The following is a 144,179-nucleotide window of genomic DNA, read 5'->3' as shown; positions in this document are numbered from 1 at the left end:
TAGCACCTTTGTGTGTTTTTATAACTACTTCTGTATATTACAGACGTGTATCAATTAGATATACACTGTCGCTCATATAGTTGGAATATTGTTCTTTTACCCCAATTTATGGAAGCAATAATTTATTCCTAATAGATCTCGATAATAGTATACATATTCTCAGATTTTATTGAATAATAATAAGCCAGTGTTTGTTTTGCGTGACTGCTAAAGCATGTGTATGCTACTATGCTTATGAACTAGGGGACCTACGCCCTTAAGTCATAAATGACAGCAATGAGGATTAATGCCCCACAAAAGGGCACTAATATGGCACATCGACACGGTTTTGATCCTGGGGCCTCACAATTACGAGGCCATTGCTTTGCCACTAAACCATGACTGTACGCAGCGGGGGCGAGGGTAGGGGACAGTTCCCACAAATAAAACAAACACAAAGAAAATGCAATAAATTATCAATAATTCATTGAATTTTCCCCAGGTCCCCAACAGAAACAAATCTTCTGTGTGCCCATGCCTTGAGCCATAATGCATGGCCGTATAGAGGTTTTTTTATGACCGGGTTAAAATTCAATGAATTATTGATAATTTATTGCATTTTATTTTTTATTTCAACTATATGTGAGCGACAGTGTATAATCTAATTGATACACGTCTGTAAAAAGTCTAATACACAGAAGTAATTAATAGAAGTCCTCTAATACATTGCTCATATTTTTCAATTCATGAGTTTTTATCCAAAACCCCTAGCTTTATATTTAATTACTTCACGTGCTATGCACAACAGCGTATCCATGGCTAATATGCCGTTTGCAAACTTTAGTTCTTTCTATGACTGACAAGCATATGACATGCCTTTATGCTTATCAAAATAAACTTTGTTTAATGAGAAGATTGATGAACTGATGAACCGTACAACCATGTTTACAATAATCATTTGCGCAAACTAAATATAGGAAGTTTTATAATAATAATGATGATGATGACGATGGTGATAATGATTCGAATTAAAGTAAATATTACATGATAAAGAATGAAGAGTTGACACAGAAATTCTACCTTGAGTATTTTGATAATAATATCAGGAAAAAATCACAGTATCCAGTAGTATAATACTAATCTACATCTCAAAAATAAATATACACTCATACATTAATCGTAAGTGAATTTTGAGCAGCTGAAATGAACAGATTTTTGATGTTTTTTCTCTTTTTATTTCACAATTTCGATCACATTGATAATATGAACAGAACTTTGGAGAGCACAGTACAACAACCATAGACTGTTTGATATGTGGCCTTTTATGTTCATTGTGAAAGATCCCGTTACTTTAAAATCATTAATTGAAATCCAGAAGTTTTTATCCAATCGATACCTGATGTTTGTAATGAAACAATTTTACTGTAACTTTAATCAGACGAAATATTAAGGAAAATGATAGTCTTAATGTTAATTTTGTCCAGAATGTTATGGGTCTATTGTGAATTTCGCAACTCTGACTCTGATCATGATCTACTGTGTCAGAAGATAATTATAACAGTGACAAAAGCGACAACATCAAGTGGTTTAATATAATGATCAGACCATGTTCCAATGCTATTGGTCACGAATTCTATATGGGGGGTAGAAACAACGGAAGGACTTGCAATAATGTGTGGCCTTGTGCCTGGTATTTACTGAACCCCCTCCCTCCATATAAACATATAGGCCCGAATTCACAGAGCAGGTTTGTCGACAAACCTAGGCTTATGTGCGTCATATGACGCGTTTCGACGCGTTTCAAACCAAGGTTTGTACAACCTCCTTAGTTTGTGAATTTGGGCCAAAGAGTGCTGCTGCTCGTAAATTGACCTTCTACAACAAACAGTCACATCACGCCATTTCTCAAAGCACATGGTTGCCCATGAGTCAACGAATTCTTTTGTTTATATTAAATTGTACCTATGGCTCTGCTCCACTGTACAATATCACTTTGATAAATCATTACATTCCGTCCAGATCTTTACGCTCTAAAAACTCCGGGCTTTTCTTCAATAAGGCTCAATACTAAGTGGGGGAAAAGTACTTTTGCTCATGCAGGGCCTTCGCTGTGGAATGCTCTCCCTCGAGAGATTTGTAATAGCAGATCAGTTGAAGTGTTTAAAATTAATATTCAAACGTATCTGTTTAATTCGGCATATAATTAATTGTTCTGTCATTAGTTTGTGTATGATTACCTCATTCTGTTCATTTGTTTATAATGTAGATGCTTTTATATGATCCCTTTTTAATGTTTGAAGTGCACCATTCGATTTCAAGTGGATTCGGCGCTTTATTAATATCCTATATTATTTGTTGTTTTAATTATTATTATTAATTTTATTCTTCAAATTATTGTTATAATTGTCATCGCTATTACTGTTATCATCATCATAAGGAAAAAATAATAATATCAAAATAATGGATTTTATACGAATTTAAGGGAGGAATTTTGGCATGATTGGTTTATGTACTTGAAAATTCAGCACAAAACATACAAAGTATACTATCTTTATTTCATACCGGAGAAAAAATATGCATCATAGCATTTCTCATCTCGTACAAAAAATTCAACTTGACTAGAGATGTTGCCTTTTTAACGTTTACCGCAGTCTCTAAGAATTCATATCGCGAGTATCTGACACTGGTATGTCAGCATGTGTTATGACAGTTGTTGAGCAATGATACCAATGGCCTTCGTTTGCCTTACAGTACCTCTTGGCAAAACATTGCACCAAGACGGAGTCTACACCATTCGACACTTGTCTGACGCCACTTATTTTCATTTCATAGACAAGGAGAATGGGTTATTGTTTTGATACCACCTTGAGTGTCGTTGTGTTCCAAATATTTCTGTCATTATGTACAATGAAATATGTTTCCAAAAATTGAAATAAAAAACTCAGAGTTTGTCAAATGAGTAACTTACCTATTCATACACCTCATCAAACAAGTTGTTTCCATATTTTAAGGCATATATGTGCTGAAGTGAAGTTACACTGTTGTGACATGCCGTGTATTGGTACTATTTGATGTAGACATATTTACTTTTATTGGCAACTGAACCAGCAAGCAATTATGGGATTAAAGTGGATACCACTTGGGTCGTTCTTAATTGTCTTCCTTCTATGCAAATGCGTTGTTTCTCAGGGTACGTATACGATTCAATGTCTGTGAATTCCTTTTATATATAAATTGTGAGATAGTTAAATTATATATTTTTTTTTACAAATCGTCTTCACGCCTGAGACTCTTAAATGATCTTAGCGTAGGCTTATAGAAAGTTAGAACGACAAAATATGTGTCTGTTTTTACTGTAAATATTTGTGTTGCCCTATTCGTGTCTATTCTTGGGTTCATACCACCTGGACTGATGTTAATTGCAAATTTATGCAAATTCATACAGGTAATTTGTATGCTAGTCAATTTGAAATCGTTAATTGAAGTTCCGAAATGGCCGAAGTCACACTAGATTAATATAATGAATATTGCTACGAAGGGAAGGATGTGGGCGAATGGCGGTAAATTATTGGATCCACCTGCCACTGGTAAGTTCTCAATTTTGATGGTTGGTTAGTTAAGTTCCATACCCATGTTTTAAAAATCCTCCTTTTGTTTTTTGTTGTCTGCATTACTAGTTAATAAGAAAGTAATTTACTGGGAAAATAATTGTTGATATTTTCCTTTACAGAAATTAAATGTTTTTATTATTATTATTCTCCAACAATTTTTTTCTTCAATTTTTTTACTTTTTGACTTGTCAATGATCATGAAAATTGAATACAGACCACCTAATTCGTCCCCATGACGAATTAAAGTTCTAGTTTATTTATTTATTTATTTAGGTTGTCTGTCAATGACAGATCACCTATTGTTTTCGTCAGAATTTTCTTTCTTTCTTTCTTTCTTTCTTTATTAGGTGGTCTGTCAATGACAGATCACCTATTGTTTTCGTCAGAATTTTCTTTCTTTATTTATTTATTTATTTATTATTATTATTATTTATTTTTATTTATTTCTTCACACTTTTTTGTTCACAGGATAACTCAAGATCGGTTCAATCAATTTCCTTCAATTTTGGCACAGTCATAGGTCATTGCCATGAGACGTGACAGTAACATTTTCAAGGTCATCAAATTATCATGACGTCATCCAGGCGCCATTTTGTGTTTTTTTGGTACTTTTTACTCATGATCATATCTTCATAACGGAAATACATTTGTCATTCATATTTATCACGATTAAGGTCAATATCCGTCCGGTCAATTTCAGGTCAAAAAACGCGCGCGCATGCGTACGTCCGCGCGTTAGCTCGCGTGCAAAATTTCAAAATGCTCAAAATCGTCTTAAATTTTTTTTGCATACGTTTCAGGCCATTTTAAGCATTTTGCAAAAAAAAACGCGCACACGCACATGCACGCGCGTTTTCGCGCGTAATGGCATTTTTTAACATAGAATCGCCGAATTTTCTCTGTCATCATATTTGGCATATTTTTCCAAGCATTTTGATACCTTGTTCACCTTTTTCTGCCCATTAATAACGGAATGAGCGTCCGTGTAAGATAATTACCGTGCGTGCGAGCTCTTGTAATACATAGCATACATGGGCATAAACATGCCTATACAAAATCCATTGTAGCGCTTTAGGATGCAAGGTGACCCCAAGTTTTTTTTCATATTTTGATAGAGTATCAATCGGAGATATGATTTCATGTCTCATTTGACCCTCAATTAACTCATGACGTCATCATAATGGCCTCCCAACTCAAAATTTCAATTTGTATATTATGACGTCAGTATATTTCTGGAAAATTGACTGTATCTCTGTAAATATTGATTGATTTTCTTCCAAAATCTAGCTGAGACAATTCTCTACAAATGCAGTCCCCACAATATTTCATTTTGACTAAGGTATCATGGCGTATTTTTGCGATTAAAGGTGGCATGTCAATTTTTCACATTTTGCGTGTATTCTCTATGGGACATGACTTTTTCTCAAAACTGGATTCTACATCCCATCTTTTGCGAGCAATATCTCCGTCGTTTTAGCTTTGTTTTCGCTGAGCTTTGAGTATGTTGTAGCTGAGACAATAAGCTATCACAAGTGTGCCCTTTATTTTTCGATCAGATGCCGGGATGATGCTCATATCTCACTTGCAAAGTGGGATTTGATCATTCCATTTTCCGTTTACGTTTCTCTATGGGAAATGTTTTGGTATATCGGTAACGCACTTGACTTCCGACCTCGAGGTCCCTGGTTCGAGTCCAGGCGTCTCCAACAAATTTTTTCTACACTTTTTTTTCTTTTTGACCTTTCACTATACCATCTCCTTTGAATATTAAAACACGTACAATCGCAAATAATGTAATAAACAACCATATTTACTTGATTATTACCCTATTATCACTAGATCAATTACTTTTGGTGTGTTATCCTTATGGGAGATGACTTTTTCTCAAATCTGGATTCTACATTCTTGTCTTTTGCGAGCAATATCGCCGTTATTTCGGCTTGGTTTTTGTTGATTTTTGAGTATGTTGTAGCTGAGACTATACGATATCTAAATGTTCTCTAATTTTGTTCAGTCTGATGTCGACGTGGTCTGTTGATGATAATCATCAACATCATCATGATCATGATCATCATCATCATCGTCATCACCATTACTATCAAGATCATCATCATAATCATCATGATGATCATCATTGTTTACATGTCTATATAACTTCTCCCTTTCTCAATATAGTAAATATTATAATCTCTCATAAGACTTGAAGACAGACCACCTAATTCGTCCCCATGACGAATTAAATTTCTAGTTTATTTATTTATTTTTATTTATTTCTTCACTTTTTTGTTCACAGGATAACTCAAAATCGGTTCAATCAATTTCCTTCAATTTTGGCACAGTCATAGGTCATTGTCATGAGACGTGACAGTAACATTTTCAAGGTCATCAAATCTTCATGACGTCATCCAGGCGCCATTTTGTGATTTTTTTGGTGCTTTCAACTCATGATCATATCTTCATAACGGAAAAGCATTTCTTATTGATATTTATCATGACCAGGGTCAATATCCATCCGGTCAATTTCAGGTCAAAAAACGCGCGCGCATGCGTACGTCCGCGCGTTAGCGCGCGCGCAAAAATTCAAAATACTCAAAATCATATCAAATTAATTTTGCATACGTTTCAGGCCATTTTAAGCATTTTGCAAAAAAACGCGCACACGTGAATGCGCGCGCGTTTTCGCGCGTACTGGTATTTTTCAACATAGAATCGCCAATTTTTCTTTGTCTTCATACTTGGCACATTTTCCCAAGCATTTTGATACCTTGCTCACCTTTTTCTGACCATTAATAACGGAATGAGCGTCCGTTTAAGATAATTTCCGTGCGTGCGAGCTCTTGTAATACATAGCATACATGGGCAAAAACATGCCTATACGAAATCCATTGTAGCGCTTTAGGATGCAAGGTGAACCAATTTTTTTTCTCCATATTTTGATAGAGTATGAATGGGAGATATGATTTCATGTCTCATTTGACCTAGTCCGGCAGCCAAATGCAGATTATTGGCCTAACCTTGTTTTAGGGTCTATAGTTTTTTTTTCAATGGATTTTGATTGCCTAGACCTTCTATTTCAAGAATCCGATTGCTGACACTCTGTCAGCCTTGAGCAATTTAAGATATATGACGTCATACAAAATGGCCGCCAAAGTACATAATTTTCCTTTAAAAATGAATAATAAATATATAATAAGGATTTTTTCTACAATTTTTGGAAGCCAAATGTCTGTATCTCTCTAGAACCATCACTAAACAAAATGTTTTGTGATGTTGCATGGCCATAGATGACCAGCTTATTTGCATATTTTGAAATAGCGCCCTCTATAAACATATTAATTTGAATAAAATATATGTGCCAGCCAAATGCCAATTTCTTAAATCTATGTCACGTTGAAATCATATTAAATGCTTTTTGGGGGCAACAATTGCAGTTGTGCTGCATAATCTTTCATCGTGTTTGGTACAAATTTAGATAGGGTAGGTGTGGGGGAATGGAAGACCCTTAAGCACATTTGCATAATTTACATAAACATGAACAATGTTACACATACAGACATTTTTGTATTCCCTTTAGTATTTTTTCTCTTTATTTTGTAACGAAATTGTGGTCATGATGTAACTGATTAATAAGATAACAATGATTAATGACGTCATCACCAAAGGTCTCTCATTACCTACATGTGTAGGTAATAAGGGACAGTTACAAATCAAGACATTTTAAATACAATTTGAATGAAAATGGGATTGTTATAGTTAGTTCAAACATTTTTTGAAAGAGATATATGGAGCCAATGAACTTACTGAAATTTTGAAACGATTTTAAAACAATGTGGCCCAAAATATTTCTGTAGTTTTTGTTTACAGTAATAAAGGTGTTCTCAATTATGTTAAAATACTTTCAGAATAATGTTCTGGCAATGTGACTTTTACATTGATCAAACTCACAGCATAGAAACAACTTATTAAAATTGAATGCATTCAAATTAGAATGGTGACACGTACGACCAAATATGTTTCATGATAGTGCCTTTCAACATGAAATGGACAACTGGGGAGAAGTAGGCCCCCATCTTGGACCTGGTGTCCCCAATTACCTACACACATTTCTGATCAGACACCATTCATAATGTGAATTGCAACACTCATTCACAACATACAATGGCCATAAGCTTTCTGTGATGGTTGGCACATTTCATAAACTTCCTTTTAAAACTTATTTTTAAGAGCCACCCCTAAATATCTGCATACACCACAACATTCAGTGAAAATTGTGTTTTTATATCAGAGCAAATTTTTACGATCAAAATTGCTAATATTTTGGTCAATTTTGCCAATTTTCTCGGAGAGAGAACGCATTGTAGTCTTCGAAATGAATTGGATATATGCAGAAGTGTTGTTTAAGGCCACATATGTCGCTATATCAATATTGGAGCCAACACGGACAGACAGTGATGGGTTCAAGCTTGGTGGTCTCCAATTCCCTACACCTACCCTACATATGTCAAGAAAAAAAATGGCTATGAAAGAATTCATTTTTCATCAAATCGGTGAGAAGTGGTTTTACGGCACACATTATTATTCAATTGATAGGCTTTATTTAGACCAGCATTGCTCCAACGTCAGTGAATGTGGATAAAGCAGTTGACATCTATACTAGACAGATGCATGAATTTCAAAAGATATTACCTGGTGGATTCTATGACACAATTTCCAAGAAAGTTCAAACCATGGCTGCCATGAAGAAGTCAATGTTGGGATACGAAAATCTATGAAAAGTTGATCTACTCCAGAGTAATAGGACTGCAGGCAAGTTCAAGAGAGGTCAATATCAAGGACATTTTGTCATAAGAGCTTTCACCAGTCCCAACAGCACTTTTTGATGATTCTGGAAACGAGCACTCCCATGTCAAAGACGGACTTATAGAATTTGACAAAAGTTGAGATGTCAGCCAGGCATGAGACACTGGAACAACCTTGTACAGTCATTGATGGTTGTGCTCTGCTGTGGATGAAAATCTGATGATTTTTGCTTGGTGTTTGACAGATCCGAGAGTATCTAGAGGTCATAACGGGTCGAGAGTCTTCCAACTGAGTCCCGCGTCACTGCTGCCCTCCAAGAAACTATCTCTTACTATTCGTCGTCGTCGTCGTTGTCATATAGATCATGGCTCACCATTGTGACCCGTTTGATGAGACCTTTTGATCGGCATCTGTCTCCTGCAATCCGGTAGAGTGTCTTTAGTATTTAGAGGGTGGCTAGTGATTTCCCGAAGGTCGTCAGTCCATCTGAGCTTGAGTCTTCCTTTGTTACGTGTTCCTTCAAAGGTACCTTGAATGATAATTTGTCAAGGTTGTCTCCTGATCTTCTGCTAACGTGACCAAACTATTGTAGCTTGTACCGTCAATCCTGGTAGCAAGGGGCGGTTGATCTCCGATGATGGACATTAATTGTGTCCATTGGTGTTGTAATCTCTTCATGATATCCCAAGTAGCTTCCTCCAACACCACATTTCAAAGGCAGATATTGCCGAGCTTCCACCCTCCTTGACAATCATTGACCCAAGAACATTATATAAACTTGTCCACTTGATCAACTTCTTCTCCATCAACCACCATGCTCTGTTGCATGTAGTTAATTTCCACCAATCATGATCTAGGTATTTTTCCCATTGAGGTAGGGTCCAAATTATTCACTTGCATCCTTCACTCTTTTTTAAAGAGTTCTAGTAGTTCTTCTGATGTTCTTGTTATAAGTGTTGTCAGTGGCATACTGAGCAAAAACACTTAGAGGGGCAGAAAAACAATCTGCATCACCACCACTCATACATGTTACATGCAGGCCCCGCAGAACTTTTTTAAAATCGGGGTGGGGGGGGGTTGAAGTATTTACGATCAGGAAGAGAGGAGCGCAAATTGGCGTGGTGTTCAAGGGGCACAGCCCCTGGAAGCTCAAGGGTTTCAGGCATTTATTAACTGTAAGATGAACATATTTTGATACCTCATTTCACCTCGGGTCACTTTCTTTTTTTCTTTCTAGTTCTCTTCAACATACTTTATACAAAAAATGAGGGAGCTCGAGTCCCCTGAGCCCCGCTGTTCTGCGGACCCTGACATGTAGGCTTTTAAATAAGCATTTTTTTTTGCTTGACTGTGAATTTAGGATTTGTCATTTTCCAACATACGCTTAACAAATAATAATTTACTAAAAAGTGAGAAAAAACCCAGGAAAATCATGTCATTTCAGCAACATTTGTAAATCACTGGTATCGAATATATAGAAAAAACAGTTTGAATTTTGTTTGGGGGTTTAACTGTCCCCAACCCCCCCCCCCCCCAACCCTTCCCCATCAATACGCCAGAGAATGTTGTATTGTCGGCGTATCTTAGGTTGGTGATCGTTCGTCCACCAACAGAAACTTGACCATAAAATGCCTTTCTCATAATGAATACAGCATAGATGGTGATAGGATGCAGCCTTGACGGACAACTTGACCAATAGTGAATTTTTCGATGTAGCCATTCTCTGTTCTTACTGTTGCTTCTAGGTATTGGTAGAGCGACTGGATGAGTTGAATTATATATGCTGGAAAGCCCATCCAGCTCATAATCTTCCATAGGCGTTTATGTTGTACGCAGTCAAAGGCTTTGGAAAGATCAATAAAGCTAGGGAGAGAAGTTGTTGAAACGTGTCTCTAGTGTTGCTAACTTCACTATCTTTTCATGACAACTACAGTTGTTCGACATCGTAATTATATGCGCGAGTCTGCAGGATGATTGTGTGCTCAGAAATAGGCAAAAGCACAAGCAGGCCTTTACCGTCAAGATGAGGTTCCTGTTGAAGTGATTCCAGGCAGTGATGTCATGGCAAGGAAAGGTCTGTCCACAACATAGTTATGATGAAGCAGGCAACATCGAAGTACAGCAAGCGATTTGAATTGATGCTAATGAGAAGATGTATGTTAGGGTCCTAGTGGATGACACAGACGTCTACGTACTACTTTTGCATCGATCATTATCTACATGACGGACTTATAAAACGCCAATGACCATGGAGACGCCCCTTCACAAATTGAACTGTTATTGATGTTCCTGCTAATGTAGACAAGTTAGGAGATATCATTCCATCGATGTTGGCAGGACATGCGTTGACGGGATGCGACACTCTTGGGGCATACTTTGGCATTGGATAGGGTACAATGCTGAAAGTGATGAAGCAGAAGATTCGACTCCCTTAGGACTCAGTTGGCAATGTTGATGCAGCATGGTCATATGTCATCACTCAACCTACTCAATGCTTTGCTTCATGTTATGGACACTCAACAACCAACTGAATGTCAGAGGCTCGTATCAACGTGTGGCTATCAAGGGTCCGAAGACTAGGAGCTCCAAATACCCCCAAACCTTGCCTCACTACCTCAAACTACCTCAAGCGTTTGTAGAAAATGTTATTAAAAGAGAGCTCATTTGCAAACATGCGTGTGGAAGCACGCATTACAGTCACGACCTCACTTTGCAGAATTAAGTGTTAAATGACACCCTCTTCCGCATGGAATATTTTAGGGCTCCCAACACTTTAGAGGGCTTTTAAACAAATTTCAAGATTTTGAAGCAAACTTATAAACGGATATAGTCCTGTATCGTACCGGTAGTTCGTAATTTGTAGGTTAATTTAAAAGAATCTAGTACCTTAGAATACAAATCTAGTTTCTTAACGCTGTCACTGAAAATAGGCATTTATCACCATATGCCACCTCATATCTATGGGACAGAGAGCATAAAATTCAACCATGTTTTCTTCGAGTATAAAATTACAAAATAAAAATAAATGTGCAGCACAATTTTTACTCACTGTATCCAGTGCATCTGACTCATGACATATGATAATCTCATGTTAGAAATTGGTATTTGGCCATCATTTTGAACTATTCAAGTTAATGTGTCTATAGAGGGCGCCATTCCGAATTATGCAAATTTGCATATCATTTGTGATCATACAGCATCGCAATTTTTATTTAGTGATGATTCTAGAAAAAAAATTAAAATATTTGACTGCCATTTAATGTAGTAAAATGCTGTTAAAACTTTTTATATCATTAATTTTGGTTAAAAAGGGGATTTTGGCGGCCATTTTGTATGACGTCACATATCTCAAATTGCTCAATGCTGACAGAGTGTCAGCAATCGAATTCTTCAAATTGATGGTCTAAGGAACTATAATCCGAAGAAAAAAAAACTATAGACCCTAAAACAAGGTATATCGAGATGGCTGCCGGACTATATTGATGTTCCTGCTAATGTAGACAAGTTAGGAGATATCATTCCATCGATGTTGGCAGGACATGCGTTGACGGGATGCGACACTCTTGGGGCATACTTTGGCATTGGATAGGGTACAATGCTGAAAGTGATGAAGCAGAAGATTCGACTCCCTTAGGACTCAGTTGGCAATGTTGATGCAGCATGGTCATATGTCATCACTCAACCTACTCAATGCTTTGCTTCATGTTATGGACACTCAACAACCAACTGAATGTCAGAGGCTCGTATCAACGTGTGGCTATCAAGGGTCCGAAGACTAGGAGCTCCAAATACCCCCAAACCTTGCCTCACTACCTCAAACTACCTCAAGCGTTTGTAGAAAATGTTATTAAAAGAGAGCTCATTTGCAAACATGCGTGTGGAAGCACGCATTACAGTCACGACCTCACTTTGCAGAATTAAGTGTTAAATGACACCCTCTTCCGCATGGAATATTTTAGGGCTCCCAACACTTTAGAGGGCTTTTAAACAAATTTCAAGATTTTGAAGCAAACTTATAAACGGATATAGTCCTGTATCGTACCGGTAGTTCGTAATTTGTAGGTTAATTTAAAAGAATCTAGTACCTTAGAATACAAATCTAGTTTCTTAACGCTGTCACTGAAAATAGGCATTTATCACCATATGCCACCTCATATCTATGGGACAGAGAGCATAAAATTCAACCATGTTTTCTTCGAGTATAAAATTACAAAATAAAAATAAATGTGCAGCACAATTTTTACTCACTGTATCCAGTGCATCTGACTCATGACATATGATAATCTCATGTTAGAAATTGGTATTTGGCCATCATTTTGAACTATTCAAGTTAATGTGTCTATAGAGGGCGCCATTCCGAATTATGCAAATTTGCATATCATTTGTGATCATACAGCATCGCAATTTTTATTTAGTGATGATTCTAGAAAAAAAATTAAAATATTTGACTGCCATTTAATGTAGTAAAATGCTGTTAAAACTTTTTATATCATTAATTTTGGTTAAAAAGGGGATTTTGGCGGCCATTTTGTATGACGTCACATATCTCAAATTGCTCAATGCTGACAGAGTGTCAGCAATCGAATTCTTCAAATTGATGGTCTAAGGAACTATAATCCGAAGAAAAAAAAACTATAGACCCTAAAACAAGGTATATCGAGATGGCTGCCGGACTAACCCTCAATTAACTCATGACATCATCATAATGGCCTCCCAACTCAAAATTTCAATGTGCATATTATGACGTTAGCATATTTCTGGAAAATTGATTGTATCTCTGTAAATATCGTTTAAATTTCTTCCAAATTTTGATATGTTCTACCTGAGAATATTCTCTACAAATGCAGTCATCACAATATTTCATTTTGACAATGGCATCATGGCGTATTTTTGCGACTAAAGGAGGCATGTCAATTTTTCACATTTTGCGTGTATTCTCTATGGGACATGACTTTTTCTCAAAACTGGATTCTACATTCTTGTCTTTCGCGAGCCATATCTCCGTCGTTTTATCTTTGTTTACGCTGAGCTTTGAGTATGTTGTAGCTGAGACAATAAGCTATCACAAGTGTGCCCTTTATTTTTCGATCAGATGCCGGGATCATGCTCATATTTCACTTGGAATGTGGGATTTGAGAATTCAATTTTCAGTTTACGTGTAATCTCTATGGGAAATCTTTTGGTATATCGGTAACGCACTTGACTTTCGACCTCGATGTCCCTGGATCGAGTCCGGGCGTCTCAAACAATTTTTTTTCTTCAATTTTTTTTTACTTTTTGACTTGTCAATGATCATGAAAATTGAAGACAGACCACCTAATTCGTCCCCATGACGAATTAAATTTCTAGTTAGGTGATACGTAACGAAGTCAACGTATCACCTATTGATTTCGTCAAGATTTTTATTTATTTTTAGGTGATACGTAACGAAGTCAACGTATCACCTTTTGATTTCGTCAAGATTTTTCTTTATTATTATTATTTATTTTTATTATTCTTCCTCGAATTTGTTCGCAGGATATCTCAAGACTGAATAAAGCCATTATCATGAAACTTTCAATGATGATAGATCTTAGTCTAACTTAGAACTGTGTGACTTTTCAGACAGTCAAGGTCATCGTGACGTCATCCAGGCGCCATTTTGTGAAAATCAACTTATGATCATATCTTCATAAAGGAAAGCCATTTTTCATTCATATTTATCATGATTAAACTCAATATCCGTCCGGTCAATTTCAAGTCAATAAATGCGCGCAAAAATGCGCGTACGCTTATGTCCGCGCGTTTACGCGCGCGAAAAAAATTAAAATGCTCCAAATCATCCCAATTTTGTTTTACATCCGTTTCAGGCCATATGGAGCATTTGATAAAAAAATTACGCACACGCGCATGCGCGCGCATTTTCGCGCGTACTGGCATTTTGCAATATAGAATCGCCGAATTTTTTCTGTCATTATATTTGGTACATTTTTCCAAGCATTTTGATAACTTGTTCACCTTTTAATAACGCAATGAGCGTCCGTCAAAGTTGACAGCACGCGCAGATCTGCGTTATCTTTATCCACCATACATTGGCAAAAACATGCCTATACAAAATTCATTGTAACTGTTCAGAATGGATGGGAACTCCCAATATGTTTTCATATTTAGATAGATTATGAGTTGGAGATATGATTTCATGTCTCATTTGACCCTCAATTAACTCATGATGTCATCATAATGGCCTCCAAACTCAAAATTTCAATTTGCATATTATGACGTCAGCATATTTTTGGAAAATTAATTGTATCTCTGTAAATATTGATCAATTTTCTTTTAAATTTTGATATGTTCTAGCTGAGACAATTTGCTACAAGTATAGTTGCCACAATTTTTCATTTTGACTAAGGCATCAAGGCGTACTTTTGCGATTAAAGGAGGCATGTCAATTTTTCACATTTTGCGTGTATTCTCTATGGGACATGACTTTTTCTCAAAACTGGATTCTACACTCCTGTCTTTTGCGAGCGAAATCTCCCATATTTTAGATTTGTTTTCGCTGAGCTTCGAATATGTTGTAGCTGAGACAATAAGCTATCACACGTGTGCCTTTTATATTTCGATCAGATGCCGGGATTATGCTCATATTTCACTTGCAAAGTAGGATTTCTGAATTCCATTTCCCGTTTACGTGTAATCGCTATGGGAGATGTTTTGGTATATCGGTAACGCACTTGACTTCCAACCTCGAGATCCCTGGTTCGATTCCGGGTGTCTCCAACACTTTTTTTTCCACTTTTTTTTTCCTTTTGACCTTCACTGTACCATCTCCTTTGATTATTTAAACACGTAGATTCGCAAATAATGTCATAAATAACCCTTTTTACTTTATTATTACCCTATTTTCACTTAATCCATTACTTTTTGCGTGTAATCCCTATAGGAGATGACTTTTTTTCAAATCTGGATTCTACATTCCTGTCTTTTGCGAGCAATATCGCCGTTATTTCGGCTTGGATTTTGTTGATTTTTGAGTATGTTGTAGCTGAGACTATATGCTATCTAAATCAACCCTCTTTTTTCAATAAGATGTCATGATCGCGCTTATGATCATGATCATGATCATCATGATCATCATTATCATAATGATGATAATCATTTATCAATTACATTTTCATTTCTTTGAATAAGATAAAAATCGTCAAAAGGTGTTCTTCATGATGTAAATTAGAGTCAAATGTGTAACTGGTTACTGCACAGGGTCAAAGGTCATATATTGTTTCAATCTATCTTCCCTAGATCCAAGATGATCAAGGAGACACAATTTAATCTTGACATATGAATAGATCATAATGGGAGAAGCATATAAATGGGAGAAGCATTTTACAAAATAATATATCGTGTAATGCATTATTCGCTATGTAAACCACTATCATACGTATCACCTAATTCGTCTAATTGACGAATTAAAGTCTAGTTAGGTGATACGTAACGAAGTCAACGTATCACCTTTTGATTTCGTCAAGATTTTTATTTATTTTTTTAGGTGATACGTAACGAAGTCAACGTATCACCTTTTGATTTCGTCAAGATTTTTCTTTATTATTATTATTTATTTTTATTATTCTTCCTCGAATTTGTTCGCAGGATATCTCAAGACTGAATAAAGCCATTATCATGAAACTTTCAATGATGATAGATCTTAGTCTAACTTAGAACTGCGTGAATTTTCAAAGACTCAAAATTATCGTGACGTCATCCAGGCGCCATTTTGTGAAAATCAACTAATGATCATATCTTCATAACGAATAGTAATTTTTCATTCATATTTATCATGATTAAGATCAATATCCGTCCGGTCAATTTCAAGTCAATAAAAGTCCGTAAATACGCGCGTGCGCGCTCGTCCGCGCGTTTACGCGCGCGCAAAAAATTAAAATGCGCTAAATCATCCCAAATTTTGTTTGCATACGTTTCAGGCCATATAGAGCATTTGATAAAAAAATTACGCACACGCGCATGCGCGCGCTTTTTCGTGCGTACTGGCATTTTGCAACACAGAATCGCCGATTTTTTTCTGACATCATATTTGGTACATTTTTCCAAGCATTTTGATAATTTGTTCACCTTTTAATAACGCAATGAGCGTCCGTCAAAGTTGACAGCACGCGCGGATTTGCGTTATCTTTATCCACAATACATGGGCAAAAACATGCCTATATAAAATTCATTGTAACTCTTTAGAATAGATAGAAACTCCTAATATTTTTTCATATTTGGATAGATTATGAGTCGGAGATATGATTTCATGTCTCATTTTATCCTCAATTAACTCATGACGTCATCATAATGGCCTCCAAACTCAAAATTTTAATTTGCATATTATGACGTCAGCATATTTTTGGAAAATTGATTGTATCTCTGTAAATATGGATCAATTTTCTTTTTAATTTTGATATGTTCTAGCTGAGACAATTTTCTACAAATGTAGTATTCACAATTTTTATTTTTGACAAAAATATCATGGTGTATTTTTGCGATTAAAGGAGGTATGTCAATTTTTCGCATTTTGCGTGTATTCTCTATGGGACATGACTTTTTCTAAAAACTGGATTCTACACTCCTGTCTTTCGCGAGCAAAATCTCCGTTGTTTTAGCTTCGTTTTCGCTGAGCTTCGAATATGTTGTAGCTGAGACAATGAGCTATCAAAATTGTGCCCTTTATTTTTCGATTAGATGCCGGGATCATGCTCATATTTTACTTGCAAAGTAGGATTTCTGAATTCCATTTCCCGTTTACGTGTAATCGCTATGGGAGATGTTTTGGTATATCGGTAACGCAGTACACTTCCAACCTCGAGATCCCTGGTTCGAGTCCGGGTGTCTCCAACACTTTTTTTCACTTTTTTTTTCCTTCTGACCTTCACTGTATCATCTCCTTTGATTATTTAAACACGTAGATTCGCAAATATCGTCATAAATAACCCTTTTTACTTTATTATTACCCTATTTTCACTTAATCCATTACTTTTTGCGTGTAATCCCTATAGGAGATGACTTTTTCTTAAAATCTGGAGTCTACATTCCTGTCTTTTGCGAGCAATATCGCCGTTATTTCGGCTTGGATTTTGTTGATTTTTGAGTGTGTTGTAGCTGAGACTATATGCTATCTAAATCAACCCTCATTTTTTCAATAAGATGTCATGATCGCGCTCATGATCATGATCTTTATCATCATGATCATCATTATCATAATGATGATAATCATTTATCAATTACATTTTCATTTCTTTGAATAAGATAAAATCGTCAAAAGGTGTTCTTCATGATGTAAATTAGAGTCAAATGTGTAACTAGTTACTGCACAGGGTCAACGGTCATATATTGTTTCAATCTATCTTCCCTAGATCCATGATGATCAAGGAGACACAATTTAATCTTTACATATGAATAGATCATAATGGGAGAAGCATATAAATGGGAGAAGCATTTTACAAAATAATATATCGTGTAATGCATTATTCGTTATGTAAACCATTATCATACGTATCACCTAATTCGTCTAAGTGACGAATTAAAGTCTAGTTTTATTTATTATTCTTCCTCGAATTTGTTCGCAGGATATCTCAAGACTCAATAAAGCCATTGTTATGAATCTTTCACTGATGATAGATCTTAGTCTAACTTAGAACTGCGTGACTTTTCAAAGACTCAAAGTCATCGTGACGTCATCCAGGCGCCATTTTGTAAAAATCAACTTATGATCATATCTTCATAACGGAAAGTAATTTTACATTCATATTTATCAAGATTAAGATCAATATCCGTCGGATCAATATGAGGTCAATAAATGCGCGCAAAAATGCGCGTACGCGTAGGCGCGCGCGTCAATGCGCGCGTAAAATTTTAAATTGCTCAAAATCGTCTTAAATTTTTTTTGCATACGTTTCAGGCCATTTTAAGCATTTCATAAAAAATCACGCAAAACACGCATTTTTGCACGTTTTCGTTCGTCACGGCCGAACGAAAAATAATTTCTCCGCAAAAGCTCTTGACCGAATATTCCTCATATTTTTCCGGAAAATTTGATACCATGTTTAGCTCTTTATCACTATTAAAAACGGAATGAGCGTCCGTTCAAGATAACCGTCCGTACGCGCGATTTTTGTAATACATTGCATATATGGGCAAAAACATGCCTATGAAAAGTCCATTGGGATGAATAGGGATTGCCAATTTTTTTTTCATATTTAGATAGAGTATGAGTCGGAGGTATGATTTCATATCTCATTTGGCCATTAAGTACATCTTGACGGCATCATAATGGCCTTGGAAGTCAAAAATACAAAATTGCATATTATGACGTCATTGTATTTATGGAAAATGTAGTGTATTTCTCTCAATATTCATCGATTCTCTTTGAAATGTCGATATGTTGTAGATAAGGCAATTCTCTACAAGATCACTTTTCACTAAGTTTCATTTTAATGAGGTCATCATAGTACAAAATTCAATTAAAAGCCACATGTCAGAATTTTCGTCATTTGCGTGTTATGTCTATGGAAGGTGAATTTCGTTCACATCATGAATCTGCATGGCATTCATCTATGAGCACTATCTATCTTATGTGTGCTCTGTTTTCTCCCAAATTGGGGTATGTTATAGCTGAGACCATGGGCTATAAAAACGGTGCTTTTAGTTTTTTGATCAGATGATGAGATCATATCACAATTTTCAGTTGAATGTTGAAATGATGAATATGTCACGTATGTCCTATTTGTGAAACTTAAACGTTAGCAGTGTCCTCGTATTGAAATTATGTAAGGAAACCCTTTTACTTTCTAGACTGTACTCTCAGACACTATTGAGTGACTGACTGACATCTTTTTTTCTCTGGTAATAAAATACATAAAATGAGCGTTATAGAGAACATGAGCATTCGGCTACATTAATAACCCACTCTGTTCTCATTGTTCATTTCCTATTCAAGACTTGAATAATGACGAACTTCATTCAATATTTGGTAGTAATACTACAGATACTTATACTGATATCAATGATTTAAACTATTTATCCGAAAAAGAATATGAGTTTCATTTCAGTAGGTTTCTGAACTGTAAATATTATATTGATGAGGATTTTACGACTGAATTCAGTAACATTAACTATCATTTTTTAGTATTTTACATTTTAATTCGCGTAGTTTAAACATACATTGTAATGCTTTATCCAATTTCATCTGTACTTATGTATAGAAACTTGGGTTAATGATAGTACGCCACTATTATTCAATGTATCCGGTCATTCAATTATACAATTTAATCGCCAAGTACAAAAGAGTGGAGGTGTTGGTCTATTGGTCGCTGACAATTTTGAATATGAAATACGCAATGATATATGTATATTATACCCATCATACAACTATGAATCACTGTTTATTGAAAGCAATTTCCCTGTCGTTGAAAATGTTTTACAAAAAACACATACTGAACATAAACAGGTTTATATAATGGGAGATTTTAACATTGATCCCGTGAAATTTACTGGCAATGCTGTATGTAATTTCTTGAGCGAAATACATTCAAATCTTTGTATTCCTTTAATTGACAAGCCTTCAAGAAAGACTGACGGATCAATATCCCTCTAATCCACATTCTTTATACAGTGACAGTATATATCCATCCGATATTTAAAGATTTTATTTTCAAGCAACTAGTGAATCTCACGTCGACAACTCAAAATGATCGCTAATGTATTCTCACACTTTTCATTTACGCCGGGACATCGTGACGTCATACACTATACATTTTTAATTATTCAGGCATAAGCTCTTATTTATCAATTATATTTTCATTTCTTTGAATAAGATAAAAATCGTCAAAATGCGTTCTTCATGATGTAAATTAGAGTCAAAGGTGTAACTGGTTACTGCACAGAGTCAATGGTCATATATTGTCTCAATCTATCTTCCCTATATCCATAATGATCAAGGGATCGACACAATTTAAACTTGACATATGGATAGATCATTATGGGAAGAGCATTTTATAAAATAATATGATATCGTGTAATGCATTCTTTGTTATGTAAACCAATATCATACGTATCACCTAATTCGTCTAAGTGACGAATTAAAGTCTAGTATTTATTTTGTGTCTGTATAGAAGAAATTATTATTATTCTTCCTCAATTTTGTTCGCAGGATATCTCAAGACTGAATGAAGCCATTGTTATGAATCTTGCCATGATGATAGATCTTAGTCTAACTTAGAACTGCGTGACTTTTCAAAGACTCAAAGTCATCGTGACGTCATCCAGGCGCCATTTTGTGAAAATCAACTAATGATCATATCTTCATAACGGATAGTAATTTTTCATTCACATTTATCATGATTAAGATTAATATCCGTCCGGTCAATTTTAGGTCAATAAACGTGCGTAAACGCGCGCGTACGCGTTCGTGCGCGCGTTAATGCGTGCGCAAAAATTAAAAAAGCTCTAAATCGTCTTAAATTTTTTTTGCATATGTTTTAGGCCATTTAAGGCATTTCGCAAAAAAAATCGCGCACACGCACATGCGTGCGCGTTTCCGCGCGTACTGGCAATTTGCAACATAGAATCGCCGAATTTTCTCTGTCATCATATTTGGCACATTTTTCCAAGCATTTTGATAATTTGTTCACCTTTTATTAACGCAATGAGCGTCCGTCAAAGTTGACAGCGCTCGCGGATTTGCGTTATCTTTTTCCACAATACATGGGCAAAAACATGCCTATATAAAATTCATTGTAACTCTTTAGAATAGATAGAAACTCCTAATATTTTGTCATATTTGGATAGATTATGAGTCGGAGATATGATTTCTGTCTTTTGCGAGCAATATCGCCGTTACTTCTGCTTGGATTTTGTTGATTTTTGAGGATGTTGTAGCTGAGACTATATGCTATCTAAATCAACCCTCATTTTTTCAATAAGATGTCATGATCGCGCTAATGATCATGATCATGATCATCATGATCATCATTATCATAATGATGATAATCATTTATCAATTACATTTTCATTTCTTTGAATAAGATAAAATCGTCAAAAGGTGTTCTTCATGATGTAAATTAGAGTCAAATGTGTAACTGGTTACTGCACAGGGTCAAAGGTCATATATTGTTTCAATCTATCTTCCCTAGATCCATGATGATCAAGAAGACACAATTTAATCTTGACATATGAATAGATCATAATGGGAGAAGCATATAAATGGGAGAAGCATTTTACAAAATAATATATCGTGTAATGCATTATTCGTTATGTAAACCATTATCATACGTATCACCTAATTCGTCTAAGTGACGAATTAAAGTCTAGTTTTTATTTATTATTCTTCCTCAAATTTGTTCGCAGGATATCTCAAGACTGAATGAAGCCATTGTTATGAATCTTTCAATGATGATAGATCTTAGTCTAACTTAGAACTGCGTGACTTTTCAAAGACTCAAAATAATCGTGACGTCATCCAGGCGCCATTTTGTGAAAATCAACTAATGATCATATCTTCATAACGGATAGTAATTTTTCATTCATATTTATCATGGTTAAGATCAATATCCGTCCGGTCAATTTTAGGTCAATAAACGTGCGTAAACGTGCGCGTACGCGTTCGTGCGCGCGTACATGCGCGCGCAAAAATTTAAATAGCTCCAAATCATCCCAAATTTTTTTTTGCATACGTTTCAGGCCATTTAAAGCATTTCGCAAAAAATCGCGCACACGCGCATGCGTGCGCGTTTCCGCGCGTACTGGCATTTTGCAACATAGAATCACCAAATTTTCTCTGTCATCATATTTGGCACATTTTTCCAAGCATTTTGATAATTTGCTCACCTTTTATTAACGCAATGAGCGTCCGTCAAAGTTGACAGCACGCGCGGAATTGCGTTATCTTTATCCACAATACATGGGCAAAAACAGGCCTATATAAAATTCATTGTAACTCTTTAGAATAGGTAGAAACTCCTAATATTTTTTTCATATTTGGATAGATTATGAGTCGGAGATATGATTTCATGTCTCATTTGACCCTCAATTAAGTCATAATGTCATCATAATGGCCTCCAAACTCAAAATTTAAATTTGCATATTATGACGTCAGCATATTTTTAGAAAATTGATTGTATCTCTGTAAATATGGATCAATTTTCTTTTTAATTTTAATATGTTCTAGCTGAGACAATTTTCTACAAATGTAGTATTCACAATTTTTATTTTTGACAAAAGTATCATGGTGTATTTTTGCGATTAAAGGAGGCATGTCAATTTTTCGCATTTTGCGTGTATTCTCTATGGGACATGACTTTTTCTCAAAACTGGATTCTACACTCCTGTCTTTCGCGAGCAAGATCTCCGTTGTTTTAGCTTTGTTTTCACTGAGCTTTGGATATGTTGTAGCTGAGACAATGAGCTATCAAAATTGTGCCTTTTATTTTTCGATTAGATGCCGGGATCATGCTCATATTTCACTTGCAAAGTAGGATTTCTGAATTCCATTTCCCGTTTACGTGTAATCGCTATGGGAGATGTTTTGGTATATCGGTAACGCACTTGACTTCCAACCTCGAGATCCCTGGTTCGAGTCCGGGTGTCTCCAACAATTTTTTTTCTTCACTTTTTTTTCCTTTTGACCTTCACTGTACCATCTCCTTTGATTATTTAAACACGAAGAATCGCAAATAATGTCATAAAAAATCCTTTTTACTTTATTATTACCCTATTTTCACTTAATCCATTACTTTTTGCGTGTAATCTATGGGAGATGACTTTTTCTCAAATCTGGATTCTACATTCCTGTCTTTTGCGAGCAATATCACCCTTATTTCTGCTTGAATTTTGTTGATTTTAGAGTATGTTGTACCTGAGACTATATGCTATCTAAATCAATCCTCATTTTTTCAATAAGATGTCATGATCGCGCTCATGATCATGATCATTATCATCATGATCATCATTATCATAATGATGATAATCATATATCAATTACATTTTCATTTCTTTGAATAAGATAAAATCGTCAAAAGGTGTTCTTCATGATGTAAATTAGAGTCAAATGTGTAACTGGCTACTGCACAGGGTCAAAGGTCATATATTGTTTTAATCTATCTTCCCTAGATCCATGATGATCAAGGAGACACAATTTAATCTTGACATATGAATAGATCATAATGGGAGAAGCATATAAATGGGAGAAGCATTTTACAAAATAATATATCGTGTAATGCATTATTCGTTATGCAAACCATTATCATACGTATCACCTAATTCGTCTAAGTGACGAATTAAAGTCTAGTCAGGTGGGCTGTATAACGTACAGACCACCTTATAATTTCGTTAGAATTGCCTTTATTTATCAGGTGGGCTGTATAACGTACAGACCACCTTATAATTTCGTTAGAATTGCCTTTATTTATATATTTTTCTTATTTCTAACCACTTTTTTGTGAACAAGATAACTTGGAAATGGCTCAATCAAATGCCTAGAAATTTGGCACACATATGTATAGACATATGTACAAAGCACAATAACGTTTTCAACATTGACCTTGACTGATGACGTCATCTAGGCGCCATTTTGTAAAATTTTACGAAAATCAACTCATGATCATATCTTCATAACCAAAAGGTATTTCTCGTTCATATTTATCATGATCAAGGTCAATATCCGTCCGGTCAATAAAAGGTCAAATAACGCGCGCCTGCGCGTACGTCCGCGCGTCAATGCGCGCGCAAAATTTTGAAATGCTCAAAATCGTCTGAAAATCATTTTGCATACGTTTTAGGCCATTCTAAGCATTTTATAAAAAATCGCGCGTACGAGCATGCGCGCGCGTTTTCGCGCGTAAAACTTTTGCACAACATTGAATTGCTTTTTTTTTTCTTTCATAATATACCACATATATTTACAAACAAATTGATACCACGTTTGTCTCTTTATGACTATTAATAACGGATTGATCGACCGTTTAACAAAAATTTCCGTGCGCGCGAGCTCTTGTAATACATAGCAAATATGGGCAAAAACATGCCTATACAAAATCCATTGTAGCTCTTTAGGATGCAAGGTGACCCCAATTTGTTTTCATATTTTAATAGAGTATGATTCGGAGATATTGTTTCATGTCTCATTCGACCCTCAATTAACTCATGACGTCATCACAATGGCCTCCGAACTCAAAATTCCAATTTGCATATTATGACGTCAGCATATTTATGGAAAATTGATTGTATCTCTGTAAATATTGATTGATTTTCTTCCAAATTTTGATATGTTCTAGCTGAGACAATTCCCTACAAAGGCAATTGCTATTATTTTTCATTTTGACAAAGGCATGGCGTATTTTTGCGATTAAAGGAGGCATGTAAATTTTTTACATTTTGCGTGTATTCTCTATGGGATATGACTTTTTCTCAAAACTCTATTCTACATTCCCGTCTTTCGCGAGCAATATCTACGTCGTTTTAGCTTCGTTTACGCTGAACTTCGAGTATGTTGTAGATGAGACAAAAAGCTATCTCAAATGTACCCTTAATTTCGTTAGAATTGCCTTTATTTATATATTTTTCTTATTTCTAACCACTTTTTTGTGAACAAGATAACTTGGAAATGGCTCAATCAAATGCCTAGAAATTTGGCACACATATGTATAGACATATGTACAAAGCACAATAACGTTTTCAACATTGACCTTGACTGATGACGTCATCTAGGCGCCATTTTGTAAAATTTTACGAAAATCAACTCATGATCATATCTTCATAACCAAAAGGTATTTCTCGTTCATATTTATCATGATCAAGGTCAATATCCGTCCGGTCAATAAAAGGTCAAATAACGCGCGCCTGCGCGTACGTCCGCGCGTCAATGCGCGCGCAAAATTTTGAAATGCTCAAAATCGTCTGAAAATCATTTTGCATACGTTTTAGGCCATTCTAAGCATTTTATAAAAAATCGCGCGTACGAGCATGCGCGCGCGTTTTCGCGCGTAAAACTTTTGCACAACATTGAATTGCCTTTTTTTTTTCTTTCATAATATACCACATATATTTACAAACATATTGATACCATGTTTGTCTCTTTATGACTATTAATAACGGAATGATCGACCGTTTAACATAAATCTCCATGCGCGCGAGCTCTTGTAATACATAGCATATATGGGCAAAAACACGCCTATACAAAATCCATTGTAGCTCTTTAGGATGCAAGGTGACACCAATTTGTTTTCATATTTTAAAAGAGTATGATTCGGAAATATTGTTTCATGTCTCATTTGACCCTCAATTAACTCATGACGTCATCATAATGGCCTCCGAACTCAAAATTCCAATTTGCATATTATGACGTCAGCATATTTATGGAAAATTGATTGTACCTCTGTAAATATTGATCAATTTTCTTCCAAATTTTAATATGTTCTAGCTGAGACAAATTTCTACAAATGCAGTCGGTACTATTCTTCATTTTGACAAAGGTATCATGGCGTATTTTTGCGATTAAAGGAGGCATGTCAATTTTTCACATTTTGCGTGTATTCTCTATGGGACATGACTTTTTCTCAAAACTCGATTCTACATTCCCGTCTTTCGCGGGCAACATCTACGTCATTTTAGCTTCATTTACGCTGAACTTCGAGTATGATGTAGCTGAGACAATTAGCTATCTCAAATGTGCCCTTCATTTTGTCTAAAATGTTAGCTGGACCAGCCCACCTATACTTGTACCAAACAAGTATTACAAATCTAGTTAAATATTTTTCTTATTTCTAACCACTTTTTTGTGAACAAGATAACACGAAAATGGCTCGATCAAAATCCTTGAAATTTGGCACACATATGTAAAGGCATATGTAAAAAGCACAATAACGTTTTCAACATTGACCTTTACTGATGACGTCATCTAGGCGCCATTTTGTAAAACTTTACGAAAATCAACTCATGATCATATCTTCATAACCAAAAGCTATTTCTCATTCATATTTATCATGATCAAGTTCAATAACCGTCCGGTTAATTTCAGGTCAAATAACGCGCGCGTGCGCGTACGTCCGCGCGCAAAATTTTAAAATGCTCAAAATCGTCTCAAAATCATTTTGCATACGTTTTAGGCCATTCTAAGCATTTTATAAAAAATCGCGCACACGAGCATGCGCGCGCGTTTTCGCGCGTAAAACTATTACACAACATAGAATTGCCATTTTTTTTCTTTCATAATATTTCACATATTTTTACAAACAAATTGATACCATGTTTGTCTCTTTATGACTATTAATAGCGGAATGATCGACCGTTTAACATAAGTTACCGTGCGCGCGAGCTCTTGTAATACATATCATATATGGGCAAAAACATGCCTATACAAAATCCATTGTAGCTCTTTAGAATGCAAGGTGAACCCCAATTTGTTTTCATATTTTGATAGATTTTGATTCGCAGATATGATTTCATGTCTTATTTGACTCTCAATTAACTCATGACGTCATCAGAATGGCCTCCAAACTCAAAATTTCAATTTGCATATTATGACGTCAGAATATTTTTGAAAAATTGATAGTATCTCTGTAAATATTGATCGATTGTCTTCCAATTTTTGATATGTTCTAGCTGAGACAATTCTCTACAAATGCAGTTGTCACAATTTTTCATTTTGACAGAGACATCATGGCGTATCTTTGCGATTAAAGGAGGCATGTAAAGTTTTCACATTTTGCGTGTATTCTCTATGGGACATGACTTTTTCTCAAAACTCGATTCTACATTCCCGTCTTTCGCGAGCAATATCTACGTCGTTTTAGATTTGTTTACGCTGAACTTCGAGTATGTTGTAGCTGAGACAATAAGCTATCGCAAATGTGCCCTTCATTTTGTCTCAAATTTTAGTTGGACCAGCCCACCTATACTTGTTCCAAACAAGTATTACAAATCTAGTTATATATTTTTCTTATTTCTAACCACTTTTTTGTGAACAAGATAACTTGGAAATGGCTCAATCAAATGCCTAGAAATTTGGCACACATATGTATAGACATATGTACAAAGCACAATAACGTTTTCAACATTGACCTTCACTGATGACGTCATCTAGGCGCCATTTTGTAAAATTTTACGAAAATCAACTCATGATCATATCTTCATAACCAAAAGGTATTTCTCGTTCATATTTATCATGATCAAGGTCAATATCCGTCCGGTCAATAAAAGGTCAAATAACACGCGCGTGCGCGTACGTCCGCGCGTCAATGCGCGCGCAAAATTTTGAAATGCTCAAAATCGTCTGAAAATCATTTTGCATACGTTTTAGCCCATTCTAAGCATTTTATAAAAAATCGCGCGTACGAGCATGCGCGCGCGTTTTCGCGCGTAAAACTTTTGCACAACATTGAATTGCCTTTTTTTTTTCTTTCATAATATACCACATATATTTACAAACAAATTGATACCACGTTTGTCTCTTTATGACTATTAATAACGGAATGATCGACCGTTTAACAAAAATTTCCGTGCGCGCGAGCTCTTGTAATACATAGCAAATATGGGCAAAAACATGCCTATACAAAATCCATTGTAGCTCTTTAGGATGCAAGGTGACCCCAATTTGTTTTCATATTTTAATAGAGTATGATTCGGAGATATTGTTTCATGTCTCATTCGACCCTCAATTAACTCATGACGTCATCACAATGGCCTCCGAACTCAAAATTCCAATTTGCATATTATGACGTCAGCATATTTATGGAAAATTGATTGTATCTCTGTAAATATTGATTGATTTTCTTCCAAATTTTGATATGTTCTAGCTGAGACAATTCTCTACAAAGGCAATTGCTATTATTTTTCATTTTGACAAAGGCATGGCGTATTTTTGCGATTAAAGGAGGCATGTAAATTTTTTACATTTTGCGTGTATTCTCTATGGGATATGACTTTTTCTCAAAACTCTATTCTACATTCCCGTCTTTCGCGAGCAATATCTACGTCGTTTTAGCTTTGTTTACGCTGAACTTCGAGTATGTTGTAGATGAGACAAAAAGCTATCTCAAATGTACCCTTTATTTTGTCTCAATTTTTTGTTGGATCAGCCCACCTATACTTGTTCCAAACAAGTATTACAAATCTAGTTATTTATTATTATTCTTCCTCGAATTTGTTCGCAGGATATCTCAAGACTGAAAGAAGCCATTGTTATGAATCTTTCAATGATGATAGATCTTAGTCTAACTTAGACCTGCGTGACTTTTCAAAGACTCAAAGTCATCGTGACGTCATCCAGGCGCCATTTTGTGAAAATCAACTAATGATCATATCTTCATAACGAATAGTAATTTTTCATTCATATTTATCATGATTAAGATCAATATCCGTCTGGTCAATTTTAGGTCAATAAACGTGCGTAAATGCGCGCGTGCGCGTTCGTCCGCGCGTTTACGTGCGCGCAAAAAAATTAAAATGCTCCAAATCATCCCAAATATTTTTTGCATACATTTCAGGCCATTTGGAGCATTTGACAAAAAATCATGCTCACGCGCATGCGTGCGCGTTTCTTGCGCGTACTAGCATTTTGCAACGTAGAATCGCCGAATTTTCTCTGTTTTCATATTTGGCACATTTTTCAAAGCATTTTGATAACTTGTTCACCTTTTTATAACGCAATGAGCGTCCGTCAAAGTTGACAGTGCGCACGGGCCTGCGTTATCTTTATCCACAATACATGGGCAAAAACATGCCTATACAAACTTCATTGTAACTCTTTAGAATAGACAGAAACTCCCAATAATTGTTAATATTTAGATAGATTATGAAATGGAGATATGATTTCATGTCTCATTTGACCCTCACCTAACTCATGACGTCATCATAATGGCCTCCGAACTCAAAATTTTAATTTGCATATTATGACATAAGCATATTTTTGGAAAATTGATTGTATCTCTGTAAAAATTGATTGTTTTTCTTCCAAATTTTAGTATGTTCTATCTGAGACAATTCTCTACCAATATAGTCGCCACAAATTTTCATTTTTACAAAGGCATCATGGCGTATTTTTGCGATTAAAGGAGGCATGTCAATTTTTCACATTTTGCGTGTATTCTCTATGGGACATGACTTTTTCTCAAAACTGGATCCTACACTCCTGTCTTTCGCGAGCAAAATATCCGTTGTTTTAGCTTAGTTTTCGCTGAGCTTCGAATATGTTGTAGCTGAGACAATAAGCTTTCACACGTGTTCCTTTTATTTTTCGATCAGATGCCGGGATTATGCTCACATTTCACTTGCAAAGTAGGATTTTTAGAATTCCATTTCCCGTTTACGTGTAATCGCTATGGGAAATGTTTTGCTATATCGGTAACGCACTTGACTTCCAACCTCGAGATCCATGGTTCGAGTCCGGGTGTCTCCAACAGTATTTGTCTTCACTTTTGTTTTCTTTTTGACCTTTCACTGTACCATCTCCTTTGATAATTAAAACACGTAGAGTCGCAAATAATGTAATAAACAACCCTATTTACTTTATTATTACCCTTTTTCCCCCACTTAATCCATTACTTTTTTGCGTTTAAACCCTATGGGAGATGACTTTTTTGTCAAATCTGGATTCTACATTCCTGTGTTTTGAGCAATATCGCCGATATTTCTGCTTGGATTTTGTTGATTGTTGAGTATGTTGTAACTGAAACAAGTTTCCACAAGATTTATGTAGACTATCTAACATTATCATAACGTTATCATAGTCACACATTCAATCATAGATGACATGTCTATTATCATATATAACAATCCTCAATCGAATACCTTAAGGGGGCGCTATGCCACTTTTAATCATGGTCATCTGGAAGGCATTGTTCTCAATTGCATCTCTCTCTCTCTCCTCTCTCTTGCTCTGTTTTCCTTCTCCCCTCATGTACTACCCCTTTCCTTTTTTGGTCTGTCTCTGCATCTATCTATCTATCTCTCTTCTCTTTCACCCTCTCTCTCTCTCTTGCCTTGCCTCCCTATTATTCTCTTGTCTGTCTCCCTCTGCCCTACAGTTGAAACTTGACTCATGGATAGACCATAATGGGAGTAGTAAACGAAAGATGAAATCGTGAAAATGTGTTCTTCGTTATGTTACACATGAGCATACGTATCACCTAATTCGTCAAAGTGACGAAATAAAGTCTAGTTAATTTTTGTTCTTCTCAATTCGAATTCAGACACCACTCCACCGAATGTGACGTGTGATGACGTCACAACGAGGCCCTTTTTACCGAACAGTTTTCTTGGACTGTCTTTGGGTGTTTCGTACACGTACGAGGATTCAAATCCTGATCCCAGTGGGATTACTTATAACGTAACCAAAGGACCAGGCGGAGATTTGTTCCCGCCCGGACAAACCCCAGTGACGATGTACGCGGTCGACCTACATGGCAACAGAGCGACATGTCTTTTCTACGTGGAAAATACGCGTAAGTATCTAGAATTCTAGATGGTTTGTGCATACAATGTAATTTTAGACCTTATTTGAAGTAGTAGTTCTAAAGGGTTTTTTTGGAGGGGGGGGGGGGGGGTTCTGGGCAGCTGAAGCTCCACCCCCTTAAAAAAAACCTTCAAGCCCTCAAATATTTCGCGAGGCCAATGTAGAAAATCAATACAAGAGCCCTAAGCCCCCGATGAGCTACTACCCCAAAAGATAATAGCTTCTATCTACTCTTCTAGCTCGGACCTCTATTTCAAAACCATCCCTGTAACTTGCTCCCAAGTAAACGAATAACTCGATTTGTTTTCCTTCCTCTGTATAGTGACTGAGCTACCAGTGAATTGCCCAGACCTGAACAAAACGGTCGCCACTGACATGGGACTGCCCACATATTCTTACACCCCTTCCATTGAGGCCACTGACGTCACAAAGTCCACTTTCGGGTACAGATACCACGGAGGTGCAGTTTCTGTGGATCCTACAATGGCCATTGGTAGCAAGCTAGATGTCGGTACCCATCTAGACACAGTCTTGATTTCGGATGAGGTGCTGAGTAAGACGTGCATAGGGTATATTGTTGTACAGGGTAGGTTGTTTGAACTAAGAAAATGTCTGACTTATCTTAATGATAATCATCATAATGACAATACATTGGCGGATCTACGGGGGGGGGGGGGTAATAAAAATGTGATGTGCATAGAAACACGTATAGATGCCAGGAAAACATCACTTACGTGGGTTCTAAATAGCACCCCAAAAATTTCGCCTCGTCGCATCGTCATTGGGTCAAACCCCCCTTAGCAAAAAGCTAGATCAGCTCCTGTAATATAATGGTTATGATGGTCATAACAATAAATTATACTCACTTTCAATGTTTTTTCTATCATTAATATATTTACCATCATTGTTTTAAACAATTTTGATTGTGATTACGATTACGATTATCATTATTATTGTTATCGTTATATTGCTATTATTGTTATTATTGTGGTCATTATTGGTGTCATGAGTGTTGCTTTTGTTTGCTATATTATAACTATATTCATGATACAATTGTTAATGGTAATATCTTATCGCTTTTTGTCTCATTTTTATCATCATTTGTTATTGTATTTATTTATTAATAGTAGTAGTAGTAGTAGTAGTAGTAGTAGTATAGTAGTAGAAGTATAATTGTTATTTTCAACAACCTCATCATTGGTAATATGATTATGATCCATACCATCATTTTGAATTAAATTCTTGTGATTGTTACATTAGTTAGTAGTAGTACCATCGCGATGATTATTTATGTGTAATATCATATCTCCTTTCTGTACTTATTTGAAGTTCAATTAAATATCATGTGTCAATTATTTAAAAAAACGCTGTGATAAAGTTGTGTATTATGTGGAGTCTACTATAAATGCCAGTTATATTTTTATGATTATTATCATGTCCAGTGACCTTGCAGGATGGTCTAATCCCTCCTATAAAACATTACATATAAGCTTAAATTGTTCGCAGTTGCTCAATATATGTATAGCAAATATATATCCAGTCAATATACACGTTATTGTTAGGACACAAATAAAGGCATTATTATGCCCCCGGAAAATTCATTATTAATTTTTGTTTTTCTCAATTCGAATTCAGACACCACTCCACCGAATGTGACGTGTGATGACGTCACAACGAGGTCCTTTTTACCGAACAGTTTTCTTGGACTGTCTTTGGGTGTTTCGTACACGTACGAGGATTCAAATCCTGATCCCAGTGGGATTACTTATAACGTAACCATAGGACCAGGCGGAGATTTGTTCCCGCCCGGACAAACCCCAGTGACGATGTACGCGGTCGACCTACATGGCAACAGAGCGACATGTCTTTTCTACGTGGAAAATACGCGTAAGTATCTAGAATTCTAGATGGTTTGTGCATACAATGTAATTTTAGACCTTATTTGAAGTAGCAGTTCTAAAGGGGTTTTTTGGAGGGGGGGGGGGGGGTTCTGGGCAGCTGAAGCTCCACCCCCTTAAAAAAAACCTTCAAGCCCTCAAATATTTCGCGAGGCCAATGTAGAAAATCAATACAAGAGCCCTAAGCCCCCGATGAGCTACTACCCCAAAAGATAATAGCTTCTATCTACTCTTCTAGCTCGGACCTCTATTTCAAAACCATCCCTGTAACTTGCTCCCAAGTAAACGAATAACTCGATTTGTTTTCCTTCCTCTGTATAGTGACTGAGCTACCAGTGAATTGCCCAGACCTGAACAAAACGGTCGCCACTGACATGGGACTGCCCACATATTCTTACACCCCTTCCATTGAGGCCAGTGACGTCACAAAGTCCACTTTCGGGTACAGATACCACGGAGGTGCAGTTTCTGTGGATCCTACAATGGCCATTGGTAGCAAGCTAGATGTCGGTACCCATCTAGACACAGTCTTGATTTCGGATGAGGTGCTGAGTAAGACGTGCATAGGGTATATTGTTGTACAGGGTAGGTTGTTTGAACTAAGAAAATGTCTGACTTATCTTAATGATAATCATCATAATGACAATACATTGGCGGATCTACGGGGGGGGGGGGGGGGTAATAAAAATGTGATGTGCATAGAAACACGTATAGATGCCAGGAAAACATCACTTACGTGGGTTCTAAATAGCACCCCAAAAATTTCGTCTCGTCGCATCGTCATTGGGTCAAACCCCCCTTAGCAAAAAGCTAGATCCGCTCCTGTAATATAATGGTTATGATGGTCATAACAATAAATTATACTCACTTTCAATGTTATTTCTATCATTAATATATTTACCATCATTGTTTTAAACAATTTTGATTGTGATTACGATTACGATTATCATTATTATTGTTATCGTTATATTGCTATTATTGTTATTATTGTGGTCATTATTGGTGTCATGAGTGTTGCTTTTGTTTGCTATATTATAACTATATTCATGATACAATTGTTAATGGTAATATCTTATCGCTTTTTGTCTCATTTTTATCATCATTTGTTATTGTATTTATTTATTAATAGTAGTAGTAGTAGTAGTAGTAGTAGTAGTAGTATAGTAGTAGAAGTATAATTGTTATTTTCAACAACCTCATCATTGGTAATATGATTATGATCCATACCATCATTTTGAATTAAATTCTTGTGATTGTTACATTAGTTAGTAGTAGTACCATCGCGATGATTATTTATGTGTAATATCATATCTCCTTTCTGTACTTATTTGAAGTTCAATTAAATATCATGTGTCAATTATTTAAAAAAACGCTGTGATAAAGTTGTGTATTATGTGGAGTCTACTATAAATGCCAGTTATATTTTTATGATTATTATCATGTCCAGTGACCTTGCAGGATGGTCTAATCCCTCCTATAAAACATTACATATAAGCTTTAATTGTTCGCAGTTGCTCAATATATGTATAGCAAATATATATCCAGTCAATATACACGTTATTGTTAGGACACAAATAAAGGCATTATTATGCCCCCGGAAAATTCATTATTAATTTTTGTTCTTCTCAATTCGAATTCAGACACCACTCCACCGAATGTGACGTGTGATGACGTCACAACGAGGCCCTTTTTACCGAACAGTTTTCTTGGACTGTCTGTGGGTGTTTCGTACACGTACGAGGATTCAAATCCTGATCCCAGTGGGATTACTTATAACGTAACCAAAGGACCAGGCGGAGATTTGTTCCCGCCCGGACAAACCCCAGTGACGATGTACGCGGTCGACCTACATGGCAACAGAGCGACATGTCTATTCTACGTGGAAAATACGCGTAAGTATCTAGAATTCTAGATGGTTTGTGCATACAATGTAATTTTAGACCTTATTTGAAGTAGTAGTTCTAAAGGGTTTTTTTGGAGGGGGGGGGGGGGGGGTTCTGGGCAGCTGAAGCTCCACCCCCTTAAAAAAAACCTTCAAGCCCTCAAATATTTCGCGAGGCCAATGTAGAAAATCAATACAAGAGCCCTAAGCCCCCGATGAGCTACTACCCCAAAAGATAATAGCTTCTATCTACTCTTCTAGCTCGGACCTCTATTTCAAAACCATCCCTGTAACTTGCTCCCAAGTAAACGAATAACTCGATTTGTTTTCCTTCCTCTGTATAGTGACTGAGCTACCAGTGAATTGCCCAGACCTGAACAGAACGGTCGCCACTGACATGGGACTGCCCACATATTCTTACACCCCTTCCATAGAGGCCAATGACGTCACAAAGTCCACTTCCGGGTACAGATACCACGGAGGTGCAGTTTCTGTGGATCCTACAATGGCCATTGGTAGCAAGCTAGATGTCGGTACCCATCTAGACACAGTCTTGATTTCGGATGAGGTGCTGAGTAAGACGTGCATAGGGTATATTGTTGTACAGGGTAGGTTGTTTGAACTAAGAAAATGTCTGACTTATCTTAATGATAATCATCATAATGACAATACATTGGCGGATCTACGGGGGGGGGGGGGGGGTAATAAAAATGTGATGTGCATAGAAACACGTACAGGTGCCAGGAAAACATCACTTACGTGGGTTCTAAATGTGACCCCAAAAATTTCGCCTCGTCGCATCGTCATTGGGTCAAACCCCCCTTAGCAAAAAGCTAGATCCGCTCCTGTAATATAATGGTTATGATGGTCATAACAATAAATTATACTCACTTTCAATGTTATTTCTATCATTAATATATTTACCATCATTGTTTTAAACAATTTTGATTGTGATTACGATTACGATTATTATTATTGTTATCGTTATATTGCTATTATTATTATTATTGTGGTCATTATTGGTGTCATGAGTGTTGCTTTTGTTTGCTATATTATAACTATATTCATGATACAATTATTAATAGTAATATCTTATCGCTATTTGTCTTATTTTTATCATCATTAGGTGATACGTACGAAGTCTACGTATCACCTATTGATTTCGTCAAGATTTTTATTAGGTGATACGTAACGAAGTCTACGTATCACCTATTGATTTCGTCAAGATTTTTATTTATTAGGTGATACGTACGTAGACGTATCACCTTTTAATTTCGTCAAGATTTTCTTTATTTTCAGGTGGGCTGTATAACGTACAGACCACCTTATAATTTCGTAAGAATTGCCTTTATTTATTAATTTATTTATTATTCTTTATTTTTCTTATTTCGAACCACTTTTTTGTAAGCACGATTACTTGAAAATGGCTCGATAAAATGCCTTTAAATTTGGCAAACATATGTATAGGCAAATGTACAAAGCACAATAATGTTTTTAACATTGACCTTCACTGATGACGTCATCTAGGCGCCATTTTGTAAAATTTTACGAAAATCAACACATGATCATATCTTCATAACCAAAAGCTATTTCTCATTCATATTTATCATGATCAAGGTCAATATCCGTCCGGTCAATTTCAGGTCAAATAACGCGCGCGTGCGCGTACGTTCGCACGTCAATGCGCGCGCAAAATTTTAAAATGCTCAAAATCGTCTCAAAATCATTTTGCATACGTTTTAGGCCATTCTAAGCATTTTATAAAAAAATCGCGCACACGCGCATGCGTGCGCGTTTTCGCGCGTAAAACTATTGCACAACATAGAATCGCCATTTTTTTTCTTCCATAATATTCCACATATTTTTACAAACAAATTGATACCATGTTTATCTCTTTATGACTATTAATGACGGAATTATCGACCGTTAAACATAAATTTCCGTGCGTGCGAACTCTTGTAATACATAGCATATATGGGCAAAAACATGCCTAATCAAAATCCATAGTAGCTCTTTAGGATGCAAGGTGACCCCAATTTTTTTTCATATTTTGATAGAGTATGAATCGGAGATATGATTTCATGTCTCATTTAACTCATGACGTCATCATAATGGCCTCCGAACGCAAAATTTCAATTTGCATATTATGACGTCAGCATATTTTTGGAAAATTGATTGTATCTTTGTAAAAATTGATCGATTTTCTTCACAATTTTGATATGTTCTAGCTGAGACGATCGTCTTCAAATGCAAAACCCACAATTTTACATTTTAATAAAGGCATCATGGCGTATATTTGCGATTAAAGGAGGCATGTCAGTTTTTCACATTTTGCGTGTATTCTCTATGGGACATGATTTTTTCTCAAAAAATGGATTCTACATTCCCGTCTTTCGCGAGCAATATCTCCGTCGTTTTAGCTTCGTTTATGCTGAACTTCAAGTATGTTGTAGCTGAGACAATTAGCTATCTCAAATAAGCCATTCATTTTGTCTCAAATTTTAGTTGGACTAGCCCACCTATACTTGTTCCAAACAAGTATTACAAATCTAGTTTATTATTTATTTTTCCTCTTTCTAACCACTTTTTTGTAAGCACGGTAAATTGAAAATGGCTCAATCAATTGCCTTCAAATTTGGCACACATATGTATAGGCATATGTACAAAGCACAATAACGTTTTCAACATTGACCGTCACTGATGACGTCATCTAGGCGCCATTTTGTAAAATTTTAGGAAAATCAACTCATGATCATATCTTCATAACCAAAAGATATTTCTCATTCATATTTACCAGGATCAAGGTCAATATCCGTCCGGTCAATTTCAGGTCAAAAAAACGCGCGCATGCGCGTACGTCCGCGCGTCAATGCGTGCGCAAAATTTGAAATGCTCAAAATCGTCTCAAAATAATTTTGCATACGTTTAAGGCCATTCTAGGCATTTTATAAAAAAAATCGCGCACACGCGCATGCGCGCGCGTTTTCGCGCGTAACACCATTATGCAACATAGAATCGCCATTTTTTTTCTTTCATGATATTCCACATATTTTTACAAACAAATTGATACTATTTGTATCTCTTTATGACAATTAATAACGGAATGATCGAACGTTTAACATAAATTTCCGTGCGCGCGAGCTCTTGTAATACATAGCATATATAGAAAAAATCATGCCTATGCAAATATCCATTTTAGCTCTTTGTGATGCACCGGGGCCCTCAATTTTTTCATATTTAGATAGAGGATGAGTCGGAGATATGATTTCATGTCTCATTTGACCCTCAATTAACTCATGACGTCATCATAATGGCCTCCAAACTCAAAATTTAAATTTGCATATTATGACGTCAGCATATTTCTGGAAAATTGATTGTATCTCTGTAAATATTGATCAATTTTCTTCCAAATTTTGATATCATCTAGCTTAGACAATGTTCTACAAATGCAGTGAACACAATATTTCATTTTGACAAAGGCATCGTGGCGTATTTCTGATATTAAAGGTGGCATGTCAATTTTTCACATTTTGCGTGTATTCTCTATAAGACATGACTTTTTCTCAAAACTGAATTCTACATCCTGTCTTTTGCGAGCAATATCTCCGTCGTTTTAGCTTTGTTTTCGCTGAGCTACGAGTATGTTGTAGCTGAGACAATAAGCTATCATAAGTGTGCCCTTTATTTTTTGGTCAGATGCCGGGATCATGCTCATATTTCACTTACAAAGTGGGATTTGTGAATTCTATTTTCCGTTTACGTGTAATCTCTATGGGAAATGTTTTTGTATATCGGTAACGCACTTGACTTCCGACCTCGAGGTCCCTGGTTCGAGTCCGGGCGTCTCTAACAATTTTTTTTCCTTCACTTTTTTTTTTTTTGACCTTTCACTGTACCATCTCCTTTGAATATTAAAACACGTAGAATCGCAAACAATGTAATAAACAACCATATTTACTTTATTATTACCCTATTATCACTTGATCCATTACTTTTTGCGTGTAATCCTTATGGGAGATGACTTTTTCTCAAATCTGGATTCTACATTCATATCTTTTGCGAGCAATATCGCCGTTATTTCAGCTTAATTTTTGTTGATTTTTTAGTATGTTGTAGCTGAGACTATACGCTATCTAAATGTCCCCTCATTTTTAATCAGATGTCATCATGGTCTGTTGATGATGAAAATCAACATCACCATGATCATCATCATCGTCATCACCATTACTATCAAGATCATCATCATCATGATCATCATCATGATCATAATTCTTTACATGTCTATATAACTTCTCCCTTTTTCAATATAGTAAATATTGAATTAAAGATGAGCATGAACATAGGAATTGAAGACAGACCACCTAATTCGTCCCCATGACGAATTAAATTTCTAGTTTATTCTTTATTTTTCTTATTTCTAACCACTTTTTTTGTGGACAAGATAACTTGAAAATGGCTGAATCATATGCCTTCAAATTTGGCACACATATGTATAGGTATTTGTACAAAGCACAATAACGTTTTCAACATTGACCGTTACTGATGACGTCATCTAGGCGTCATTTTGTAAAATTTTCGCAAAAACAACTCATGATCATATCTTCATAACCAAAAGCTCATTCTCCTTCATATTAATCATGATCAAGGTAAAAATCCGTCCGGTCAATTTCAGGTCAAAAAACGCGCGCGTGCGCGTACGTCCGCGCGTCAATGCGCGCGCAAATTTTTAAATGCTCAAAAACGTCTCAAAATCATTTTGCATACGTTTTAGGCCATTCTAAGCATTTTATGAAAAATCGCGCACACGCGCACGCGTGCGCGTTTTCGCGCGTAAAACTGTTACACAACATAGAATCGCCATTTTTTTCTTTCATGATTTTCCAGATACTTTTACAAACAAATTGATACCATGTTTGTCTCTTTATGACCATTAATAACAAGATGAGCGTCAATTCAAGAAAAATGCCCGTGTGCGCGAGCTCTTTTCATACATAGCATATATTGGCAAAAACATGACTATTCAAAATCCATTATAGCTCTGATGAATAAACCGGGACTCTCATTTTTTCTTCATATTTGGATAGAGTTTGACTTGAAGATATGAAATCATGTCTCATTTGGCCATTACAAATATCATGACGTCGTCATTATAGCCTTGGAACTCAAAATACGAATTTGCATATTATGACGTCAGCATATTTATGGGAAATTGATTGTATCTCTGAATGTGTTGATTGATTTTCTTCAACATTTTGATATGTTCTAGCTGAGACAATTTCCTGCAAATGCAGTCGACCCGATTTTTCATTTTGATAAAGGCATCATGGCGTATTTTTGCGATTAAAGGAGGCATGTCTCCTTTAGCCTCTCTACAGCCACCGTTGCCATACCAACCAACGCCACCATTTCAGTACATCCAGTCACGTAATCGCACACACCCCCAGCCACTCCCACCAGAAGAAAAGGATAGCTTCCCATCAATTCGCTCCACCCAGCCAGTCCCTCTTCAGTCAACGCAACGTACATCGTTTCCATATCAACAGACGCCACCATTTCAATACACCCAGTCACGTGAACGCACACACCCCCAGTCACTCCCACCAAGACAACAATACAACATGCCAATATATGAATCATCGCTCGACTTATGCTTCAGTAGTCAGTGCACCAACATCACGTAACCTAAGTCGCGCAATTCAAGGATGTGAATTCTGTGGAGAACCGAACCACCGCACTCATTTCTGCCGCCATGGGGCTCCACTCCAGTGCCGCCAGTGTCTGCAGACTGGTCATAAACTAAGATATTGCCCCTACTACTAGCATGGTGGCCAAGAAGAGAGCGCCTCTAATAAATGTCATATGTCAAACCAGGATACTAATGTCAATATTATACCAGATATTTCTTCCTTCAAGAAAAAGTCTACGAACCATTTTTCACAACAACTCAATCTTATAAATGGTAAAATCCCTAAACTATCGAAAGGAAGTCTATTTTTGCATTTGAATATCAGAGGTTTGGTAAATAAGATTGATTTAATACGATACCTTTTGTCTAATAATAATATTGATGTTCTTTGTTTTAACGAAACTTTTTGTGATTCTTCTATATCCGATAATGAAATATCGATCGACAATTTAAGAGTTGAACGTAAAGATAGAACACGCCACGGTGGAGGAATAGCTATTTATATATCAGATAAGATTTTTTATACCAGAAGATACGATTTGGAAAGTCTGGATTTAGAAATGATATGTATTCAAATTACTTTACCTTTTCAGAAAAGCATGTATGTTGTTAGTATATACAGATCTCCGTCATGTGATGTTTCATTTTTTTGAAAAACTTGAAGCAAGGTTGGAATCAATATGTTCTTCAGGTTCTTCAATAGATGAAATACTCGTTTTTGGAGATTTTAACTGTGATTATAGTAAATTAAAAGATACACGTTTATTTCACAAACTAGATTATTTGACGAGTTCGTACAACTTTATTCAATTAATCGATATTTTTACGCGCGTTACGAAAAACTCCGCTTCCATTATTGATCTCGCTTTTACAACTCGTACTTCAAAAATTGTCGAACATGGATGTATAATGACTTCTCTTAGTGATCATTACATGGTGTATGTTATTCGAAATTTGAATTCAAGACAGAAAAAGTCTCTACCTAAAACTGTTTCCTTTCGCTCTTTAAAAGATTTTGACGATCAGGAATTTTATGATCTTTTAGAATCTGCATCTTTGTCAAATTTATGTGACATTGACGACGTTAATGTTTTCTGGAGAACCTGGAAATTAATTTTTACCTCTATTGTAAATAAAGTTGCACCAATAAAATCATTTCGTGTTAAAGATCAATCGCTTTCGTGGATAACGTCACTTATTAGAACACTGATGAAGAAAAGAGATAATATTCATAGAAAATTTTTGAAAGTAAGGAAAAAGATTTTATTGCAAAAAGATTCCCATTTAAATACAATGTGTGAAGAATTATGGTCAAAGTACACCAATCTAAGGAATGAGGTCAATATATCTATGTTTAAAAGTAAAACTGAATATTTAAAGAAAGAAATCAAGAAAAATGTAAACGATGTTTCAAAGATGTGGAAATGTTTAAAGTTATTATTACCAACAAAATCCTCATCATTTCCTTCCATTCTTTACGACAATGATATGGTGTTTAATAACGATGACGCTATTGCCAATGCATTTAATGATTATTTTATTCGAATAAATGCTAAGCTCGCGCAAGAGATGAATGTCATACAAGCCGACGAACATGATATTGGGGATGTTTTTAATTGCTATCCTTCCAATTATGTTTTTAACTTTGTTTCCACCAATGAAAGCTATGTTGAAAAATTGATTTCAAACTTGGATTCTTACAAAGCAACAGGGTCTGATGATATTAATATTATCTTCCTAAAAAAAGTCTAAAGCTTTTATTGTACCAACCATTACTCAATTGATTAATTTGTCTTTTTCAACAGGAGTCTTTCCCAATGATTGGAAGTATGCAAAGGTTTTTCCGTTATTCAAAAAAGGCGACATTAACAATATTGGTAATTTTCGTCCAATTTCCATCTTACCTGCAATAAGTAAACTCATTGAAAGGACTGTTCATCAGCAATTGTATGATTATTTAATAGAACATAATATCCTCAGTAAGACGCAGTTCCGGTTCCGGCCAGGTCATTCTACAGCCTCGGCTCTTGGGGCTTTAACAGACAGTTGGTTACACTGCATAGATAAAGGCCTCATTGTAGGGGCTCTTTTTATTGATTTAAGACGAGCTTTTGATACGGTTAATCCAGATATTTTGTTAAATAAGTTAAAGAAAATAGGTTAGAGTAAGTTATCATTAGCTTGGTTTGACTCGTATTTAAATAATAGAAAACAATATGTTGTTATAAAAGATTCTAAATCAACTGATCGCTGTATTTCTGTTGGAGTTCCACAGGGATCTATTTTGGGCCCGCTCCTATTTTTAATTTATATAGATGATATGTCAGAAGTTTTGAAACATGGAAAAATTGTAATGTATGCCGACGACACGACACTTTATGTAAGTGGACCCACCTTTTCGGATGTACAAATTAAATTGCAAAGTGATTTTAATGTTATATGTAGATGGATAAAATGTAATAAACTCTATTTGAATGTTGATAAAAACCAAATTTATGATCATCGGAAGTAAACAAAGATTAAACCATTTTAAAAATGACAGTATTACATTAAAGTATGAAGATATATGTGTTGAACAATGTAAGATCTTTAAATGTCTAGGTATTATGATCGATGAAAACATATTATGGTCTGATCATGTAGATTATTTATGTAGAAAAGTGTTTGCCGGACTTGCCATGCTTAGAAGAGTTAAACCATATGTAGATGACATTTCATTGAAATTATTATACACATGTCTCATACAATCACAAAATGATTATTGTTGTGAAATTTGGGGAAACAGGTTTTTAAGTCATATAGATAAGATAACTAAACTACAAAAGAGGGCTGCAAGAATGATTTTAAACTGTAATATGTATACCCCATCAAAGGAATTATTTACTCGCATGAAATGGATACCATTTCAAGAGAGGGTTAAATATTTTAGATGTATATTTGTTTTTAAATGTCTTAACGATTTATCTTCAGACTTTCACAAAGATGTTTTTCAAGAAGTATCAACTCAACATAATTTTTACACACGGCAATGTACTCGTCATGACCTGATTATTGATAAATGTCATACTGAATACCTTAAGAATGCAATAAGTTATGATGGTGCTTCTCTATGGAATAAATTACCTTCTACTATTAAGCAGATAAGTAATGTAAAGACCTTCAAATTGGCACTTAAGAAATATTTTTTCCACCTTGCTGTTGAATCAGGATAGGTTTTGAGGAACACCTTTTTAAAATTATTTTTTACTGCTAGTCTGCCTCTATTTTTCTTTAAGCTCTCTTTCTCGCTTCTTTTACTTAATCCTTTACTCTCTTAGCAAGTGATCTATTTATAATAGCATTCATCATAATTGACACTGATTAATATGTTTGATATTGTATATTTATTTTCAATATGTAATACTGTTCTATTAATGTATTCATACCTAATTGTTTGTTTTATCTTTTTAATTGTATATACATGTTTTACAGGGCCTCATGTTGAATGGGCTACCCTGGTGAAATATAAATAAATAAATAAAAAAATAAATAAAATGTCAATTTTTCACATTTTGCGTGTATTCTCTATGGGACATGACTTTTTCTCAAAACTGGATCCTACATTTTCGTCTTTCGCGAGCAATATCTCCGTCGTTTTACTTTCGTTTTCGCTGAACTTTGAGTATGTTGTAGCTGAGACAATGAGCTATCACAAATGTGCCCGTTATTTTTCGATCAGATGCCGGGATCATGCTCATGTTTCACTAGCAAAGTGGGATTTGGGAATTCCATTTTTCGTTTAAGTGTAATCGCCATGGGAAATGTTTTGGTATATCGGTAACGCACTTGACCTCCGACCTCGAGATCCCTGGTTCGAATCCGGGCGTCTCCAACAATTTTTTTCTTTCTTTTTTTTTCTTTTTGACCTTTCACTGTGATTGATTCCTTTGATTATTAAAACACGTAGAATCGCAAACAATGTAATAAACACCCCTCTATACTTTATTATTACATTATTTTCACTTGATCCATTACTTTTTGCGTGTAATCCCAATGGGAGATGACTTTTTCTTAAATCTGGATTCTACATTCCTGTCTTTTGCGAGCAATAACGCCGTTATTTCTGCTTGAATTTTGTTGATTTTTAATTAATTTTTCTTAATTCGATCAAATTTTTATGAGAAAGATAACTTTTAAATAATTCAATCAAATACCTTGAAATTTGGCACACATATGTAAAGGCATATGGAGAGAACACGGTCACGTTTTCAACCTTGACCTTGACTGATGTCGTCATCTAGGCGCTATTTTGTGAAATTTTCTGAAAATCAATTCATGATCATATCTTCATAACCAAAAGTCAATTCTCATTCATATTTAACATGATCAAGGTTGATATCCGTCCGTTCAATTTTAAGGTAAAAAATGTAAATGCCCAAAATCGTCTCAAATTTATTTTGCATACGCTTCAGGTCATTTTAAGCATTTTATGCATAGAATCGCCATTTTATTTTCTTTCATGATATTTCACATCTTGTAATAAACAAATTAATACCATGTTATTTCTGTATGACCATTAATAACAAGATGAGCGTCCATTCAAGATAAATGTCCGCGCGGGAGAGCTCTTGTAATATTTGTTTTCCTCATAAATGTTTTCAGACATGTAAAGCATGGCATGAGATATGTTCGTGTGTTAATTACAGCACTCTTCATCAGCAGCCAGGGTGCAATAATTAAGCTCACGAACTAAAACAACCATGTTCTTTATTTAGGCATTTATTATCGGGCATAATACCCATTTAAAGCTGTCATCATCTAATTAGAAGAGGGAGAAGAAAAAAATCCGTTTCTGAACCAGGCACACAATGCGTGTCTGGTCCTGGCTGTACGGATTTTTTTTTTTACAAAAAAAAAATCCTATTTAAAAATATCTATATCCATGGTTTATCCGCGATGAATTACATATTTTGTAAAGAAAAAAGTAGTGTTAGGCTTAATTGACACCATTGCGATTGCCTGTACAATAAAACAATATCAGGATTTATGGTGATTAACAAATTTAACACAAAATACACCAATATGTTAATACTGTTCCGGCGAATTAAACTTGGGTGGGTACATTTTGAATGACAGGAACTATAAAGCAATCATATACTGTGTTATATACTTGTTGTATTAATGATTTTTAAATGTATAACTAGGGGGAAAATCATTTTGTGGGGCTTCTGGCATTTTTGTTTTCCATTGGCTGTTCTTTTATATTATCAATAAACTGACTAAATGACAAAAAATCAAGCTCTTATATCTGCACATTACATTTACAATGTAATCCTAATAGCTTCGTGGTAACTGTAATATATAGGTATCACGTCTGCGTCTAATATATCTAGTCCTTTGCTGTAAAACATGATCGATCAATGTACCATTCTCTGTCGTGGATTTTGAAACATACTGTTTGTAACCATTATCACACATTATTTTGTTTACCTGCGAATTGTGTTTCATTAAATCTTCGTTGAAATCACCCATCACTATGCACCTGGTACTTATTTTGTGCAATTCATTGAGATAATTGAGTAAGCATTCGCAAAACTGTTTTATGCTGTACGATGGAGGTCGATATATAACTGAAATAACGAAAGAGACGGGATTGGTTATGATAATTGCTATAGATTCTAGGTTGTCGACAGCTATGTTCAATCTACTTGAAACTTTTATTTTAGTGTATATTGCAACGCCCCCATGTGACTGCTCTCTTAGTTGATTGGTAGCACAATATGAAAGATATCTCGGCTGATGGTAGAATTTAAAACCATCTAAAAGTGTATCAATTATGTCATCTTCGTTATTAAGCCATGTCTCTGTCAAACATATCAAATCTGCATTTGAGAAGTCAGTATTGCATTTTAAATCCCTATAATGTTGTTTTAATCCTTGAACATTGTGGAGAATTATGGAAATGTTGTGATCACTATTGACATCAGTAGCTATAGGTGGTTGTATGAATGAATGCATATTTTCAAGGCTTTCTTTTATTTCAGGGTTACAGTATATACGATCTTCATGAAAGTCTTGAACAACGAGTCCAGATAATGATGTAACACGACTTAGACCGACATAAGCTTGGCCATATTCAAACATGTTTTTCAACGAGACAACAGCTTTGTCTAGTGACATACCTTGTACTTTTTGAATTGTGCATGCATATGCAAGTTTCAGTGGGAATTGTTGCCTAATATATTTTTAATCGATTCTTGATGCTTTTCAATGGCGTAAATACCAATATCAGATTTGTCAAATTCCACTTTGATACACACTGGTTTAGAGTTCGTGCTGTCCATCACTATCTCGACCACATTTCCAAAACTTCCATTGGTTAAGCCTTTTTCAACGTCAATGTTCCTCGTCAACATAACCCTTGCATTAATTGCAATCCATAAGTAAGGTGCTAATGAACTTTTTAATGTTGTTTTTTAATGTTGTTAAATCAGGAATATCACGATCAGCCTCAAAATCTTCAATGTCTACATCTTCTTTGGAATATTCAAGTCTTTCCGCTTCAGTTTCAGGACATAAAAGAGCCCAAGCATTTTCTTGTGGTCCAAATTTGCATAAAAACTCTTTTGCTTCGTCAATGGCATCGGCATTCTTTTCAAATTTTTCACGGTTTTTTATCACAATCGAGCTCACTTTTTCCAGTTTCTCCCCAGATATGTTAACAAAACCTCTCTGAATAAAATGTTCATAGGTCTCGAATCCTGGAGGTTTTAATTGCTCTTGTGTGCGATACGGCAAGAACAGTTGTAGTAGGCTTAAATTATAATTTTCAGGCGATATTTTAGGATTGAACCTGGGATATCGTATAACTGCATCATCTGAATGTGTTCTTTTCTGAATATATCCTAGATTTTGTTTTAATTCATATACATTTTTGTTTCTTTTACAACGTGTAGCGTCCATCTGAGAAGCTGTTAAAATTCTGTATTCAGAACAAAATGAAGCAAGGCACATATTGTCAAATTTGGATCCATCTGGTCGAGCTTTGTATCTGTCAACCTTGCTTGTCATCCAAATATTCTCCTCGTTATCATCTGTTCGGTTTTGAATTATTTTAAGAGGTAAAGAAATTCGGATAGGGTCAGGTCCAACAGGTATATATTCAACTTTCCTTGGAACATTCCTTTAGTCTCAGAGAGCAAACACGATAGACACGTTCCTGTGCTGATACTTCACGGTTATGCATATACGCTTGACCAAGTTTTTTCATGCTTTGCTTTGCATCATCCTTTCCTTCTTTTATTTCCGATAGTGTATGACTCAATAGCATTCCCACCTCTCTTTCAGCTTTTGACAAGTAAAATAATACATAAGAAACACAGGCAAATACATTTGAAACATATTGCAAATCCATGTTTGCATTCCAGCATCTTAGTAAGTGTGGATAAAATTGATTTATCCAGACATCTTGTGGTTTTCTTTTGAGGATTATACTTTCTTGGGATGCTAATTCAGCATATGCCTTCTCAAATTGTTGTTGGGTAATACCAAGTTTTTCAAAAAGTTCATTTGTACTTTCATAGTTGGTTTCGTTTGCTAATTCATTTTTTACAGATTCAAACAATTCTTTGGCATTTTTTTGATCGGTTTTCATATCTTTACCTTCACCAACATCGACTGGTTTCGTGATAAACGTTCTTTTGGATATTGGTCTTGGAAAATTAAATCTACACGTGGTTCCCTTCTTTTTGCATGATTTAGAATGTTTCTTACTGTGGCTCTGGAAGTGTGAAACAATTTCATGTAGTTCTGGATCTTCCTTTTCTGTAGGCCTCTCGGTTCCATGACACATGCTCCGCCGACGATTGCTCCGCCGACATTTACTCCGCAAAACGCGACAATTGCTCCGCGACATTTGCTCCGCGACATTTGCTCCGACGTCAAATGCTCCGCCGACAGGTGCTCCGCCGACAGTTGCTCCGCCGACAGTTGCTCCGCCGACAATTGCTCCGCCGACAGATGCTCCGCCGACAATTGCTCCTCCGACAATTGCTCCGCCGACAATTGCTCCGCCGTCAATTGCTCCGCCGACATTTGCTCCGCCGACAATTGCTCCGCCGACATTTGCTCCGCCGAAATTTGCTCCGCCGTCAATTGCTCCGCCGACAATTGCTCCGCCTGAAGCGACAATTGCTCCGGTGACATATGCTCCGCCGACAATTGCTCCGACGACATTTGCTCCGCCGACAATTGCTCCGCCGACAATTGCTCCGTCGACAATTGCTCCGCCGACAATTGCTCCGCCTGAAGCGACAATTGCTCCGGTGACATTTGCTCCGCCGACAATTGCTCCGACGACATTTGCTCCGCATGAAGCGACACTTGCTCCGGTGACATTTGCTCCGACGACATTTGCTCCGCCCAAAAAGTGTCCCATTAAATACAAATGCTACTAGTACTACGACAAATGCTTCGCCGACAATATTTTTTTTTCACGGGTTGTTTTTGTTTCTTTCTTTTTTTCTTCATATTTTGAATGCATTTCATGACATTATGTAAATAAAATGAAATGAATGAATGTTGATAATGTGGGAGGAAAAAGCAGTTGCCTAAAAGTCATTTCGAATATACTGAAATAACTTTCCATCTATCACTGTACGTCCCACATAATGTACACTAAACACTCATTACATGTCATGGGAAGTTTTTTTTTTTTAAAGTAGAGCAGCAAGCCACATTCCCCAATACGCGCATACCTCCTAGTTAATTTCAAACAGCTCATCAATATGTAAGACCTGAAATTACCTCAATGAAAGAAGACTAATAACATGAGAGGAAAGAAAAGAGCAAAAAAGACAACCGTTTTTTGCTATTCCCCATAATGTTTGATTTAAAAAAATAAAAAATAAAATTATAGCTCCTTACGCAAGTTCTCCGGCGAAAGATAATTACTCCGCTCAAAATCTGTTTCATGTATTACTCATTAGCTGATCCAAAGCTCGAGGCTATCTATCTCCCTCTCTCTCTTTCTCTCTCTCCCATGCTCCTCCTTTTCCTGTTTACACCGTTTTCTTGTCTTCTTTGCTTTTTTCTTTCCTCTCATGCTATTAGTCTTCTTTCATTTCCATCACTTCTTCTCTGCTCCCCCTCTCGAGTTCTATTTCTCTCGTGAAATTGAAACGTAAAGTAATACAATCATGTAGTACATTCTTGTTTAGAATAATATTTTCAATAATATCCAGTCCATTTTCTAAAGGTTTCTTTCCTTTAGTTAAGTGTATGTAGCTTTAATATATATATGTTAGTGTGCAAAACACTCCGTTTCATTCGAGTACTTTGTTTTCACTAAATAATTTAAGGGACTCACGAAGCCACCGGAAGAAGAGCAATTGGCTTATCATGAAGAACTAACATCAAACTGCAACAAAATGATTTGTATAAATGTGAATAAGCAGAAAGGCTGCTATCTCATTTTCCCGTCTGAATGGGTTCTCTTCCTTACGTATATAAGTGCCCTTATTTTCTAAACTTTTTTTTATTTATATTTGTGTGTTTATTAAATTTTCAATCATATAAAAATTACATATTTACAAGTCATTGGTAATAATTAGACAAACAAAAAAACCAATATGTATAAGAACAACTAACAATAATGAAAGGACAAGAAAGTTATAAAAAAAAAACATTATAGTAAAAAAAAATACACTGTACACATGTAAATCATAGTTTGAACTCCAGTGCATAAAGGGGAGTGAGGGGGCACAGGAATAAAAGTTAAACCAACATGAGTATCATAAGTCAAATCGCCATTTCTTAAAATGCGAAACAAGCTTGTTCCTTTTTTTCGCTGAGAAATATTCAATATCTTTTTGTTTCTTTATAAAATTCTTAAAAAGATCAACACTTGGTAAATCCCCCTTACTTATTTTCTAAACTTCCATGATGACATATTACATTGTATAATGCTTTACCTAGTAAGATGCATTGATCGAGGTAATTTCAGGTATTACATATTGATGAGCTACTTGAAATTAACTAGGAGGTATATGCGCGTATTGGGGAATGTGGCTTGCTGCTCTACTTTTTTTTAAAAACTTCCCACGACATGTAATGAGTGTTTAGTATACATTATATGGGACGTACAGTGATAGATGGAAAGTTATTTCAGTATATTCGAAATGACTTTTAGGTAACTCCTTTTTCCTCCCACTTCATCAACATTCATTCATTTCATTTCATCTACATTATTTCAAGAAATGCATTCAGAAAATGAAGAAGAAAAAAAGAAACGAAAAAAATAGGTGTAAAGAAAATATTGTCGGCGAAGCATTTGTCGTAGTACTAGTAGCATTTGTAGTTTATGGGACACTTTTTGGGCGGAGCAAATGTCGTCGGAGCAAATGTCGGCGGAGCAATTGTCGCTTCAGGCGGAGCAATTGTCGGCGGAGCAATTGTCGGCGGAGCAAATGTCGGTGGAGCAAATGTCGGCGGAGCAAATGTCGGCGGAGCAATTGTCGCTTCAGGCGGAGCAATTGTCGGCGGAGCAATTGTCGGCGGAGCAAATGTCGGCGGAGCAATTGTCGCTTCAGGCGGAGCAAATGTCGGCGGAGCAATTGTCGCTTCAGGCGGAGCAATTGTCGGCGGAGCAATTGTCGGCGGAGCAAATGTCGGCGGAGCAAGTGTCGCTTCAGGCGGAGCAAATGTCGGCGGAGCAATTGTCGCGTTTTGCGGAGCAATTGACGGCGGAGCAATTGTCGGCGGAGCAATTGTCGGCGGAGCAATTGTCGGCGGAGCATCTGTCGGCGTAGCAATTGTCGGCGGAGCAACTGTCGGCGGAGCAACTGTCGGCGGAGCATTTGACGTCGGAGCAAATGTCGCGGAGCAAATGTCGCGGAGCAATTGTCGCGTTTTGCGGAGTAAATGTCGGCGGAGCAATCGTCGGCGGAGCATGTGTCGGGTTACCGGCTTCTCGCATGAAATGTACTTATCAATGAACTGTACAACATGTTTATCTTTATCAACTCCTAATATCGGTGCATTTTCAATCCATATCAACATATGAACATGAGGTGATCCCCTTTGTTGAAATTCAATACGATAAAAAAAATCTATGACGTTACCAATGGGTTTAGATGGTGATAATATAACTTTAAAAAAAAAAATGTGAAATCGTTTATCAAACATTCTAGCAACAGTAACTGGATTTGATTTTAGACGATTGCATTTGTATGCCCAATCTAAATCGTCTATCTTTCTTGCATTGCTCGTTTGTCTGAGTAGTGTATTCATTATTTCAAGCCATCTCAAATCAGCTGAAGAAAATGACCCGAACCAGGTTGGTTTACCAAGTTGTCGAACCATTGCTAAAACATCTTTCTGTGCATTTTGCCAGTATGGTGGTGTGCCACGAATTTGTTTCAAGAATCTGTACCCCTTGTCCGCTTTTAGTATTTCATAAACTTTATCCACATTTTTGAAATCGGATGCTGTGATACAAGAGAAATCATCCTTTCTGTTTGAACTTTGTCTTAATGCAATAGAAACCTGTGACAAAACTTGCTGCATTTCATAGATATACTGGGCATAAAAGATGTAATCAGTGTTTTGAGCAAATCTGTTATCCACATGCATCAATCTATTTTGCAAATAACGACCCAAGGTTATGTTTTCACTTCTAACATCATGGAATGTTGGCTGACCCTTTGGAAATAATGACGGAAAGCATTTTGCTTCATTGCTTTCATCTTTCAGTATGCGTCCGGCGGACGCAGTCCTACGTACGTCAGGCAAAATGACATCTCATAAAATACACCCTTTTACGGTTACAACAGTGTGCATGCGCAGACATGGGCGCCATTTTAATTTAACAAAAATTTAACAAAATACACCAGTTTACAGTTGTATCAGTGCGCATGCGCAGACAGTTGATCTCGGGTCATTGGCCCCGGAACGGGGCCAATTACCTCTGACCTCTGGTATTTATGCGTAAATTAAGATTGCGCCCATGCAAATGATGATGTGCGCGCACAACGCAGCGCGTAGGGCAGTGATATTATCAAAATTTGCATGGGCGCAATCCTAATTTACGCATAAATACATGACCTCTAGGTCATTGGCTTTGTTTAAAATGGCGCACACAACTGCAAACTGGTGTATTAAAACGGCGCCCATGTAAATAAGATGTGAGCACACAGCGCAGGCAGTGACGCAGCAATACATGCGCATCTGAAAATATGGATGACGCAATGTTTACGCTCAAATGAAAATGGCGGCCTTAACCGTAAAAGGGTTTCTATGCAACGTGCTTCATGTCTCTAAAGCCCGTTACACATGAGTGTTCATTTGCTGCCATAGGAATGCGTCATTAATTGCGCTAATAAAACAGAAAAACAAAGCAATCAAATTAATGTTTGCCCACTTTTATTAGCATTCAGGTTTTAAAGACGATAACAACTACTTTCGAAATCATCAACCAAATACAATTTCAATGACTTTGCAATATCCTTTGGACATGTGCGAACAGTACAATGATAAATTTCATAATCCGAATATGATTTCATACTTTGGGACATACAACAGGGTAGAGAAAGTGCCCTTAATTTGTTGCGTTGAAAGTAGTTGCGACCGTGAGGGGGATGTGTTTTTTTTTTTTTTTTTTGGGGGGGGGGGGTACAATGTCACTCTTGCATTGAGCGCAAAATATTAAGCCAGGTGCCATAGTTTATGACGTCATTATGACGTCAAATGTGCATAGAGAAATTAGGTCTAAATGAAATGAATAGTGATAGATGGCTATAGAATAAATCATGAGACAGTTCTACAGCCGTTCAATGACATTAATTGGTCGTGAGGGGCCGGATACGAAATTACATTGTTGCCCATAAAGTTGTAATAAATATTTCTTATATCATTTCATTCAAAAATAATTGTGAAAAAATGATTCATTCTGATAAAGAAAGGTTATATCTTCTCAGAATTATGTTATTGATCAAACTTTATTGATCAACCGTTATTGATTATAGTTCTGAGAAGATTCAGCTTCTATCTATCAAGAATAAATCATATTGTCATGAAAAGGGGAAATAAGTAAAGCTGTTCCAACTTTGTGGGCCACAGTACATATGACTCGGAAAAAATACAAGTCGCCTTCAATATGGCCATATGGTTGTATCAAGGCAGCATTGTTTCATTTTCCACCCGAAAACGAGCCAGTTAATGTCATTATTATTATGTATCCAGTTTATGTTATCATTAGTATCCTTAACATTATATCACTAAAGTTTGCAAATGATGGACAAGAGTTTTATTATGAAAACGATTCACCGGTTCCTACAACGTGTGTGCACGTGTTACGTAAGACGATGCGGATGGGCCCGGCCCCCAACTCCGGGGTCGGAGGGACCGCATGCATGTTCCCAAAATGTCCGGTAAAGGGGTACTTTTTACGCACCAAAGTCCGGCTCGTAGTTCACAAAAATCCGGCCCGTATTGACTTTACACACCGGACTTAGGGGGGTGTTTTCAAAAGGAGGGAACATGCATACGCGTACCCTAAATAACACTGAGGGGGGGGGGGGGGGATGGTGATATATAAACATGCATCGTACATGTTATTTTATTAACCCATACCAGTTTATTGTTTTCTTATTTCTGAATTATTCAGTTTTCTCTCCTCAAATTGGCAACAGTCAGATTTATTTCCCACTCCTTCATAATTTGGAATAATAAAAATGTTCACCCCTACTAAATGAACCAATGTGAAATAAAATTGTCAATATGTACACTGTACACCTAAATAGTGCTTTTTCATTTTACAAATGTTTGCCAATAGCCATTAGTTACAATCAAATCGCTCTTATTTGAAAACGGCACAACATACTGCGTTGGAAATAGACTCAGAACTTTACGTTATTTTTTTCTTTATGCTCATGTATAAAGTGTAATGCCTAGCTTTCTGGATTAAAAGATATTGCAAAAACAGCACTGAAAGGAGACACTGTACTGCTATGGGTTACAATTTATCTTTGTTGATATACAGGATAAAGGACTGATACATCTCTTGTTCTTTAACTTAATTTCCGACTATTCAGATAAAGAAGATCCAGTCTTTAGTTACTGTCCACTAGCCCTAACCGTTATTCCAGCTCAAGGTGATGCGGCTGCCAACGTTGGTTGGATTGAACCTATCGTATCCGACAACTCGGGATCATTTAGCTTGTTCTACAACATCACTCGAGAAATGAATAACACTAACACCAACACGGGGAACGGCTTGAGCTTTGAGATCGGAAGCTACTTGGTAATGTACGAAGCAACTGATGATTCTCAAAACACCGCCAATTGCTTATTTGAATTTCATGTCATAGGTGAGATATATAAAGGTGAACCGACATTTGCTCCTGCGACAATTGCTCCGGGCTTTATCTTCGTCAAAAATATAGGGTGATTTTATGACTGATAGGTTTAAGGTTAGGATGGGGGAATAGGGTATACCTAACCCTATTGGGTCCAGAGTAGAAGTTAGGAATTCGGTTAGTGTGGGAATTTACCTCGAGGCAATTGTCCAGGAGCATGTGTCATACAACCGAGATGGAATAGATTTATATTTTATTTAATTGATTCAAAACTCAATTCTTTTCTGTACATAATCAATTCAAAGTAAGTTCCATATACTTGACTTCTACGTTATAAACATGATCACAGAACGTAATATTGATAATTTTTTTGGTAAAATAAAACTAATTCTATTTTTTAAATAAATATAACCAATTATCTAACTAATATATAACCTAAAGCTTTTATTCGGGAGTATGATGAGACTCCATTCACACACCCGAATAAGAGCGCTCTTGTCAAGACAGTATCAGAAGTATACCCTTCGTTTGTGTTCACACTTGTCATATTTTTTTGCCCTAATGAGACCCCTGATGGCATGGGTCATGGTATCATTTATTTTCCAACTGTATGTATTGCCGGCTTGATCGAAAACTCATGCTTTTGTTATCCCCTCGCTGACGAAGTCGGAGGGGATATAGTAACACTGCCGTCCGTAACAAATTTCGTCGCTGTTTTCACGAAGTGACGGTAGTGAAAAAAAAAATTGCATTCACTTTGCGTGACGATTTTCCTCACTACCGTCACTTCGTGAAAGCAAGGACGATTTGGTTCCCGATCGATAACTTCAGTAACGTTTGACGGATTTTAATGAAATTTGATATGAAGGTACATGATATCAAAATACAGGCTATTAAGTTTGATTTTTGAGTACATTAAATATGCGAAAAAATACTGGTTTCCGATCGATACCTTTAGTAATTTTCGACGGATTTTAATAAATTTTGATATGAAGGTTCATGGTATCAAAACACAGTCCAAGTTCGATTTTGGAGTATGTACATGTAAGTCAACGGTCATAGCTCATTAAATATGCGAATCTGGTTTCCATTCGATAACTTGAGTAATGTTTGACGAATTTTAATGAAATTTGATATGAAGGTACATGGTATCAAAACACAGCCTAAGTTCAATTTCCGAGTATGAAGGTCAAAGGTCATAGCTCATTAAATATGCGAATCTGGTTTCCGATCCATAACTTAAGTATTGTTTGACGAATTTTAATGAAATTTAATACGAAGGTACATGGTATCAAAACAAATGTACAGCATAATTATGTAGGTCAAAGGTAAAAGGTCATAGCTCATTAAATATGCAAAAACACCTAGTTATATATGTGAAAATGTGGTTAACTTCGTTGCCTTAATTGTAATATAATAGTATAGTCCAATGGAGGTAACTTGTTCTGACGTATATAGGCCATTTGTACCCTGCGAGGGGATGCTACGCCTTGCGTTGACTTGTTTGTTTCCTTCACAAAATAACTTTTCAATTCCTCGTTTAGTATTCAGTTTCTTGTTCTTTTTTCTCGTTTCAACTCTAATTTTGTGCTGCTTTAGCGTAATCTTTCTCTTTGTTAACCACTGCTTTTCTATTTTCCCCTTCTCCTCATTTCATTATGTAATCATATAAGTTAACCAACCTTTAATCCTACCTTTGAATCTTTCCTTATGCTATTAATATTTGTTGCTATCCTTCTATCATCTCTTCTTTGTATTTTTTTCTATTTTTTAATACTTTGTTTTTCTCCTTTCACTTCCTCCTTTTTCATTATTTACTTGGTACTTGGTTGGGTAATCCCTTTGGCAGCTCACTCAGGAAGCTATACTGGGATGGTAGGTGAGGCAAGTGACTGCAAGGAGTGTCATGAATTGCTGGAATGGTGTGTGGACAAAGCACTTGTCAATTTACAGTAAAATATGCTAAGTCCAGTGCAAGTAAAAACCAAGCTAGCAAGCTTATATGATGTGAGAACCAACGGGGGGCTGCATCATTCTGATGGAGGGTAGAACAGCCTCCTTGAAGTTGGTTATTCCTGTTGCATTGACTGCTGAGCCTGGCAGATGGTTCCAGATCCTTATTGCTCTTGGGTAGTATGAGAACTTGAAGGAGTCGATAGTTGCAACAGGAATTACATACTTCAGGTTGTGGTCATGTCTTCCGAAGTATGTAGCAGGGATAACAATAGTTGGTGCAGGTATGGAGACAAGTCGGTGATGGATCTTGTAGAGAAGGGTGCATTGGTCGAGGATTCGACGTGTGTGAAGCGTGTCCCACCCTAGAGCTGCCACAAGAGCTGATGGTGATGTGGTGTATCTGTAGTCACGGTACACAAAGCGAGCCGCTGTTCTTTGTACTTGCTCTAGCATTTTTGTGACCGTGACGCTGTGTGGGTTCCAAGCCTCCGAGGCATACTCCAATTGGGGGCGCACTAAGGCTGTGTAGGCCCTGGACTTTACATCCCTGGTACAGGGTGAGAGAGTCCTGCGAAGAAGAACTAGAGTACGGCTTGCTTTATGCCGGATGGTTTGGCAGTGCTTGTTCCAACGGAGATCAGCAGCAACCGTTACTCCAAGGTACTTGTACTCTTTCACTCTCGGAATCAGTCCATTTGACAGGTGGTATTCTCGGATGCTGGGAGTGCGCTTCCGTGTGATGGTGAGGATAGCGCACTTTTTCACGTTGAAGTCCATCATCCAGTTTGAAGACCACCTGGACAGCTGTTGGAGATCGTCCTTTAGGATTTGATGGTCCTCAGGGCATCGAATCTCACGATAGAGGGTGCTGTCATCTGCGAAGAGACGCATTGTGGACTGGATGTTGTCTTGGATATCGTTGATATACAACAGGAAGAGGGTAGGGCCGATGACGGATCCCTGGGGGACTCCAGATGTTACATCCCTCCATGTTGATTTGGATCCATCAACTACGACTGCCTGTTGTCTATCAGTGAGGAGAGACATTATCCACTGGAGTGAGTCACCACTTATTCCATAGTACTGAAGTTTGGTTGACAGGAGAAGGTGTGGTACTCGATCAAATGCCTTCTTGAAGTCCAAGAAGATTATATCAGCTTGGCTACGCTGCTGTAGGATGGAGGACCAGTCGTGGACGGCTGTTGTCAATTGAGTGGTTGTTGACAACCCTCGTCGGAAGCCATGCTGTGCATCAGTGAGGATATTATTCACTGCAACATGCTTCGACACATGGCTCAGGATGATATGTTCCATGACTTTGCAGCAAACGCAGGTAAGTGAGATCGGTCTGTAGTTGGAGGGGTCACACTTTTCTCCCGACTTGTGAATAGGGGTAACCAGTGCTTGTTTCCATTGGGCTGGAACGATTCCACTGTTGTAGCTTTGTTGAAACAGGAAGGACAGTGGAGAAGCAATCTCGCGAGCTACTAACTTTAGGAGCTTGGGTGGAAGTTCATCAGGTCCGCTGGCCTTTGAAGGGTCCAGTTGTTGGAGGCGTTTCTCGACACCAGTCCTGTGAACATGCAGGTGACCAATAGTTGGAAAAGGAGAAGGTCCTTTCTGTACAAGAGGTCGGAGCTGGTGAGGAGTAAAGACAGACTGGAAGTAGTCGTTCAGTGTCTCTGCCTTGTCTAATGCTGAGGCGCATAGTTTAGATGGAGTACGCAAGGTAGGAATACCAATGTTTTCAGAACGACATGTCTTGATGTAAGACCAGAAAGACTTTGGGTTGTCCTTAAGGCTTGCCCCGATGATGTTGTTGACGTACTCACAACGTGCTCTGTGCACATTCTTGGCAACTTGGTTCCTGAATTGTCGGTAGGCTGTCCAAGCTGTGGAGCAAGACTGGCTGTGTGCCTTCTTGAATAGGCTATCTCTCTTCCTCATCTGGCGTTTCAAAGGAGGAGTAATCCAAGGAAGATGTTTCCTTCCTTTGCTCATTTTGGAAAGAATAAGCTCAGACAAACACCTGTTCAAGAAGTTGACAATGATGGACCAGTTTGTCTCCACTGATCTTCTTTCTGGATCTGATTGGAGGAATTCCGTCGCAAATTCGGCTGCTGCATCTCTCAGTTGCTGTTCGTCAGCTTTGTGGAACTGGTAGATCTTCCTCAGGGGCTTGACAGAGATCTTTATCTCTGTTTATATTCATTTATCGTTTTCTATTATAGTCATTCCTTGTGTAATTCTTTGTTTTTATTACTCTGTTGACTTCTCTTCTATTTTCCCTTTGCTATTCTTTGGTTTTGTTCTTCTTTCATCTTCTCTTCCTTTTCATTATCCTTTATCTATGTCATTCTATTATTTTCTCTTTGTTTTTGTTTTCTTACGTTATCCTATTTATAAAAAAATCTTTTATCTTATTTTTTATTTTTTTTATTCTTTGTTTTATCCTTCTATCATTTTCTCTTTCTATCTTTTGTTATTGATATTCTTTGTTTTCATCCTTCGGTTATTTGATCACTCTTTGTCTCTTTCATTATGTGAATTCGTTAATTCATGATTCTTCTGTATTCTCTTTTTATATTTCCTCGTGTTATGTTTTTATTCTTCTATCGTTTTCTCTTTCTGTCTTTACTTTAATATGGTAATCTTGGTTTATCTTTCTATCTTCTCTTTTATATTTCCCTTTAGTATTCTTTATCTTTACCCTTCCATCATCTTCTCCTTCTTTCTTTCCTTATCTTATTATTTTTGTTATTCTTCTGTCGTTTTTCCTTTCTCTTTCTATCTATTCTTATGTTCTTCTTTGGCTTTACCCTTCTAATTCTTCCCTTCTTGCTATTCTTTGTTTTTCTTTTCATATCGTTTCTCTTTCTGTCTTTCCTCATATTATTCTTAGTTTTAAAGTTCTGCGTTTTTTCTCCTTCCATCTTTTCTTTTCATAATGTTATGCTTATCTGTATCATTCTATCATTTCTTTTTACATTCATTTTTTCTCAAAAGCAGATGTGTTTCAGGGGGTAAATTTACTAGTGCTAATAATACATCCACAGGGGCATCCAAAGATATCAAAGTTTTAAAGAATCACTGTCCACCCGATTTTCAAAATTTCCCAAAACTTTGTATTACCTTTAACAAAAGGTTACAATTTTGAATTTTTATCATAATTTTGAAAGTATTCTATGAAACTTGAACATTGGGGTTATCAAGTATCATCAATCATTTAATTACTCTTTTAGGTAACAAAGTCAAAGTCAAATGTAATTTAAGGTCTGCAAACTTAGACTTTGTTGTGGTATCAACCTCAAGATTTTGAATTTTTAGCATAATTTCAAAAGCGTTTGTTCAAATTCCATGAAACTTGTACACAAGGGTTATCGAGTATCACAAATCATATGACGCAAATTCCAGGTCACAAAGTCCTGGTAAAAGGTCATTTTAGGTCAGTAGACTTGGATTATGTTTTTACAACTTAATATGGGAATTAATAAATCAATTTTTACTACTTGTTCATATTCCATTAAAGTTATCAAACTTGGTCCAAATTATGATAAATATTTTTTCTGATGATTCTTAGCCAATACTCACTTCAAAATGCTGATTATGTTCAGAGGATTTCATTTTTTTTTTTTTTTTTTAGGAGGGGGGGGGGGGGGGGGGGGTGGGCTGCTAATGGGCCACCTTGCCTATAAATAATTTCCCAACCTCAATTTTTCGTCATATCGAAATGCATAATGCAGGCGAGACCGCCGAGAGCGTTTCCCTTGTTACCTCTTCCCATATATATTTATTTACTCACTTCTGGTTGAGTACGTACGCTTCCTGTAACGATTTGTCTTCACACTGCACGTTAGACCGGTCTAGAACCGGTCCGGAAGACCACATAACCGATGTTGTCTTCTGGACCAGTCCAGGGGCATGCTTCCTGGCACTATGGTTAGACCGCCTTTAGTAATAGCACTCTAGCTAGGACCGGTCCAATGGAGTGACTTTGAACGGGGTCCATAGTGATTATAAATTTCACTCCAATTAAGATATTTCAATGATTACGTTTGATTAAATCACTCTTATTCATGAAACATGAATGACCTGCGCAATCAGTGGCGGTGAAGTGCCTTTCAAAATGGGGGGGGGGGGGGACACCAACTAAAAAGGGCAACTTCAAAGAGTAGGCCTAACCTCAATGCGATTTTGTTTTGGTAGACATTGGTCCATACCCCCAACAATGTAATAAATACATTATCAGGGGATGATCATCGAAACTTTTTCTTCGCATGGTTCATGGGACTGCTTCGGGACCATACTTTGCAGTCGTGTGTGATAGTCTGAAAGTTCATGGATGAGAAAGCGAAGCGAGTTCGCAAAAAATAGATTTGGGAGTTCGTAATGCAAACGATTAAATCTTAGTATTAGATGAAATAACCAATCCTGAATTTAATATAAAGCACAACCTCATAATGAGACCTTTCATGAAATAAATAATCTGATAAACTATCAACGCGAGTGAGCTTACCGAGCGAGTATTGTTTTTAGGGATTCAAAAAAGGAATTGCTTATGGTTGCTTTAAACTAAGGGCACATGTTAGGGAGACTAAGAAAAACCTTTTGTTTCGAGGAGATGAGAAGTTATTAACATACATTTTGTCATAGCGCGTAGGGTAGGCTAATTATGTCTCATTTCACCATGACATTTTGTAATGTAAATGCAGTCGCCTTGAGTTTGAAAACTTTTCCATTTTTTTAAACCTAGCTTCTTGTACAAAGGGCAATTGATCACCTTGGCATTCTAAAAAGTTCAAAAGGTCATGGGGTTTAAAAATCTAAGGAAGATAGTTTGGGAGGGGAAAAACCTCTTATAACCGCTGTCATGAGTAGTATATAATGGTACACGAACTGTTGCTCAGAATTTCTCCCCGGTCCCCTGCAACATAAAAAAAAAATTCTGTGTGCCCATGCCTTGAGCTATAATGCATGGCCGTACAGAGTAATTTGTTTATGTTGGGGACCGGGTTAAAATGCAATGAATTATTGATACTTTATTGCATTTTCTATGTTTTTTTTATTTGTGGGAACTGCACCCTATCCTATATAGCCCCCGCTACAGTCATGGTTCAGTGGCAAAGCATTAATGGCCTTGTAATTGTGTCGATGTGCTATGTTACCGGTAGTGCCCTTTTAATTGTGGGGCAATTGTCATTTATGACTTAAGGGGCGTAGGTTCCCTAGTTGATAACCATAGTAGCATACACATGCTTTAGCTGTCACGCAAAACAAACACTGGCAAATTATTAAAAAATCTGAGAATGTAACAAAATCTGAGAATGTATAATATTATCTAGATCTATTAGGAATTAATCTTTGTCAAAATAATTCCATAAACTGGGGTAAAAAAGAAATATTCCACTTCATGAGCAACAGTGTACCATGTATATACTACTCATGACAGCGGCTATAAGAGGTTTCTTCCCCTCCCAACTTATCACCCTTAGATTTTAAACCCCATGACCTTTTGAACTTTTTAGAATGCCAAGGTGATCAATTAATTGCCCTTTGTGCAAGAAGCTAGGTTTAAATTTATAATCATTTTTCGTATATCAAAATGATTATAATATCAATAATGTTGATGATGATAACGATAATGATTATTATATTCCACATACTAAGAATGTTGCTCTACGATTGGTCCATTATTTATGGGAGAAGCAAAAAGTTCGTTACACTGTGTAAATAGTACTACTGTCTACACAGGGCAACGCACTTTCACTGAAGATTATCCAAAAGCGCACTAAAACAAGCGTAATCAAGCGCGCATCCAATGAGCGCAATTAAAGCAAACACAATGTCATGCGAACACCGTACCCTCAAGGGGTTGGGTTAAACTTTTAAATTTGTTGGTGTGAATTTGGGCCTGGTGTCTTTCATGTAGATGCATACACGTCCTTTTCTTTTTGTAGTTGAATTGTTTTTGATGTGGAATATAAAGCAAATAATCACCTTTTGGTTTCAGGCGATGGCAAACTATCACTTCCTCGTCGATCAGAATGTATACGCTATCTTTCCTCAGCTTCGCTGAGGAAAGATAGCTACATACAGATCGCCTCGGAAGTGATAGTTTGTCCCATCACCTTCACCAACGGTAGTTATTTGCTTATTATCATTATAAATATTATGATAGTGATAGTGATCCAGTTATAGTTGGCTGTCCATTATCCCGTACTGTACCCATGGAGCCCGGTCAGAATTTCGCTACAGTGGCTTGGGCGCAGTCTGTGACGCGATCTTTGACTCCACCAAGGCCAATAGTGTTAGATAAATCTAATAATGTTACGCTGACATTCAATGGGCAAGGGGAGGAGATCCCCCCCCCCCCCTTTCCGCAAAAAAAAAAAAAAAAAAAAAAAAAGAGAGAAGAAAGGAAAAGAAGGGAAAGGGAAAAGAGGAGTGAAAAGGAAAGAAAAAAGAGGGAGAAGAAAAGAAAAGAGGGAAGAAGGAGTTCGGGGGGCCGAAAGGGCCTTGCCTCCCAGGTTGTTGCCCCCCCCCCCACCCCGATCAAAAAAATAAGAGAGAAGGAAGGGGAAAGAAAAAAGGAAAAGAGGAGATACTGGCGTACTGAGAGGGGAGGGGGGGGGGGGCTTGGGGAAATAAAATTCAAACGTGGTTTATTTCTAATTCCATAACGGTGGATTACAAATAATGCTGAAATTTTTCCTGACTTTTTAGTATATTATACTTTTTTTATGTGTTTGTTGGAAAATGACGAATTCCTAAATTTACAGGCAGGCAAGAAATATGTTATTGAGATTCCTTCATGTCAGGGCCCGGGGAACGGCGGGGATCGGGAGCCTTGAGCTCCCCCTCCCCTCCACTTTTTTTGAGAAAGTATATTACAGAGAAATAAAAAAGAAAGAGAGCAAGAAAGAAAGAATAGTGTTAACTGCCGGTGTCAAAAAAGCTTCCGGGGGCTCTGCCCCCTGGATTCCACCTAGGGCCCTAAGGCGGGCCCTTAGATGGTCATCTGACGGTAATTTATTGCCCAAAACCCCTGATTTTTTGGGGCTTCGCTCCCTCGACCCCATGCCGAATAGTGTCCTGCCAGTGTCACAAAATAATAAGGTATCAAAAAGAAAAAGCTCAACTGACCGTAATTAAACGCCTAAAACCCCTGAGCTTCCGGGGGCTCCACTGCCTCCAACCAACCAGGAAAATGTGTTTATCTGACAGCAGGCGCGTAGCCAGGGGGGGGGGGGGGGCGTTGGGTGCGGTTCTCCCAAAATCGCGGGAGGGGGGGGGGAAAACTAAATTCAGACGATTATTATTTGCGAGAACGGTACAACGAATCGTCTTCTTTCTCTAATGATTTAATGAAACGTAAAAGCTTACGCACTTCAAGCGGGATGGGGGGGGGGGGAGGGACTTAATACGTCTTCTTTCTCTAAAGATTTAATAAAACTAAAAAGTATCGGCAATTCGCGCGGGAGGGGGGGGGGGCCGGAACCTGAATTCAGACGAGGATAAAGAGTCGAGAACTGTACAGCGAATCGTCTTGTTTCTCTAATGATTTAATGAAACGTCAAAGTTTCCGCGTTTAAATTAGCGGAGGAGGGAGGGGAAACTCGCCCCTCCATGCACCACCCCCCCCCCGCATTACGTCCCTGCTGGTCACCATTACGTACCAACATTTGGATCGCATAATTTCAAATTTGGGCCTCCCCCTAAGAAATCCTGGATCCGCGCCTGATCATCATATTGCAATAATTGTGATGATTGATACTTTTATCATTATTATAATTTTTTGGTATAATTAATGTTGTTATTATTATCATTAAATTGCTCTCATTCCAGATAATGAGGAACCAGCTATACTTGGCTGTCCTTCCTCCCAGTTCCTACCCATGGCGCTCGGCCAGAATTTCTCTACAGTGTCTTGGACTGAACCAACAGCGAAAGATAATTCAGATACATCTGATGACATTGTCGTCACATTCCATGGGGAGGGGACAAATCCAGGCAACTTTACACAAGGAATTACTTCTCTTTCATACACAGCTGTCGATACTGCTGGAAATAGAGCTACTTGCATGTTCGAGATAGTAGTCAGTGGTAGGTGAATCTTGTAAATGTACATGTATTTCTTATTTTTCATGCATGCTTTAGAATATTTTGGTCTTAAGTTTAAAAGATATCTATGAAATTCAATGTTACAGCCCATCGTCAGGTAATTATCTTAGGATGTTTTCAATTGTGACAAAGACATTAGTACTCTAACGAATTCAAATTGTATCATTTTAACCCTAGTGATGTCCTTCATGTTGTAGTTACTTCTTGAAATTTAATTTTATAATCATCATTTTCAGTATTATCAAAATGATTATAATAATGATGATGATGACGATAATGATTATTATTATTATAACTAATATCATAGTGATTAATTGATATCATTAATATCATTAATATTATTAAGATCAACAGTAGGCTTGCGTATGCACCATGTGTGAGAGAGAGAGGGAGGATATGAGGAGCTAGTCCTGAAAAGGACTCTCAGTAATCTTTCTAATTGAGGGTTTGTAGTCCGGAAAAAGACTGTTTGGTATAGTCTTGAAAAAGATTGTTGGTTGTCTTTCTTAGCTTATAGTTCTAAGGAGAACTATATAGCGCTTGGAGAGGATGAGTGGGAGTGGCTCGATCAATTCGAACAGGTTGACTACTGTCGTCAGGAGTGGAAATTATAGCTTGCGTGCGTGAGCTTAAGTCACCGGGGTGCGGACGTCGGGGAAAAAATACATGACCGTGCGGGCTTGAGTCATCGGGGAGTGGACACGGATGGTCTGGGCTGGAGTCTCCGGGTTGCGGACGTCGGAGAGTTTCGAATCCATGAGTGGGGTGTGCTGTCGGCGAGACGCTGTGTGTGTCTCCCCGACGTGGCGGCGTTGTAGTCTGCCGTTTGCTGTGCAGGTGCGAGGCTGGCGGCTGCTTTGAGGGTTCGGCGGCTGGCGGCGGTTGATGTACGGCTGTCTGCGGGGGTGGTGAAGGCGGTGGTGGAGGTGGTTACTTGTTACTTACTTGTAGAGATAATCCCGAAGGCAGCTATCATACAGCTAAACTGGGATGTCCATGCAACGTGCTGGCATAGAAGTAATTCAAAACAGTGAATGATGTCTATTATTTACAATAAAACGGTGGACGTGCAAGTAAAAACCTAGACGTGGAGTCTACAGTAGCTTGGACCCAACAGGAGGAGGCAACGCTCTGATGATGGGTATAGAGAGAAGTAGACCGAATTTTCCGTCTCTTTCGTTCGTTAGCCTCTTATTGGGGTAGGGTCGGCCGGCTCTCTAAGAGAGAGCCGGCCGACCCTACCCCAATAAGAGGCTAACGAACGAAAGAGACGGAAAATTCGGTCTAAGAGAGAAGGAGTGGCCGTGTATTGTTGATAAGGGGTTTCCAGATGTCGTTGATGTATAATCCTGAGTATTGGGGCACAGTGTTGTGGCGGTGAATTTCGATGGCCGCTTCTCGGATTCGGCGTGTATGCCAGTGCTTCATTATATGGAGATGAGATGACTGTTAGTGTTATCCCATTTGATGGTGTGTTCATGTTGCTGGGCTTGTTTGACGATGGCGGACTTATCCCAATCGCTGAGTCTGAAGCTGGTTCTGTGTTCCTTGAGTCTTGCTTCCAGATTTCTCCCCGTTTTACCAATGTAGACTTTTCCACATTCGCATGGTATTTTGTAGACTCCAGCTTAATTTCTTGTGGTTTGGATGCTTGTCTTTGTGGGAGTGGTGGAGTATCAAATGGAGTTTGTTGGAAGAACTGTGTCGAACTTGGATGTCTGCTGCTTGAAGGATACACTGAATCTTGTGAGAGGCTTGACCGATATAGGGAAGAACAACAGTTTGTTTTGGTGGTGTAGCTGCGGGTTGGTTCTCTTCAGGGATGGTGTTAGTCCAGCCTTTGTACTGTTTCCGTTTAGCGCACCCAATCAGCTAGACACAACCTCAACGTTGAAAGTATAGACCTAGCTAGCCATTCCTCTCAATCTGGACCTCGAATAGGTGTGGACGGAAATTTGGGGATTGCGCGATCAGTGGAGATACCGCGCTGTGTGTGCATAGATACATGTGATAGAAGAATAAAAACAAAGAACGGCCTGCATGAATCTGGACTAGGATGGTGTTGGCTGCGGGCTTGCTGGCGGGTGTCTTGGATTTGTCTTATGTCTTGGGTATTTGTTGATGGTAGTTATAGGGCTGTGGTGACATTCTGGATTTCCTGGTCTAGATGGTCGGCATCGCTGAGTTGATGGGCTCGGCGGATGAGGGTGTTGGGGACTGATTGTAGTACGGATGAATATGGTGGAAGGATCTGTAGATATCTATCGGTGTGTATGGGTTTCCTGTAGACTTGGAGAGTGGGCTTGCCGGATGGAGATTTGGTAACGAGGACGTTTAGGAAGGGGATGCTGTTGTTTTGCTCAGTCTCCATGGTGAATTTGATGCTCGGGTGATATGCTGGTTGATGTGGACGAGGAAGTGGTTTTAGTCACGTCTGCTATGTGGCCAAATGATGAATGTGTCGTCGACATATCGGAGACAGAGAGAAGGGTGTTGTGAGAGAGTCTGGAGTGCCGTAATTTCAAAGTGTTCCATGAAGATGTTGGCTATAACCGGTGAAAGAGGCGATACCATGGCTGCGCCTTAAAATTGCTGGTAGTAATTGTCGCGCCATTTGAAGGAAGTTGAGTTGAGGCAGAAGTACATGAGGTCATGTATTTCATCCGGTGTCAGGGGAGTTCTGTCGGGAGGGTGTCGTCAGCTTCGAGTCAGCGTCGTCAGCTTCTTTGACGATTCGGCAGGATTCGGTGACAGGAACATCGGTGAAGATCGAGATCAACATCGAAACTGACCATGATGTCTGTATCGTGTATGGTGGTCTTAGAGAGGATGTCAATGAAATGCTTGGAGTTGATGTGGTGCTGCGATTGTCCTACGAGCGGTTGGAGAATCGAGGTCAGGTGTTTGGCTGTGTCATAGCAAGGCGATCCTAATTGGGTTGAAATGATGGGGCGAAGTGGAATGGTAGGTTTGTGTATCTTCTGCTGGCCAAACAGGATGGGGCAGGTAGCTGAAGATGAGCGAAGTTTGAAGTAGAGTGGCTTGGATATGACTTCTGTTCTGTGAAGAGAGAGGAGTCGCTGGTTGAGTTTCCTTTCCGTTGCTATAGTGTGGGATCTTTCATTAGTTGTTTGTAATGCGGTGGTCACATCCCGCCGTACTTGCAAGTGCGTGCTGTCTACGTGCAAAAACGTGGGCAAAATTTGGGTATCCGTACGTGATGAGTACCGCCTCCGTACGGATTTGGGAGCACGCAGACACACCGTAGCACTTTTAGTGCACGAGGAACTTTCACTGCGTTCGGGCTGCGTTCGGGCTACCGATTCACCCCGGTGCGTGTGACGTGCGTACCCGGTACTGCCAACGAGCGCACGACGCACTGACTCCGTGCGTCTTTTAAAGGCGCACGTGATAAGTGCGTGGTCCGTGCTTACTCGCCACTTCCCCAGTTCAGCAATCCGATGAGCACGCAGAACTCACGTGGACCGTACCGAGTAAGCACTTACAACGCACGTTGTTCGCACTGATTTATGCAGTATATAGTCTCTTCGGTGGAATGGGCGGCATCTTGAGGCCCCGGCCCCCCCACTCAGTGTTATTTAGGGTACGCATATGCGTGTTCCAACCGACCCCCCCTTTTCAGCAAAAGTCCGGTGTGTAAAGTCAATACGGTCGACCTTTTTCTTTTGTATACGAGCCTTTTTCCGCACCCCCCCTTTTCAGCAAAAGTCCGGTGTGTAAAGTCAATACGGCTCGACCTTTTTCTTTTGTTACGAAAAGGACATTTTGGCAACACGCATGCGGTCATTTTGAAACCTGAGTGGGGGGGGGGGGGGCCGGGCTTGAGGCAGCAACAGCTGGGACTTCTGGAGAACATCGGAATGTCGTCCTATATAAACACCGAGTTCATCGCACGTGCACGCACTTACAACATACGAGTGGGTAAGGACACCGTACGTGAGCAGCACTTGTAAGTACGGCCTCCGTACGATAACGTGGCAACCGCACGGAGACCGTACGTTGTAAGCACGTTGTAAGCACGTACAACGCACTTACCACGTGCGCAACGTACGATGCACGCAACCGTTCACGGCCAGGCGTGGCGTGCGGGCCACGTACTTACACAGTGCGTGTGACGCGCGTTGCCGGTACTCCCTCCCTGCCTTTGCCACTCCCTCCCTACGTTTTCAGAAAAACGTGGCGGCCGTGGCCTCCCCAAAAACCGTACGGACGTAAAACACGCACGGTGGGATGTGACCAACGCTTTAGTCGGAGTCTCGAGGAGCTCACCGATCTTACTGTTGTAGTCCCCTTTGTTCAGAACAACTGTAGCGTTGCCCTTGTCTGCCTGTAGAATGTGTATTGACGGGTTGCTGCGTAGATATTTGATAGCTGCTCGTTCTGGTTTGCTAATGTTGGGTTGTGGTGGCTTAGCTGTGGATATAGGGCTTGGGTGACTTGGAAACGGGTTTGGTCCGCTGCGGATCGGCTCAGAAATGAGAACGGCATCTTATTGATTATTAAGATCATTATCATCAAAAATTAGAAATGTAAAATTTCAAAATTTGAAGTCTTTTTGTACATTTTAATCCTGTTGATATCCTTGATATTATAGTTACTTCTGGAAATTCAGTTTTATGATTATTGTTATTATCATTAACATTACTTTTATTATTATTTTGATGATTTGTATTATTGTTATGATTATTATGATATTATTATCACTATTATTATTATTATAATTATTATTATTATTATTATTATTATTATTATTATCATTATCAATATTAGTGTTATTATTTGCATCATCATATTAATAATTATGATGATTGATACTTAAATAAATTTTATTAACTTTTTTTAGTATTAAAGACCTCTTATATGTTATTAAATTGCTAGAGTCCGGTCAATTTCGCCACAGTGTCTTGGACGCGGGCGCGGTCTTTAGCGCAATCTTTGACTCCACCAAGGCCTACTTGCATATGCTCGAGATAGTAGTTATTGGAAGTTGAATCTTATGGATTTATATTTTATATTTCATGCACGCGTTTGAATATTTTGGTCTCAAGTCTATAAGAAGTCTATTGGCTTATTGCAGGAATGTCTAATGTTGAGCCCCTCGACATGCCGTGATTTTAAGATGATTTTAATTGTGACGAAATTGCAATTTTATAATTTTAACCTTGTTGATATCCTCGATATTATAGAAACTTCTGGAATTATTTTTTATTATTTTCATTGTTATCAATTATCATCAATGTTATTGTTATCATTTTTATTATTCTTAGTAATAATTAATGAAAATTACATCATTATATCATTATTATCATTTTCATCATTATAGATATACATGTACATGTAATTGATATTAATATCTAAATCATCAATTCAATAATTGTGATGATCGATACTATTATCATTAATTTAATTTTTTAGTATGAGTAATGATTAATGTTAATTGTTATGATCATTATTAATCATTAAATTCCATTTTTAATTCCAGATAATGAGGAACCAGCTATACTTGGCTGTCCATCCTCTCAGTCTGTTTCCATGGAGCTCGGTCAGAATTTTGCTTTGGTGTCTTGGACTGAACCAACAGTGATAGATAATTCAGATACGTCTGATGAGATTACCTTCACATTCGATAGAGAGGGGACCAATCCAGGCAACTTTACGCAAGGAATTACTTCTCTTTCATACACAGCTGAAGATACTGCTGGAAATAGAGCTACTTGCATGTTCGAGATAGTAGTTAGTGGTAAGTAAATCTTGTGGATGTATATTTTATGTATCATGCACGCTTTTGAATATTTTGGTCTTAACCCTAAAAAGGCCGGGCTATTTGAGATTTTAATACGGCCGGGGGGGGGCATTATGCCCCCCCCCCTAAGATCTCAGCCGTGAAAGGGAAAATTTGCACGCATGTCAAGTGAAGTGTATAGAATACTATGGTACTTTTAATTTTTTTGAAAAATTCACTCATATGCATTTTTATGGTAATTTATGCAAATAAGGTCATAACATTCACCTTTTTACCCATAAATCATATATTCTTTATATTTAAGCATTCTTTTTTACTACATGTACTCGTTAGACCATTTGAAACAATAATACAACAACGAAAATTTGGAAGAGCAATTAGGTTATTTATAATGTTATCTCTTGTTTTGATAATTTCTTATGTATTTCACTGTTTCTTTAACTTGTGTATTTGATTATTATTTTTTTTTAAATTTCATTTCTTACTAAATTTCAACTATTTTGACTCCCAGAACAAACACCTAAACTTTAAACAAGACCCAATAAACAATGTTTTATCTTTTTTTTTAATGAAAAATGGCATTTCCATACGTTTTGTACACAAATCACGAAAATGAGCAATTTTCGGGCTGACATGCAAAGACAAAAGGTCACGTGACTTTGTAACTGTACGTCCGATTTTCAAAAAATTGTTTTAAAAGATGCACAAGACTCGAATGAAAAAAGGCGGCCGGGTGCCATCCGTATGTGTTCCTGAACAATCAGAATAATCGCAGAGGGGGGGGGGGGGGGGGGGGGTGAGGCCACGTAATGACCCCCCCCCCCCCCCTCCTTGCCATCATTATAAATATTATTAATATCATCATCATCATCATCATGTGATTATCGATACTATTATCATTAATTTCATTGTTTAGTACACATAATTTTTTGATTTTAATTCATTTTATTTTATTTATTTTCCACTCAAACATCTACAAATTGTAATGACATATGTAAACCATACATTTTGTACTATATTTAATAAAACAAATGAATTATACAAGTAACAAAATACTGAGAAGTATGGGTATTAAAATAAGTTTACAGAGAACATTTAAGTAGAGAATAAGAGAGGGGAAAAAAAAAAAGAATGTCAGAAAAAGCTAGGCTTGTTGAGCAAGGTTCCCAGTATAAATCAAGTACTAGACCATCGTCAGTGTGCATCAAATCCTGCACATGTCTGCTACCAGAGAGACCAAAGACACAGAAACTCACCCGCCCGCGCCAGATCCCCATGCAGCCGTCTCCCCCGCCAAGGCTCTTTCCTTCCGTATACATCAGCCTGCCGTAATTGCCAGGTCGAACAAGCTCAAGGTTTTTCTGACCTAGCTAGCCACCAGCGCCCAACATAAAAGTATGAGTGATGTTATTATCATTATCATTAATTTGCTTTCATTCCAGATAATGAAGAACCAGCTATACGTGATTGTCCATCCTCCCAGTTCGTACCCATGGCGCTCGGCCAGAATTTCTCTACAGTGTCTTGGACTGAACCAACAGTGATAGATAATTCAGATACGTCTGATGAGATCGTCGTCACATTCGATGGTGGAGAGGCCGAGGGGACAAATCCAGGCAACTTTACACAAGGAATTACTTCTATTTTATACACAGCTGAAGATACTGCGGGAAATAGAGCTACTTGCATGTTCGAGATAGTAGTTAGCGGTAAGTGAATCTTGTGGATGTATATTTTATGTATCATGCACGCTTTTGAATATTTTGGTCTTAACCCTAAAAAGGCCGGGCTATTTAAGATTTTCATACGGCCGGGGGGGGGGGGGGGGTGGGCCATTATTCCCCTCCCCCCCTAAGATCTCAGCCGTGAAAGGGAAAATTTGCACGCATGTCAAGTGAAGTGTAAAGAATACTGTGGTACTTTTTTGAAAAATTCACTCATTTGCATTTTTATGGTAATTCCCCTATACAAATTTCAGTACGCTTACACGCGAGCCCGTCAGCGTGCTCTCCAACGAGTTTGTCGACGAGCACGCAGACGAACTCGCCAGTGAGCTCGTTTCGTTCCAAATATGCAAATTAGCTACGAGCTCGTTGGCGTGCTCGTCGGCGAGCTTGTTGGCGAGCTCGTTGACGTGCTTCAAATATGCAACCTCGTCACTGGCCGATAAGCTTGTTGGCGAGCTCGTTGGCGTGCTCCAAATATGCAAGCTCGTCAACGAGTTCGTCAACGAGTTCGTCGGCGAACTTGTCAACGAGTTCGTCGACAATCTCGTGGAAAAAATTGCTGCAAGTTTAATGGCGTGCTTAACAGCAGGTTGGCATTGAGAACAGATTTGTGTCTACATAATAGAGGTGAACTTGATGATCCTGTTGAGCTATTGGCAAGCATATATATATATATATATATATATTAATCTAACTTATCAACCTTTCAATATCCTGGTAACATCTGCAGGCTGGCCATGCAGGGACAATTCAGTTGGCTAGCTGGTGAAGAATACAGTGATACTCTTAGGGCAATTTAAAAGCTCATTACATCTGGGATATCAATCAATTAAATCACTAATATATCAAAGAACAGAAAGAAAAGATATAACATAAAATGTAACTTAAAACAAGTAGCTCTTTATTAGAGTCAATACAAACCCTGTATAATGCATGTTACCTGTATGCAGGGTTTACAACTTCACACAACAATATGAATGAATTATAAATGATTTCCAAATTATATAATTACACTGTATAATGAAATTAAATATGTGAGTAATTACACTGTATAATACTCTGCCTTTGAAGAAATTTATTATCCATTTTGGTAATTATTCCATCATTCTAATCACTCATAATATTACAAAGATCCAAACTAATAAAGCGGTATTCATACAATAACTATATAGCACCCCCCTTCTTGTCAGTGTATTCACCAACCCAGGGTACCAAGTAATGATACATGTACATATACTAGGATCTCTAGAACAATCCCTTCGTTATATCCGCTAGCAAACTAGTTTTCGGTATTCAGACAAAATGCATTCTTGTGCTCTCATGTTGCCTAAATGATAGGGTTTGTCAGTCAAGATACAGGAATATTTACATGAATATAACCTTATCACATAGATTATATCTAATGTTACTTTAATGAAGTGAATATACTATGTGCTATATAGATAGAGAAACAAACTTCCCAATATATGAAAAGATATCTCACTAGAAAGAGAATAAATACTTTATCTCATTAATCATTACTCTACACTTCTCTTTCATAAATGTATAAGAGAGGTAGGCCTAACTGTTGGCCTATAAATACACAAGTAGGACATTTAGTTATAAGGTGTGAGGAATTAGTTTTTCTCTTACCTAAAACAAAGGAGCTGCAATACCATTCAAAACCCATGTCTGCTCTCTACAACAGCAAGATGGATAAAGACTTGACCAAATGGGCCTAACACATCAATTCATTCTTATCAGGAATGCTACCAGTGGTAATTCCACAAGAGAGAGTAAACAAGAAAGTGAGAGAGGGGAGAAGAGAGGAATAGGGATTTGTGTCTAAGCAGGGGGAATCCTATGTACATAAGGAGAGAGCAAGATACAAACAGGGAGTTAACCTCGAATCAAGGTCTGGGTGTGTGCTCTTATGTAATATACTGATAGTGACATTTCAGGGTCTTAAATATATGATACAGTCAGAATAAATGGCACCCCCCCTTCCCAATCTGGTATGCTGCAAATAAATGTTTCAAAGTTTCAAAAGAATTTAATTAAATTTACAAGTAATTTGACAGGTTACTTCAGCATGAAAAAGCTATTGTTTCAATTTCAACACAAATTTTCTGAACTTTCAATGTAATTGCATATACAATGTATGTTCTGACAAAGAGGCTATAAAATGTATCAAAATAATAAAGTATGCATTTGTTTACTTTATTTATTTCAGGTAAGAGATATCTTCAGATCAATATTTTTTATTTAAACAAAAAATTACATCAAAAGGATCCTGGTGGAGACAAGAAACTAGGAAGTAGGAACTCATTTTCCTTGGCCCAAGACATTTTAAAAATACATGTACATATATTAATACAATAAATAAAAGAAATTGGCATCCTGAAGGAAACTTTAAAATACATATACATGTATACCGTGTGAGTAAAAAAAAAGTTTACACCTAGAAAAGTGCTAATTATTCTAAAAATCATCTATAAACAGTAAATTATTATACATCTTATGAAAGAGTGAAACAGCAACATAAAAGTATATGTTATTATCATTATCATTAATTTGCTTTCATTCCAGATAATGAAGAACCAGCTATACGTGATTGTCCATCCTCCCAGTTCGTATCCATGGCGCTCGGCCAGAATTTCTCTACAGTGTCTTGGACTGAACCAACAGTGATAGATAATTCAGATATGTCTGATGAGATTGGCGTCACATTCGATGGAGAGGGAACCAATCCAGGCAACTTTACACAAGGAATCACTTCTCTTTCATACACAGCTGTCGATACTGCTGGAAATAGAGCTACTTGCATGTTCGAGATAGTAGTCAGTGGTAGGTGAATCTTGTGGATGTTTATTTCATGTTTCATGCACGCTTTTGAATATTTTGGTCTTAAGTCTAAATAAATTCTATTAATCGATCGTCAAAATATTTTGTTGTTGTTGTAAATTTCAAATTAACATTGTGATATCTAAATGCTGTAGTAGTATTAATAGTGGTAGTATTGACTTTATCGTTATACATTATAATTCATTGATATTATCATTATTATTATTATTATCATTATATATGTTAATATTTATATTATAATTTCTTTTATGCAATTGTTTTCTTTACAGATACTGAGGAACCAGTTATAGTTGGCTGTCCATTGTCCAAGTCGGTTCCCATGCAGCCCGGTCAGAATTTCGCTACAGTGTCTTGGACTGAACCAACAGTGTCAGATAACTCTTATAGTGTTACGTTGACATTCAATGGAGAGGGGACTAATGCAGGCGACTTTTCACTGGGGATAACCTCTCTTTCATACACAGCTGTTGATGCTGCCGGAAATAGAGCTACTTGCATGTTCGAGATAGTAGTCAGTGGTAAGTGAATCTTGTGGATGTATATTTTATGTATCATGCACGGTTTTGAATATTTTGGTCTTAACCCTAAATAGGCCGGGCTATTTGAGGTTTTAATACGGCTGGGGCCATTATACCCCCCCCCCTAAGATCTCAGCCGTGAAACGGCCGATCACCGCGAAAATATGCACGCATGTCAAGTGAAGTGTATAGAATACTATGGTAAATTTAATTTTTTGGAAAAATTCACTCATGTGCATATTTATGGTAATTTATGCAAATAAGGTCATAACATTCACCTTTTTACCCATAAACCATATATTCTTTATATTTAAGCATTCTTTTTTACTACATGTACCCGTTAGACAATTTGAAACAATACTACGACAACAAAATTTAGGAAGAGCAAGGTTATTCCTAATGTTATCTTTTGTTCTGATAATTTCTTATGTATTTCATTGTTTTTAACTTGTGTATTTGATTATTTTTGTTTTTTATTTAATTTCTTACTACAATTTAACTATTTTGACTCCCAAAACAAACACCTAAACTTTAAACAAGACACAATAAACAATGTTTTATCTCTTTTTATGAAAAATGACATTTCCATATGTTTTGTACACAAATCACGAAAATGAGGGATTTTCGGGCTGACATGCAAAGACAAAAGGTCACGTGACTTTGTAACTGTACGTCCGATTTTCAAAAAATTGTTTTAAAAGATGCGCAAGACTCGAAAGAAAAAAGTAAGTGAGTGCATGGCCGGGCGCCATCTGTATGTGTTCCTGAACAATCAGAATAATCAAGGAGGGGGGGGGGGGGGGGGGAGGCCACGTAATGCCCCCCCCCCTGCCATCATTATAAATATTTTTAATATCATCATCATCATCATCATCATCATGTGATGATCGATACTATTATCATTAATTTCATTTTTTAGTACACATAATTTTTGATTTTTATTTATTTTATTTTCTTTATTTTTCCACTCAAACATCTACAAATTAAAATGTCATATATAAACCATACATTTTGTACTATATTTAATAAAACAAATGAATTATACAAGTAACAAAATACTGATGAGCATGTGTAATAAAATAAGTTTACAGAGTACATTTAAGTAGAGAATAAGACAAAATATTTTATATTGCTTGATTTAACTGAGAGGGGGAAAAAAAAGAATCTCAGAAAAAGCTAGGCTTGTTGAGCAAGATACCCAGTATAAATTAAGGACTAGACCATCGTCAGTGTGCATCAAATCCTGCACATGTCTGCTACCAGAGAGACCAAAGATCGCGGGTCTAGCTCCCCCGCGAAGGCTCATTCCGTATACATCAGCCTGCAATAATTGCCAGGTCGAACAAGCTCAAGGTTTTTCCGACCTAGCTAGCCACCAGCAACATAAAAGTATGAGAAATGTTATTATCATTATCATTAATTTTCTCTCATTCCAGATAATGAAGAACCAGCTATACATGATTGTCCATCCTCCCAGTTCGTACCCATGGCGCTCGGCCAGAATTTCTCTACAGTGTCTTGGACTGAACCAACAGTGATAGATAATTCAGATACGTCTGATGAGATTGGCGTCACATTCGATGGAGAGGGGAACAATCCAGGCAACTTTACACAAGGAATCACTTCTCTTTCATACACAGCTGTCGATACTGCTGGAAATAGAGCTACTTGCATGTTCGAGATAGTAGTCAGTGGTAGGTGAATCTTGTGGATGTATATTTCATAATTTCATGCACGCTTTTGAATATTTTGGTTTTAAGTCTAAATAAATTCTATTAATTGATCGTCAAAATATTTTGTTGTTGTTGTAAATTTCAAATTAACATTGTGATATCTAAATGCTGTAGTAGTATTAATAGTGGTAGTATTGACTTTATCGTTATACATTATAATTCATTGATATTATCATTATTATTATCATTATCATTGTATTAACCTTAAGTCATCATCATAATCATCATAACAGTTAATGTTATTATTTATATTATAATTGTTTTCATGCAATTGTTTTCTTTTCAGATACTGAGGAACCAGTTATAGTTGGCTGTCCATTGTCCAAGTCCGTTCCCATGCAGCCCGGTCAGAATTTCGCTACAGTGTCTTGGACTGAACCAACAGTGTCAGATAACTCTTATAGTGTTACGTTGACATTCAATGGACAGGGGACCAATGCAGGCGACTTTTCACTGGGAATAACCTCTCTTTCATACACAGCTGTTGATGCTGCCGGAAATAGAGCTACTTGCATGTTCGAGATAGTAGTCAGTGGTAGGTTGATCTTGTAAATGTACATGTATTTCTTTTATTGCATGCACGCTTTCAAATATTCTGTTATCATTATTATTTTAAATATTAATACTATTATAATTGCTGCTCATAAGTATCGACTTGCATGGTAATGTAGAAAGACAGGCTTGGGGTTGCACCATCGGGGAGAGGGGAAGGATTGGGGAGTAACCCTGAAAAGCTAGGGCTCTTTGTAATCTTTCTTTCTTGAGTGTGTGTATAGTCCTGAACGGGACTGTTGGTGCAGTCTTGAAAAGACTGTTGGTTTATAGCTTATAGTTCTAATGAGAACGCTAGCGCCGCTTGGAGAGGATGGCTCTGTAGTAGGAGTGGCTCAATGTTTCTAAGAGGTTGACTATCCGTCGTCAGGAGTGGGGAATAGCAAAACAACAGCATCCCCTTCCTAGACGTCCGCATTACCAAATTGCCATCCAGCAAGCCTGCTCACCAAGCTATATAACTACAGGAAACTCATGCACGGATAGATATCTTCACTACAGATCCTTCCACCATCCAGCTGAACTGCAATTAGTCCTTAACACTCTCATACGCCGAGCCCATCAACTCAACTCTAACTACCATCAACACATACCCAAGACATAAGATCAAGTCCTGCTAGGACACCAGCCAGCAAGCCCGTAACCAACACCAGCCATGAAGAGAACCAACCCGTAGCTATACACCCCAGAAACAAACTGTTGTTTTACCCTGTATCGGCCAAGCCTCTCACAAGATTCAACGGATCCTTCAAACAGCAGACATCCAAGTTCGGCACAATTCCTCCAACAAACCCCAATTGATATACACACCCACAAAGACAAGCATGAATCCAAACCAAAAGAAAGCTGGAGTCTACAAAATGCAAACGTGGAAAAGTCTACACATTGTTGAAACTGGGAGAAATCTGGAAACAAGACTCAAGGAGCACAAAACCAGCTTCAGACTCAGCAATTGGAATAAGTTCACCATCCTCAAACAGGCCCAAACAACATCAGTCATCTCATCTCCATAATGATCGATCGAAGCACTGGCACACACGCCGAATCTGAGAAGCCATCGAAATTCACTGCCACGTACAACACTGTGCCCCAAGACTCAGGTTTATACATCAACAACATCTGGAAACCACTCATCAACATGCAAGTACACGGACACTCCTCCACCACCAATAGCGCTAGCTACACCCCAGTCGCAGACACCCGTACATCAACCACCACCACCCGCCGAATCCACAAATCAGCCGCCAGCCTCACAGATACAATGCACAGCAGACTACAAAGCCGCCTACATCGGGTACACACACAGCGTCTCGACGACACACAACGCCATCTAAGTCAGGGACACACACAGCATCTCGCCGACACAACAACGCCCAGGTTGGGGACATGCACACACAGCATCTCGCCCACACCACAACGCCATCCCACTCATAGATTCGGAGTACCCCCAAGTCCACAACCGGAGACTCCAGCCTAGAGGGACAAGCAGCTCACCCAAGTCCACACGTACCCGGTGACTCAAGCCCACACGGTCATGTATAGTACCCCCACGTTTGCAACTAGGGGACTTAAGATCACACACGCCAGCTATTCCCACTCCTGACAACGGATAGTCAACCTGTTTGAAACGTCGTGCCACTAGCTCTTACCACATATCCTCTCGAACAGGTTCCATATAGTTCTCCTTAGAACTATAAGCTAAGAAAGATAACCAACAGTCTTTTTTAAGACCATTTCTCGGATGATTCTTTGAAAAATTATTATAATATATATCATTTTAATCTTTACAGACACCGAAGAGCCTGTGATAGATCAGTGTCCATCCACACAGTCTGTGAGCACAGAACTTAACCAGGACTTTGCAATGGTTTCCTGGGTAGAACCCAGTGTTACAGATAACTCTAATGACTTTACACAGACATTCAATGGAGAGGGGACCAATCCAGGCAACTTTCCAATTGGAATCACCTCTCTGTCTTACACGTCAGTTGATGCTCAAGGAAATACAGCCACATGCATGTTTGCCATAGTTGTCAGTGGTAAGTATTTGTAATATTATATTGTCTTCATTGTAGCCTCGATCATCAGTATGTTTCCTGGGGTCCCTGCAATTATTGTTACCCCAGCATTGCCAGGTACCTATTTATTTCACGTGGGCCAAATGGGACATATGTGTGTATACCTTATTGAAGGATAAAATATGGTATTGTTTATCAGTCATGCGTCGCAACGTGATCTTCAATTGTGCATAATCTACAGGAAAAATGATAACTAATAACGAGAGTCATAATTATACCTTCAAAACAATGATTGAAAATAACATTAAATAGCATTAAGTGGAAACAGAAGAACATACTGCAAGGATACAGGCAGAGTGCTAGTATTATGGTGGGGGTAATTATGAAGAAGAAAAAGTAATACTTTGATGTATAGCTCATTGAGGTATTTGTTTGAAAAAGTATGATAGAAAATGGTACAAGCTTAAGATGAGATAATGCATAATTATCTACAAAAATATGAGATTCAGGATACAAGCACTGAGGAAGGATTGTACCTGAGAACACACGTATACTAAAGTGTACCCATTAAAGCCCCTCATGACTAAAACTCGTCGTTTAAAATTGAAACCCCCATTTGACTTTCACTACTCCTAAAAGTATGTTTACACTATTACGTAAGATGATGAAGAGTACAGATGCGAAGAGCTGCAATGCTCTGTCAAAGTTTTAACGAGAGAAACAAAAGTGGGGTCGTGATACCCCACCTGATTCCTGTGTTATAGTAGTACGAGAGCCTTTCGTGATGCTATCAGGGATATGCAAGACCTCACAAACTTATCTCAAAACTTATCTGTAACAGCAAGATGAGTTTTGAAAATATGTCTCACACGTTTCTTTTGTAAATCAAGTGCTCGATCATAATACCCAGTACACGTCAGTAAGATATTACATATTCAAGGACACAGGATTCTGTAGAAATATAACACCCGAGAAAGATCTGGAAATTTAATTACCGCATAACCGAGGACCTACTTTCTCCATGCAAATAGAGAACCTAAATAAACGACCCCCTATATGAAATTTTTAACAATTTCACATGGTTCTCGAACCAAGGACGTCCTCGTTTTGCGAGTGGTCCCTAAAATGAAGGTACAGATCTTATTAGACCACAAACGCCTGCAACTCACCAGTAACCCTGGCACAATTCAATGTAGACTGCAACCTCGCATGACGGTTTATTAACATACCACGTAAAATGAATCCTAATGATAATTTATTAACATACCTTATTTTAGAGCTAATTATTCCCTAAAAACAAATTAAATAAATAAAACTAAATTAAATTAAACAAAAGAGAATTGTGACATATGTTGAAAAAAATGTTGTGTTCCTTATGTTTGCAGACCATGAAGCCCCGATTATCACTGACTGCCCGAGCTCTCAGACTTTAACGACAGAGCTCGGATCAGAAACGGCCACGGCGATTTGGGCGGAGCCCACTGCATCCGATAATTCCAACAGTATGACCCTGACCCCAAGTCGTAGCGGAGATGCGTTTCCCGTCGGTCAGAACATAGTCACTTACGCGGCTCAAGACCCGAGTGGGAACACAGCAACATGCACCTTTGTTATATCAGTCATGGGTAAGTGGTTTAGTTCTAACACGATAGCACAGACTTATCAATGAAATCAACTTGAGGCCTTTAGCGCATTCTAAGGAGGTACAATTTGTCCCTCCTGAAAGATTTCCGAACAAGAAAAGAAACTATCACTATTACATAACATAATTATAGTCTCCAACTGAAACCCGTGAAATTTATATATATTCTCAAAAGACTCCCTTATATTTACTTCCTTAAAATACACTACTATGAGAGATACTTTAATTTGTCTGATATGATTTAATTTGCATTTTAGATAAATAATCAGAAATACGCGTTTTATGTGTTAAACTGAGAATTTCTTATCATCTATGCATGTTTCCTTTCTATGAAAGCACCAGAAAAAAGGAGTTCCTTCAAACATGCTTATATAGTAAGAAAGAATTTGACTCTGGTGGGCTCACCAGAGTCAATTTCACTTTCACGGATGTGTTCTCTTTCATAGTAGGTATATATTTTATGCCAGCGATGCATTTTAGGTGACCGCACAATCCAATATGAAAGCAAATTGCTTCCAAATGCAAATGATCATAGAAAAGGTGATGGAAATTTACTCCACAAAGTGTAGGTCGGCATGGATGAATTTCTTTCATATGGGGAAATAAAATTATATAGAATAATATATAAAGAACCAGTGAGACCTTTTTTTTTAACCTTTTATCTGCCACATTATACAGCAAATGCAGTCAAACCTGCTTTAGTAACCACCTGTCTACAATGACCAATTTGTTTCCCCCGTGAAAATGGTTTCTCATTGAAACGTACTAAAGGAACCTGTCTACAAAGACAAAGACGGTCACTATAGACAGGTTTGACATAGATCCATTTTCTGGCATGTTTCAAGACCCAACAATCAAAAAGTCCCAAATTTAGATATAAATATAAATATGTATCAACAAAAACACGTTGAGATATGATCAAATCCTAAAAATAAGTTGCTATTAAAAAAAAAAATCATGTTGTTATTTCTGTTGTTTATCTGTTTGTCTTTTGGTTTTGGGATTCTTTTAATAGTTTTGTTGTAACTTTCAACAGAATTCTTGAATTCATCTTCATTATTGTAAGACTATTCCTAGTTTGCCTTAAACTTTTAGGGAATTTAATCACCTAAATAAAAGAAATAGAAATAGATTTCTTTCCTACCTTGTCTCGTAGAAACACCTGTTGAGTACAGATACTTGGAACATATATTATATCACAAGTAGTAGTTCAAATATTGCACAGCACCCGTAGAAAGAATATGTAAGACCATGTACAAAGTAATGACGCTTCTTCGCGAATTAAGTAAAGAAGAAGAAACTTATAATCTCTATAAAGTAATAAGGCCTCAGAACCGAGTAGAGAAACAAGCGAAGAAATAGGACAAGAATTAAGATGAAGCTGAATTAGCTTTGCTGTTGATCGATCGACTCTCTAGAATAGGTGTGCTCTATATGAACAGCTCAGGAGAAGTCATACAAATAGGTGTGGCAAATAAAGCAAGCAAGTGTAATGTCCCTGTACAGTATAAGCTATACCAGTACATTAGGTGGTTGCCCATCCCAACCCATAGGGTATGGAATGTGCTTGCCAGAGTAAGTATTTGTGGCACTCTAGTAATGCAACAGGTGTCACTAAAGAAATGAGTGACAATGGAATAAAAGGCTAGACTTCAAGCCACACAATAAAGACAAGACAATAATATTTACAAATGCAAAGTTCTCCAAAGGTCAAGTCACTACAGTAGCTCCCCTCTAGATTCGTTGTCGAATGAAAAGTAGCAACAAATCGATGAGGAAATATAGACCTACATGCATGTTGACTTGAAAATACGAAAATATGGTAACACTGTTGAAACACAGTAAGTTTAATATGCTTCACCCGACTTCGAAAAAATCCACGAACCTCACTGGCCATCTAACTTGACGACCAGACCTGGTCTTTCGAATCTCAGGAGTGTTCTGCTTCAGCGCAGGATCCAATGCTAACGGTGCAGGATCCAGTGCTAACGGAGCAGGATCCAGTGCTAACGGAGCAGGATCCAGTGCTAACGGAGCAGGATCTAGTGCTAAGTCTGCGGAGTTGGATTGCCGAGGGACTTGGATAGGTGAATCTTGACCCTTCTTAGATTGAGCAGGGAGATCTTAATTGCTCCATGAAAGCTGGTTTAAGTCTCTCAACACTGACAGTTTCACGTTTACCATTGTAATCAATAGTAAAAAACTTGTCAGAGCGTTGAAGGACTCGAAAAGGCCCCCTGTAAGGAGGTTGAAGGGGCCCCTTGACTGCATCAACCCTCAAAAAGACGTGGGATGACTGGATGAGGAATGCAACTCTGGGTGTACCTGTGTAGGGGTAGCTCGTTGTTTGCGAGTAGGGGTGGGATGTAATTCACGCATCAGTCTCTTCAGTCTGTGGGCGTAATTAGCTGGATCGCCAGCAGAGTCAGTCTGTGAAGGAGACACAAATTGGGCCGGTAGCATGACCGTAGTACCAAAAACGAGTTCTGCTGCGGAACATCCCAGATCAGACTTGATAGCTGTACGTATACCCAGCAATACCAAGGGAAGGACCTCAGTCCAACGGACGGTGTTATGCGCCTTGAGAGAGGCTTTGAGTTGCCTGTGAAAACGCTCAACAAGCCCATTGGCTGCTGGATGGTATGCTGTTGTGCGAATGCGTTTAGTGCCAAGAAGATTAGTGAGAGCAAGGAAGAGTGCTGACTCAAATTGTCTACCCCTGTCTGTAGTAAGAGTAGTTGGAGCACCAAACACCGCTACCCATCTGGCCACAAAAGTACGTGCTACAGTATCCGCAGTGATATCTGGGATAGGTATAGCTTCTGGCCATCTGGTGTAACGATCCACACAAGTAAGAAGGTACGTGTTACCCCTGAAGTAGGAAGTGGGCCTACAATTAAGATCGATGTGCACATGAGAGAAACGCGCATCAGGTGAGGTAAAAGTGCCAAGTGGAACTTTTGTGTGTTTATGCACCTTGCATATCTCTGGCATTCAAGACATGTTCTGGCCCATTTCCTGATATCATGATTAATACCAGGCCAAACGAAACGTTCCGTGATGAGCTTTTGAGTGGCCCTGATCCCAGGATGGGATAGTCCGTGGAGGGCGTCAAAAATAGCTCGTCTGTGTTTGACTGGAACAAGGGGTCTAGCAACACCTGTCGAAACATCACATAGCATGGTAGTAAGAGAACCAGGAAGCGATATAGACTTAAGCTGAAGCGAGGAGTCCTGTACCTCACTATCATCCTCTTGATCTTTCGCAATGGCTGCAAAATCTATGACCGAGGATGAATCAACTCTGTCGATACACAGACGGGAGAGAGCGTCTGCTGCTGTGTTCTCCCTTCCTGCTATGTGGTGTATCTCAGATGTGTATTGGGATATGAAATCAAGCTGGCGGATTTCACGAGGTGAGTGTCGGTCAGGCTTTGAATTCAAAGCATGGGTGAGAGGTTTGTGATCCGTGTAGATGGTAAATGTGCGACCTTCAAGTAGATGTCGAAAGTGCTTTACACCGAGGTAGGCTGCTAACAGTTCCCGACCGAAAGTGCTGTACTTAGTCTCGGCAGGCTGTAGTCTCTTAGAAAAGAAAGCCAACGGTTGCCAAATACCATCTACCAGCTGTTGGATAGTACCTCCGACTCCCACATCAGATGCATCAACCAACAGGCATAGAGGAACATCAATTCTAGGATGAACTAAAACTGCAGCGTTAGCTAACTGATCTTTAGCCTGATTGAAAGCAGAAAGTTCTTGTTCACCTAGGATGATTGGTTGGTTCTTCTTCAATCTATTTTTCAACAGATCCGTGAGAGGCTGGAGTACTTCTGCACACCGCGGAATGAACCGTCTGTAGAAATTGATCAGCCCGAGGAACTCTCGTAGTTTGGTAAGTGATGTAGGTATCGGAAAATCACGGATGATCTTCACCTTGTCACTAAGTGGCTGTATTCCTTCCGAGTCAACTTTATGCCCTAGAAAGGACAGTAAAGGTACTCCGAACTGACACTTAGCGGGGTTGAGAATGATTCCATACTCTTGCAGGCGGTCAAAGAGTAAACGGAGATGTGTCTCGTGTTCGTCTTTGGTAGTACTAGCTACAAGAATATCGTCTAGATAAACATAGACGAAAGGAAGACCGCGAGTGACATCATCCATCAATCTTTGGAATGTCTGAGCTGCATTGCGAAGGCCAAACGGCATCCTAACAAACTCGAATAATCCAAAAGGGGTGGTTATAGCTGTCTTGTGGATATCGCTAGGCTCGACTGGGATCTGATGATATGCCCTGATGAGATCAATCTTGGAAAAGATTGTCTTGCCACTAAGTGACGCAGAGAAATCTTGCAAATGAGGAATAGGGTATCTATCAGGAATAGTACGAGCATTAAGCATGCGATAATCTCCACAAGGTCGCCAGTCCCCTGGTGTCTTCTTCGGAACCATGTGCAAGGGACTTGACCAGTTGCTATCAGATTGTCTGATAATGCCGAGTTCAAGCATGTGTTCAAACTCTGCCTTGGCAATCTGCTGCCGATCTGGAGCAAGCCGACGAGGGCGAGCTGAAGCAGGTGGGCCTCGAGTTTGGATACGGTGGGTGGTTGTATGCTTGACTTCTGAGTGCTTGTACACTGGCCGGGTGGCGACTTTGCGTTTTACACCCTGGCCTGGACCTTTTCCCAATAAATTTCAAGGAACCGACTGGGAAAAGTCTATCCATGACAAGATATTGCGCGCGCACGTAGCTCTTCTGCAATGCTCAACGTACGTCCTATATGTCCAGTGTCGCGGTACGCGGTACATGTACTTTTGTATCGAGACGTACGAGTGAGAGAAAAACAACGAATAACAACAGAAGGAAATAGAGAAAAACAATAAATAATTAAAGAACAGAGAGGAAACAAAGAATGTCATAAGCAGAGAGAGAAAACAAAAACTAACTTGAAAGAAAGAGAGAAATTAGAGAAGGAATTAATCAAAGTAAGGAAAGAGAGAAACCAAATAATATTATGGTTTTTGTGGTTTAATTCCGCCTTCTTCAGGGTTTCAATTTTTGACGTGTAGCCTACTTTCAAACCATTTGCTGATTCGGACCCCCCCCCTAACACACGTGTACACATATCGACACATACACAGACTACACTCGACATAATATGTGTAATGGTAATGTAATACATAAACTGTGATTTAAATATTGCACTCGTACCATTTTCTATTATTGTGGGATCACGTCTTTCATTTTTTAAATTCATGTCATTTGTTTCTAAGACCTAATTTCTCTAATTCTCTTGACCCCTCTCCCTTCATATTTGTTTTCTAAGACCTCCCCCCCCTCATCTCTCTTCATATTTGTTTTCTAAGACCCATTTCTCCCCCGCCCCCCCCATCTCTATTCATATTTGTTTTCTAAGACCTCTCTCTCTCGACCCACGTACTCTCTCTCTCGTATGTATTTCTCAGACCCCTCTTTCTTTCTCTCTCATTAACCCCCTCTTCATATTTGTTTCTAAGGCCTCTCTCTCTCTCTTCATATTTGTTTCTAAGACCCCCCTCTCTCTTTCTCATTTCTTGATATTTGTTTCTAAGACCTCTCTCTCTCTAGCTCTCAATTCATGATATTTGTTTCTAAGACCCCCTCTCTTTCTCACTTCTTGAATTCATATTTGTTTCTAAGACCCCTGTCTCTCTCTCCCTTTCTCTCTTTCTCATTTTAAATTCATGATATTTGTTTATAAGACCTCTCTTTCTCTCTTTTTCCATTCATCACTTTGTCTAGTGTAATGTACAGACACATAACATATAAAGGAAATTATACACCAGTTTTACATGAATTCATTTGCACTTTATTTACTGCTTTACATTCATATACTTTTTTTTTTCGTGAAGGTAATCTAATCCTTCAATGTCAGAGAAGTAATACAAAAGATACAGGAGTATGTGTATGCATAAATAGTTATATAAAGAAGAAATATGTAGTAAAAGTGAAAGCAAACAATAGTAGAAATTTGAACAGATAATTTGACAGTGTGTTAAGATTTAGATGCAAGAAATGACTATAAGAAATTTTTATTTGAAAATACATGCACATGTAGATAAAAAGAGATCTGAACATAGGCGGATTCATGGGCGCAGAGGCGTGCACCGCACTTTACTTTGGAGATAACGAACTGAATACACATAATAATGGATGATACGTGAAAATATTTTTCTTCAGCGAGTAACAATATTTCACGTATTTCGCGAAAATTGATCATCCAATATTATAATTATTATTTAGATACTCCACAGAGATATTGTGATTTATTCACCATTTTTTATAATATACTAGTACATGTACTTGTAAACTGCATCTTGGCAATTGAAGCTTGAAACGAGTGCAAATATGAAATTTCCCAAGCATTTATGTGGTGCTGGTGCACAACTAACATGAAAAGTTAAAAATGTTTGAATTTCAAGAAAACAGTAGGCCTACCGTAACACTAATATAATCATTTACCTGTACAAAGTCGAACATCTAGAATTTACATATCCCAATCCAAGTTGTTACTTGAAGTTATTGTGACGTTACAATTATTGAAAACGAAGTAGTTACTTGGATGGTGCAATTTCATATGGTGACGTCACGTTTAATAGCTGCATGCGCACAATCACTAATAATGGCGTGGCTTAAGAGGAAAAATAAAAAAGAGCAACATAGACATGACATTGCTGTTGTTAATGTTGACTGACAGACAGTACTGACAGTGACAGTGACAATGTGACACTGTGCAGCGACTCACTTAGTCTTACTCTTAGTTTTGCTAACTATGGATGCCTAACAGTTACAGTTAATCGTACTCATATAACTACAATTCAAAACTGGATTTACAGTATTCATACCCGCAAAGGCGTCTGCATTGCCACTCCGTCATCATCCTCGATGAATTCCATCGTGCAGCAAGCTTCTTAACTTGTTGTTCTGAACTTGAAATCCTATATCTTCTCCCTTAATCTTCAGTATTGCAGCTGCGTACGGTGTGTATAAATGCTGCATCGACGTACGTCTGTGCATGTACGATTCGATTTGGAACTGGCGCGCCCGATCGAGGAGCGTAGACTAGACTCATTCAAGCAGTTTCATTGCTATTTACCGGGAAAATGTCCAGGCCAGGGTGTAAAACGCAAAGTCGCGGCCGGGTGATGTCAGGATACTCACGAAGAAGGGAGTGGAAATTAATGCTCCGAAGTATCTTGCTTGACATACACCGGGCTAATGATGCCTGTGTATGTACCGACTCCCTGTACTGTAAGAGTGGTGGAGGTGTCTATCAGCCGTCGATGTTTGATGTCGACTAATAGTCCATAGTTATCAAGGAAATCGGCTCCCAAGATAGGTGTAGGTATGTCCGTGACAACAAAAATCCAACGAAAAACTCGCCGCAACCCAAGATCAAGAGTGAAAGATCTCTGGCCAAAAGTCTTAATGGGTGACTTGTTAACAGCTTGAAGTTGGATATTTGTTGCACTTACCATTGCCGATTTTCCTAACATGGAATGAGGGAAAATACTAACTTCGGCCCCAGTATCAACAAGAAAACGCGTGCCTGATTGTTTATCATGAACAAAGAAAAGGCGACTGGGTTGAATGGTGCCAAGTGAATTAGTCGCCGCTATTCCTTGGCGGGCCCGTTTCCCTGGACATATCCAGGGCGGCTTTGTCCTGCTGAGTACGAACAAGGACTTATGCACTTCTGGGCTCGTTTGCCATGCTTCCAGTGGTACCAATATTCAGCCCCAGCATGTTGTTGATGCCGACTCGGGCTACGGGAAGCTGATTGGCGAGGGCCGGAATTCTTCGGGCCTCGCGGTCCTCCTGTATAGAACAAGTCAAGGCTTGCACCTGAGCAGCCAGTTGAGCAACCTGGGTAGAAAGTCGATGTACTTCACCAGAGTCATTGGGAGTAGCGCAAGCGTAAGTCTGCGCTGGCACTTCTTTAGGTAAGACATGAGAAATAGTAGGCGGACCAGCAACTTCAACAATTTTGTCGGCTAATGCCGCTATAGCGCAACCAAGCTGACATCATCGCTTGTGGAAGCGAGAATCAACTGTACATTGGTTGGCAGGCGTTGCAAAAATAATAGCTTAAGTATACTAGTTTCCAAAGTATTAGAGCCTAATAATTGTTGCATTCTCCTAAGGAGTTGGGAGGGCGACCTATCGCCTAACTCTTCAATCGTCAGCAATTTGTTCAGACGCTTTTGCTCAGAGACGGAAGTTCGCTTAACCAGTGCTGCTTTTAGTATCTTGTACGGCTCTGTTTGGGGAGGGGCAATTAAAATATCGCGCACCTCTAGAGCTACCTCTGGTTGTAATGAGGCGACAACATAAGCAAACTTTGTAGACTCAACTGAGACACCTCTAGTTTGAAACTGAGCCTCAACCTGAGCAAACCAAATATCAGGATCATGTGCCCAAAATGGTGGAAGCTTTAAACTAACATATGAGACTTGAGGGGATGGCTCAGAAGCCTCACTAGGTAATACGTTGCTATCAGTATCAGGCATGATAATGACGATGACAAGGTAGATTAGATCAACAGAAGAAAACAAATCTGGATCACGTCGGGGTCACCAGTTTAGGGAATTTAATCACCTAAATAAAAGAAATAGAAATAGATTTCTTTCCTACCTTGTCTCGTAGAAACACCTGTTGAGTACAGATACTTGGAACATATATTATATCACAAGTAGTAGTTCAAATATTGCACAGCACCCGTAGAAAGAATATGTAAGACCATGTACAAAGTAATGACGCTTCTTCGCGAATTAAGTAAAGAAGAAGAAACTTATAATCTCTATAAAGTAATAAGGCCTCAGAACCGAGTAGAGAAACAAGCGAAGAAATAGGACAAGAATTAAGATGAAGCTGAATTAGCTTTGCTGTTGATCGATCGACTCTCTAGAATAGGTGTGCTCTATATGAACAGCTCAGGAGAAGTCATAAAAATAGGTGTGGCAAATAAAGCAAGCAAGTGTAATGTCCCTGTACAGTATAAGCTATACCAGTACATTAGGTGGTTGCACATCCCAACCCATAGGGTATGGAATGTGCTTGCCAGAGTAAGTATTTGTGGCACTCTAGTAATGCAACAGGTGTCACTAAAGAAATGAGTGACAATGGAATAAAAGGCTAGACTTCAAGCCACACAATAAAGACAAGACAATAATATTTACAAATGCAAAGTTCTCCAAAGGTCAAGTCACTACAAACTCATTATTTAGTTCATTTATATATATATAACATAGCAATTAATATTTCTATAATCGCAATCTTTAACCATATTGTATGTACTTAATAATCAAGACCTATAGGGCAATTGTAGAAGGCGGTTTTGTAACTGACAAGGCTACCCTTTATAAATAAAATTACAAATAAATAAAAATAGGAACGACCCAGTTTGTAGACGCTACGTCACGTAATGACCCATCTCCTGTCTTTAATGACCATCATTAAGCTACTCCTATATTTCACGAATCTATAAGCATTATGTAGGAAACCAATGTGGCACTATATGTCACAGCACTATTTTTGTTTTGGCAAGACATTAATCTACATATTTTGTCACACTCCAGCCAGATAAGGTAAATGAATACCTGGAAGGAATGGACTCCACTGCTATTATTAATCATAAGTTGTAGTAGTAGCTATGATATTTTTATGTGTGGCACATAATGAGCTGGTCTGCGTACTCTTTATTCATGCATGCTGCACTATTTTTTAAAGAAAAAATGAATACATTTTTTGTGACCTAACATTCTCTTTGACATAGCTCCTCTGGGATGCTCCACTAGCCAGCTTATATCCTGCGGGAACACAGAGACGTGTGTGGAGAATGAATGCCGGTGCAGGCCTGCCTTCATCCGACTGAATGATGTTTGCACAGGTTTTTATTGAGTTTTTATTTTCGATATTTCATATTTATTTTTACATTTTGTAGAGCTGTTGTGGTCTAGTTGATAAGTGACCGAGCATGTGGATTGCAAGGTACAGAGTTCAAATCCCAGGCTGGCACTATCATGTCCTTTAGAAGGATGTCAATTGTGCCACTCTCCATTTAGGTGTAAAAGGGTACCTGATATGCTTCTTTGCTAGTAACTTTGGCGGATTGGCAATGACCGTGGTAATAATGTCTAAAAGCCATGAGCGTCAAATCATGACAGATAATAGTGCGATTTAACAAATATATATATATACGATATACATATATATATATATGGATTGAGTGGGGTGTATGGTAGGTGGGTATATGAAAGCCTGCATATCTACTGTGTTGAATTCTAAAATCTGAAGATCACTCATTGCATGAGAGGCAAAACATTCCGACTTGAACATAGGATTATATTTCTTGCAATAGCACAATTTATAAGAATTTAATATTCGATCTTTGACTGCGAAATTAAAATTCATCAAGTTAAATTTATAACTGTCTGCTGAATATGACCTAATACACTATATTTGATATACACTCTATTCATATTATAAAAAACTGCCATTTGCTTAACATTGTAGTTAGTTCATTTGAACAATTTTGTAACTCATATACATGTTATTGTGTTGCCCTCTTGAACCTGAAACTAACAAGCCAAACATTTCCGCTCTATACCGTGTGAGTCAAAAAAAAGTTTACACCTAGAAAATTGCTAATTATTTTAAAAATCATCTATGAACAGTAAATTATTATACATCTTATGAAAGAGTGTTTTATCCCGAATCATTTGGTACCATTTTTGTGTGGTATGTGTTCACGCTTAGATGAACAGGAGGCATTGTTTGCGAGAGTGCACAAATCGACATTTACTACCATGGCAACATCATTGAACAGCCAATCCAATCAATGTTTCTATTGAAGTTCATATTAATGGGTAAAGTTACCATCAATGACAAGTTTTATACAACGGGACCCAGATCAGTAACCCGACACATGCTCCGGTGACAAATGCTCTGGTGACAAATGCTCTGCAAAAAACGACAATTGCTCGGCTACATTTGATCCGCGACATTGGCTCCGACGTCAAATACTCCACCGACAATCGCTTTGTCGACGGTTGCTCCGACGACAATTGCTCCGCCGATATTTGCTCCTACGACTCTAATTAACAAGCATTTATGCTTTCTTAGCAGTCAGGTAAAATAACCACCACTTCTACTACTTCTACAATTTCTCCGTATGATGAGATAAATACACCGGTGACAATGTTCCTCAAATGACACTTACTCCGCCAACATTTGCTCCGCCCCGTAAAATACAAATGCTACTACGACAATTGCTCCTCCGCAAAAGTACAACGTTAAAGACAATAAAATTGCTCTCTGATCCAAAAATTCATTTGTCTTCCACGGGACAATTTTTTTTGGGGGGAACCAAATGTCGTCGGAGCAATTGTTAGAGGAGCAACTTTCTGAGCTAGGAGCAAGTGTTGTTTGGGGAGCATTTGTAACCAGAGCATTTATCGCCTCGTGCAGAGCAATTGTCGGCGGAGAAATTGTCGGTGGAGCAATTGCCGGCAGAGCAAGTGTCGTAGGATCAAATATCGGAGGAGTAATCGTCGTCGGAGCAACTGTCGGCAGAGTAACTGTCGGAGGAGCATTTGACAACGGAGCATATGTCGCCAAGCAAATGTCACGAAGCAATTGTCATGGATTCAACCAGATCATAAAATCAGAAATAGGAATAATGAACTAGAGTAAACGAAAAAACTTAATTCGTTACTTCCTAAATCGATCAACTTAAGGGCCATTTCAACACCTATCATATTGACTGCCTTCATGTTCAGATTGTGTGATATGCCATTGCACTGTTTCAAATGATGAGGAAAAAGATTAAAAAGGATGACTTAGTTTGATATTTTGTGCAATCGTTTTTAATCATGTTTTTTCTTTTTTGATTGTTTATTTGTTTGTTTTATGTTGACAGAGGCAAACAAATTCAGCATTTCAGTGCGAGCCCTAACGCTCAACGGTATTGATTACGAATACACTGATGCCCTGAGTGACCCAAATTCTCCTGAATTCCAAGCAGAGGCTAATAATTTCATTATCGTGGTAGGTCTGAATTCTGATCCGTGTACCGATCTCTCTCTTTCTCTCTTTCTCATCCATTCTCCTGCTTTAAGGCTTGTTCAGATCGACATGAGGACGTAAAGTATAATACACTTGACTTTTCTGTATCTCTGTAAAACAGCTTTCATTTACAGGTAAAATGAATGCAATGGGTTTTCGCAGTGTTTACTTTGCCATATCTGAACAAGCCTTTGCGCTAATCACTAAAATTCAAAGACAATGTTTTCAAAAAGGTAGATTCAACCCTTTATTATGCTGGATGCAGCTTCTATAGTGTTTCCAGCAATACACAAAATGAGGTTCAACATTTAGAAATAAAGGTCACTCCTCAGCCCTTTCTAAATATGATTTGACATTTTATTCTTTAGAATGTATGCATGATATAGTTAATGCCAAGATCTGCTAATGCAAAACCTTATCGAAGATTCTACAATCACACTTTCCTATTTGCGTGCTTATACAGATGATGCAAAACACTGATACGATTTATGGAGTTACGGTTATTGAAATTCAGAGAGGGAGTCTGATATTCGTAGCTGAAGCCATCACCGAACCGTCTACAACGATGGCCCAACTTCAACAAGATATAGATAGTGCTATTCAAGAGGGGTCGGCTACCGCAGGACCAACGACCATATCCTTTGCTCCCGACGACACTGTCATCGCGGGTAAGCATTTACAGCAGACTTTGTTAGCCTATAATAAAAGTCCAGATCAATGTGACCTTGAAATCTATTTCATCGAAAAAAAATTATTTGTTTTTTGTCCCTATTCATAACTGTTTTGCCACGGATGTCTTGCCCCCAGGGTTTTTAAAAAGTGCTGTCATATATCATTTTACCAAGTTTTGGCTGATATGCACCAAATGTGGGTTAGGACATATGCACATGTTACTTCAGACCTGCCAAGCAGTACTATTTAGTCGTATTTCGTACGATTTTTAGAAGCAAATACGACAGTACGATTTTCCTCGATAAAATACGATTTTTTTTATTTTTTTTAAATTTTATTTTGTGTATGTGTGTGCCATTTTCAATAGCAAAATCCCCATTCTGTCCTGTAAAGTATCCTACAAGCATCTCACATTGGCAATTTGGGGATGTTTATTGGTTCATAGAACACACCAGTCTTGACGAAATCATGCATATTCAACCAATGATCCATACAAAAATTTCTTGCTGTATGTAGGAACTGTAAGAGGCATTGATCCGCGTAACTGTCCGTGTTTATTTTTAAGAATACAACTTTTGTCAGTAAAATACAACTTTTGGGATTAAAGAATACAGTTTTTGAACTCCAGAGGTTGGCAGGTCTGTTACTTTTGTCTTCCAATCCTTTTAAAAGAAGTTTACTTTAAAGAGTTTTACTTACATACCTCATTGATCCAGGAATCCAAGAATAAGATGGCCATGATGATAACTACCAAAGATAAAGACAGTAGATTTTCATAAAAAGAGATAGCATCCCGAGTAAACTTTGTCTTTTTTGAATGATTTATTGACAAGGCTTATCTTAAACAAGATTTGCCAGAGAAACTAAGGTTGTTTTGTCATAAAAAATATAATATCATAAGTTTTGCTTGGAAATGGGTCCTTTCTTGACTCTGGGTTTACATTATTACCTTTTCTATTCCAAGGCTCAAAATCAATGGGAAGAAAACGATTGTTTTCGAAATGAAATAACAATGTGTGAGGGCTTTTGACCCACTTTCATTGCTCAAATTGGTACAAGAGAATTTTTGACAAGTTTTTCTCTTCTGCTCAGTCATCAGCAGAGTCATAAATAAGATATCCTTAGAAAGAATCTTAGCTAATCTTGGAAATGACATATAACTCAAGATCACACAGACTATAACTTTAAAAATGGGAATATACAACAGTTTATTATATTTTTGTATACACATTGTAAATGTCTGTACTATAATTGTTATTATTATTGGCAATAAGGGAGTAAGAAGAATGCTGCTTAATTGCGACAGTTGGCCCACCGTGTATACGACATTGTAACTAAACCTAAGCATAGCCCTAATATACCTAACCTAAAACCCAATTGAAACCCAAACCTATACTTTTGATGAAAGAAATTAAGCCTGTAGCAATTGTCGCCGGACAAAGTGTCGGATGACCTGCAAATAGAGGTGTCGTGGCCGAGTGGTAGAAACGTTTGACTGGAGATGCGAAGGTTGTGCGTTCGAACCCCGGCATGGCACTTGAATCTTTAAGTAGGCATTTTCTCAACTCCATCCATTAAAAAAAATATACATTGGTAGCCGGTAAGCGATAGGATGCTAAAGTCTTTGTAGTTGACTAGTTATCTCTAATAAGGCGCCTGAATATTCATTGAAAATTCCCCAAGGAGTGGAGAACGTAGAGGTGTTGTGGTCGAGTGGATACGTCGCCGGACTGTCGATCACAAGGTCCGCGGTTCGAGTCCCGCCGCCGCACTAATGTCCGTTGGCAAGACATTGATCTACATTTGCCACACTCCACCCAGGTGAAGTAAATGGGTACCTGGTAGGAATTTATTCCTTGAAATGCTAGAACGCCGTATGGCAGCCGTGCTAAAGCCAGGGTAATAATCGGGAGCGCCAGGAGGGTCAAATCTGACTGACATGAGCGCTATACAAGAACCCACTATTATTATAATTATTATTTAACGTATATATGTAGGCATCCGATGGCTTGGTTATGGATTCCTCTAAAAAGCAGTTATAGAAACCAAACGCTTAATAAGTCGACACCACTGTTATCTATTTGTCCTCATGTTTCATGCTATTTTACACCAATGTGGCGTAAAAAGCTATTTATTTATACATATTCTTTATTGTTGTGGGAAAATAAATGAATATGAACTTGAACGTCAATAATTTATTCCTGTACTTCTTTAGACATCAATGAATGTGCAAGTACGACTACCAATGACTGCTCGGAGAATGCCAATTGTACCAACATGGTTGGATCCTACACCTGCACCTGTCATTTTGGCTACACGGATAGATCACCTGCAGGGGTTGGCCCCGCGAGAGTATGCGGTAAGATTACCTACGCTCTAAAAACTCAAAAGTTAATTAATTCAACATTTCAAAGTGCCTGCCCCTCCCTCCCCCCTCCACCCCCTTCCTCCACTCTGGGATCTGGGACCGCATTTGTGTTCCCAAAATTTCCGGTGAAGGGGTGATTTTCATGCTCGAAATCTGGCCCATATTGACTTATACATACGGGGGGGGGGGGGGCAGTTGCCCCCAAAATAAAATTCAAATGTTTATTTCTATACCAGTGATTTAAAGATATTGCTGAAATTACATGATTTTCCTGGTTTTTTTCCATAAAAAAAATGTAAATTATACTCCTTTTTATGCGTTTTGTTGGAAAATTACAAATTCCCAGTCAAGCAAAATAAATGCTTATTTAGAAGCCTTCGTGTCAGGGCCTGCAGAATGGAGGGGCTCTGGGGCTTGCTCTGGGGCTTGAGCCCCCTCACTATTTTGAAAAAGTATGTTACAGAGAAAAAGAAAGAAAAAGAGAAAGAAAGAATGAGTGACCTGCCAGTGTCACAAATTACATGTAGGTATCAAAATATGATCATCTGACAGTAATTGAATGCTTAAAACCCCTGAGCCTTCGGAGGGCTTCGCCCTCTAGACTACACCATGGGTCCAAAGGCGGGGCGGGCCCGGGATGCTCGTCTGACCGCAATTAGATACCTAAAACCTCCGAGCTTCCGAGGGCTTTGCCCCCCTAGACCCCATCTAGGGCCCTAAGGAGGGCCCCTGGATGCTCATCTGACCGTAACTAAATGCTTAAAACCCCTGAGCTTCTGGGGGCTCCATCCCTTGACCCCCGCCAGGACAAAGCCCATGGACCCCAACCAAATTTACGCTACGCTCTGCCTAATCGTTAATACTCCACTTTGAAAAATGTTCCCCGCGGGGCCTGCATGTAACATGTAAGAGTGGTGGTGATGCAAATTTTTTCCTCCCCGCCCCCTCCCCCCCATCCAAAACTGCATCCTGCACGCCTGCTGAGTGGGAGGGGGGGGGGGGGGGGACGGGGCGGGATCGTAGTGGAAATATTTTTAGAATGGTAGATTAGCAATTTTAACATGCAGTACAAGAGCTAAATGAAGCCTATAAGAGAGTTTACAGATACAATCTGCGCATGGGCAGATAAAGGTCATTTGTACCAAAATGGTAAAACCCACAGAAATGAATACTGGATATGCGCTGATGAAAGTTATGTAACATTATTCATTTATGCACCAACGGTACATTCTATGATATGCAGGTGGAAGTATTCTTTTCAAAAAGTCAAACAAAACGTATTCATGAAGCACATCGATCGAGGACTTTGGCAGTTAATTCTAAGATGCTCAAAGTGGAACTTTTCCATGTGTAAAAGATCTGTGGATATTTGGGGTCATTTGTACCGTGTGCTATCTGTAGCTCCCTTACTGAAAGCCATTGTTTAACAATGTTTCCAGTTCTACAAATCTGAGATGCATGGCCCTACGTGTTATCAGTGTCTGCATGTGATGGTGTAATATATTGAAGCCCTAAAAAATGCGCTTAAAATTAAACATGAAGCGCCTAAAAAAGGTAAAAATCTTTGAGTGACCAGTTTTATCAGACTCATTTTTCCCAATAGACTGTAGTGTTCAAAAAAACGTTGGGAAAACGGTTTTTGAAATTTCTAATTCCAATCATAACTATCTTGATAATCAGACAGGCGATCGATCGGCTTGCTGTAGCCTTAGCATCACCTTATGATATGTGGGAACACTTTGATGACATATTCCGTAATCCGAATGAGGTTTCTGTGGGTAATGTACCCTTGTTAAAATCCTTCTAGTAAGAGTAGATGTCTCCCCCCCCCCCTCCCCCCAAAAGACCTATTCAAACTATTCACAACTTTAGCAGGAACAATGGTATTTTCACAAGACAAGAAAGTTGTTTTACTTTGACATTTAAAGCACATTTATTCATTTAACATACAAAATGGGATTTTCACTCCAGTTTTTGCAGAAAGGATAAAAATTGATGGATTAAGACCACTTATTAACATAAGTTTAAATTGATGTTGACAATATTTTTCAAAAGATTCAAATAAAACCATTTTTGTTCATTCCAAACGGTAGTTCCCCCCTCCCCTCCCCCCATCCTCCTCCTCCTAGTTTTATGTGCTCGGATTGGTTTTATGATACAAAGTATACTTTCTAGAGTATCTGAATGGTGACACAAGTTGAATATAATTGAATGTACAACATACCATTTATCACGATGTAGATGAAGATGAAGATATACAAATACAATGTACCGATGCGTTGAAGTCTAGAGAAAGACTGATGTCTGAGAGTTTACTCTCTCAAGGAAGTTTTCTCCTGGCTGTCTCAAATGTTCTCTCTGATAATGGTCCGAAGTATTCTGACGGGAGTCCAAAACGAACCCTCTTTTATAATGGGTGGGGATTGGTAAACCATAAGCCATTGAGCAAATAATTATTACCTAAAATATAGGCCATAAATTGTAGTAATTAAAGAGGAGTCTAGTATCTGGAAGGAGTGTATTGTGATCAGGGCTTCATAAGCTTACTTAGAAGTTTACTGTTTGCAAATATTTTTAACTTGTTTACTTCGTGTAGATGTATTGATAAATTATTGATAAGCTATTGATGAATATAGATTTTGGTCTATTGCTCACAAAGCACTTGTGCCCCTATTATATTACATTCAAAAGATAATATTTTCCAATACCGGTAATTTTATTCACAGAGGTGACTTCACTGGGCGGTTTCTTGGGTGTTGGTGGCATAATTGGGGTGGCTGTAGGAGCGTCTGTTCTCGTGGCTATACTGTTTTTGTGCTGTATAATTGCTGTGAGGAGAATCACCCACAACAATTTCGTAAGTAATCACAATTAATGAATTCTGCGCAGTTTGCTTCAGAAACAAAAAAATGTAACCAATATTATAATGTTTAGGGGGGTTTTAATAAGCCATAAAATTCTCGAGAAAGTCTCGTCCCCTTTATGTTTCATCTCCGTGCCCCCCAAAATGCCCGGGCAACAATTACACTGTTGTCAATTTCCTACACTACGGTAACTATAAACCGAACTTTAATCCTGCATGGACGGAGCACTATATTTCTTGGAGACTGGAGCATCCCCTGGGATGCGCATTTATAAAATGAGATTTGTAGCTTTTATCATTATGATTGTTGTTATTTATATTGTTATTATTAATATAACTTATGTTTTAGTATATCATTGCTATTCTTATTCCTTTTGTTGTTTTTGTTATTACTATTTCAACGACTAATATTTACTACTGCTGCTGCAGCTACTTCGATTACACATATTAGGGACTTTTAGATTGAGTGGACGAGAACGGCGTGAACGTCCACTGATCATGCTTGTCTATGACAAGCCATTTTAACATTTATTACTATTTCTTGATACCAAGAATTACCATTGCTTTACAACAGAAAATAATTTCTCGATATCAAGTATTGAATTCTTGATGTCAAGAAATACCATTGCTTTACAACAGACAATCATTTCTTGATATCAAGAAATAGGAATACTACATGTTAAAATGGCTTTCCATAGACTTGCATGATCAGTGGCCGTAATTCACGCCATTATCGTCCACTCAATATAAAAGTCCCTAATATTATTACTGTTGATAGTAGTAGTATAGTAGTAGGATCAGTGATAGTTGTAGTAGTAGCAGTAGTAGTAGTAGTAGTAGTAGTAGTAGTAGTAGTAGTAGTAGAAGTAGTAGTAGTAGTCAGGGGCGTCGCTAGACCTTTTTCAGTGGGGGGGTGTAGAGGCCAACGATTACCGACAAAACCAGCCACCAATTACCGACAAAATTAAATGTCCAATATCTACAAATTCAACCCTATAAACCTGGGGCCTATGGACTATCTATAGTACTTGCATATGCGCAAAATGGTCATTTTCCTCGACGACATAAATATTAGAATTATTTCTCCAATTTAGTCAGCATCATAGCTATATATTTTAATGCAGGCGCGGAGCTAGGATCTTATTTTAGGGAGGGGCGGTAGTGAGCAAGAGAATCACTTAAAAGCGCGCTCATTAGGGGGTGTGAGTGATGGGCCTCCCGCGCGAAGCGCGAAAGCTTAGACGTTTCCTTAAATTATTAGGAAAAGAAGACGATTAATTGTACCGTTTTCGACTGGTAATCGTTGGCTGAATGAAGTTTTCCCCTCCTCCCGCGCGAAGCGCGGAAGCTTTGACGTTTCATTAAATTATTATAAAAAAGAAGACGATTTGCTGTACCGTTCTCGACTGTTTATCCTTTTCTGAATTCAGTTTCTCCCCCACCCGCGCGAAGCGCGGAAGCTTTGACGTTTCATTAAATTATGAGAAAAAGCAGACGATTCGGTGTACTGTTTTCGACTCTTAATCCTTGTCTGAATTCAGTTTCTCCCCCACCCGCGCGAAGCGCGGAAGCTTTGACGTTTCATTAAATTATGAGAAAAAGCAGACGATTCGGTGTACTGTTTTCGACTCTTAATCCTTGTCTGAATTCAGTTTCTCCCCCACCCGCGCGAAGCGCGGAAGCTTTGACGTTTCATTAAATTATGAGAAAAAGCAGACGATTCGGTGTACTGTTCTCGACTCTTAATCCTTGTCTGAATTCAGTTTCTCCCCCACCCGCGCGAAGCGCGGAAGCTTTGACGTTTCATTAAATTATGAGAATTAAAAGCAGACAATTCGGTGTACTGTTCTCGACTCTTAATCCTTATCTGAATGAAGCTTCCCCCTCCCGCGCGAAGCGCGGAAGTTTTGACGTTTCCTCATATTATTAGAGAAAGAACACGATTCGTCGTACCGTTTTCGACTCTAAATAAGCCCTATTAGTTTTGTCTGAATTCAGTTTCCTCCCTCTCGCGCGAAGCGCGGAAGCTTTGACGTTTCCTTAAATTATTAGAGAAAGAAGACGATTCGTTGTACCGTTCTCGACTCGTCTAAATGAAGTTTTCCCCTTCCGCGCGAAGCGCGGAATTTTTGGCGTTTCATCACAATATAGAGAAAGGAAGACGATTCATCGTACCGTTTTCGACTCTTATTAAGCCCTATTCATCTGAATTCAGTTTCCCCATCTCGCGCAAAGCGCGAAAGCTTTGACGTTTCCTCAAATTATTAGAGAAAGAACACGATTCGTTGTACCGTTCTCGACTCGTCTAAATGAAGTTTTCCCCTTCCGCGCGAAGCGCGGAATTTTTGGCGTTTCATCACAATATAGAGAAAGGAAGACGATTCATCGTACCGTTTTCGACTCTTATTAAGCCCTATTCATCTGAATTCAGTTTCCCCATCTCGCGCAAAGCGCGAAAGCTTTGACGTTTCCTCAAATTATTAGAGAAAGAACACGATTCGTTGTACCGTTCTCGACTCGTCTAAATGAAGTTTTCCCCTTCCGCGCAAAGCGCGGAATTTTTGGCGTTTCATCACAATATAGAGAAAGGAAGACGATTCATCGTACCGTTTTCGACTCTTATTAAGCCCTATTCATCTGAATTCAGTTTCCCCATCTCGCGCAAAGCGCGAAAGCTTTGACGTTTCCTCAAATTATTAGAGAAAGAACACGATTCGTTGTACCGTTTTCGACTCTAAATAAGCCCTATTAATTTTGTCTGAATTCAGTTTCCCCCTCTCGCGCGAAGCGCGGAAGCTTTGACGTTTCCTTAAATTATTAGAGAAAGAAGACGATTCGTTGTACCGTTTTCGACTCGTCTAAATGAAGTTTCCCCTTCCGCGCGAAGCGCGGAATTTTTGGCGTTTCATCACAATATAAAGAAAGGAAGACGATTCGTCGTACCGTTGTTGACTCTTAAACCTTGTTTGAATTTAGTTTCCCCGAAAATTTTAGGCCTCTGATTTCTTTAGCTGATATTATAGGAAAGTGAAACTTCGAGAAAATACAAGTATTGTAGTCACTCTCGAAGTCTTCACAGCGGATAAGAAGTCACAGTTCGTAGGGAAAAAAACTTGTCGGCCGACCGACAATATACATCTCACCGACTTCAAACTTCTGCATTGATATAGTACACGAGGATCGAGCAAGAATACCGACACAGCTGACCCGACACAACAACATATTTACCTGTGTCTTTCTTGCTCCCTCGACGAGACGACTCCACCTAACAACCCCCTTTTCTCTTTTACTCCCACTCCTCCTCTCTCAGACTCTTACCTCCCCTCTCTCTCCTCTCTTTCATCCCCCGTTTCTTTTGTTTCCCTCTCACTCTTTTTTCTTCTTTTTTCCTTTTCTTCCTTTTCTTTCTTTTCCTTTCTTTCCTCTCCTCCCTCTTCTTCTTTTTTCTCTTTCTTTCTGCTCTTTTCTTTCCTTTCTTTCCTTTCTTTCTTTTCTTTTCCTTTTCTTTTTTTCTTTTCTTTCCCTTTCCCTCTCTTTTTTTCCCTCTCTTTTTTTCCCTCTCTTTTTTTCCCTCTCTTTTTTTCCCTCTCTTTTTTTCCCTCTCTTTTTTTCCCTCTCTTTTTTTCCCTCTCTTTTTTTCCCTCTCTTTTTTTCCCTCCCCCTTTTCTCTTTTTCCCGACGGCAGCGCAATTTTACCGACAATATCCTGACAGGTGGGGGGGGGGGGGGGGTGTCGCACCCCCCACACCCCCCCCCCCTTTGGCGACGCCCCTGGTAGTAGTAGTAGTAGTAGTAGTAGTGGTGGTAGTATTAGTAGTAATATTAGTAGCAGCAGTATAGTACAAGTAGTTGTAGAAGTAGATGTATAGTACAGTATTAATAATATCAACATCATGACCATAACAATGAGTTATTATTATTATTTCTCACAATTTGTAGGCACAGAGGAAAAGGGACCCCCAGACTAATGTGCATCTATCCTCCTTTAGAAGAGCGGGAGACCAGAGGGCACGACGTCAAGGTCCCGGGCGCCCGGGGGATGTCTTCCGGCATGATGACAATCTTTACCGTGGCTATGTGGGCGGGACTCGCGGGAGTACTCCCAAGTCGGAATTTATGGGATATTGAAGTGCATCAAAGATATGTTGTTCTGTATCTTGTAGTTCCATCTCATGATACTACATGTGTAGGCCTATACAATATATTCTCAACTAACTTAATAAAGATAATAATAATACACGACATTTATTAGGCGCTTGATACTGGTGTTTCTAAGCGCACCATTGTCTGATTAAAAATTACCAACTAAAACTTATAATAAACACACAAATTATAAATCTGTTCTTTATTCAATAAATCATGCATATATGATAATAAAAATAAGAATGAGATCAAACATAAGGTCAAAAATAAGGTCAAACATAAGACCAAACAAACAAGGAATAAGATGGTGTGCAGTGCACCTCCTTTGAACGACTCACAACTGCACCCGTGTAGAATATCATTCATGAATTTAAAAAGTGCGTTTTTAGCAAGGAGGTAAAAGCAACTTGTGACGGAACTAATCAATTAATGCAAAAAATAGGGCTCGTACGGAACCCAAGTCCAACTTCGGCTCTGTGCGCGCGATGTTATGTAATTGTTTTTTGAGGTTTATTTCCAGCTGTTCATAGATTACTTTTTTAGGTGATTGGTCCACTTTAAGGTTAAAAGCCCAAATCCAACTTGGGCTCTGTGCGCGATGTTACGTAATTATTTTTTTAGGTTAATTTCCAGCTGTTCATAGATTACTTTTTTGTGGTGATTGGTACACTTTAAGGTTATAAGCCTCAATCTTTTAGGTTTATTTCCAGCCGTTCATAGATTACTTTTTTGGGTGATTGCACTTGAAGGTTATAAGCCCAAGTCCGAGTTGGGCTCGGAGCGCGATGTTACGTAATTGTTTGTATGCCTCCGTTACGAAGTAGCCGGAGGCATTATGTTTTGATTGATGGGTTGATTGATGGATTCCTGCCAAACTTTGGTCATGTATGTATCTTGCAGTGCCGATGAACTGATTAGATTTTGGGGTCACGAGGTATAATAGGTTAAAGGTCACAGGGCTCATTATGTATGCAATAACAGCTTGTGATCGCGTTATTTCAAGAACCGATTGATGGATTCCTGCCAAACTTAGGTCTTAAAACTTATGTATGTATCTTGCAGAGCCAATGAACTGAGTAGATTCTTGGGTCATGAGGTCAAAGGTCATGGGCTCATTGTGTTTGCAAAAATAGCTTGTGAACGCATTCTCATTAGAACTGACAGATGGATTACTATTTAACTCAGGACATCTTGCAGAGCGAATGAACTGAGTAGATTTTAGGGTCATGAGGTCAAAGATCAAAGGGTCATATATGTATATGAGAAATTGCTTGTAATCACGACATTCTGAGAACCTTTTAATGGATTACAATTTAACTTGAATTTAAAAAATTACATCTGTTTTGGTTTGTAAAATTGCTTTATGACGGAGGCATCATTTTCGACTGCGCGCAGTCGAAGTTCCATCTAGTTTGAGGTTTATTTCCAGCTGTTCATAGATTACTGTTTTGGGTGATTGGTACATTTCAAGGTTATTATAAGCCTTAATTTTTTAGGTTTATTTCCAGCTGTTCATAGATTACTTTTTTGGGGTGATTGGTAAACTTTAAGGTTATAAGCCCAAATCCAACTTGGGCTCGATGCGCGCGATGTTACGTAATTGTGTTTTGAGGTTTATTTCCAGCTGTTCATAGATTACTTTTTTGGGGTGATTGTACACTTTAAGGTCATAAGCCCAAGTCCGCCTTGGGCTCTATGCGCGCAATGTTACGTAATTGTTTTTTGAGGTTTATTTCCAGCTGTTTATAGATTTTTAGGGGTAATTGGTACACTTTAAGGTTTAATATAAGCCTCAATTGGCGTAGCTACAGGGGAAAAAAGGTAAGCTTCCCTCCTAATGGGATGGTGTTTCAAAGTTTTAATTTTAGGAAATGTATGCTACTTTGTTATACTATTATACCCTGCTTAGCTTTGATCATATGTTAAAAAAAAAAAAAGGGGATAGCATATATTATTATTATATTACGAGTATTCATATTGATGGTTATTGGGTCTGCTATTTTTGTCTACAAAGATATATTTTTGAATTACTCCAGAATGTTCGTCTGACAATTGAAAGTATAATTTAGTTAGTTCTAGCAGAAGTTTACAAGTATGTGAAAAATTACATGAAAGGAATGAATGATTTCAATGCAAACGGTTCTTACCGTAATATACCTTATGTAAAAGGAAAACCCATTTAAAAAAAGAATTTGTAAACCGTTGATAAATCATTACGTAATTATAAATATTTGTAAAAATTTGCAAATTTCAGGTAAACACTGTGTGACATTTGTATCGGCTGCATAGCAAAAAGCGAGACATAGCCGCCGCTTTTCCGGTGACGGCGGCGGCGTCAACATCAATATAATTTCGAAAGTATAAGTTCTTATCCAATGAAACTTGGACCAAAGGTTTATCAAGTATTCCCAATCATGTGAGGAGAATTTCAGGTCACAGAGTCAAAGTCAAAGGTCATTTTCAGTCTGCAAAGTTAGACTTTGTTGTGGCATCAACCTTAAGATTTTGAATTTTTGGCATAATTTCAAAAGTATACAATCCCTATTGCATGAAACTTGAACATAAGGGTTATCAAGTATCACCAAATATGTGATTAGTCTTTTAGGAGTCAAGGTCCAGTGTCATTTCAGGTCTGCAAACCTCGACTTTTTTGTGGCATCAACATCAAGATTTTGAATTTTAGCATAATTTCAAAAGTGTTCAAATTCTATGTAACTTGTACCCAAGGGTTATCAAGTATCACAAATCATATGACACCAATGCCAGGTCTTAAAGTCAAGGTCAAAGGTCAGTTGACTTGAATGATGTTTTTCACAACTTAACATGAGAATTAATCAATCATTTTTTGTTATTTGTTCATATTTTATGGGAGTTATCAATCTTAGTCAATCTAAAAAAAAAAGGGATAGCATATATTATTATTATATTACGAGTATTCATATTGATGGTTATTGGGTCTGCTATTTTTGTCTACAAATACATATTTTAGTATCTTTAGTCTTTAGTCTTTTGATATTTACTGAAATGTAGACGTTTGTTTCATATTAATTCAATACATACGGGAAATATTTGAATCTAAATCTGAATTTGAACTCCTTGTACGAGTACGTCCGTGCATTTGCATTGGGGGTATGTGAAAAAACCTCCGGATTTGTTAAAGTTTTTTTTTTAGATAGTTTGAATATCATGTAAGATTTTCTTATAAATTATGTTTATGTACTTTAAGTTGAATATGCTGCTCAGTTATATATGCTGCAAAATGCAAATGAGTTTTAGTTCGAGTATGTTTATGTATAAGCAATTAAAGGGACACCGGTAGTTGGGTTCTGTTGCAGAGGGCGCTACACAAAATATATTTTTGTGAGATAATGAAAAACTGATTGTCAAATTTGAAAGAACATACAATTTAAATGACAAAATCATCTTTGTTTGATCAAAATCGGTTCAGAGACGGCTGAAATATCCATAAATATAGCGGTTTCTAATATTTGTGTACCACCACAAATATTCAAAATTTGAACCAGCCGTTGAAGAAAAAAAATAGCGCCTTCTACGTTGTATTTCAGACAATGCCGATGTTGGCTTTTTGTTGGCTGTTTCTTTTTGGTTATATTACGCACAACCAACTGGCCCATGTATTGTTATTATCATTTAATTAATTAATTAACAGTCACCATATATTTTGGAATGTGGAGCCGAATTGGTATGATGATACTGGCCAAATTTCACATATTTTGGGTCTAAAATTAAATTTAGGTCCTAAAAGGTCACTAGAAATGTCATAGATAGGAATAAGAGCAATAACCATGCACTTTGTAGGCATTTGCAGTCTGAAAACAGAACTCAACTATCCAAATATTGAAAACGTTCTATTTTATTCAATTATATGTTGTTCTTGTTTGTATTACATTTGGAGGGATAAAACAAAAATTACTAAAAATATATTTTAAAAAGGTATATGTGTGCGAGTGCGTGTCTCATATACACCCATAGGCTTTACATCGAGCAATACCTTAGCAATGAAAATATGCACTGATGTAGGTTATTCAAAAGTCATAAGGTATATACACCGAAATTATATTTTTTATTAATCTCAACACATTTATTCAGTAATATTCCCTAATGTGTTAAAGGTAAAGACCAGTTATGGTCATGCGATTGCATTGTGAAAGAAACGTTGTGGAATCGATCAGAAAAGGTCGATCATCTAACATCTAGCATCTGCAAGGTTCTGGAATCATCAAAATGATAAGAAATTTGGCCCATTCTTCGTAAAGTTACAAGCAATATACACAGAAAGATGTATATGGGACTACCCTATATCTCTCACAGACCATGAGAGAAACAAATTTACCAAATATATGAATTAGTAGGCGGTTTCCCGGCAAATTTTTTGTCATCATGTATTAGTCAAAACATATTCTTTCACATGATTGGTAATGAGAGCTTCCATTTCATTTTTTGAAATTGGGGCGTTTCCAATACTGGTCTTTACCTTTAATAAGTATAGAAAATTGTAGTAGTTTTATAATAATATATAGTATGCGGTTTAGGAAGTAATAGCAAGATTATGTTTGCGTGTTCATGATAAAAGTAAAGACACTTTTTTTAAGCTTCATTGTTTTTTTCTTGTCACCATCAAATAAAAGAATTAAGGAAATAAACATTTTGTCAAGTAGTCCAAAATTAATTCTTGCTGAAAGGAAGAAATTCAATACTAAAGGGACATATTTCTATTCGAATCAATGATGTAAACATGGTCTTGCTACTTCATGTAATGAATTATCCTTAATTTGTAAGTTGTAATTTGTAATTGGTTTTACTTCGGGAATAAATTTTGCTTCTATTATAATAAATAAATTTGTCTTACTTTAATCCTTTAAAACTATCACTTAAGCAAGCCATCGAATGACACATTAATCTAAAAGGCTTTTATTTCAAAATGCTTGCAGAAATATTTCAACCCAACATATATGACATTAAAAATTGACTTTACTAAAAGCGTATATATATATATATATATATATATATATATGGAAATGAGTGAACGACTTCATCAAATTAACGATTCAATGCATTAAATATCTCTTTTGCAAATAACGTAAATTATTTAAATTTTGCACAAGCTGCAGTTGATAATACAATCCACCAAAATGAAAGCGTTTATACGAAAGGGAAAAAGTAGACATTTGCATATGAACAGGGGGCATGCTTCTGGGGGGGGGGGGGGGCAAGGGGATACACCCCCCCAACACACACACACTTTTTCTAAGTATTCCAAAAGTGCCTTTTTCCCTCTTATCACAAATGCCCCCTTTTCAACTCTGTTAAAAAAATGCCACTATTCAAATCTGAAAAATGCTTATTTTACTTTGACAAGTGCTCCTTTTCAGGTGCGAGAAGGGCCTCTTTTAACCTCTGATAAGTGTTCCTTTAACATTGAAATGTGCCTTTTCTTGTCTAATAAGTACCCTTTTGAATAAGTGTCCATTTTGCTCCTGGACCCCACGCCATTTACGCTACGTGTTACCCGATTGTAAATACGATAGCACCCACCCCTTCCCCCCCCCCCCAACTTTGAAAAAAGTCTTGTGGGACCTGCACGCAAAAAGAGTGATGGTGATGCACCTTTTCTCCCCCCCCCCCCATTTTTCTGGTTTATTACACCACTGTATCACACACAACCAACCCCAGTTTAGTTTAGAAAACTTCATGAAGGATTATCATGTCAATGTTCAAGGATTCATGATTGGCAAATCATGGTCAAAATATAGCGTTTTTTTTTTTTATAAAATGCCCAGACAAGGAAATCTCGTTTTCTAAATAAAGTGTCCTCATAATATACATAATTTCTAATGTACTATAAGGGGGGGGGGGGAGTTTCCACTTCTCCCCCACCCTCTCTCTCTTGCTATCATTATTCTCAGATTTGTTCCATTTAGTAAGACTTTCAATTTCCAAGAAATTAGCCAACAACAGTATTGCATTTTTATGTCAAACATTTAATGTTCTCTGCCAATACAATCCAATCTTTACATAACAACTTGGCATACGATCATACATGCTAGAAGCAATCCAGCTGTACAATCCTTACATTTCAAATTCTTTTTCAAGCACACAAATCATAAACCTTTGCAATCTATACACAATGGTGGCCCAACGTTTGCTCTGGTGACATTTGCTCCAGCGACAATTTAACCAAGATCTATTTCATCAAATATATAGGATTAGGGGCAGGATGCAATTGGGGGGTTGTTGTTGTTGTTTTTTTTTTTGGGGGGGGGGGGAGGGGGGTGAGGGTGTTAAGTTAATGGTTAAGGGTTAAGGTTATGTATAGATTTGGTCCATGTCTGAAATTTAAAACAAAATAAGAAAAGAGAGAAGAAAAAAAATCGGAGAAGGGTATTGATGAAGCAATTGTCGCCAGAGCAGGTGTTATAAAACCATACACAACATCAAGCCTAGGCATGAAGATTAAAGAAAATAATACACAAATTATAAATATCTCTGCTAGTCGAGGCACAGCTTTGAAGTTCTGCTTGCATACACATTTATAAAGTATGAGTATATATCATAAAGGGTAGTCTAATTTGCAAGTACGATATATTGTCCATTCTACTGTACACTGAAATATGTGTTGGTTACAAAAATGCTGTATAATGTATAAGTGTATGATATGATTGTAAAAGCAGACTGTCTAAGTAATTTAAAATTGAATTTGAATTGCTGGCTAATCTAAAACTCAACACTGGTATATCATCCAATCAATACAATAGGCTGATAAACATGTCACAAGCATTTGACATTGTGAGAAACATTAGTAATATATCATAATCAAATATAATGCAATACAAGAAAGATACAATACAGACAACTCTTTAGTTTGAAGATCATGCTGCTAATTTCCCCTGTTATTGGAAAAAAGTAACAGCCAAGCATTTACTATTTTGTCATCTGTAAGAACAAAATTAAAAATGCATAGTATAGTACACATTGCAGTAGGTTGATGTGGATACATAGTTTTATACATGGTCTCAATACAATGCATGGAAACATATCATGGAAAGTGAATCAATTTCAAGGTGATTAGTGATCTAATATTTACGAGAGAATTCAGATGAAATTTCATACGACCAATTTTGGCCCAAATGTTGAAAGCGTAAATTTACATTAAACTGCATCAATTTAATCCTTATATTTAAGATTATGGCTAAGTGTTAATATCTTTACATTGCATTCTACGAATTTCTTTGGTCTCATTTTATTCTGTCATGCAATGGATGAAAATTTAAAATTCATTTTCATGGTGACATGATTTTTGGTTATTCTTTTTAGGTACAGAATGATGGTGACTTAAGAGGGTGATATGGAGCTATGGATATGGAGAATGAGTGGGATAAATCAACACAAATAAGCATTTAAAATTGACTTTTACGTTATTCTATTTTTCTGAATATAGAAAACTGACTAAATTAACACAAGTGACCCTACTTTGAATTAAAGATCCCAAGTATGTGTAGACAAGATATTCAAATTCCAAAAGAACTTTGGTCACAAAAATAGCGAAAAAAAGCCCTGGCTGCGTTAAAGGTAACACAAAGTTTTGGTATGGGGTCATGAATTTGATTCAATTGAACATATTGGAAGCATATGCGATCCTACAATATTCAGTGACCGTTGTCGCGGTCGAAATTGACTCTAAATTTATGAAATTGTAAATAATAAACACTTTGTCGAATAGCTCCCTCTCAAGGTCGAGATATTAATTAAGCTATAAAACAATGTTTATTGACTAAAATCGACCGATTAGATATTCCCATTCGGAAATTTTATACCACAACTATATATTCTGAGATTTTCATGGTTGCAGCTACCATTGTACGGCCGTAGGAGCTTTTTGAAATTTATGAAAATTTACCAGGAGCACCGGTAAATCTTTATATTCAATTTTTCTTGAAAGCAGAAGTGTTTTAGGGGTTAGAATTTCTAGTGCTTTTAATACATCCACAGGGGCATCCAAATATATCAAATTTGTAAAGATTCACTATCCACCCATTTTCAAAATTTCCCAACACTTTGTAATACCTTTAAGTAAAAGAGGAATTTGACCATCTGTCATAAACAACATTTTTTCTATAAAATCAGAATGAGCTAGCTCAATTTGACTTTGTGGTTTATTGAACCACCGTTGATCAACCACTACATCTTAAAGATAAAGGTGAGTTCTGGTTTAAAAAAAAGAAAATGAATTATCACAGAATCAAACGAAACTTACACTGAATGTTCAAGATTACAAATAAATGTCACTTGCCAAACAATTTTGGTAAAAAATGTATACTGGCTGAGTAATGAGCATAGAAAGATTAGGAAATCAAGGTTAGTAGCCCTGACACCATTTGTGTAGTCCCATATACATCTTTCTGTGTACAGTGCTTGTTAATATATCGAGAAGAATGGGCCAAATTTATTATGATTTTGATGACTCCAGAACTTTGCAGTACACACCAATACTTACATGCTACATGATCATCTTTTCTTTCACAATGCAATCGGATGACCAGAACTCAACTTTATCTTTTAGCAACAATAATGTTAACACATGATAATAACACAGATGAAAAACTTTCTTTTTATCATTATTCAGACAGTCAGTGTATATCCATTTATAAAGATTATTCAAGACACTTGATAAACAAGTTAGCATACATCATGAAGACTATGATCTTGCCAAATAAAATTTCTATATAAGAATACAAAGTAGAAATCCAACATGAAGTATAATTATATGAATGGATCAAAACCTTCAATGTTCTCTGATTGATACAGCAAGGCACTAATACTGAAGAAGAGAAATCAACAACAAAAATGTCCATGCATTATATGGTTTTGCTCATAAAATTTCTATATGAATATGAAGTAGATATATGACTTGAAGTACAATCGGCTATGTAGTATAATTGATGGAGCAAGACCCTTGAACTCAGTACTGAAGAATTCACATGAAAAACATACAAAACCAATGTTTTGCCTTATGTAGAAATCTAACATGAATTATCATGAAATGGATGGAATAGAATTGACTATGTGACAGTAAGACACTTGAAATAAGTAGAGATGAATTTGAATGTAAAATGAAATATCCATGCACATCTTGATCTTGCCCAGTCACTCCATACTAATACAGAGTAGAAATATAACATGAAGTATGGTAAAATAAATGTATTAGAACAGACCGGTCTACTAACATATTACAATTTTATGCATACTGAAAGCTTGCCAGAGGCTTGCCTGACATAGCAACAAGTAATGTATGCAGACTGGATTCCGAGTATTGTTGTTCATTCAGTAATAACAGGTAAATGGAATACCTCGTCACTAGATCCCCAGGAAAGAAACGTCCATAAATGTGGATAACTGTTAGTAAACCAGACTATTGGCTACATACATAATACCATTGATACAGCAGCAAGACACTTGAAATGAATACTGAAGAATTCAAATGAGAAACAAAATTAATATAAGTCATTTAAGTACTATTTCTGACTCAAAGTAGAAATCCAAGAGTAATTAAATGGATGGAATAGAATTGAGTATTGTGTACATAAGACTGGAAGTAGATGGATCTATCAAGGCATGTGTAATTAAATGCAGCTATCACTTTATCGTACAAAATTAACGGCACCGTGTACAAAGAGAACACAGTACATGAACATGATTTTGAAGTGAGCAGACACTACAACTGAAAATTTCTATTCCTTCAAAATCTAATTCATGTTTTCATTATTACACTGTACTTCTACATATCTCACATATTTTCTCATAACAGAAACAATAATGATGAGAATTTATAAGGACTACACTATTTAGTTTAATGGTAGCCAACATTTTTTAGTACCGTTAATTCTCTCCTAACACATACACTGCATTTTGCTACTGAAAAGGAATAAGAAAGAAATATTTCTCAGCAAATATACGACCCTTGCATTGACACTATACCACAGGCTTATTGACCTCATCATAACACGTTCATGCTGGGTTTTTTCAATATTTAAACAAAACATACTGAATAATATAAGTTCAGAACCTGTAAGCCTTTAGCTAGATGTGAACTGGAAAGAAAAACGCAAGTCAAAGGTGTCTAGATGTAGCTCTTGTTCTGTTAATTCTAAAGGAATTTAATTTCTATTCATCATGCCTTCACATCAGCAAAAAAAGGATTAGACAGTTCTGACTTACAGCCAAAAGGGCACTGGTATATGATAAGTAAAATTTGATCTAATATGATACAATATATTGACAATCTATCGGTGCTCTGCTGGTTTAATTCTTCCCCTTTATATTACTATAATTAGGCTTTAAACAAAAACTTGTTGTATTGCCCTTTTCGACCGACCCAAAATCTTAAAATCTACGGTCGGCTTTTTTATTTTCTTATTTTTTTACCGTTTCTTTTTTAAAAGAATGTTTAATGAATCAAAAAATATGTATTAAAGCATTCAAAACTCTAAAATATCAGCCAAAATAGGTAGGAAAAAAATGACTGATTGACCCAGGTGCTGGGACCTAGAGGGCAATGCAAAATCTTTCTTTTTTAGGCCCTACTGCCAAAATGAGTAAATCGCATTTTGGTTCCCAGCAGATAAATCATCAACTCACCATTGCTTCATCATGGCCTTATATTACTGCAATATCAGAAAACTTGTGACCTTTTAAAACTTCTAAATCATTACTGAATCCTTAAGTCTGAGAGAAGAAACTTTTACAAAATACACTTATTCAAAGGTTGCTTTGCTCTCTAATGTACTTTCGGATGAATCACGTGTGAATTTGGACAACTCGCTAATTTCACAAACAATTCGGGGGGGGGGGGGGGGGGGGGGGTGTTTCACAAAGATCCTAAGTCGAACTTAACTTAAATTTGGACTTAAATATTATGGAGAGCCATTTGTAGCCTTAAAATAAAATGTACCGGTAATCAAAATCAACAATTCCAAGTATTTTAGACTTTTCAAAAATTCCACATCAAGAACATTGAAATCTTGTTGATAACAGAAAACATAAATGTTTTAAATCAACATTTAATGTCTTTTAAATAACTTTTACAAAATATTTTCAATGATGCTAACGGCTTTCCATAATTTAAAGTCCAACTTAGAGATAAGCTCAACTTAGGATCTTTGTGAAACACCCCCCAGGCTTGATACTACTTCACATATTCACCATGTGACGAGCAAGACAAAATTATCTTTCTATCTTGGTCTACGTAGGCCATAGATGGAGAAAGAGGATGGTTGTTAGGATCATGAGGTGAGAGAGAGAGAGGAGAGCATCCAGGGTCTCAGCGCCAGATCCTACAAGTGTTGTCTTTGCTTCCTATAGGATGAAACACATCATAGAGGGAGAATTAATAGAATTCATAATACAAAAAATAACTACCATAAATCTCTGTGTATAAGACGCATCTGTGTATACGGCGCACCCCTATTTTTTGTTGCCGAAAACCCACGTGGGAAAGGACTTTCATTTAACATCGAGGTGCAGTTGAAGGCACCGATTTGTGCTTGTGAACTTGTCACAAATAATGGTAACAATGTTGTTTTTAGAAGAATGTGTAAGATCATTAATGTTACATACATGCCAACATTTGAAAATCAGAAATCTGTACAAATTATGCTATTTAAAAAAAAAAGAGGAACAATCCTAACTCTCCTATTCAATACTACAGACAAATTTGTACAGGAAGAGGAACACCTGCATTTAAATGATAATTATCTTCTCCCAAAAAGAGGAATGTTCCTCTTTAACCTGAACAGTTGGCATGTATGATGTTAATTAAAAACAGTAGAGTACTGTACCTAGGATAGAACCTTGTGGTACGCCGTGTAATAGAAGAAAAATTTGAGGAATTATTATTATAAACTACATATTGAGATCTATTAGAAAGAGTGGTGAGTCTACACACTGATTACTGAGATGGGAGATATTGCCAGGCATAGCGCTAGGTGGAGGAGGAAAAAACCTGTGTATAAGACGCACCCCTGACTTTCAATTTTTTTCGGCGGCAAAAAAGTGCGCCTTATAATAATAATAATAATAATAATAATAATGTAACTTATATCGCGCCAAATCCACTCTGTGGAGTGCTCAAGGCGCGTGTAAACAGGAAAAAAGATCAAGACTTGAAAAGAAATGTTTTGAGATGAGTTTTGAAAGAATCAGAGGATAAACATTTTTTGATGTCTTCAGGAAGGCCATTCCATAATTTAGGACTAGAGTATGCAAATGATCTTTCCCCCCACGTTTTGGTAATTTTGGGGGTCACAAGAAAATTGGAAGTGGATGAGCGTAGAGGTCTTGCAGGAGTGTAGTTTTGGATTAGAGAGATAAGGTATTGAGGAGCAGAGCCATATACACAGAGATTTATGCTAGGAGTCCACTGGGCCAGCGCCAGTTGGTGCCAGTTCGCGCCAAAGATTATGTGATTGGCGTTTAGTGGCTCGCTGTGGCGCCGAATTAATGTCTGCTCGGCATGTGTCGCCAAGTGGAATAAACTGGGTGCCATATGGCATGTGGCAAACGCCACCCGGCTTGCTCCAAAATGTTGCGCCAGTTTGCGCCAGTTCGTGCCATAACACGGCCATTTGATTCCAAAATTCACCCTGTTGGCGCCATTCGCGCCAATAGACGGCTACTTTGCGCCACTTGGTGATTAGTTTGTGCCAAAGGTCGCCAAATTGGTTTGAACTTGCCGCCGCTTGGCGCTACTTGCCGACTATATAAATACCGGCCATCGGCTACCTGGTTCAGACCCTCCTCAGCTGCCGTATGAACAACATCTCTACTAAATATTTACAATTTTGATATGTCTGAGGCTTTTGATAATGTTGGAGTGATGATGCTGCTCCATCAGAAGATGATGATGATGATGAGTAAACAAGGTGCCACTTGGCGCCAAGTGGCGCCATTACATTCCAGTGGATTCCAATAGGCAGATTGTTTGCGCCAAAGGGCGATATGTTCGCGCCATTTGGTGCCACTTGGCGGACACTTGGCGCTGATTGCTCGATGCAAGTGGCGCGACGAAATTTTCAAATATTTTGAAATTTTCTTGCCGCCACATTCAAATTTGGTGCCGTTACGGGCCACCACGAGCCAGTTGGGAGGCAGTTTGAGCCACTACACGCCACTAGGCACCTTATTGGCGACACTAGGTGCCACAGTAAATTTCATTGGCGCAAGCTGGCACCAACTGGCGCTGGCCCAGTGGACTCCTAGCATTACGGTACCAGTTTTCAAAATTACCGATTTCACTGAATTGTTAGACAATTTCATCAGGGTGTTTTGGAGGATAAGGAGATTACAGACTTCTGTGACACATCCAAAATTATTTACCTGTGTGACAGTTGTGGTGTCTAATTTCAGACACCTTTCTCAGACTGGCAGCTAATTTCAGTTGGCCAGGAGTTGTCTGAAATAGGCGTCTGAAACTGTCACACAGCTAAATAAGTTTGGATATGTCATAGAACTCTTTGTACAACGCCTACTAAGATTCTTGCAACCTCATTGGTCAATTCTTGATCACATGACATGCGCTATAAGTACTGTTGAACGGCATCATTCTCCAGCCATGCAATTCCGTTTGATCCTTTCGCACCATTGCACGCTGACGTCACTAATGATGTACAAAGTATATGGTGAGGTAAGTGACGTCGCCGTGCAATGGTACCAATGGATCTAACAAAATTGCACTCCGCGTCCCAATAAACATAAAGCTTGGTACGCTCGGCCCATGATATGCGCATGGTTTGCTGCCTACTAAATAGTGCGCGCTCACTATCGGCAATTTTATCAATTAAAAACAAACAAACAAAATATCGCTGAGATTTAGGCCCAGGAAAACTGTTTTAAGCCCATTAACGTCCGAGGTATTGTATAAAACAAATAGTGAATGGTCTTTATTTGTGCAATGAAACAAGATTTTGCATTCAGTGATTTTGCTGTGCCTCGTTGAATATAGCGTCTCTTATCTTTCACCTCGTGCAAAATCTTGTACCATTGCACTCATGGCCATTCACTATTTAAATATTAAATTACTGATTACACGTCTTTCAAATCTAATGTAATTACAATCCTGCACGAACAATATACCCACCATCCCTTCATTCGTATGTCACTATAGCGCATTCTGTGACGGACAGTTGCATGAAGTAACTAAATGGAAACAAGCTTTTGAAGTAGCAGCTCTATAAATCTTGAAGTAATTTTTCTCAATAGGACAACAGGACTTCTTTATGTCTACAAGCTTTGTGGATATTGAGGTCATTTGTATCATGTGTTAAGTATAAACTGGGGGGTGTTTCAAAAAGATTATAAGTATAACTTAACTCTAAGTTGAACTTAAATAATATGGAGAGCCATTTGTAGCCTTATAATGAAATATATTCAAAAGCAAAAACTAAAGTATTTTAGACTTTTCATAAGTTCTACATCAAGAACATGAAATCTCCCATGATAATAGAAAATATGGATGATTTGAATCAACTTTTTATGCCTTTTAAAATAACTTTTACAAAATATTTTCAAGGATGATAGCGGCTTTCCATAAGTTTTAAGTCCAACTTAGAGATAAGTTCAACTTAAGAGCTTTGTGAAACACCTCCCCGATCTATTACCGCCTTAGGGATCAAGATCCCCAGTTTAATAACCAGTCCTCTGCATCTACACATTACCTGTAATAACCGTATCTCCTTCATAGTTGAATGCACAGCTGAATATCTCGTCTGTGTGTCCCTCTAGTGTCTGGAGACAAGTACCTGATTTAGGATCCCATATCTTAGCTGTCTTATCAGCGCTGGCAGTCAGTAGCTTAGTACCTTGAGGGTTGAAGGAAATCTGAGAAACAGAAAAGAACGAGTAATCAGTATTATTATTAAAGGTAATGCTAAGTTTTGAAAATTGGATGGATAGTAATTCTTTAAAATGTTGATATACAGTGCGTCCCCAGAAAAAACGAAACCGAGAATTATCAAGGTTTTAACATAACTTAATGACAATTATAATTTTAAAATGACACATATTTGTAAAGCTGAGATCCTCTCCTTTCATTTTATGCAAGTCATATGATGCATATTTCACGCATGAGTGATAAAAAACAATTTGAAGAGAGGAAACCAAAAGTCATTTGGCGGGCGGTATCTTAATTTCAAAGAAAAAAAATTATTTCTAGAAAGTTCAATTTCTGCCCTTTCATATGACACCTCAATCAGGAAGAATGAGCCAGGAATAACAAAATTCCGTTTGTTTAAAGTAATGCTTGTATTTCCATAATTTGATTAAACGAGTTCGTTTTCGCTGGCTGCCTGCTGTAGCAACAAATAGAGTTGACAAAAGACTTAAGTCTGTTTCATGACGATCAGCCATGCATCAAGTCTTTAGTCTTCTTTGTACATGGCTGATCATCAACAAAAACGAAGAAGAAGAAGAGAAGAAGAAGAAAAAATGGAAAAAAACAACAACATTTGTTCGACAAAAGCAAAGCTCAAAGAACTACATAAACCTAAGAATATAAAATTGAAAGTACTTTTGAAATTTCTCCTGCATGTCCATCCAATTTGCATATGCAGTGATGGGTAACAGCATTGTAGACCCTTGCAGAACCTGTAGTATAATACAGAACAAAGAAAGTTATTTTGATATCAATGCAACTTATAACACTTAAAATCATGTCCTGTAACAAAAAAACATACTTTCTATTTTAAAAATATCACTAGCAGCTTGTGTTTAATCTGCTCTTTACAAGTCCCTTTACAATACTATCAAGTTAAGTGGTGATGCGAGGTTGTAATATTGGGAATACAAGATTCCTTCTTTAGTATTGTTTGATGTGTTTTCTATAATTGATGTTGGTAAGTGCTATGATTAATTTTGTTCTTATTTTTCTGTTTCTTTAGTTCATGAAGTAATAACCCTCTCAATAACACAACTAGATATCAGCACTCTACAAATTCCCCCATTGAAAATAAAAACATATTCCTGGCTCAACAACTGGGACCCGTTTCACAAAGCCTTTTTTCCATGACGAATGACAAAAATCAGTGACAAATCTGTTGATAACAACCAATCAGAAGCAAGGATTTCAGTAGCTTATAACAAAAACTGTATTTTGTCACTGATGACAAGTTTTGTAAATAAAAAATAAAAAATAAAAAACTTTATTTTATGAAGAAAAAACGCAGTACCGTAATTTGGAGGAAAAAATGGATGGTTGGCAACTCTGAATAACCCTTTCAATAGCACAACTAGATATCAGCGCTATACAAATTCCCCCACTGAAAATAAAACATATTCCTGGCTCAACAACTGATAAAGCACAATCTTACTGTCTGCCGACGCTGAAGCAATGAACTGTCCAGTGTAGTCAAAGACCACATCCAAAATCTCGTCCTCATGGCCACGGAGGTTACCCACACACTTGCCCGTAGCCGCATCCCAGATCTTACAGGTCTTATCCATGGAGCCTGTCACGATGAGAGAACAATCGTAGTTGAACTGGGCGGAGCTGATCTCACCTCGATGGCCAATCAGAGTGTGGATGCGTCTGAACGATAAAGATGATAGTTATTGGTTAAAGGTAAAGACCAGTATTGGAAATGCCCCAATTTCAACAAAATGAAAAGGAAGCTCTTATTACCAATAATGTGAAAGAATATGTTTTGACCAATAAATGATAACAATTTTGCCAGGAAACCGCCTACTGATTGATATATTTGGTAAATTAGTTTATCTATTGGGGTGTGATAGATATTACGCATGTGTCGCGCACATGTGCGTACCTAGTCCCATATACATCTTTCTGTGTACGGTGCTTGTAACTTTACCAAGACTGGGCCAAATTTCTTATCATTTTGATGATTCCAGAACCTTGCAGTACACACCAATGATCAACCATTTCATGCTAGATGATCAACCATTTCTGATCGATTCCACAACGTTTCTTTCACAATGCAATCGCATGACCAGAACTGGTCTTTATCTTTAAAGACGCATAGTATTGGGCTCCGATGGGGAATTCAACTCCATTCGGGTATTTACCCGATAACGGGCGACGTTAGTCACCGGGATTAGCCTTCAGCTTTAAGACCAACAGGCCTTATATTTTTGGGGTAAAATAACCTTTCTTGGTCTTCTTTATTTCCTCATAAAAGTAATATATACATCTTCACATTTTCAGCATTTGCCTCCATTTCTGGAGGGATATACATGTACATGGTTTTCTACATGAGATATTTTCTTCTATCTGTAAACAAAATTCAATAGGTAAAATAGGTAAAAAAAAAATATGAAGAAGTCTCTGTTTTGTTACCGACTGATTGTATGATATCTTCCCGTGCAAATTATGAAATTATCTTACTTTTGATGGATCACATTTCTTTATAGATCAGCTGTTTACCCTGTGCGCGAGGTAAGGTCTCATTGTTTTAATGACTTTTTTGGTGGAAAGCTCACGGCGATCGGACATTGACTTTTTCCATTTTTTCCCACTTTTTCTCCAGAATCCTTTGACGATAAATTTTCTAGTTGAACCAATTTGTAGCAAAAACTTTGCCGTCCATTTGGTAATAATTGAAATTTTCAAAATCTGCGGGAACTTTGGTCACCCCTTCATACATGTTTGAAAACATGATTCAAAGAAAGGACCAATAATGGTTCTTTCTTTGACATGGAATCAGAAGGTTTAGGGTTTTTAATCCCTCATCTGTTAGGAGAGGGGTCAGGGGTCGGGGGTCAATCCAATTCTTGAGTCTTCATTCATGCAAGTTCTATTCATCTCATCTTTGCTCGTCCTCTCTTTCTGGTTTTTCTCCAAGCTCCATGTTCTTGATAACAGGACCGTTGACTTCATGTAAGTTTCATCCTTTCCTTTCTTCATGATATCAAGAAAAATAAACATCACTGATACAAAATTTGGCCGTCACTGACAAATAGTACAATATTTAACAAAGAAAAAAGGAAGGAAGAAAGATAGTGTTAATATTGCACTGACAGACATACAGACAGACAGACAGAGATGATGTAAGAAATAAAAGAATCTATCATACCTTCCTGTATGTACATCCCATACTGATACTGTGTGATCGAACGAACCGGTTATGACCCTATCTCCCATTGAATTGAATGAAAGAGAGATGATTTCAGCTGAATGACCCTGGATAAGAGAAGAAGAAAAACAAATCAATTCAGAATTAAGGCAAACTTTGTCTCAGATTCTGAAACAAATCCTGGATTTAGCTCATGCTGCAATGATAATTATAAACCTTTAGGTCAGTCAGGAACCCCATGACTTTTACAAGCCGATCGCCTGTCTGATTAGGCACTTCTTGCTCATTTTGAAGCACAATTTTTTTAGGGCTTCAATATTACACCATTTCACAGACACTGATTACATGTAGGGCCGTGCATCTCAGATTTAACATTATTAAACAATCCCTTTAAGGCAAACTTTACTTGTTAGTTCATTCAGAGCACAAGTCATGCATGTGTGGTTTGGCACAATAACATTATGACACAAGATTCCTGGAAAAATACACCAAATGCACAAAGAGAGAGCGCAAACATTTGTTCATAATGTGTGCCTATTTATGCCATATAACAATTAATTGTTTCACACCATTCAAAACATCCAAGCACTAAAATCTTCCAATTGGCAAGACTTTTAACAGTTCAAACCTAATTCTACAATGTACATTAAAGGTAAATACAAAGTTTTGGTATGGGGTCATGAATTTTGTTCAAATGAACATATTGGAAGGAAACCGATCCTACAATATTAAATGATCGTTGTCGCGGTTGAAAACGAGTCTAAAGTTTTGAAATTGTAAATAATAAACTCTTTATGCTGTATACATGTAGCTCCCTCTCAAGGTCAAGATATTAATTAAGCTATAAAACAATGTTTCTTGACTAAAATTGACCAATTAGCTATTCCCGTTTGGAAATTTTATGTCATAACTACATATTCTGAGATTTTCATGATTGCAGCTAACATTGTATGGCTGTAGGCGCTATTTGAAATTTATCAAAATTTACCAGGAGCACCGGTAAATTTTTATTTTAAATTTTTCTCGAAAGCAGAAGTGTTTCAGGGGCTAATTTTTCTAGTGCTCCTAATACATCCACAGGGGCATCCAAATATATCAAAATGGTAAAGAAGCATTAACGACCCAATTTTCAAAATTCCCCAAAACTTTGTATTGCCTTTAAGATATTCAGACATTACAACAGACTCTTTTAATATCTTAACATTAATTTTCTAACCAAAACACCAATATTTATACATATTGAAACTCCGAAGATTTAGTCAGCTGAAAATCAGAATTAACAAATGAACAACAGATGGCTACTATAAATGTACAATGGAAATAAAACTTAGGATCCCTTACCGACAATGTGTTTTTCTCAGCTCCTGTCTTAATGTCCCATAGCTTAGCTGTAGTATCCATGCTACCTGTAGCGATCACAGTACTCTGTGGGTTGAATGCTACACATACCTGATAAATGAAGGATGAATGCAAAAAGAAATGTTATTTATTACAATTTTTGTATACAAAAAACAATAAAAACTAGAAAGTAATATGGAATAAATGTTAACATAATATTTAGACTAAGTCACCCTATTTAGTCACCTTAAGGATAAAGACCAGTTATGGTCATGCGATTGTATTGTGAAAGAAACATTGTGAAATCAATCAGAAAAGGTTGATCATCTAGCATATAAGTATTGGTGTGAACTGCAAGGTTCTTGAACCATCAAAATGATACTAAGAAATTTGGCTCAGTCTTGGTAAAGTTACAAGCACTGTACACAGAAAGATGTATATGGGACTACACAAACATGTGGCATAAAAATCTGTCCCTATTTTTATGACGTTACATGCCATTTTTAGAATATTAAGGCATTTGAAGAGCCATGCTTTTCAGGGAACATTTTTACTGTGATGTTCATCCACACTTGCATATTATACAATGATAACACTCACAAATTATTTTCCACCTCTTCCCAGAACTCAACCTTCTCTTTAAATACAGTAAGAAGTGAATTATCAATTGAATAAGAACCCCTTGACTGACGACAACTGTAATTGGCAAAGAGGTACAAAGAGTAATAATTATAAAGATTTACATGAACTCAACATTCATGAGCAGTACAGAGAGAGAGAGAGAGAGAGAGAGAGAGAATGTAATTTAAGATTATCCTTTCAAATCACTTTTGTTTGTTTTTAATTAGCAAACTGTGTGCTTAAAAGGTAAATTTAATAATTGAGGCAAAACAGACAATGAGGGACAATGATGATATTAATCAAATTGATCAATATATGATAAATATGTTTACTGTTATTTTTGGTGTAATGATTCGATGTAATCAATTTTAAGATGTTTTATGCTAAAGTGTAAATCATGGTTATATTTCATGCGATGATGCATTTCGTTAAATTTAGCACCATGTGAAATTCAGCTACTTGCTGCGAGACATGTTTGAATAAAACATTTATTGAATTGAAGAACAAAAATTCAATAGATTCAAATCATGTCTTTTTGATAACAATTACAATCAAAAAGTTGAAGTAAAGTGCAGTAAAAAGGGTACCATCTTTTGTATGAAACACATAAAATGGCTAGTAACACTATCAAAGCAAAACGGTAAATTACCCTCATTATAAACCCACTGTTGGAGACTTATTTTCAAGAGAAGTAGATACTATCTCCATTACAAGTAACCTTGACCATGCTATGCATCCTGCCTTATTGTATCAGGGTCAAGTTGGATTTTCTCTCTCTCTCTCTCTCTCTCTCTGTCTAGCTCTTTCCCTCTCTCTCTCTATCTCTCCCTCCCCCTCTCCCCTCTCTCTCTCCCTCTCTCCCCCTCCCTCTCTCTCTCTCTCTCTCTCTCTCTCTCCCTCCCTCTTTTCCTCCCTCTCTCTCTCTCCCTCTTTCACTCACTCTCTCTCTCTCTCTCTCCCTGAGCATTTGTAATGAATGAGGTCAAGTTGAGACAGCTTTCACTCGATACAAGCTGGCATTCCATAATTAAGGCTTATTAAGCTACATGTTAGGAGGATGGCAAATACATGTGTTCTGTCACAAGTTGTTATTACTAATAACACTCGTACAATATCAATCGCAGGAGAGTTGTAGTAAAAATAGCAAAAATAATTCAGCTTCAACTATGTTGTCTCTTTAATATGAACAAAACAAGAAGTAAAGTGCAAAACTTGTTGTGATTCTTTACAAAGTAAGAAGAAAAATTAAATGTAAAAAAATAACATCTTGATTTTTATTTCTAAAAGGCATCAGTTTCTGTATGAAAATGGAAATATTTTGTGTTGTCTTTTTGAAGCCTAGCACTAACACTTTCCCACAGATTTTCTTTTTCTTCCTAACACTTGTGTTTCACAAGCTATTACATTTATACACACAAAAGAAAATGACTAATTATTTTATCAATTCATAGTGAAATGTCACTTTCTCTTAAATTTGGCTAGCGATGATGTGAGAAATATTCATTTTTCTTTTTCATCTAATTCAATTTCTGAGTTTTTCTAATGGCATAATTGAATTCATACAATACGCCTGAAACGGCCTTTCAAATGGAGGTCAACAATCATCTTTGAATGGGGCACTGAATACGAAAGAGCAAATTTAAATCAATTAGAAGATCAGCCGCTTTGCATAATACGCTACTTCCCGCTGTATCCCTTGCATGCATAATTCAACAAGATGGTCAAGCATCCAGTTTCACTGTAAATTGGTCAAAACTGACCTGATACCTGGTGAAGTGGCCTTTAATCTGACCCTCCCAGGCCCTGACTGACCGGCTACAGACAGAACATTGACCTCCGTCTGAACGAGGTTGACCTACTGACCTACAATGCCTGACTCATTAGCACCCACAATTGTTTCCTCTTTTTTGCTTTTCTAAATTTTCATTTCATTCATAAGAGCAGAAAGAAAAACACCCATTAAAGTGTAATGGAATGACCCTTGCATTGGCCAGGTGCTAAATAGGCTTTTGACTTTTCTGGAACGATCCATTATTATTAAAGGGGTTTGAGCCTTTTTAGTATGTATACATTGCTCCATTGATGAAGGATAAGAATCTTTCCTTTTAAATATTCTTATGAGAGAAAGCTCCGATATGTGGATTGGATCAGAAGGAAATGCTCCATATTGCACCCTGGTGTCTGCGAGCGGCTGTGAAAAGCTTGGGAGGTTAATTTATAGGCAGGAAAGCAAGAGCTGTCCATTGTATTATATTTATTATGCTATGAGAGTGTTATTAAATTGACTTCATATTATATTACTGCTTTGTCGCATTCATCACCTTTTCTACAATAATCAATAAATACGAGCCAATTTGAACTATGTGTAAGGCTGGTACTTAATAGATGCAGGCAAGTAATCTTTGTTCATTAGAATTTGTAGTTCCAAAAGATGTCCTGAAGTGATAAACATAATATTGTAAGGATAAGCACATTGTGAGTGAACAGTTAAACAGATTTGTTACATTTTCTCACTTTTTATTGGCTACAAGTTATTAGAATGGATTCGTTACAGATACATGTAATAACAGTTGGATTGAAGAAGAAGCTTAAAATATGCATCATACACTTATACCACAAAGTAGTTTTATCTATGTTGCCATGGAAACATTATGATGTGAAAATCTTTGAGATTTGAAAATGTTTTCAATTTTTAATTGGAAACACATTTTACTGGAATGTATTCCTTTCAGACTTTGAATTTTTAACAGCCATACATTAAAATAAATAGGAAGAATATATTTTTGTTTTATTGATTCCAAAACAATAAAAATCATTTTTAGAAATACATTTTTTTTTCCATCTTGACATGATTAAATGCATTAAATGCCTTCCCCCCCCCCAAAAAAAAAAAAAAAAAATATATATATATATATATATATATATATATATTAAAAAAAAAAAATTAAAAAAAAAAAAAAAAAATCAAATTTCTAGTCTATAAAAATAAGTAGAAAAGGGTGATAAAATTATAAACCCATGCACACAGGATGAATATGTAGAAGCTAAAAACCTCCAATTAAAGATATGAGTAAACTATGACATGCAAGTGATCCAGCCATACTAAATGCTCAGACTACACAAAACAAGTCTCTAATTTAGCCAGCCTATTTTAGATTCATAGTAAAGCTCCCTCTCTCAAGCAGAAACGTACAACTTTGTTGTGTGCAGTTTCATCACTCAATCTTCATTTGGTATCTACATTAGTGCATACCTGCCAACATTTGAAAATGGGAATTAAGAATTTTTAGCACGGTATGTCTTCGAAAATAAGAAATCTGTACCCTTAACAGGCGTTCGCACATGCAGCGGCAGTGTAACTGGCAATACGCGGTAAATAAATCTGTGCAAAAAAGCGAATACAAATTCGCTGCTCAATCATGCAGCCCTTCAACGCACGCAATATGTGCACTCTCACATCGGGGCATATGATACAACAAGCTTAATTTGGCTTAAAGGTACTATGTCCCTTTTGCAGCCAACCTCAAATTCTGTAGAACTTTGCAGGAATTATGAATATGTCATGTATGTCCTATCTGTAAAATTTAAACATTGGCAGTGTCCTCATATTCAAATTATGCAAGGAAACCAGTTTACTTGCTAGACTTCACTGTCAGACACTATTGAGTGACTGACTGGCTTTTTTTCTTCTTTGGTAATAACATACATGTACATGTACATGAAAAGAGTTGTAAAGGGTACATGAGCATTTGTCTACATCAATAACCCACTTCTTGTGATGGCCAAGATTAAACTGATTGAATCTTTGCGCAGCATAAAACGTACGACCATTCGGTATAATTGTCTGAAAATCAAGACTCTTACTTTTGGGCTCTATAGCCCTAAAGTCGATTTGACAACTAATAGTCGTTATTTTCCCACTTGAAAACATTTTCAAGCCCCACCTTTTTTAGGGAAGTTCTAAATTAGTATTATCTTTCAAATGCAGTTTAAATTTAACTTTTTCATTTTTTTGGCCTGCAAATGACATAGTACCTTTAAGCAAAAAAACAACAAAAACAAAAAAAACAACAACAAAAATCGAAATTTTATGGGATATCCCGGATTTTGGGGTCCTAAAAATCCAGAAAAACAGGATATTCCGGATTATTCGGGAGGGTTGGCAGGTATGTTAGTGCGGTAGCCGAACCGCAGAAATAAACGAAAGTTCGCCGAACATGGCACTTCTGAACCGAACGCAAAGGCCTGGTTCGGATGTTCGCAGAAAAATGTAAACGTTTTCACAAGCTAATTAACTTGTCAATTTGTACCTAATTTTCTTGTAATGATTGCTCATTCTATATTTACTTTTTTCCCATTTTCCTCCTTTGTGATTTATGCCTCTTCAGTGGTGGGCGCAACTTCACTGACACCCTTTAAATCCCAAATCCTGAGCTCTGCAACGTCGCGATCGCAAGCCATAAACAAGAATATACTTGCGTACTAGGCGCTGATCAAAACAAGTTTGGCTCAAACACAATCAATTTTTAAAAAATAATTAATTGTAATGATATCGGACAAATTTTACAATGTAAATCATGAAATAAACATTTATAAGAATAGTAATCGAACGAGCCTGGGCTGCTATCTCTATGTATTATAACGTACCGTAAATCTCTGTGTATAAGACGCACCTGTGTATAAGGCGCACCCCTATTTTGGGGGGAGGTGCAGTTGAAGGCGCCGATTTGTGCTTGTGAACTTGTCACAAATAAAAGTAACAATGTCGTTTTTAGAAGAATGTCTAAGATTAAAAACAATAAAGTACCTAGGATAAAACCTTGGGGTACACCATGTGTACAGTAATAGAAAAAAAAATTGAGGAATTATTACTATAAACTACTATTAAAAAGATTACTTTCAAACCAAGATGACAGACAAATTTGAGTGTTGTTGTAGTTTCCCATTGGTGAGTCAACGCACCGATTACTGAGCTGGGATACATTGCCAGGCATAGCACCATAAATCGAAACTAAAAAAAAACTAGATGGAATTCGACTGCGCGCAGTCGAAAATGATGCCTCCGTCATAGAGCAATTTTACAAACCAAAACAGAAGAAATTTTTCGGATTCAAGTTCAATTGTAATCCATTGACAGGTTCTCAGAATATCGTGATTACAAGCAATTTCTCATATACATATATATGACCCTTTGATCTTTGACCTCATGACCCTAAAATCTACTCAGTTCATTGGCTCTGCAAGATGTCCTGAGTTAAATAGTAATCCATCTGTCAGTTCTAATGAGAATGCGTTCACAAGCTATTTTTGCATACATAATGAGCCCATGATCTTTGACCTTTGACCTTATGAACCAAGAATCTACTCAGTTCATTGGCTCTGCAAGTAACATACATGACCTAATTTTGGCAGGAATCCATCAATCGGTTCTTGAGATAACGCGATCACAAGCTGTTTATGCATACATAATGAGCCCTGTGACCTTTGACCTTTAACCTCATGACCCCAAAATCTAATCAGTTCATCGGCTCTGCAAGATACATACATGACCAAAGTTTGGCAGCAATCCATCAATCGGTTCTTGAGATAACGAGATCACAAGCTGTTTATGCATACATAATGAGCCCTGTGACCTTTGACCTTTAACCTCATGACCCTAAAATCTAATCACTTCATTGGCTCTGCAAGATACATACATGACCAAAGTTTGGCAGGAATCCATCAATCGGTTCTTCAGATAACGCGATCACGAGCTGTTTTTGCATACCTAATGAGCCCTGTGACCTTTGACCTTTGACCTCGTGACCCCAAAATCTAATCAGTTCATTGGCTCTGCAAGATACATACATGACCAAAGTTTGGCAGGAATCCATCGATCGGTTCTTCAGATAACGCGATCACAAGAACGGGACGTACGTACGTACAGATGTACGTACGTACGGACGAACAACCCAAAAACATAATGCCTCCGGCTACTTCGTAACGGAGGCATAAAAAAAAAATTCAAATATGTATTTTTTTTTTCTGTACCTGTGTATAAGACGCACCCCCGACTTTCAAATTTTTTCGGCGGCAAAAAAGTGTGCCTTATACACAGAGATTTACGGTATACATCGGTAAATTCAACATGGCAGCTTCCATGACTCATAACATTAGACAACAACCGTCTCAGCACATCTTTTAAAAATATTGATTTATTGTCAAATTGAAAACATGATTCTTGTAAAATTGCAAATAAAACACGATTAAAGACGGAAATATGAATGTAAGTTCTACTTTTCTTCACAAATAGTTACGTTTAAAGCACTTTTTTTATGTGAAATTAGTGCCGGTCGCAAGCAGTGTTTTTCATCAGGAGTGGTGGGCGAAAATCCTCCGTGCTGATCGGCCCCGTGCCCGCCCAGTGTTGGCCACTATCAATCAGCGGCGACCTTGGCAAAAGTGAGTAATTTCTGTTTAACCGAAAGCCGTCCGGTTTCAATTGGAAATATCTATGATGTTACAACACTAATTTTAACAAGATTTTTTTTCTTCCTGCGGGCGATTTAAAAAAAAAAATTTTTTTTTTTTTTTTTTTTTGAGGGCGAAAAAGAGGGGTGCGGTTAATACACAAGGGCGGTTTATACAACGTTAATAGGGTGCTTTAGCAACGATACGGTACGCACAGGAGACGGTAACGCAAGCGAAAAAAAACAAACTGCGCATGCGCGAACCTGAAATCTCTCTGTCCCGTCGATTTTCAGAACGGTACTCGGCCAACATAGCGTTCGTTCCCTAAACACGACATAAGAGAGAGAGCCGACAAATAATATTTATCTAGATCTAACAATGCAGGGCACTACCATGACTACAAAAGATAAAAACAGGGAAAGTAGCTTATTCTATACCTCAATCTACAATAAATTGATGGTTTGACCGTTTAGGCCTAATTTGGGGGCCTTTTTTCATCGTTATGCATGACGCTCCGGCCAAGCCTCAAGGCCCTAGAGCACTAGCACCAAAAGGCAGCAGGTGTGCAGTTCAGCGCGGGAATTGGATACGGACTTTGCGTCCCCGTCGCCTTTAGCAGACAGCGTAAGCGCTTAAAATCACGACGGTAACAAAAGTGCGAGACCCGTCACAGTTGGTTAAACACTCCGTCTCCTGTGTTTTCCTTCTCGTTGCTAAAGCGCCCTAATTACAATAGAAAACTTACTATTTCACCTGTGTGTCCCCGTAGTGTGTGGTAACATTTGCCTGTCTCGGAGCTCCATAGCTTACATGTCTTGTCAAAGGAACCGGTAGCAATCTTGTCACTGTTATATAAAATTTAAAACATAAGATTGAAGGTTTCATCATTGCACACAGCCAAACTCCAGTTAGCCAATAACAAAATGACAACCGTGCTCTAGTACTTCAGCAAAACCCACTTCCTTGTACATATTTCTGTAGATTTTTGGGGCAGAAATTGCAAAAGTTGGTTTTAAAACCAAACCATGGCCTTAAAGTGACTCAACATTGTTGAAGGTTGCTAAAAAATTGCTTAATTTTTGTATAAAATGTTACTTACTATATTCCTTCTACTGTACTAACCCTCTGACATGCAAAAAATCCTGAACAAATTTTCAAACCACGAAGATATCTATGGTTTTCTTTGAAGGCGTCAATGTATGACACCCTCTAACAGTGATTAACAGTAAATTCTCCCAACCATTTTTGAATTTTCCCAACCGTTTTTCCATGAAAAAAAAGACATAAAACAGGCTATAAAAAATCTGTCAACACTTAAATGTCTGGAATGGAATGTAGAGCCATGTTATTGCTTTGTGACGATTCACATTCACCTAAAATGTAATTAAATTGTAATAATATAATTAAGGAATCAATCAGATCAGTTTTTCCCAATTTGTACCATGAATAATGGTCCGTTTTCACTCAAATTTTCAGATTATCTTTAATTGTACATTTAGCATTGACGTCACTACCTCAGCACCACGATCTCTCATCTGAACAATGTTACCAAGTCCCTTTAAAGGTAAAGACCAGTTATGGTCATCTGATTGCATTGTGAAAGAAACGTTGTGGAATCGATCAGATAAGGTTGATCATCTAGCATAAGTATTGATGTGTACTGCAAGGTTCTGGAATCATCAAAATGATACAAAATTTTGCCCGGTCTTAGTAAAGTTACAAGCACTGTACACAGAAAGATGTATATGGGACTACGCGACACGTGCGCTACACGTGCACGATATCTATCAGGTCCAAATAGATATAATAATTAAACAAATATATCAATTAGTAGGCGGTTTCTCGACAAAATTTGTATCATCACGTATTAGCCAAAACATATTCTTTCATATGATTGGTGATAAGAGCTTCCATTTCATGTTTTGAGAGGGGAGCGTTTCCAAAACTGGCCTTTACCTTTAACTCTTAAGCTGCCACCCATACAATGCACCCAGTGCCACAGTGCTAATCCCTATTGTGCCACCCACAAATCTCCTGTGTGCCAAGTTAATTTTAAGGTTGGTTCAAACGCGTGTTATTTAAATCTTTACAAAAAACAAATCGCTAAATTACTCGAGAAAATCCAATCTGACTGTTGTATACAAAGATGCGTAATCCAAAGCCGATAATCTGATGCACGCGATGGTACTTTCAATAGCGCTGCAAAAGCACTCAGCACGGTGCAATGGGCATGAACAATGACTGTTATTACATATGCGCCCTTGCGTGCACAAAGCATAGTAGCGATGGCTAGCTAGCATGAACGTGGCATTCAATCGATAGCGCGCTCGCGTGCACCGAGCACTATAACAATAGCGCGCTAGCAGTCTCATGGCAGGATATGAGTTAACAATACATCTTAATGAATAACCAGAAAAGGCTGCAAAATAAATATTAAATAAATTATGCATTCTTTGAAACAAAGAGATATTCTGTCATTATTTGACAATATTTGGTGATCAATTTTTGTCCTTTGTGATCGTCCATAGTATATCAGTGGTATATAGCAATGCAGCCCTGTAATGATTTTTTTTCAAAACTTGGTTTGGTTTTTAACTTGAATGCCTGAAAAAATACAAATTAAAATAAACCACCAGCGTAAATGTTAGCCATGCGTAAGTGTACATGCACAAAGAGGCAGAGGAAAACCAGCCCAAACATGCATACATTGAAAGATAGGAAGACCTTGGGGGGTGTTTCATAAATACTAAGATTGACTTTAAATTTGACTTAACTATGGCAGGCCATTCATGCCACTACTTCCTCTAACCATTCCTGGCATTGATTTCTCAAGGGACGTACAAAACGTGGTCACAAATCTACAGATTTTACATTTCTTGATGATTCATAAATGAAGGAAAAATATTATCTAAAGATCATAATTGAGAGACCAATGGTGAGAGCAACCAGTGGCTTGAACGGCCTGCCATAATTAAGTCCAACTTAAAGTCGATCTTAGTCTTTGTGAAACACTCCCCTTGTCCATCATATCTCGAGAAACCGCAAGGATTTGGCTAAAGTAAAGTATGTACATGTACATTTAAGTAAGTATAAAAGTAACACTCACCCATAAGGATTATTGAAGGCTATGGCATAGACTACATTTCTGTGCCCTTCCAATGTGTGGAGCTCCTCCCCAGATGCTGTGTCCCATACTTTACACGCTCTGTCATAACTGCCTGTGATGAAGTTAGACCCTGACTTGTTGAATGCAACATTTGTCAGAGGGAGGATGTGTGCTCTTAGAACCTGTACAGAATAACAAAGACAAAAATTAGACAAAAATAACAGTATAATTAAGTGACATAGAAAAGTTGTCTACAATCACCATTTTTGGTTAATACTCAACAGCTTATATCCTAGAGGTTAAATGATGTGATATTCCTCTTTTTTTTAATTTTGATCAGTCAGTATTTTTTTCATGAACCATGTACACATAAGGAGTTAAGGACTCATTCCTTACAATTAGGAACTTTATTAGGTTAGGAATAAATTTTACTTGAGGAATCAATTCAATTCAGTTTATTTTGCAAAGCAATAAAGAACATACAGGGTAAAACAAAAGCAGTATACAAAGTTTCACACAATTACAATTACTAACATAGATAAACACAGAAATACACAGAATCAATTTACCGGTACAAACATGAATAATACAAAGAAAATTGCTAAGGCTGGTAGCAGCCAGAAAGGAGGTGGTCCTTAAATGCGGCTGACCAAATCAGCCTATTGATAAAAAATATAACATCATTACCTAGTATCCATGTAAGATTGTTACAGTCAAGTCTTAGACTTTACCAACGTCAGTGTGCACTCTACTTTGACATAATTTTCATGCGAAATAAAAGCAAAAGTACCGTTTCCTGTTGAGTTAATGCACAGAGCCAGATGTACAAGTGTTATTGCATGCATTCATATGCATTCACTTAGCTTGCTATCAATATCACAAAAAAAAACATAAAACTAACTGTTGGAATGCAATCAAGGTTTTTTTCATAATTTGACACTGACTGAAATACTAACACAACCACTACCACCATCACAACTACTATCACAACTACTATCACAACCGCCATTGTCACCATCACCACCACCACTCCTACCACTTCTCCCAGGGGGGGGGGGGGGGGGGGGGGGGGTCACTCTCATACACAAATGCTACCCACCCATGTCCATCAACATCTAAAATGGACCCTAATGGCGTACAAAACCTTTTCTGAAATGACCCTTTTTAAAGTAAACGTCGAAACCTGTGATCCTGAAAGGGGATTTTTATGCTATCAGTGCTTGAAAAACACCCCTTTTTAAGGAAAACGTAGACGACGCTGAATCTGTGAATCTGAAAATGTACCTTTTTTTTTTGTGCGATCAGTGCTTGAAAAACGACCCTTTTTAAGGAAAACGTTGACGCGCCGTATAGCTGAAAAAGACACCCTTTCGTCGCTTTTTCTGGACGCGGGTGCGTACCGCGTAGCCAGTCATGTTTGGAGTGACCCCCCTGGGCCACCACCACTACCACAACCACCACCCTACCACCCCCACTATCACAACCACCACCACCATCACCATCAACACCACAAACACAATATGGCTTAGCTACATGTACAGTACCTGTGTATCTGAAGAATATGAAAAAAGAAAAACGATGAAATTCATTTACCTTGAAAAGGAAGAACTTATGGTCATCAGGTTTGGCAAGTTTCTCTTGTAATCTCTCTATCAGTTGTCTCACTTGGTCTGTCCTGTTTGGTGTGACCAGAGGTTCCTTACGAACAATCTCATCTAATATTGGATCAATGTCACTCCTGAAATACACATCAAAACCACAACATGGACAAATTGCAATTTCAACAACTAATTAAGATATTTTAATATAATTATTGTAACATTACAATAATAATAATAATAATAATAATATGTCTAGTTTGCCCAACGTAGCCTCATCAGTATAAATACTGTTCCATCTGAGGGCCTTGCAATCTCATTCCTAACATTTCCCCAGGGAATGATATGATTATTTTCCAGTGCATGCTTCTGTTTTATTTGTTTTAGTAATGTTTAAAAAAAAAAAGTTTAACAGTGTCTTTGCTCGTTCTTGACAGAACGACATCGGCCAAAATAATGAAACTCAAGTGACGTCATGCTTTAGGAGTACGCTGTGTTTCTGAGTAGCCTAGATTCGCAGGATTAATAAGCTCGCTATAAAATGTAAGTAAAAGAGTTGGCCGGGACGATACATTCCCCAGCAGTGGACCAGCAAAGCATAGACGCACAGAGTTTCCAAGCTAGGAATTATTACAACTCGACTACCTCGACACGACTAAAGAACTAGACTAGTCGTAAATAGTCAAATTTGACTGAACGCCATAAATATAACCAATAACAACAACAGCCCTGCAATGATGCAATCTCATTACGTTTTCCAAATTCATTTTTAAAATTGGTTGAAACATGCCAGTATTATATCATGTAACAAACATTCTTCCCCAAAAAGAATGTTTTAAAAAAATGGAGTCACAGTATTCACTGATTAACATGCTTTGTATGTACCGTAAATCTCTGTGTATAAGGCGCACCCCTATTTTGGGGGCAAAAAAAAAAAAAGTTTTTTGTTTTTTGTTGTTGTTGTTGTTGTTTTGTTGCCGAAAACCCGCGCGGGAAGGACTTTCATTTAACATCGAGGTGCAGTTGAAGGCGCCAATTTGTGCTTGTGAACTTGTCACAAATAATAGTAACAATGTCGTTTTTAGAAGAATGTGTAAGATCCTAGGAGTACCTAGGATAGAACCTTGTAATAAAAGAAAAATTTGAGGAATTATTATCATAAACTACATATTGAGATCTATTAGATTAATTTCAAACCAAGATGACAGACAAATGTGAGTGTTGCTGTAGTTTCCGAGTGGTGAGTCAACACACAGAATACTGAGCTGGGAGACATTGCCAGGCATAGCGCCGGGCATAAATCGAAACTTTAAAAAAATATTTAAAAATATTTGTACCTGTGTATAAGACGCACCCCCAACTTTCAATTTTTTTCGGCGGCAAAAAAGTGCGCCTTATACACAGAGATTTATGGTACATGTGAACTTTTTCCCCACATACATGCATGTTTAGGCCCATGCAGGCTGAAACTAGCATGTGATCCCATTCCATTCACCATTAATGAGCTCATCAAAGTGAATCAACTCATTCCACGCTCACTTCACCACCCATATTCCATGCAGTTTACCTGTACCTAAAAGGACGCATGTAAATATTTCACACCATATTATATTTGTTTACATGTAAACGTTTTTTTTAATCAAAGGGATCCGGTAACTTTGTCTCAGATTCTGAAACAAAATCCAGGATTTAGCTCATGCTGCAATGATAATTATAAACCTTTAGGTCAGTCAGGAACTCCATGACTTTCACAAGCCAACGCATGTCTGATTATCAAGATATTTATGATTGGGATTACAAATTTACAGTCTATTTGGGAAAACGAGTATGGTAAAACCGGTCACTCAAAGATTTTTTTACTTTTTTGAGGCACTCCTTGATCATTTTGAAATGCGATTTTTTTTTTTTTTTTAGGGCTTCAATATTACACCATATCACAGACACTGAACATGGAGGGCCGTGTACATTATCTAAGATTTAACATTGTTAAACGATCCCTTTAATGATGTAAAGTAAAGTGCTTACAAACTTTTGAAAGAATACCCATTTTTACTATCACTTTCTGAAACTGATAATTCTGCTTCATAACATTCATTGTGTCAGGATTGTGTATGGACAAAAACAAATTTTAACAAATAAAAAGAAAAAAGAGAGAAAGAACTTACTCCGCTTTGAGGTCTAAGAGATCTATAGATTTAGTTTTCAGCATTTGAGACTGTTCATACTCCAAGATGATACCTGCAATCAAACACAGAACAAGAAAGAACATAAAAACAAAAAGTACAGTTTCTCATCACAAGCAATATAGAGCATTCTCCTAACTAAAGATCGGGATGTTAACTCCCCTCGAGCCACATTAATGATCCTTGTAGGCGGGCCGAACCTATCATTAGATGAATGATGCAACCGCCACCCCCGCCCCAGCCAATATGTTGTAAGCAGAGGCACAGGGTGGTTCACAAACATAAATACATACATGTCAAAATTGGAAGTTGGAAGGAGCATGAAATGATGTACATGTATGTAAAGCAAGTCCCTTGTGCCTGGGTTCCATGGCTTGCTTTGAGGGTTCTAAGGTTCTTAAAGGTAGTACAAAGTTTTGTGGGGGGGGGGGGGGGTCATAAATTTGGTTCAAATGAACATATTGGAAGCATTTGCAATCCTAAAATATTCAGTGATCGTTGTCGCGGTTGAAATCTAGTCTGAAGTTATGAAATTGTAAATAATAAACTCTTTATGCTGTATACATGTAGCTCCCTCTCAAGGTCAATATATTAATTAAGCTATAAAACAATGTTTCTTGACTAAAGTCGACCGATTAGCTATTCCCGTTTGGAAATTACAGCTTACAATTACGTATTCTGAGATTTTCATGGTCGTAGCTACCATTGTATGGCCGTAGGCGCTATTTGAAATTTATCAAAATTTACCGGGAGCACCGGTAAATTTTTATATTCAATTTTTCTCGAAAGCAGAATTGTTTTAGGGGCTAAATTTTCTAGTGCTTTTAATACATCCACAGGGGCATCCAAATATATCAAAATTGTAAAGAATCACTATCCACCCAATTTTCAAAATTTCCCAAAACTTTGTATAACCTTTAATGTAGATGTACTCAGGTGCAATATGATCCAAATTTTGAAGCATTTTATTTTCTTTTATGTTTATGTCTAATATTTCATGAATATTTTTGGTTGAGAATGAGTATGAACCTGTAGCTGATACATCTTCAACCCCTTATGGACTACCCTGCACCAGGTGTTAAACAGCACTCTTAAATAATGAACAACGTCGCCCTCTCCAGGACAGCGCCTTTGCTTACTGGAAGAGGTACAGTGGGTATCATCAATCAAGGTTCACTTAAAGTTCATTGAATAAGAGTAACCCACACACATTTGAAAAAAAAGAGGTAATTTAAGAACAACAACTTTCATATCAATCTTCCACAAAGAAGTGTTCTAGAACACAAGGCAAATTCCATGAAAAATAGGGTACCGGTACATGCACATGTGTACTTTGGTGAATTTGTACTATATTTAGAGCACACTTTGTAACTGTTTTTTTTTTTTTTTTTTTTTTTTTTTTTTTTGGGGGGGGGGGGTGGGGAATGTTCTTTAATTTAGAGATCCACAAAATAAGGTATCTTTTAAACACCATTACAATTCCATAAATGATCATGCCCCCCCCCCCCCCCCCCCCCCCCCCCCCCCCCCACTTGGATATGAAGTAACATTTCAACTCTGGAAACCTCTGTCTTGTTTAATAGGCAGTTTCATATAAATTTTTGTTCAGTCTGGAAGTGCTGGAAATACTCTAAAATGATGGGTCAACCACTGTCATGTTGTAACCCAAGGTGAAGTTATAAATGCAACAAACAATGAACAAAAAAATTAGCAGAATGTACAAATTGGGCGAATAGCTGCCAGTTTCAATTTAAATTGTTTGACTTTTTCCCCAAAATGACCTTTTAAAAAAAAATTATAGTTCAATGTTGCATGTGAACCAAGTTTACAAGAATAATAACAGCTTTTAGCTGTAATTGTTTGCAAATGAATCAAAATTCAGTTTTTAGGATTACTGTTGTACAGTATGGAAATAGATGGCTGCCGCGGAAGGATTGGCCTAATAAGGCTAACTTCAAATGTTTGCGAGCCGATAAAAACAAACGGGATCATACATGTCGCCTTTAATTTGAATTTTTCTGATTATTTGACAGGTTGAGTATAAGTTTTTTGGAAAATTTAACTACATCATCACACTTAATTTTCCATTTATAACATTGCAATTCAGTCTTATATAATGTTTGATATTGTGGGTCACAGCTTTTGGTCTCAAAATGCACTCACGAAGCACGCCCTCAATGTTGTGAAACTGGCTAGTCTTGGCCTTGTAATGCTGAGTTTGCCCTGGCCTACCTAGTTTATTTGGCAGTTAGCACGATTTGGCAAAAAGAAAATCACCAAAGCATTTCACACAATATATCGCAATGCACTAGCTGACTCGAATGACTGTTTTTGTGTGAAGCAAACAGGTCAATTAGACTTCTTTAGGCAATTATCTGACATTCTGGTGACAGTAAAATCATCAGATTATGAGTTTGAGAAAGCAGAAAAATTGAATTGCATTCATCATTCACTGGTCAACTATTTCAAGTAGAGTATTAAAGTAGGGTGTCTGGACGATTTTTCAAGACTCACCAATATTTCTATCAAAAGATACAGTTCCTACTAGACTCTGCAATATTCATAGCATTTTGGTCAGACTCGACGAAAAAGACGTAAACGCAGAGTTATGTTGTTTTGCTTAAATTAGCCAAACAGCACCATCGCACAATATGCATGCGTATGCATGTTGCTATTAAGCTGTATGCGTTGTCTACGCGATACCTCCATTGACTATAACTAGGGTGTCTGAACGATTTTTCAATTTTCAATTTGGGATCGTTTTTCACCATTTTTGTTTGATATTTGAATAAAAGATGTTATCAGAATAATACATTTCAAATTTCAAGTCTCACCGATGTTTCTATCAAAAGTTACAGCCCCTTCAAAACGCTGGTATATTCATATCATTTTGGTCAAAATCGACGAAAAAGACGTCTACGCAGAGTGATGTTGTTTTGCTAAATTTAGCCAAACAGCTGTATCGCGCGATATGCAAGCGTATGCATATCGTACGCATGCTGCTAAGCCAATCCGCGACTTGCAGCTTGAGCTACGCTGTCTCCGCGACATGTGCCATTGACTAGTATGGTTGGCGTTCGTCGCACAATAAACCCGGAAGTGAATGCACGTTATAGTCAATGGCAATATCGCGGAGATATCTCCGCGATATTGCCATTGACTATAACGTGTATTCACTTCCGGGTTCTATGCCGCGAATGGCCACCCATACTTGAATTTGGGGTTTCGTTCGTGCGCGGAGATGTTACGCGATGTAACCATGGTTTGGACTGAGCGGAGCGCACGCCCCCTAATTAGCTGATCCACCAAATAGCGAGAAGGGTATTTTTAAACTGTTATCAGTTGTGATCCCTGGGGGCTAGCGAAAATATAAGCACATAGAATTGTTCCTTAGGACTGGGACTACTTATCGATCGGGGCGTCATATCTCAAAAGTGACAAACCTCAGAGTTAGCCAGGACACAATGTTTCAATTGCTGTTTTGACCAAGATATTTTTAGAATTTCGGGGGCTACGCCCCTTTAGAAATATTGGAATTTACCTGCTCTTTCATATGACACCTCATTTATTGATTATCACCTTCAGGATCACAACAGATAAAGGTTTGAATCTCGAATTGAAAAAAAAAAATTGACTTTTTTTGCATGGTCGCGCAATGCACGTAGACTGCATAGGGATGCGTGTAATCTCTATGGGAAGAATTTTAGCACACAACATCGGGTGCGCGATCAGACACCCTACTATAAGTTAAACGTGCATTCGCTTTTGGGGTTTCATTCACCAGATATTCATACGCGGTTTAAATGCATATTTATGTGCAGATGTTATGCGATGTTACCATGGTTTGGACTGAGCGGAGCGCACACCTCCCTAATTAGCTGATCCAACAAAAAGGGGAAAGGGTATTTTTAAACTGTTGTTATTGCGAGTGATTTCTTGGGGCTAGCGAAAAAATAAGTGCATTTTCCTTACGTCTAGCCGGACATAAGCCCGGGGGCACGCTTCAGGAAAGTGGACAATTTTGGAGCTAGGATGCAAACAACATTTCAATCGCTGTTTTGACCAAGATATTTTTGTAATTTTTGGGGTGTGCCCCTTTGAGGAATATGGAGAAAAACCTGCTCTTTCATTATGACACCTCATGTATTGAGTTTCACCTTCAGGATCACAAGCAATAAAGGTTTGATTTCAATTTGTTCAAGAAATCATTGACCAATTTTGCATGATCGCGCAATGCACGTAGACTGCATAGGGATGCGTGCAATCTCTATGGGAAGGATTTAATTTAGAATAGAACACAACATTGGGTGCGCGATCAGACACCCTAATTAAATAAAGGAGGGATTTTTCGGCCGGTGGCAGTTTTTGGCTGGTCTGTTGAATGCATGGTAAAATCCCTTTAAAATACATTGCATAATACTAATAGCATATCAAATATTATTCAATTTGCCAATTACTGAGACACACATGTACACATGCACATAACCAGGTGATAACTGCACTGACATGACATTGACACACATTGACACTAGCACTAGCAGCACTGTCTGTGGCTCCCCTCTGCGTTATTTTTTTATGCGGCACAGATTGGGGCATGGCGCGTGTTAAACCTATGGGAAGTACGTTCTTTCCCTTCTGAATAGTGTCTGCACGTACGTGAGACTAGTCATGTTTATAGCTAGCGCATTAGCGCTGCGAAGAAGTTTGTATATCCATCGCGAACTATTAGTTAAGTTTTATTGACTAATTATTGTGATGTTCTCCTTATTGACGTGCTGCCTCCTCTTCAGATTTCCAATTTGATTTTAATTGTTGATGTAATAATTTTCCATGCGGTAGTGGATTAAATGTAACACTATTAAAAAGAGACCTCTACTACTTATACTGTCTAGTACGCACACGACCAGTATTAGTCTGTAAATCAAGACCCCTTTTAAAAAAAGCCCCAATCTGTGCCGCATAAAAAAATAACGCCTCCCCTCTAGCTCTACCGCGCGCTAGCTCTCTCAGCTCACGAACAAGTCACACACACACTCACCCTGACAAACATGGAAAGGGAAAGAGATGATGCCTGCAAAAATGGTCATATACAGTTTAAAATGGTTACAAAATAACCCCCAAAACAAAGGTACATTACCTGGTGGGTAGTAACGAAGCAAGAATCTTTTAAGACGCATGATTTCGGGTGGCTGTAGATAAAATTATCAATTTATTTGGAAGTATTGACCGTCTAATTTGCGTCCCTGGTGATACGGCGCCAATGCAATGCAAATCATATCAGTAAAATGTTAGGGTACGGTATCCTCGAAAATATAAAGTAACAATTTGCCAAATTGCCGAGTAAAATCAGACTCGGAAAGGCATTGGTATATAGAAATAGATCTTAGAATTCATTAGAAGTGGGTGAAGCACGCGGATTACTTTACTGAAACTCTAAAAGGGATACTAGTATATCATTAATTTGTTAATGTTCTTGTTTATCTTGTTAATATAATGTTTTTGATTATCAGGCGGCCATGTTCCTATCCGCTTTAAAAAAAAGAAGAAGATTAATTTGCCAAACCCAATAATACTGTGCAAGAATCACTAGGCCTTTGGGCCTAGGCTATGCCTTCTGCATTCAGAGGCATATATGGGAGATGTTGATAAGTGCATGCCCCTCTCCCCCGCCTTCATAGCTCCACATTTCACTCTTTTGAGCAAGAAGTCTATTGACATATTGTGCTTTATATCCCTTCCCTAATTCATCAGCAAATATAATTTTGATATGAAACAAAACAATGGATAGCGGCTAGCGCTAGTTGGATCGAGTTTCTTATTATAGTTACCTGACTTTATTTGATTTATGGAGTTTCGCTTGTCTCTTTCCGGCTTTCTCTCCATATATTATATCACCCCCCCCCCCCCCCCCACCCTCCCCCCCCCCCCCACCCCCTGCACATTTCACACCAATCTGTATCACTGCATCTCACTCTAGTGTCACTCATAATAACTTCCCCAAAACTTCAGTCTATCCCGTATGAGCATTCGGACTAAAAAATATTGAATAAACTTAATACGTCAGTGGCGGATTCAGGGGGCACAGGGGGCACACGACCCCCCGGTAAAAAAAAAAGGAGGGTAAAAAGAAAGAAAAGGGAAGAGAAAAGAAGAAGAAAAGAGGGAGGAAAGAAAAGGGGAGAAGAGAAAAGGAGGGGAAAGGAAGAAAGGGGAAAAGAGAGAGAGGAGAGAAAAGGCGGAAAGGAAGAAAGGGGGAAAGACGGAGGAAAGAAAAGAAGGGGGGAAAGGAAAATAATGAGAAGGGAAAAGAATATTATAAGAAGATGTGTTTTTTTTTACTGTGAAAAGGGTGGGGGACGCAATTTTTCAGTGTCCATAAAATGGGGTCCCGCTTCGCGGGATGTTCGAAAAATGAATTCAGACAAGGATTAATATAACGTCAAAGCTTCCGCGCTTTGCGCGGAAAGGGGGGAAACTTCATTCAGACAAGGATTGAGAGTCGAGAACGGTACAACGCATCGTCTTCTCTCTCTAATAATTTAATGAAGTATCAAATATAATATAATATAATATATTTTTTAGACATTGGGACATTGGCATACTTTTGTCGGTAATCGGTGGCCTCTACACCTCCCCCCCCCCCTACTGAAAAAGGTCTAGCGACGCCCCTGATAACAATACCGTTTATACACTCGAGATCATTTTGCAAGTACTATACTAGACCACCGTCTTTGTGCATTGTGCAGCAACAAAGCATATACAACGTCTCGCGACGTTTTCTCTAACTTCTAACCAATCAGAAGGCTTCGGTTTTTTTCAGGAAGTGCCGGTGGACATTAATGCACCGAATGTGGTTCTCAAATTGCAAAAGATCCCTACTCTTAATTGGAAGGGGTAGGAGAAATCAAATTTACGCCATATTACTCCAGGAAGTGCCTGAAAATGCGCTTAATGTGGTTCCGGCTAAAATTGCAAATGCTTTACTCTAGGCCTCTATAGGAGGGTGTTCTGATCGATCCTCTTCCTCACCCACCCCCGCTCGGTCGCCCCGCTCCCTCGCCGCTGACGCCTCGCTCTCTCGCTTCGCTCCATC

The 144,179-nt window shown here is 37.6% G+C and overlaps 3 protein-coding genes and 1 long non-coding RNA gene across 6 annotated transcripts; 2 read left to right on the top strand and 2 right to left on the bottom strand.

Moving 5' to 3' along the window:
* Positions 1-31,298: 31,298 nt before the first annotated feature.
* LOC115922670 lies at positions 31,299-40,349 on the top strand. The gene is made up of 6 exons (XM_030981984.1): positions 31,299-31,453; positions 32,503-32,754; positions 33,087-33,350; positions 34,406-34,657; positions 34,992-35,255; positions 39,994-40,349. Exons 1-6 carry the CDS (start codon positions 31,351-31,353, stop codon positions 40,326-40,328), a joined length of 1,470 nt encoding a protein of 489 aa, XP_030837844.1. The 5' UTR covers positions 31,299-31,350; the 3' UTR covers positions 40,329-40,349.
* A 34,510-nt stretch (positions 40,350-74,859) lies between these two features.
* Positions 74,860-103,740, top strand: LOC105441198 (hyalin-like). Of its 3 annotated transcripts, XM_030981980.1 has the most exons (12): positions 74,860-75,060; positions 75,348-75,596; positions 77,033-77,290; positions 77,616-77,864; positions 79,672-79,920; positions 81,285-81,524; positions 91,356-91,469; positions 93,501-93,628; positions 94,110-94,314; positions 96,534-96,677; positions 99,413-99,543; positions 103,489-103,740. In XM_030981980.1, exons 1-12 carry the CDS (start codon positions 74,919-74,921, stop codon positions 103,675-103,677), a joined length of 2,298 nt encoding a protein of 765 aa, XP_030837840.1. In that variant the 5' UTR covers positions 74,860-74,918; the 3' UTR covers positions 103,678-103,740. The 3 variants fall into 3 exon arrangements, with proteins under 3 accessions (XP_030837840.1, XP_030837842.1, XP_030837843.1); XM_030981982.1 differs by lacking the exon at positions 75,348-75,596; XM_030981983.1 differs by lacking the exon at positions 77,033-77,290.
* Positions 87,367-88,722, bottom strand: LOC115922669. Its single transcript, XR_004063547.1, has 2 exons — positions 88,309-88,722; positions 87,367-87,754 (listed from the first exon to the last, which is right to left on the bottom strand). It is a non-coding gene; the product is annotated as an uncharacterized LOC115922669 (long non-coding RNA).
* An 8,951-nt stretch (positions 103,741-112,691) lies between the features above and the next one.
* On the bottom strand, positions 112,692-142,369 carry LOC577005 (dynein assembly factor with WDR repeat domains 1). Its single transcript, XM_030981979.1, has 11 exons — positions 142,224-142,369; positions 137,069-137,141; positions 134,899-135,043; positions 133,306-133,487; positions 130,945-131,044; positions 123,132-123,239; positions 121,791-121,897; positions 120,072-120,289; positions 119,273-119,349; positions 118,422-118,584; positions 112,692-115,065 (listed from the first exon to the last, which is right to left on the bottom strand). Exons 1-11 carry the CDS (start codon positions 142,261-142,263, stop codon positions 115,031-115,033), a joined length of 1,248 nt encoding a protein of 415 aa, XP_030837839.1. The 5' UTR covers positions 142,264-142,369; the 3' UTR covers positions 112,692-115,030.
* Positions 142,370-144,179: the final 1,810 nt, after the last annotated feature.

This window comes from Strongylocentrotus purpuratus, unplaced genomic scaffold, assembly GCF_000002235.5.
Source record: "Strongylocentrotus purpuratus isolate Spur 01 unplaced genomic scaffold, Spur_5.0 spur5_scaffold_12, whole genome shotgun sequence".
In the NCBI taxonomy this organism is placed as follows: domain Eukaryota; kingdom Metazoa; phylum Echinodermata; class Echinoidea; order Camarodonta; family Strongylocentrotidae; genus Strongylocentrotus; species Strongylocentrotus purpuratus.
This window is presented reverse-complemented; position numbering and strand designations above follow the sequence as displayed.

What these genes read in the sequence shown, in the direction of transcription:
- LOC105441198 (XM_030981980.1), top strand. Translation starts at nt 74,919, where the DNA reads ATGTCTGATGAGATTGGCGTCACATTCGATGGAGAGGGAACCAATCCA. An exon ending in GTTCGAGATAGTAGTCAGTG is followed by an intron (nt 75,597 to 77,032) that starts GTAAGTGAATCT and finishes CTCTCATTCCAG; the next exon opens with ATAATGAAGAACCAGCTATA. An exon ending in ACTGAATGATGTTTGCACAG is followed by an intron (nt 91,470 to 93,500) that starts GTTTTTATTGAG and finishes TTATGTTGACAG; the next exon opens with AGGCAAACAAATTCAGCATT.
- LOC577005 (XM_030981979.1), bottom strand. Translation starts at nt 142,263, where the DNA reads ATGCGTCTTAAAAGATTCTTGCTTCGTTACTACCCACCAG. An exon ending in CTCTTAGACCTCAAAGCGGA is followed by an intron (nt 135,044 to 137,068) that starts GTAAGTTCTTTC and finishes TGTGTATTTCAG; the next exon opens with GAGTGACATTGATCCAATAT. An exon ending in GCCTTCAATAATCCTTATGG is followed by an intron (nt 131,045 to 133,305) that starts GTGAGTGTTACT and finishes TTTATATAACAG; the next exon opens with TGACAAGATTGCTACCGGTT.
- LOC115922670 (XM_030981984.1), top strand. Translation starts at nt 31,351, where the DNA reads ATGGCCATTGGTAGCAAGCTAGATGTCGGTACCCATCTAGACACAGTC. An exon ending in TTTCTACGTGGAAAATACGC is followed by an intron (nt 32,755 to 33,086) that starts GTAAGTATCTAG and finishes TCCTCTGTATAG; the next exon opens with TGACTGAGCTACCAGTGAAT. An exon ending in AGGGTATATTGTTGTACAGG is followed by an intron (nt 33,351 to 34,405) that starts GTAGGTTGTTTG and finishes ATTCGAATTCAG; the next exon opens with ACACCACTCCACCGAATGTG.